Here is a 144,179-nt window from a genome sequence, read left to right as displayed (position 1 = left end):
TGTTTTGGTTTGGAAGATCTTTCTGTATTTTACTTTCTGATCATAATAAAGAGGATGTATATGCTCTTTTTAACTATGAAATAAATTCAAGTTAGCAATGGAGACTAGAAGTTCAGTACTCTTCTGTTGATAAACTGCTATTTACAGCCTTTATATCAACTTTTTTCTATTGCAGCCTAGGGTTTTATGAGCTGAGCTGTGCACATGATAACATCTCTAACATGGTTTATTTAAATCAAGCAAGCCACGATAAAAACAAACCCCAGTGCTGGATTAGTCAACTTGTTGTAATTGAACAGTACATCACTATTAAGGTTCATAATGGGGTTTGTGAACTCAGTAGCTTCTTGTATAAATGTGATTTTACAAGATTTATATGTCTTTAATGCCAACTGTTCAAGATTTGTAGGTGTTAAATTCAGATGCCAGGCTCAAATGTGTTCAGATGTTACAGTGTTGTTATTGGCTTTTCCCAAATGTTATCAAAATAAGTGAGCATAGTAATAAATACTTGTTTCATAATATGCAAATAGTTAAAAAGCAGAGATTTTCTTTTTACTTTACTGTTTTTCAAATAGTAGATGGATTAATAACTGTGATTATGAGTACAGAAACACAATAAGGTACAGTGATTCATGAAACAAAGTGGGAATAAACACTAATATTAATGTAGGGAAGAATATACTCTGTCACCTCATGTGAAATACTCTATTCATGCAGTAGTTAATTGCTGTACTAAATATGGTTCAGTATATTGCAGTATATTTGTCTGATTAATATGTATTTGTATCTTTGTCTGTTTATATATTGCAGTATATTTGTCTGATTAAATTAGCATGTAATAGTATCTGAGCAATTGAAGAATATGCATCCAAGGACCTGTTTCTGGTGAATGGAGTTAAAACCCTTTGTTCTGTTATGTACCTTGTGCCAAAACACTGAAGCACTCGGCGTAATGCGCATATGAGGCCTCTGAGCAGCTCTTGGTTAGGCTTTGGCTAAGGCGTGTACAGCACAGCTCAAAAAGAAGAATGCCACAGTGCAGGGGGGCCTTAGAGGAGCTTGAGGGTCCCTTTTGGGTGTTGTAATTTGTTCTTTGAATCCTAAAGTGGCTGATCTATGTTATTTTGATAAGATTACAGTAACTGAGATGTTTGCAACTTGCACAGGAGCATGACTCTACAGAGACATCAGGAAGTTGTGAGCACCGGACATTCTGTGGGAGACTGCCTTTTGGCATTCAAATAGCCAGCCTGCTGTGAAGTGATCAGCTCATGAATGGCTATACTGGATAGAGGACCAGGGTCATAACAGAGGTATGAAAAACTGATGTGTTCTCAGTTTAAAAAAAAAATGTAACTTCAAATGAAATGCACTGAATGAAACATTAATTAGAATATATCAATGGTGAACCATGCTGCTGCATGATGAAGATAAAATACGTGTAAGAAAGTACTAAGCCTGTACAGTGAGTGTTCTCCAAGCAAAATTTCCCCAAAGCAGACAAGTCAATCAGCTTTTATGTATGACTTGAATGCATTCTGATCAAGTCACAGAATAGTTTTCTTGGTCAGAAATAAGCTTCTACCTTGTGCTGAGGTTAAGAATTTAGAGCCTTCAGTCAGTGTTGGCTAGCTGAAACGAAACGGGAACTAGAGCCACTTGCTGTTATGGGTCATAGCCTTTCTGCTCCTTAATGCTATCAAAATGATGGCTTGAGGGTGTTTTCAGTTAATGAGGTAATTACACTGTCCTGGATTTGACCTTGGAGCTTTTTATTCATTAAGGAGAAATGAGAAGCTGAGATATGTCTTTGTTGCTGGGCGCATCTTGACAATTTTGAGTGTAAGAGCCAATCAAAGCAAAAAGATTATGGTGGTGAATTGGAGTCTATAAATTTGCATATTAATAGTGTTGCTGAGAAATGCACAGTGATCACACACATCTTTTAACTCTGGCTAATAATGGCTGTCAACTGCAATGCAGGAATCCACACGCTGTGTGTTCACTGAGAAGTACTGATAGAGTATACTGGCAAATAGCAAAACCAAATAGTGCAAAGAAAATACATGACTAAGAAAACTTCCTTACATACGTTAATTGTCATTTGCTGAATAGGTCCTTCTGTGTAATTAGAATCCTGCTCCCCTTTTAATCACAGCAACTTTAAATAAACAAATAAAAAAACACCTAACTTTGTTTATGAAATGAACATTTCTCAGTTTATTCTCTTTAAAAAAAAACAACAAAACACATGTTTTTAATACAAGGAGAAACTTCCTTTGCTGCTGTTAAATTAGGGATTTAAAAATATGATTAAAATACTATCCCAATAATGGATAAAAAGGAATTAAGGTTTTAATAATTCACTATAAAGGACATGGGTGCACAATTTCCTCTTAGATGGCATATGTACAAAGAGTTGCTGCTGTGGCTAGCAGGCAAATTGAGCTTCAGGAAAAGAAGAAGTAATCACACCCTTTTTTATTACTTCTAGTTGTGATGTGGCATGAAAGATTCTGATATAAACTTGGGTTCTGCAGAAATGGCAAAGAATAAGTGCTCTCTTTTGATCTAATGGGAACAGCAGATGGACCTCTGGAAAGCAGAAGGAAATCCTGCAATAGCTTTTTCACGCTGTGCATGTACCTGGTGCCACATTGGTTTCCATATGCTGTTGTTTGGCTGACATGTGCATTGTTTAAGACTGTGGACTTTCCTTGAATCTGTATTTTCTCCTCTCTTCTCCTCTTTCTTCTATCATGAAGGAGATACCATAACAGTCTGTCTCTTTACATGACAGCTCCAGCCTTTCATCTCATTTAACCAGTGCCAGTTAACTCTTAATTCGTTAGAAGGGAAAAACAGGCTAGAGATTTGAGAGATCAAAATTCATTCCTGTAACTTTATAACTTGGAACTTTTAAGTTGATTAAAAAAAAAAAAGGCAATTTTGCACACTCATCTTACAGGATGTACTCTTTTATTATACTGCAATATAAAAAAATAAATAGAATTTATTCTGCAAAGAAATATCGATATGTAAAGATGATAGTAACAGTAAACAGTCATCAGAAGATATAATTTGTTTTATAAATATGTTTTCTTTTTATGTAAGCATTCGAATCACCAAAATTGAGCTTCATTATAGAAATGTTTTGGTATAAAGCTTAAATTATAGAGAATTAGTTTTGTGTATTAATGCATGCAAGAATATGCATTTTTCACTCCTTGGAAAATACGTGCTTACCCTTGTAGGAAACACTTCCAAATGTTAAAAACAAACATTTCAAACGTGATTTGAGCTTTTGAATATTTTTACCCTTAAATCAAAATCTTACCATCTTCATACAGAAATGAAAACTTCAAGTATGGAAACTGCTCATCCTACTTGAAGTTCAGTGAACAAATTTTAAGAGTCAGGACATCATCAACTAACATTATTTTAATTTTTAAAAATGTAGTAAGAATCGACACACATTGCACAAGGAGATACAATTCAACACACAAGGAAATTAAATAGAACTGGTCTTGGGCAATAGAATTAGTTCTTACATTTAATAGAGTTTATAGGAAATAGAACAATTAAGTGTAGCAGAAAAGATGGGTTTTACCTAGCTCAGACTTTGCTTAGCACTTCAGAATCAACTCTCCTAGAAAATGATCACCTACACGTAAGTTATTTTGATAATGCTTTTATTAATGTCCTTGGTTCACAGCTGAGCGTATTTTAATCTGTTTTCGGATATATCTTCTAAATGATTCTACTGATCTTGGGCAAATACCTGAGAAGAAATGAACTTATATTAACAGTATTTCCTAGTGATGTGGTTGAGTACAGGAGTTCCAGTATGTTGTACAAAACAGTGAACAGCATAAAGAAAATTCAGTTCAAGATAGTTGTATGCTCTACTAGTCTAGTCTCTGCCTTTAGTGAAGATGCAGTTTAGTCATTCTTGTGGGATTTTAGTCATTCCTGATTCAGTTAAACCATTTTGACAGAAACATAATTAAGCTTCATTGAGTTAAGTACTGTTTTTCTAGCACTCTGAGAAAGCTATTTAATGCCATGATTATACTCAGCAATTTGGCAGCAAATAAATATGACAGATATATTAAAAAAAATAATAATTATATGTTCTTAAGACTCAGACAGAGATTTCAGCATGTTGTGACTTTTGATTTTGGTCATGTAAAGGTTGTTCCAAATGAGTGTATGAATTGAAATATAAAGCCAGGGAGATAAATTTCCTGCTCCTGTACTTTGACTGAAGTAGGTGTTTGGATTTGTGGTTGAAGAATTATTTTTTGTTGACATGTCTTGTAGTTTTTCCTTGGGTGTAATTGTTTTCTGAAATCTGTATAAAGTAGTCTTTGGGAGCAGTGAATGATAGTGTTTCCTGAGGAAAAGGGCTGTTTTCTAATTACCTGAAAATTTAAAAAGCTTTCCTTATCAGCCACTGTAGTAATAGAGAGATGGTGCAGACATTTACACAAAGATGTACCTCTATTGTCTAAAATGTTTAGGCTGCTGAAAATGACTACGTTTTCCTTGAGGTATAATCAGAACAATAAAATGAAATTAACAACATTTTCTAACATCTGTCTCTATCAAAAATGCAAAATCTGCCATGAGTAATAAATACACAAGGACCATGATACCTGCTATCCACAGAAGACAGAACAGTTCACTGGAGGTCATTTAGTGATATTACAATTAAGAAATTATTCAAATATATTGCAGCTGATGGAGTAAGACCAACATGACAGGGAATGCATCCTCCTGACACTCACCCCGAAACCTTGTAATGACCTCAGAGTTTGTATCAGTGAGCATTCTAGAAAAATGCCACAAGCCTGAAAAGTACTGTTATTTGTGTTCTCACATAAGAAAACATCAACTATGATAGGTTTGGTTTGCTAATGACATAGAATTTTCATTCTCATTTGCATCAGAGAAGTAGAGTTTGGATCCAAGAGGGGTTTTTTTTGGTTGTTTTTGGGGGGTTTGTTTTTGTTTTTTTTTTTTCCCCAGATCAATTTTAATCCAGATAGAAGGAAAATTCTTTGAGTTTAAGAATAATTTAAAGAACAGTGTGATAGGTGGAGATTTAATACTTGAAATATGTGTTATGATTTTCAGATCCTTAACTGCTCTAGAGGCTCGGGTCACACTGACAGTCAAAACCAGTTCTAGTTCTGGACATTTGTAATGATATTTCTCAGAAACCCAAACATTTAAGTATGTCCTTCTAATATTCGTATTGAGTATCTGTATTTGAAACTATAGTCACTGATAATGTGCAAGTAGGCCTCATAGCAAAATGAGATTTCTTGAATATTTTAACAATTTCAGTGGCATCACTTGGCCCATAGGATCAAATCTGTTAATATCAACTTCTCACTAAATCCTCAGTTCAAAAGATTCAGATTCTCAGATGCCAAATCTTGACTGCCTACTATTGTATGAAAATAGTGTCTAGATGTACTTTTAAAAGGCTTCTAATTATTATTAATAAAAAAACAGATCTTATTATTGTGAAAGAAATTACCCAAGAATCTGAAATGTAGAACATTTATTGAAATTGAAATTTAATTTTTTACTTTGTTCCTACGTCCTTCCTGTTGATCTGTACAGCATTTGGGGAACCATTTAGGCAGTTTTAAAATAGGACATTAATATATTCTTGTGGTTCAGAAATGAATTGAGAAAGGCTACTACTGTTGTCATCATTATAAATTACAACCTTTCTTTTAAGACAACACAAGTTTAAAAAGACGTATTGAAGAGGAAATATCTATTTCTGGTATTGACATTTATTTGCAAGGTGGCAGCTAGGAGACGGACATAGTGCATGTTTTTATTAACTATTCCATGAATGAAAAACATGCGTAGTGATACATGCTTTTTGAAGCATTAATTTTCCTATATTCTCTTTGGTGTTGGACAGGATTCCATGCTGCTGCTGAATGCAGATTTTCTTTTGTGGATTCTTTAGGCAAAGGATGAAAGAAGGGGGGGAAAAAGGAGGAAAACTAATGAGTAGAAAGGGAAGCACGTAAAGAAGACAGAACAGCATCAGCTTACTTACTTCTTAGCCAAGCCTATGGAAGTTGACCATGGGAGGTATTGTTGCAGTTCTCTAGTTTTGTTGGGATGTTGGCCAGGATTAGGCTATTAAAATATCCATGTCTTCTGCAACCTGGAAACCAAAGAAACATGGAAATAGTAGAAGAGCTGCAATATACTTGTTTCAGGTTTCAGTGTGTTCTTACTCATATCATGTCATGATTCTTTATTGAAATTCGTTTTTAAAGAGCAGAAATGGTATAAGGAGAATGTTATGTTCTCTCATTACCTTCTCCATCTAAGCCTAATTTTCAGCATTCTCATTTTAGTCCATCAGCTTCTAAAGCACCCATTGGCTAGTCTTAGGCAGGTACATTCAAGTTGCCTTTTTTTTTTTCATTTGGTTTAGTCTTTTAACTTTTGCTGACTTTAACATTAAATTTTATTTAACCAGAAAATTATTGCCTATGCCAATGTAGATAATAGGCTTGTATGCAAAGTGTTTACTGCCATTGTATTGGTAGCTGCTGAGAACATGACATTTATCTTATTTCTTCGGGCATTTCTGTCCTTTAACTTCTCAGTAGGGCAAATGTGCACTGTTCATTATGATAAAGAGGTATTATATTTTGGTATTCCTGACCATCTCTGCAATACAGTAAAATAAGAGCCAACAGACAATTGACAACATCTGTTAGCCTCTAATGATTGGCAACTTGACTTACAGTCTGTCATTCTATGATTCTGGAATGACACATTTTCATTTGCAGCGCACTCTTGCACTGAACTTCATACCCAAAGTCCCTGTTTCTATTGCGTGAATTTTTGATAAAGGGCATGTTTCAAAAGCAAACAAATTATGGACTTTTTTACATATCTATGATCCAGTCAGGCTTCTACATATATTTTGTAAAACTCATACATAAAGTGGGACTTCATATGTTTCTGTGCTTAGCAAGGGTTCTTTTTAAGTGAGAAGAGATTCACGTCTGGAAAAAAGACCTCTTATAAAGAACAGAAAATCAAAGTACACAGGTTTTAGAAGATTTTGTTGTGGTTTGGTTGTTTGCTTTTTTGTTGTTTTTTTTTTGGTTGGGTTTTTTGTGTTTTTGTATTTTTTTAATTTTTGGATTTTTTCTCTATATTCATTACATGTGTTTTTTGGGAGTTTAAGTACTTGCTACCAGCCGTTCTCCCTATGTTCTATGTGAGAGTCCATACCAAGCCAAGTATTTCTAATCTAAAAGTATGAAAATATTTTCATAGCTAATATGAAGAGGGAAAAGAGTGTGTCAGATTGATTTTCCACTTCCTTGTTTGTTTCAGGTTTTTAAATATATGCATTTTATCAGTCTTTACCAACAATTTCTACCAGCTAGGTACATGAAGTAAGCCTATCCGTTCCACTCATTTCTAAGTGGCAATAGTATCCCATTATGCTAGATCAATCATCTGTTGCGAAAAAAAGAAGGTAAATACTTCTGAAATAGTAATGGAATTGTTATTCATTTATCCCCACCAATATAAGACCTTATAAGCTACATTATGTGTCAGCTGTAGGTTTCTAAATAAATTATTTAGTGAAAAAGAACAGAGTAGAAACAATTGAAATTTTATTCATAGATATTCTGTACATTTTATAATCTGCTGCTGTGTTTCAGAAGAATTAACTTTTTAAATCCTTTTAAGTGCTGTTTTTTTTTTTACTGACTAAATTATAAAAATACATACCTGATCTATCAAAATGGTTCTTTTTATCCTGGATGCTATATTATTTCAAATATTCACCCTTTCATGAACATTGCAGAGAATGCAGTGCCAATAACTGCTGAACTATAAATTTAGCTAGGTGCTCTGTTTTTAAATAAAGCATCCAGTTTCTGTCATTGTGAAGGTATTGCTGAAAAAAAATCAGGTCAACTAAAAATAAATGTAGGCACACATTATTAGATAATTATATGGCAAAATTTGTTTCTCCCAATGAATAACTCCATGAGTGCCCCTAAATATTTTTGGAGGAAGACTCAAAATGTGGGTAGTTCATTTAAGATGCTGGAATAGAAAATGACCAGAGATACACTATTAAAATGATACTTTGCTTACAGAGGTTGAAATTAACCATCAACTTTCTCATGACCTAAGAGGTTGAAGCCACAACATTGCTTTTTGGGGTTTCTTTTAGAGAACAGTTAAATAAAAGGAGAGGATTCATAATGCATTTTCTGACTCAAAGATTTTTCAGTAAAATCGTAAAGAAACTGAACAGTCAGGCAGGAAAGGCACATATGCAGTGATATTAGACATAATTCCTAATGGCTTGTGGACTGAAATTATCTATAAACCCTTTATGCAAAACTCATACTTCTTACAGAATTTATGTTAAAAGTTGTTGATTTGGGGTTGGGGGCTTTTTCAGTTGGTGGATGAGAGACCACGTCAGATGTGAGGAGGAGATTTGCTAAAACAAGGGACAGAAAGGTGCTGTTACAGAATAACTAGTCTACAGAAGAGTGTCTGTGTCAGCAGTGGATTTAGGATTACAGTGATGAAAGTGAAAGATGTTTAGGAGTGGGCAGACAAGTGTAATCGGTGATGCTAAGGAAAAGAAGTAACTGGGAGAGCTGGTTTTAGTATACTTTATCAGTCTGAATCAGAATCAGAGTTCTCTGAAGAGCTCGTCCTGAAAAAGGAGAGAAACTGCAGTCATTGTTCTCACCTTATATTAAAGATAAGGCTGATAGACACAGACTTTCTGTGTGTTTGTATTAGCTCATTCGTCACTTAGAACAAAATCACATAAGTCAAGTATAGCAGGATTTTTTGCAATTATCTTGCTGCCTGTTAAGCTTGAGAATTGTTTTTCTCTTGGATACATAATGACTTTCCCAAGGGCTGAAGTACAAATCCAAATTGGATGCACTCTGTATACTCATCAAGAAATTTTGGCAAGAGGCCACCTGGGAGTTGTCCATAGTTACTGGAGTTTCTGCATTTCAGATTCCACATTAATGCTTTCTGCGTATAGCTCATCTTTGGAAGCCTGCACTGCATGAGAAAACACATAATTTTGTCAGAAATGCATTTTGCTTTCGTTCTCAAGGAACAATTTGCAGACTTCCGCTGTCCCTTGTGTGGCATCTCATAATACCGTGATGATTTTCTTTGAATGCTTTTCCTGGAAATGTAGTAAAAAAGTAGTCTAATTAGGAAAAAGTGTCAAGGAGAAAATACTGACGTGCTTAAAATCCTTGGGTTTATGTCTGATAATTTGATTATATTTTTAAATGAAATAATTTTAATTTCATAACTTGAGTACAATTCTATAACATAATGTAGTTGTAGAATGGTTTGCTATAAAGTATTCATATATTGTGACTATAGCCTTTAAGTATTTTTTTTCTTCTGGAGCTAATAATATAATGCTTCATTTTACACTGTGTTTAAGTAGAATCTGATATCTGACTGCTGTAGACCATAAAGAGATTTAACTTGCAATTCATTTATTTGTTTATTCTTTGGAATCTGCTATGAACCCACATATACGCCTATAAAATAAAAACAAACACAATGAGTACAAATTCAGAGGAGATGCTTTATATTGTTAATGGCTGTTGGTGTTTGTTGTAGACCAACTTCAAGAGAAATAATATAAAGAATATAAAGTCCATTATGAATTTAAATAAGCAAATGAATCAAAAGAGATAACCAGTTTACAGGGAATCATACTAGATGCTTCAGATTTTAAGTGGATAAACACTTTATTAAGAAATGGTAAAACAGACAAACAACAGGAATGTAACAAATCAAACAAGCTTAATTTTTGGTAGGCCAGATACACTGTACCTGAAACGTCTGAAGTGCTGCTTGTTATGAAATGGCTGTGTAACAGTAACAGTTAGTGTCCAAAGCAAACAAATGTGTTAAGCTCTGCTCTGCTAAGTAGCTCAGGAAAAGCATCATGCTGACAGAATCCTGCTGTGCTTCAAACAGTTTCAGATGAAGAACATATTTCACACCCAAGGAACCAGGCATCCTATAGGAAAATTGAGGTTAATCGATTAACTACCATTTTAGTCAATTAAAAGGTACTCTTTTAATCAATACAACAGCGCAGATGTTTCATTTCTACTACTACTAAAAGTACACTTGTTTTTTAAATACAGAATTTAAAGAGGTTTTATTGTTATATTGTAGTAATTACTGAACTGAAACATCCGATTATAGAAAAAAAGAAAACCCAACAATCAAACAGTAGTTTTATTTGTTGCTTTCTTTTGGTGTGGTTTGGTTTGGTTTTTCTTTCATTTTAACAGAACACCACACCTCTGAAGACAGGACTCCATGTGCATGTCCACCTGCATTAAGATGTTTTGTTTTGTTTTGTTAGTTATTTGCTGTATTTTTTTGCAGAATGAATGGTAAATGAAACCTTATTGCTCTGTGGTCAGCACTGCTACCAGAAGATATTTTCAGAGGAGGGACACCACACATTTGAAAGATTTGTTTCATTTAGATTCTTCCATAGGCCTGTGGTCTTTAAAACAAAAAATAAACTCACTGACGTATAATGTATTCTAGTGATGATGATTTAGCATATCTAATGTCAAAACTTCCACTGCTTTCAGAATGAGCAAGACTGCTATGGTGTAATTTGAAGCTATATTAAATTAATAAATATATTTCTTAATATTTAAGATATTATATATATATAATATATATATAAAGATATATATATATCCTTATATATAAGAAATCAAGAAAAAGAGGTAGGAGAAGAACCAGATATTACATCTCCACATCCACAGAATACTGTATTTATGTTTTTCTCCTTCAGGCACACAAAGATAAGATAAATGCACTTTTTCATCTGATGAATTAAATATATTGTGGTCATTCTGAACAACCTTTTTAAAATTATTTTTGCTTTTCATTAAAGGGTCTGCATGTGTTTCAGTCTGTTTTGCATTAGAGTTAAAATTGAAAAAATCCAACCCCATTACCTCTAATTCTTATTAAAAGACTTACTTCAATGTCTTGGACTCAATTATAATTTAAACCTTTCAAAAGGGCGTTTGGGTCTTTTCCAAGTATTTGCTTGTCTTCCCAAAATGCTTTTGATTATATGCACTGCAACTAGAGAAATTTCTGCTGACACTATCTAGGTCACAAAACTGTGAATTTTCTCAAAACATATTTCACTCTGTCTTATGTTTAACATGCTCCATATGTTGATGTTCTCAAATAGGGCTGATTGGGGAAAAAAAACACTTCCTTTTCTGGAAAAAAATATTTTTGGAGAAAAAGTAATACTTCTAATAATTCCTCCCCTTTGTCAAAACCAAAGAAGTTGAAGACTGATTTAGAATATGTAAAACCAAGGTTGGTTTGTTTGACTTGCAGATTAATTTTCTTCTTGAAGCTATTTGCTTTAAGTATTGACTGGGGCAAGGCACCTGATGTTGCAGATGATTTGGCAGCTGAGCCGGTGTAACAGTTCACTGCATGCGAAGAAGCATAAGCCCTGCTCTTACCATTTGTTAGTATCGGTGGTTGCCTGTCCCCTTTTTCCACCTTTCAGGTTTCTAGCTAGAAGCAAACTGCTTTTTATTTGTTTGCCTATCTGCTGATTTTGCAAAATAAACTGGCTTACTGAGAGGGTGGGTGAGTCTCAGGGGTAGCTGAAGGAAAACAGAAACATATGTGAGGTGAGTTAGATTTGTTAAGTTATTTTAGAGAGCCATGCTTGCCTGTGTATACTGGTGGTTAGTGTTTGGGGTTTTTCTCTAACATGTAAGAAAGGCACATTCAGATTCCATCTGTACCTGTTCAAGACCGAATACTTTGACCTGACTTACCCTGTATTGCAAGGCTGTTGGTTGCTTTAAGGTTAAGTCTGTTCTCTGTCTTGAATTGTTGTTTTGAAAGTACATAATAATATTTTCTCCCATGAGAATGCTTTCAGAAAAAAAATCTGGTACCTGTATTATCTTAGGGAAGTGGGACACAAGCCCAGTTGGAAAATTCTGTGTTGTTGGAAAGATGTGCTGTTGGTTAGATCGCCATTTAGGTTTTGGCCAATTTAGTATGGAAAAGGGAATAGCTACCAGCAAAGGTATTTTCCTAGCCTGTGCATGTTGCACACTTTATGTAACACATAAAGAGGGAAAAGGGGAAAATGTGGATGTATCTGCTCAAAATGTTATGCAATGTTTGAAGAACTAGCTCATGTCACAGTCTTTTTTACTTTGCATTTACAGGATTCACTATAAATACCACATGAAATGCAAGAAGCACTTCTGCATTTGGTGGCTTATCACTTGCCTTTTAGAAAATTCTAATTTATAAACCTGCACATTCCCTAATGAGTTGAATTACAAGTGGAAAGCTCTACTGATGGAACACTGTAAAACTTCCCTGTTCTTACAAAAGTCGCCAAAGCCATAATAAACACTGAAATTTTGCTTTTTAAAAATAACACTTGAGAAATATCACAAATTTTGTGTGAGTGTATATACACAATGCTATTATGTTCCTTTCTTTTTATTAAATATGTCTGTTGATTAAACTGTGGAATTTTACTTGAAAACTTTGCATCTCATATAACAACAGTCTCAGGTTATATCTCTCAGGTTGGGCTTGGGAAAGAAGAGGTTGGACAGCCATTTTATTTTTGATTGTCAAAAGTAATGTCATTAACATCGGGTAAATGTATATTGTCTTTGTGCTTTAGTAGCACCAGCTACTAAGAAGGACTAAAAAACGACTGCTACTGTGGAACCCAGGACAGTAATTATATTTGACAAACACAAAAAGTACAATTTCAGATCTCATACACATACAACCAACAGTACACATTTATCACACAGAACATTTAAAGTTTTGCTGTATTGGTAACAGAGATTTGTAATGCTTTTTATTCTTTACCTAAAAAAAGAAGTCTTGAAAGTTATAGTTGGTTTGGTTTTTATTGCAGTATGAAGTGAAGATCTTGTTTCCTCTGGAGACTATGAGCAGTTACATATCATTGCAAGAAGAAATTGTTTTCACAAACCAGTCTCTTAGCGATGATATATACCATTTTACCTAAATCCAGGAGTTGCTACTACTTCTTATATGGCAGCAACTAAGAATCTGCTGTCAGTACTTTATAACCACATTTGTGAATCAGTGGACCACAGCTGTAGTGTGCAATATCACTTTGCAGTGATTAACAGGTCTTACAGCAACTTTTTTCATTCCATCTTACAAAATCTGTGGGTTGCTGTAGAAATTATTGTATGTTGAGACAGTACATATATTTGTGCATTACAGAAAGTGTGAAGAATACCAGCTATTAGACATTTAGGTTAGTTCAGCATTCTGAAAATGAACCTCACTTCTTCATCAGCGTACCATGTCAAGGGATCCTATTACATTAAGTTTGATAAATAAACAGCATTACAGATTGCACTGGCTGTATAACAGGCCTGTTTGACAGTGAAAGATTTTAAAATGCCTGCTTCACACAGAAAAAAATGAATACAGGCCTATTTTATGTGCCAGATGACAAACGATAATGATTAATAGACCTATTTAAATGAATAATTGTCCTATGTACTATACCAGCTTATGTTGTACAATAGCTGTATATGCAGCAGCTGGCAAACTTCATCTACAGAGATGTAAAAGATGAGAATTGGTGAAGATAACAAATAACAGCTGAGCCAGGCCAATCTAAAAGTAAGCCTACACTGCATTTCCAATGACCTCAGTGGAATTCAGAGAAATTAATTGGCATCTCAAGGTTTCCTACACTCTCCCCCCAAATTTATTTCCAAGTGTTCAGTGAATCACTCTATTGTAGAATATCATGTATAAAGATCTAATTTAACCCCAGTGAAACAAAGGTATAGCCAGATTTTCTGTCTTCTGTCTGAGATCTTAAGCAACCTGATTCTATTTTTACTTAATAAAGAAGGAATGAATGTGGCTAGCATAGTTGTAACAGAATTGGAGTTTGTGATACACACTTCCATTTCTATTTTACTTTTCATTTTTCCAGCACTGTGGTAAGAATCACTCATTTATTGCATAGGTGCCTGGGGATGAAGGATCTAAAATTATATTGCTTTTTTATCTCTGCAATTGTAAGGTTAAAAATAATTTTGGAATGAAAGAGTTGTCATTGATGTTGATTTCCATTGTAGTAAGAACATTATATAAACACACTACAATAGTGGTTTCAGAATAATTAGTGAAAAAAAATAGTAATTTGGCCAAATTCTGCAACTCAACTCCTCAGAGAACAAGCACATTTCCATTATATTAATACTGTGCCAGCAAGAGTATTCTGTAACTTTTGTTTCCACAGTCACTGCAATTGTTTATAATGAACAGCAGCAGCTTAAGTAACAAGCTAAATTGTTGAATTGGCATTTCAAGCTCACTTTAAACTTAGCTCTGGTCTCTTGCTAGTTTGAATGTGCCAATATTTTTATAACAAAGTTGACATGACTTGGGCTTTTTCTGAAGGAAGATTTTTGATTGACGAGGCTGTAAAGAAGTACCCTTTCTACTCAGCTTTCACCTAGAGAATAATTAATAGTCAGTATAAACATTGCATTCTTCCTTTACTTGGGCTACAGTCAAAGCATCAAAATCCTGCCCTTTTTCACCTGACCCTTGTAGGTGGGACCCTTTTCAGTGAGCAGGTACCCCTCTGGCTTTATGTATCTCTTGTAGGAGATATAGCCATTGCATTGAGAAACAGCTGATTAATGAGTTTCTGCAAGTAGTTTGTTTCATGACTTCAGGATTTGTGACAGTGCCCTCTTGGGCTGTTTTCCTTGTTACTATTTAGAATCTAGAATGTATAATGGAGGTGTTGATCTTTTGCATGGTTCACTGTCTTACTGGGTTCTTCTCTGAAAAAGTTTTAAACAGATGAAAAAAAAATCTTTTGGCTCCTTGATAAATGTTAGTTTGCCTTTTAGCTTTTGTAACCTCTGACAGAGCTCAGACAAGCTCAGCGAACTGTGGTGCCTTGTTTCTATGAAACTGTCTCTTCATGACTTGGTGTTAGATATTCTTATGAAACGATGTCCATAACTGAGGCAGGTCATTATAACTGTTAACATATGTTCACCTTCTCCATTTGAAACTGTAGGTGAAGTTTAAAACTTTTGTGTGTGTGTGTGTATTTATACATATATATATATATGCGGGTTTTTAACACATCTTTTCCTTTTAAAATTACATTCTTTGGGGATAAGCTACTGAGGGTAACTTCTTGTTTGGAAGATTCATTTAGACTTGTTTCTTTCACTTGTTAATTTGCAAGCAGAGGTCTGGACTATCAAGTCTAACTTTATTGAATTGAATGTCAAACATAATTGTGTCTAAAGAGCTGAAGATATACAGGCTTTCTTAGCCTCCTTGCATTAACCCAAACTCAGATTGTTCAACTTCACTTTCACCCAACATGGGACCAATATGTCAAGAGAAGACTAATACCTTCTGAGGTATTTCTGTATCAGTACTGGGAGTTGTGGTGGGTCAGCATCATATACCAGCCAGCCAGCCACTCACCCACGCACCTCACCCACTGGGACTGGGGTAGAAAACAGTATGAGAAAGCTCATGGGTCAAGATTAAGACAGGGAGATTGCTCAACAGTTACTGTTGGTGGGCAAAACAGACTTTGCTTGAGGAACAAAAAAATAAAAATTTGTGATTTAAGTGATTTGTATAGTGAGAATGAAAAATACAAATACTAAAACGCCTTCCCTACCCACCCTTTGCTCTACCACCACCCTGAGATTAGAGTTTGTTTATTCACAAATAAGTCCCTTAAGCATATAAAACAGTTTATGTTTGTGAGTTTGGGTTGTTTTTTAGGTACAGTAATTTTTACCAAAGAGACTTCAATGGAATTTATTACCACATGAAACTTATCACATGAAACCTCACTAGACAGTTTCTAGCTCTCCCTTAATCACTGCAAAAGTGCTACTGTTTCACTTCTTATATTACATGCTAATGGATTGTTTTAATAATTAATTGCTTTGTATATTATTTGAGTTAGAGAGAATGATTTTGTAATCTTATGACACTTTCCTTGGAATCCATGCCAGTTAGTATTTTTACTGTTACAGAACAACAGAAGTGGGTAGTAGAATTGGAGTCTTTGAACTGTGTAAGAGGAACCAGTAAAATGTATATCTATTGTTCACTCACTAATGAAACCAATGTTTTCACAGGGCTTAATTTAAAATCCATTGAAATTGATGTGAAGAGTTCCAGGTTTAGGTTAAGGTCACAGTCATACAGTTATGATAAGCAACCCCCAAATAACTCTTTATTTTCATCTTGGCTTGACTTCTATAAAGTAAAACTATCATGAGTACATTTAGTATCTTTCTAAAAATACTTTTACATGCAGCTTCCTGAGAAGTGCTGTAAAATCTAATGCAAAGAGAAAAAGAATAACAGTAAATGGCTGGTGAGCCTGTGATGCCCTTTCAAAATACCTTTTCTATAATTCAAAAGCACCTTTTCATTATTTGAGGCCTTTTGGCAAGAACAAAGACAACTAGAGAATAATCTTCAGATAACATGTCCCTGAGGCAATACAGAGTGTGGTCTGCAGCAAGAAATGAATGAGCTTTCTTAAAACGTTTTGTTTCAGAAATGTACTTATAATTGTGTGGACCAGCACATGTAGTATACTGCAAACAGCACAAAGCTCACTCATTCATCTGGATGCTATTGCCCTTTCAGGTTTTCAGGGACTGATGAGAGTGGTATCATAGTCCATCCAAGTTTTATCTGTAGATTTGTGAATATGCTGAAAGCATAAGCATTTATTCAGAGACAAAGCTGAATGCCCTCTTTTTTCTTCTGTGCAGCCTAAGATTTTTATATTTTCTTGTCTAGTTTTGTGATTTTATTTTAGCATATGGTGGTGTAGCATAGGGAAGTCTGTGTGCACCTTCTCCATGCTCATGCTGGGTTTTCATCCACTCCCCCAAAAAAGCTTATTGTGGGTTTTCCCATTTCTGATTCAGTGAAAGGAAAATTGTGTGGAAAGCTATGTTGTGGGGTCATGAGAGGCAGAATACAAAGGATAGCCTAATGAAGATTCATATGAGAGTATATAGCTTGTGAAGGTTTCCCTCTCTCAGTGTTACTTGCTCCGTTTGCCTTACATCACACTGGGGAAAAAGAGTACTCTCACTTTATATTAGGTTGTGTTGTGCACTTAAGTAGAATGTGTGTTGTTTTAGCAGTCACATTGTAGCAAGCTAATAGCTTTTTTCAGCCTTGCAAAGGACATAGATTCCCCCCCCCCCCTTTAGTCTTGCCATTTCATTTAAAGTGCCATTCTCTTTTCTGGAGTATACCTAAAATGGCACTAGGGGTTTTTATATATATCTTTTCACAATGAAAATTTTGTTGAGTTTTAATGTTCTATGAAATTGAGTGTAAAATGCAACTTTTCTTAAATGCAGGTTCTCAGAACAATCAAGGTTCTGATGCGGAGAACTTTCTTGGTCAAATTACATCAGTAGTGGCATCTCTACATCCCTTGTCCTTCAGTTTATTTGCCTATTTACTCTAATTTGAATTTAGTTCATTATTCTAATCTGGTTTAAGAGAATTCATTTTTTTAAAAATCAGATATACCAGACATGAAATTCGACAGATGCAGACAAAAAAGATCTGTTACATAAGAGCATAACCTTATTCTTTATATCAGTTTTCAGAGTAAGAATTGCACTTAATACTAGCTGACAACCTGCTATGAGTTTCATGATCTCTCATGAACCTGTAGTAGCTATATATCATTTTTCTATGGACATGGACTTGATGGAAAAGTATCAATATCATTCATGTCTGGAGAGGGCAAAAGAGTCACTTGTCATACCATATAGTTTTCCTGTTATTTTGGTGATTATAGACACATAAAAGACAGATGAAGGGCCAATTGACTGGTTTTGAGGGTTTGGGGTTTTTTTTCCAAGGAATGAGGTACTAGTTGATGTGAGTCAGAGTACAAAAAAATACTGTTGTGCAAAAAAACAATAAAATAACATTTGATAGAATGTAAACAAAATACATGTATTCCTAGGTATCAGAATGCTAACAGTGTGAGGAAAACAGAAAAGGCCTTTGTTTTGTGACATCGTTTTCTTTTTATTAAACTGAAATGTGGATCTTTGTTGTTAGTGGGAAGAAAATGCAGGAGGGAGTTGGAGTTGGTAGTTCAGTCTGTAAATTGAAACTTTTCAAGGTTGTATCCAGGTTTTCAAATCAATGTTTATAACAGATACAGCACTCAGCCTAGCAAAAATCAATAACATTAATAGATCATGTTATTCAAAGTTATGTGAGTGCCAATTAAGTAAATAAATGAACACAATGAGATGTTGTCTGTGAGGGATCTGGAAAGGAAATGAAAATGACTGAGGTGAGAGAATGTAGGTTATAGGAAAAAAAGCAAGAATTCAGTCACAAAGACACTGATTAATAATCAAGGCACATTTGGGTAAAGAACATAGAAGACAGAACTACGAATCTGCATTGAAATCCAGACTGCTCTAAAAGGTGTCTTTAGAAGTTAATTTATGCAGCTGATTTATACTTGAGTTTTAAAATGATGAAACATATTAAAGATTATTTATAAAATGTGAAATAGATTGTCATTGTAGAAAATGTTAAGGAAAAAAGTACTAATTTAGGAGGAAGGACATTTCACTTGGGCAAAAATGCATACCATGGTAAAGCACAAGAAGTATGGTTTATAGTACGGTCCTGTGATATTTCTGAGGAAAGAGGAAAAGAAGGAATGCTTGAACCTTAAATACTTCTGCTTTTGCTGTCTGCTAGATTTCACTTTGGTATTGAAAGACAACATCTCTTTATGATGGCTGCTTGGCCAGAGATATGCTAGTTTCTGTATCATCTGAGCACTTGGCAGATGAAGAATGTCTGTGCCTGCCCCTCCTTGCCTATATTAGTATTACTCTTTGATTTTTTTTTCTGAGCATCATAACCTCTCAGTTTTTATGGTTCTACCTTCTGAATGCAATTGCACAGATTTGCAGTGTAAATTCAAGCCTGTGTGGCTGAGAACTTAATGTTTTCCTGATCATTTTGATTCAGTGGGCAGTCAGATTCACCAATCCAAGTAAATGTAATTCGGATCAGTTAAATTTTTATCTTTCTACGGAGAAGACTTTTACTCATCAGTTTTCAATGGCAACTAGTGGGTTAGAAGAGGTTATGTAAGAAAAGTTCAATGAAGTCTTACTACTTTAAACTGAAGAAGCCTTTCTTATGAGCTGGGACCAGAAAATTTACCATGCAAACACCTCTCTCCATTCACTGAGCAAAATCTTGTCATTCAAATGCAAAACATAAAGAAGAATCTGGAATTTTTCAGTACCTGAACATCTTAAGAAACAGTACTTGGGAAATGTTACTTTGAATCCCAGTAATTTGTTTTTCTCTCTATGGTCTTCTGCTACTTGTCAAGTGTACTATTTTCAATTTACCTCTGAACCTACTCACAGTGTCAAGTACAGTTTTTGTTATGTAAATATAGGTTATAAAAGAATACTTTGTTTTGGTACTGTAACATCAATCATATCTGTTTTTCTGCTGCAACTTTTATGAAGTTTATTCAATTGTTGTAAAAAGCCCACGGAAAATACTTGACTTTGGGACCATATCAAACAACCTATTGAAGTGTCACAGGTTTTGACCATGTAAAGATAAGCTATTATTGTAGAAAAAGTGTCTTTCATATCTTTATTTATGTCTATCTTATCTTCCTTTAACTACTGGGTCTCAGATTTCCTGGCAGAGTATCTGGCAGAATGATTTTCACTTCTCAGTGTAGATCTCAAGTAATGGAAAGTAGTATGTTCTTACGTTGTACAGGAAATCTGTCTTGCAGCAGGGCTGAAAAGACCCAGAAACTTGCATCTGAGTGATCCAAAAGTAGCATTGAAATGCTATTTTAGCTCTCCAGGAAGATGAAAGAGCTTTTTTACTTTCTTGCTACTATTATAATTTCAGAGTGACAAGTGATAAAAGCCACCTTGGACTGAGTGCCTCCCACAGTTCTTAACAGTATATCTGAACCATATTTCTTTATTGATAGGAGTACAGAAGTTGCTAATTCTAAAAACTGAATTTTGGAGGTGATAGTTGCATGTGCAGCTTGATGTGCACAAAGGATACAGCAATTAGCTGTGCAGACATTGCTAACATACATAGATCCCCTTATCCACAGCTGTTTGAATTCCAGTTTGTTCAAGCAACTGTCTGTTAAAAGTGTTTAGAAGGCAGGTAGTGTGGCAGAGGATGATAAAGAAGGAAGAAAATGAGCTAAAGCATGAGGGAGAATAAAAGACTTTTAAAAAACTCAGAGTATAGTGACACCAGCTGACTTTGAAATACATTTTGAAGAGGACAGTAGCACAGTGATATATGGAAAAAAGCCCAGACAAGTTATAAAAGTACAAATATACTTCTTCCTTGAAAGTATCTCAAATCCGTTCTTGCCCAATTTTAGAAGCTTAGCAGCCTTTTTGTTTTTCCTCTGAAGTACTGTATAGCATCTGTTATTGTTTGTCCTTCTATTTATAAGACATACTAATAAAGGAGAGCTTATAAATAATTTTATTCTTAAATAAGGACTTTAAAATAAAAGTGGAAATTGTGGCCTACATTCTGTGAAACAAAATGTATTCTCAGACAGCTGATAGGATAAACAAGCTATAACACTAAGTTTAGTGTTATTTTAAAGTGTGTATTTCAGGTTCCAGCACTGGCATTTAATAATGAATTTGAAATTTCTTTCTTTTGATATACATTGTGTTTCTAACATCACCATAAAATTTTTCTTTAGTTTGACTTCTTACATATGATCCACCACTTTAAGAGAAAATGTTGGGCTTATCAGTATTGAGAGGGTGTATAAGTGTGTGTGTGCGTATATATATGTAGATAGATATATATATAAATCTTATATTAGTTACCAGCTTATTTTTTCTGTCTTCAGAGCAGGCATAATGTGGATCTAAGCAAAACAAATGGATTTTTTAAAAAAGTTTACATTTATATTTTACTGTTTTTTCTTTAAAACCTGTGCTGTTTAATTGTTTTATAATCTCCTGCTCCTCAAGAGATACTTGTCCCAGTCTGCATATGAGAATAATGAATAACTCATAGATGTTCTGGGACAGGTCTGAGAGGTCTGGATATGGGACAGCAATAGTATCTGAAATACTGATACCCTTCGTACAGGCATTTGGGGCTCACTGTGGTGTCTCATATTGTGTACTAGATGCTTAGAGGATGCATGTGTGACTGTGAAGTTACAGAACAGCTGTCACTGGAAATGGGGGTTTCCTCTAATAGCAGGACACAAATTACAAAACTGCCTAGAGCAAGATGATTGACAGAAAGCAGAGGAATGTGTCTTAAACTTGTCTCACTCAAGTCTGCACATTGCAGAGCAACTCACTCTTCCTGAAAGGAAGATAGAATTTGTTGTGCAGGCAAAACTAGGACACATCTACTTTACATTCTAAAGCAGAATGATTTCCCCTTCTCCTAATTTCTTATTTCCATAGAAGAAAAATTCCAAGTTTCTATCAGCTTTGTTAGCTCTTTCTTTAATCTGCTTCACTCAGGGAGCAGCATATTTATCTAATTCAAGACTATATTAAAGTATACTGTTATGGGGGTGTTACTTTGCTTTCTTGTAATAGTTTTGTGGCTGCTTGGAAGCATCCCACTGCATGGGCTGTTAAATCTGTTTCACAAACACTGCATTAAATGATTTAAGGAGGGCAAAAGGAAAAAGGAAAATTGCACTGATACTTCTATTTCTTTGATGTATTATAGTTTCATACAGGAATAAGAATTTGAGCAGGAGTGTTATCTGTTGCCTGTAGGTTAGATTTAGCAATTCTGTAGCTATACTTTGATTAAAACTCAGTTAAATCTGGAATTTTGCTGAATAATTTGTTATAAAATTATAATAATCATATGACACCCCCGGTGAATATAACACAAGTTTATTTTCTAATGTCAGATATAATTACTCATCCAATTTCCATCCATCTCATTTATGCTCAAGAATGGAACCTCAATTATTTCTTTTTATAGAAGGTTTTAAATATGCTATTAAAGCATATTGCAACGGGAAACATTTACATTATTCACATAGAAATGGAATGACATGAGGTGAGGAGGGAAATGCTGACAAAAAGATTTTGAACTGCAGGTCAAATCAACAGCATATGATGTCTATATTTAACAGTACTTAGCATTGGGCAAATATTGGGTGGTTTAATAGTTAGGCTTATCTTGATGATCTCTGCTTTTAATGGGAAATTGGATAATTCCAGTGTTTGCAATACTAGCTCAGTAAACTTGTGAATGAAGTTCCTTTGATGGCAGTGGGAAGCTGACAAGCATTGTAGGGAAAATGGTGATACTCCCCTCCTGCCTCGTGACAATAAGGCTAGTTAGAAACCTCCTAGACAGCATTGCTGAAAGTTCTTGTAACATTTCCCATACAATCCCTATTGGACACGATTAGTGTTATAATTAACTTCCCTGAGACTGTGTATCAGTTTAGTTAAAAGGTGCATTGTATTTTGTCACTTCTTGTTACCAAAAGAAAGAATAGCTCTGAAGTTTAGTTACAGGTTCTAGGTGCCTTTTTTAGGTGCCTAACCACTATGTCATTGCTCAAAATTTCACAATTATTTGCAATACTAACAATGAAATGTGTTTCCCATTGAAGACAGACATAGAACTCCAATGGGTTCCAAATGATTTCACTAGATAACTAGGAATATTAGAAACTAAGTACAGTCAGTCTTTCCTGAGTAAATGCATATCCTATTATATTAGAAATGCTTCCAAAACAGATGCTTTTTGTAGAGTTCAGATAAAGATAGCAGTGCATTATTATCCATGCTTTGTGCCCAGAAACATGCTTGTGAGATTCACTTAGAGATAATGAAGACTTAGGAAAGGAAAGCAGAACTTCTGAGTACTTTGAGAGTTTTAGTTACCCTTTCTCAAACTGTTGCCATAACACACTAATAACTATTCCGTGATCTTACTAAATAATAATTAAAATTCCTAGCATCTGTCTAGGCTGATTAAGGTAATTATGATGCTTCCTAATATGGCAGCATCTTAAATTATCTTTGTTGCTTACTTCCAGCTCTGAGAACAAACCAGAAATCTTTGCATGACCCACTTCAAGAACTGTTGGAGCTGGATAAGTTTTTCCACGTGGGCAGATGCACACATCTTGTTTTCATAAAGTTACAAGCATGATTACTGATATTTAACAGAAGTTTCATTTCCTAACTCACAGAGGAAGAGCTGCACTTAAAACGTTCTACTGAAACACACAGATGTTTGCTGTATCTTGATCAATTTTGACGTATCTGAAACAATACATTAAGCCAGGCTGTGCTTAAGAGGGCTAGACCAGGGTGTGTTGTAGGCTCAGGTGAGGGTGCTCAGCTAATTAAGGCCCATCAGTGCCCTCTGACAGCCGTTCGGGCTCCTTCCAGGCAGTGTTGTGTTTTAAATACGTTATTGAATCCATGTGAGAGCAAGTTTAACATTTGCCCCATCCAGAATAACGGTGCATTCAGTGGGTGAGCCACAGCTGTGACCGGACCACCTTGGTGAACCCATGTTTTCAGAGCTGTGCAGCCAAGTACTGAGGAAGGTGTAAAGCTGCACACATGTGCCTGCCCTCTCACCTTGCTCACACTTCCTGCCGGCCACCCAGGGCAGGCACCTGTCCCTACTCAACCCTGCCCATCACAGACCCCTCAGCTGGTGGGCGGTGTGGTCAGGGGGAGCTGAGCCATGACTCACAGCTTCCCATGTGCTTGGGTCCGCTCACCATTCTGAGGAAGCTCGTGCCTGAGGTCTTGTGTGTCCCTTGTGAGTGGTTCCATACTGCTCTCTGGGCCCCTTTACCTACTGCCTCTGACAGGGTGTCCTGAGCATCACAGGCCTCGTGCAGTCCTCAGGGCTGTTGGTGTCCATTGATGATTGCTTACTCAACCTTGGATGCTGCAGCTCCCAGCTTGATGCCTCAGGCTGCCGTTCCTGAGGTAAGAGAGAAGGAAATTTCCATTGTATTTATGTGTTTATTGGGGCTTTATCAGTTTTGCAACTATAGGGTGTCTGAGGAACTTAAAACTTCCTCAGCACGTAGCTGAGTTGTTTCTTGTTCTCCTTGTTGCTGAGGAAGTTTAGTGTGGTACTGTAGAAGCATTAGTTTTTTTTCACCTACGAAACAGTTGTGAAAAGATATCCACATTTTGCACGTAATATCTCAAATACAGTGAGTTTGTCTTTGTCAAAATGGAGGCAAGTGGAAATCCAGGAGTCTCATGGAACCTCACATAGTGCCTCATGAGCATTTCCTTGGCGTGTGAGCCTTGGGGGTAGGAGCTGTGCCAGTAGGGGCAGAGGGTGGTGACAGGCCCCCACTGCAGTGGGCCCCCATGGGAGAGCAAGCGCAGTGCTGTGTGTTGCTGGCCACCTGTGCCCCTGAGAGGGTTGAGGGCCTCCCACCCCTGCCCCTCTGCCTCATGCTGCTCTGTGTCCCACCCTCCAGTTCCTGTGTGAATACTTTTGACATCTCTGGTGTTTTTTTGTTCGTGGGATGCTAATATCTAATCTCATTTGGGCGTTCTTCTCCAGAGTGTGCTGGCACATTATGCTGTGTCTCTGGTTCCAGTGACTAATTGCTATCCCTCTTGGAGCTTGTATGTTTTCATTCTTGGAAAAGCAAGCGTTGGTTTTTGTCAGTTTATTCTCACCTGACTTTGTGTTAGCTCCTTCAGACCTTCAGTTCCTTCCTAGCAAGGGAGGCACTGTATTTGTAGCTTTCTGTTCTGCAAATCAGAGTTTCTTACTAAGAAGTTAGTTGTAACTTTGTATCTTTTTGTCAGATTGTGACTCAGTTTTTAATTGCCTCTTTATCCCGTTAAGTTTGAGAATTGAATTTATGTTATTACTTCTTTTAAAAGACAAACTCATATAGCAGTGTATCATTGAAGCACATTTTGGCCCTCAGTGGCATGTGGAGGTGGTGCTTACAAGTCAGGACAATAAGGCTGGAATTTTCAGTAAGGATTGAAATGGTGAAGCCATTGATTCCTAGACTGCCTTTATTACTTTCAACTGGATGCTGTCTGAGCTGAGAGAAATAGTGAGGCTGTGTAAATCAATCATGTCAGTGGCAGATGTTTAAAGTAGCAATGCCTGTTTTTTCCGACCTGCAACTTTTAAAAATCAGGTATTAAATTTCTGTTGATGCAAACCATGTGTTTCTGTATACTCTTACTCTATGTTCTGTACCTTACTAACTTCCGAAACTTTAAACATGCCTTGAGTTTTCAGAAGACATGTATTTGCATGTATATGGAAAATGCTTTGAGGCAGATGAAATTCCAAAGCTCAGCTGAGACTTGGCTGGACTGCTACCAGACATTGAGCTACCAGAATCTGAGCTTCAACATTTTCTACTGTTAAGTGTTGTATTTTGTATATGAGTAGCCCTAACGTTTTTTCAAGTGGTCAGTTTTTTTCCTGTTGGGAATCCTCCATGCTCTCAAATGCACACAATATTAATATCTAAATATAGATATGTAAACATAGCTGTATTTCAAATATCACACAATGGAAAATGAATTTTCCAGTTTGTTTAAATGTTTCTTTTAATTGGGGGAACTCAAGACAATGAGAAAAAAGAATTTTTAAATGATTCATTAGTGTGTTTCTGGTCAAAAAGATTGTGATTTCTGCTTTCTGTTTTATAAGCATGATTATCTAAAAACAAGTCAATTGCAAAGGAATAATCAAAATGCTGTCAAGTGAATTTAACTCCTCTCTGTGAAGGTTCCACTTGCTCACTTGTTGCAAGAAAAGCAGAAAATGAGTGTCTGAAATGGTCTGGTCCTTTTTTTTTTTTTTTTTTTTTGTGTAGCAGCTTAAAATATTTAAAATTTTGCTAGCACACAGAAAATACATGTCTGTGTTGAAATTAAGGCTTATGGAACCTTGGTTATATGATAGCGAAATCTGTACATTATATCATTATATGATTCATTCTTACTTGAGAAATTAGTAAAGGCTTGTGTTAAATTACACAAGTTATTTTCTCAAACTAAAGCAATATTTTTACTACTTCTACCTGCTTTCTGTGAGCTTTTATCTTTCCAAAACTAATTATTTTTTTGCTAACCAATAACAAGCACAAATATGTACTGTATTTTTTCAATCTTGTTTCAGTCAGAAGCACAAGGCAGATGAGGAAACAAAACAACTTTCTATATATGTATCATTCACCTCATTTTTTTCTTTAAGCTTTATCTGTTCCCTGTTTTTTCCCCTGTCAAATTCTTGTTTGTACCTACTCCAGTGTGTTCCAGGGCAGTACAGTATTTACTCAGTAAAGAGCACAGATCAGTTTCTTAAAATTCAACACTTAAAGCAAATAACACTGTTAAAAACAAGAAGTCACAATTTTTGTTGGGTTTTTTTTTTGTGTTTCTTTTTGTTTTGTTTGTTTTTTCACTAAGAAGTGAAACCAATTTGAGACAAAGGTTATTCTGCTTTCCTGTCTGAGAGAAAATATGGGCTTTATTCTCACTTGCATTATTATTCATTTACTGCAGTCATTAATGTATGAAATGATACTAATGAAAATGTTACATTTATGCCTACCTGCAGTGTTACTCTAAATCAGAATCCAGCCTGATCAGTGGTTGTAAATTTTTATTTTTATTTTTTTTTTTACTTTTATTTTTCTGTTGTGCAGGTGAGAATTAGTGATTGACTTACAGTACTGTGTCTGCATTAGACTATTCATGGTCTGGACTGTTTGTGCTTACTGCAGAACAATTAATCACTGTAGTGTCAGGCTTGCATTGGCTCTGTTATATTTTATGTTACTTTCAGAGCAAAAATCATTGTTTATGTTCTGAAGACTTCAGGAAATTGAATGCCTGATTAATGCTACTACCATATATGATTTTCTTTTTATGGAAGATGAACACTATTGAGAAATTTAGTGTATTTCTCACTGTGGGTTGGTTTCTTGATCTTCAGGAGAGGTAAAAAAAATCCTAAATACATAGAATTTGTTTATAGTCAACTTGGCCAAGGTCTTAGTGTTGTGGAGTTCATACTGGCAGACTGAAACTGAGATGGCTTTGTTGCCTTCTTAAAAGCCTTATGTTTCCTAACCAACATTAATTCTTTTTCAAACAAACTTCCGAATGCAAACCCAGTCAAAATTTTCTGCTAATTTTATAGATGAACCTTTCCATGGTTAGCTTGTCAGTTGTGTTGCCAGCTAAGATGTCCATCAGTACAATTTGCAAGAACAGCTACTAGGAATTTGGTTGCATCTCTGCTAGAGTTTTACAGTAGCTTTTGGCTGTGGCATACTCTATTTGGCTAAGTGATTATGATAAGATTTTTTCGGTTAGTTACGCATACATTTGCATCCTAGAAACAGAACGTCCTAGAGTAAATCATCCATCGTGTATTATCACTGCTCAGCATGTAGATTAGGACACCTAACATTTCATTGGTAGAAAATTCATGAGGCCTGAACAAATTAAGGTGATTTTTAAAATCTTTCATCCCTTGAAGGCTCTTAGTATTTGCAGTCAGCAGCCACACCATACTTGTGACTCTGTTTAATTATGTGTAATTAATTAGGTCACAGCTCTGGATGTTAGAAATAATGTTCATAAAAGAAATCTAGTTAAGACATAAAGTGAGTTGCAGCATTTTTATTGTGTTTAATTTCTGGGTTTGGCAGGACTGGGATTACTTACTAGTTAAGAGTTGATGGATTTTTTCATTGATGTTGTGCTTAATTTAAAAAGATGACATATATTTGTATCAACTTCAATTTGCCAAAGCAAACATATGCATGCTCTAATTGAAAGCTAATGCACCTATAAAATAAAGCAATAATAACTTTATTTGCAGCTAAAAATATGTCCCTTTATTTATGGAAAAACTAACAGGCCAAGGACGTGCATAGTGAAGAATGTATGAAAACAACTCCTTGAAGCATAACAACCAACCAAACAGAAATAACCTTTCAAAAAAAAAGAAGCTAGAAGCACAGTTGTCTGGTGACTGTGGTTATAACGTCAATGGTATTTGTATATGAAAATTCCTGGTATTCATGCTTCACAATTTAAGCTTGAAAAATGCATATGAACTGGTTTTGAACATATACATACACAGCTGATAAGTTTAAATTGGTGTCCTTTCCAGATTCTGTTATCCATAAATAAGCAAGGAAATAAGCAAGTTGCACTATTTCCTATAAACACATTTCAAGCCTAATGTTGAGAAGTTACCTCAATATGGTCCATTGGTACAAATTAGGAAGTCAAAAGTATCTTTGTCAGCTAAGAAAGACAAACACTTTGGCAAAGTGGAGTTTGCTCTACTTGCTCATGGGGATTGGAACATTATGGCAAAGCACTTTTTAAAAACTTCCTGTTGTAACATTTAACATTATATGCTAACACTTGATGCTTTCATGTAAGGCTTTTCCTTTTTGTTAACAAGAATTGAGTCCATGAAGTTAATGCTATGCTTACTTGGGGGAAAAGAAAAAAAAAAAAACCAACAAACAAAACCTCTTTCTTATGTTAAAAGTTTTATTTACAGCCTGTAGTAAACAATGAGCTAAAGTTTAGCCTGAAAACTCATGTGCTGCCCATCAGAGTTTATCAGTTTAAGCTAATATCTGAACAGACCTAGTTAGCTGTTAGGTAGAATGGTTGTTAATCTTAGTTTATGTAAGAAAACAATAATTCTTATAGCAGAGCTGGAACGCACTGAAAAGGAAGTCAGTTTTTCCCTTATCAAGTTTTGTGGTTTTGCCTAAGAGAGTTATTGATGATTATTTCATAATCCAAGCTTCAAATCTTTCAAATGAGATTTTAAATTCTTCTTTTGATTGCCTTTTTCTCCCTATTCAAACATAATTTCAAAAGTATGTAATAATGCTAAAAACATCAGAGGTGCTTCACTTCTGTGCAACGAATATATGGTGTAGTTTTGGTGTTGAGAATTTGTGATCTTGAGCTGTGAAAAGTTGAGAAATAAAATGAAGAAACTTACCTACAAGCGTCCTTGAAACAGATTGTTAATACTTCTGCTATGAGAGGTCAACAACCATCTTTTTATGAGTTGTTTAATTTTTAAGAAGATGAGAAATTACTGTAGCCTACTGAAGTGCAGTGTAGTGTACTCACAGTTTAGATGACAAATTGCTGCTCTGAGTGGAGTAGGTTGCTACAGTCTTAAAATTGGAGTAGTGTATTCAAATGCAATACAGTGGACCAGGTTAGAGAGGGTTAAGTCATGTTGTTGAGATAAGAGTAATTACTAAGAGTGGGAAAAGAAACTTGAAAGGGTTTCTGGAATATATTTATCTACTGTTGCTAAGACTAGTGCCTAGGAATGGTGCAGGGACCCAGCTGTGTTAAATGCTGACTACAAAGATTAAATGTGTATTTAGCTATGGCTTACAGTTCAAAGTGAATAACTATATGTGATTACAGTTTTAGCTGGAATATTCAGGCCAGTGTCCTGAGATGTCAGCTGTTACTCAGTAATTTTTGCACATACACCACTTTTGTTTTTTTTTTACAATTGAGCATTTAAGAAAGAGACAAGTTTAAAACTTTTACTTCTTATGATGGGTGGTTGTTACAAAAACTGGCATAAACCTGTGATAGCTCCTCTCAAGCGTATGTTTGGGGAGGCAGACCTTGCTGTCTTATTTTTGTTGCAAGAGTCACTGAGATAGTCAGGCTCTGGGATGGGCTGTTTGGACAGCTGGTCCCTCTGTTTCATAACAGTCTCAAAACAGTGAACCAGATGGATTTAGTATCTGTAAAATAGACCTTTGGGAGTCTATTGCAATAAGAGTCTGTAGTGATACAGGCAAAGCCTTATGAGGAAAAATGCTCATCACTTACTCACTAAAAGGACCTGATGTGTAGTCGGGATCTTATTTTATTTAGTATGTCCAGAATTAGCAAGTTGCCGAATTTGATGGCTAGGAGTTGTAGCCAGAGCCTTAAGCCAAACAATTAAAAATAAGGGTTGTAATGCTATGAAATGAAGTTCTTTTGGGGTGTAATTTTGAATATATGTCCACATATGCCTTTTACATGTGTTTAGTGTTGAAATTAATGTTATTTTTGTATCTTGATGAAGACTGTTTTCTCTACCTAAGCTTGGACTCTTTGTGTATGCATGTTATCTGTTATATTCAATGTATTGTAAAATGAGTATGTAAGCGTATATTTGCATATATTTACACATTTTCTATTTACTTCACGTGCTAACAGTGAAGTTAAACTTTGTGTATATAAAAGACGGGCTTACTGAGGGCTCTTAAGTTGCTGCAATGTAAGGCATGTGTCACATAAAGCGTTATTTTATTGCATGTGGACATAGGAGCTCTGTTAAGAGATGGACTAGGAATTTGTACATTTTTTTTGAGATCCTGAAGTCTCATGTTTAATATGCACTGAACAAAACAAAGGGTTACTATGAATAAAAATGCATGAAATATAGATGCTTAAGAAACTGAACAGAACTTCAGTGAGACAGAAAGTGTAGCAGTATTTCTACCTAGTACTTCCTTAAAGAAAGGCATAGCTGTCTTAACTTTAGATACTCTACCACACCTCTACTTAAACCAAGTACCTTTTGTGGTTGTCCTCATCCAGCTTTCCAGCAGCTCCTTTGAGTGAAAATGCTGTAGTAATTTAAAAGATCACTTTTCTCTCTGTAAAGGAAAAAAAAAAAAATGTTTAAAAGAATCCTTGCATCAATCTATGCATTACTGTTTTCATCTTCCTATAATAGTATTCTCCTAAAGTTAAACATTAACACTTTAATACTATTTGGTTTACTGTGAATTGTTCCAAATATTTTGCAGCAGTGGGCTGGTGATTTTTTTTGCTGTTATATTTTTCTTGAAACAGTTGGGTAACAAATGAATGGAGCACAGAATAGTCTGTAGAAGCTCATCTGGGGAAGAGAAGCAGCATAGCTGTATTAGTAAGATTATGGCCCAGCCTAGTTAGTCCTTCCTGAGGGCTATTCTGGCTTTCTCAGGTAGTGCTATATGCTGCTGTGTACATGGCTGTATGTTGATAAAAGCTGTGTAGTGCTCAGCAGAGTCTTGGTGTGCTGCATTTGATACACTGCAGTTATTATTAGGTAGTTTTCTCCTACCTTTGGGTTTTCTGGATCATCTGTTGGAGGTTTACTTCTATTCAGTAGAAACCCTGAGTTCAGAGTCTGCTCTTGTGAGCAAATGAAATGTAGCATGTGTGATGACTTTGAATCAGGAGCAACAGTAAAGAGATGCTTCAAGATGGAAGTAATAAAACAGAGTAATTTAAACCAATCTAACTAGGCATGATTATTTTGACTCTTACTAATAGCTTTGTGATATTTGTAGAACATATAAATGGGGGAGTTATGTGAGATTGTACATTAAACTCTTGTTAACACAGGAGTAATCACATTGAAATTATATGTTGATGTCTCTCGCAGTTTGACTGTCTGGCAGTATGTTTGACAAGCAACATTATGTATTGTTCTGTAATTTCATGTGAAGCAGAACAGGTTATTTAAGATGTCTACACTCATATTATTGCTCTTCCAAGAGCATTATCCTATCTTCATTAGTGATATCAGTGGAAAACAACCTATCAGTGTGTTAACAGGTTATGAATACAGCTGTGTGTTCCAAAATATTGAAGTAAAGAAAATCAACGTTTTAAATGGCAAAACTGATTACTGGTCAAGAGCAAAGCAGAGAGGAAGAATAGCGAACTGTAGGCTTTTAGTCAAGAATATAGACGATGAAAATCAGAGAGGGTATTCAAATTGAAAATAGGTAGGTGTCCTAAACATGTGTGTTCGCATGTATAGTCAAAATATTGAAGATTTTAAACTTTATTCCTGATTTGGTTGTTGTAATTTTAAGTATTCACTAATGCCCTTGGAAGTTAGAATTTAGTCTTGCCCATTGCTGGAAGCAAGAGTCTTGTTTATAAGCTGATTAAAATATGTGGGGAAATTAATGTCGGGAAGGGAAACTTGCCTTTTGTACCTATTTGCCTCTAAAGCGTTACTGTGTTTCTCTTGGTGACTGGAGGCAACTTGTCACTAAATAAGGTCTCTTTATGTGTATGTGCTCTAATTTTGAATCTTGACAGTTAAATTTATAAGCAGTTTTGCCTTAATTACAGTATTTAGGAGGGCATGCATTGATGTGGTCTAGGTTACAGTACTGTCGTGCTGATGTGTAGATTTCAGAAAGATAATTGCAGGTGAGAAAAAAGATGTCATTGAAATGGGGCTAAAAGTATTGTAACTTGTAGCAGTATGACAGATTTTTAATAATTTCTTAGCATTTACTTTCTTCAAATGGTCAAGCAAATTAAAGCCTTGGTGAATACAGATTTAGTGTGTTATGCAGCTATAGATATAGACAAATATTGCTGAAATTAATGGCTTAACTTCAGATTTACACTGGTGTGAAATCTGAATGCAACTTAAGCTACATGTTAAATATTTTTATAACCAAAATGACAGTGTATATATATACATTACTTAACTAGTGTAACCACTGTTTTGGTAATTTAAAAGGATGCTTTAGTTCTTGATTGTTTAAAATAACAGAAGTAGGGCTCAAATTTATATATATTAAATATATGTATTAAAACATTCACGGGTTATTCCAGTAAATTATCTGCTTGTGATGTCCTTTGACCGTGTTTTTCAATAATCTGAGAACAGTTCTTCCTATTCTATTGATTTTTGTCCTTTGTTCCTTGGCTCATGCTCCTTGTATTTTGAGTGTGTTAGTTGTTTTGGGGGTTTTTGTGGGGATTTTCTTTTCTGTATGTGTTTTGGCTTTTTTGCTTTTGTTTTTCCTTGGTAGGAAAGGAAATTATCTTGAGAGTAATCTCCCAGGCGGCTGATAATTAGATGGCAGGATTCTGTAGAGAATGAGCTTGTGAGCTGATAATTTGTCCTGCAATAAACAGTCCTATCACTATGTCAATCATAAACATATACGTTACTGTAAGCGTCAGGATGCTGGTTCTTTGAATTGCATTCATTAGCAGTCTGGACAATGTTGGTCTGCTGATCTGGAAATTAGAGGCTTAAAGGAATTTTATTACTGTTCTAGATAACTGAGAAATTTTATTACTGGGGGAAAATAGAGTATACATTTCATGGCTCAGTGCTTGTAATGGTTGGAGATTTCAATCCCTCTTTGGGATAGAGGAAATAGAATTCAAGTATGAGATCCTAACTTATTTGAATCAGTAACTCCATTAAAGTTATATTTATTATATGTCTACTGACAGTGACCAAAGTGCCACTTAATAGAGCACTGATAGTGAAATAAATGAAATAAATAGAGCATGAATAGTGAAATCCATGTACATGTAGTGCTACTGAACAATTCCCTTGCTCACACTCCTTCCCACCCCCTCCCCCCCCATCTTTAAATTTTGGTTTGGGCTTTTGTTTTGTTTTGTTTTTGCAAATAATACTTGTGACAGATGAAGCTTAAAAGTAATAGTATTTATGTTAGCAGTTAAGGCATTACTGAGTTACTGATCTGTAGCTTTCAGAAAAAGAATAATCGAAGAATATAGACACTAAAGGCATTTTGCTAGTGCATGTTATGTAAAATCTCAACTATCTTACACTTGTGAAGGAAACTGCAACCATCAAAAAAGGTAGCTTTTTCAGGTTTTGGTATTGTACTCTGAGCAGTCTGGATCTTCTGTATAAGCATAAAAGAGTTATTAAAGATAACAGGAATTAACACCCTCCCACAGAGATCGCAGCAAAGAACCAATCACATTCATTTGCTAAGTCTATGAAATATTAGATGTTCATTAAAAAGCCACTGGGCAGCATAATTGTGTGGAAAGCAGACTTGACATTTCAGAATTGAAATGTTTCACACAGATCTGAGTTGGATCATTTGTAATATTAATGACATGGGCACATTTACAGGAAGATGCATTATATTCTTTGTGTATACTAGCAACTCCCTACAAATCCCTGTACTCTGCTGAAATTCTGAGTTTTGGAAACAACTGGTCTATTTGAAAGTGTTTGACACATTGAAATAATTTTTTAATAACAGGAAGAGCTTGAAACATGTAAATAAGAATGAGCCTTCACATTGCCACTATGTGAAACAAATTTTTCTATTTCTGGCATACTATATTTTTCCTGTTTCTTCCTAGCAGGGTCTCATTAAATCCATCCTTTCCTCCACTGTTTTGAGCAGTGTATCAAATCTGATCCTTGTCCCAGTGATGCCATTTAGAATTTTGCTATTGTCTTTAACAGGAACAAACCCTCTAGAAAAGGCATTACTGTAGAACTGTAGAAACAATAATGACAAAGTTAGAATTCACGTTTTTAGGTTATCATAAAAAAAATAATTCTTTCAGCATAAGTAAAAAAATAAATCAGTTGTAAACACACATGGGAGGATTTTTTTTTCGTTTTTTTTTTTTTTTTTAAATCTTGATTGATCTTGTGGAGAAGTTCCACAGAGCTAGAGAATGTACACAGACAGGATTTCAGCTGTGGTCATGTGGAAAAATTAATGTTTCAATGGAGAAACTGTTGGAGTTTTACTAAACAAGTAGATCTTATTTAAGCACGTCTGTAGAAGGAATGATGATGTTCTGCTTAGCATGTAGGAATGATTCAGTATCATTTGCCAAAATGTGACTTAAAGGATACAAAACACTTGACTGGGACTGTATGAGTTCTAGTAAGACCGAAAATAAGATTTGTGTCTCAAACGTCTTGACATTCAACAGGAACATGGCTGCTTTTTCATTTCTCTGGTGTGTCATTGTAGGATTTTATTTATAAGGAGCAATGTTAACTCTTCTGTTTAAAAGCTGTGGTCCAGAAACTCAGCAGACCCAGCCTGCAACCTTGTTTATATATAATCATCTTAAAATATGTATGTGTTATCAGCAGTATTGAATGGATTTATGCGGTTGCTTTATTTTTGCAGGACAGCATAGATGATGGGACTGTTAAATGTTTTTTCCATAAGCTCTGATTTAATAAGAAAGAGCAATGACATAAAAAATTAATAGAGTTGTCGCTTTAGTGGCAGAAATAAGAGTAGCCACAGTGTGGACAGGAACAGTGGATAAAGTGATGCAAGGAGCCTCAAACGCAGAACTTCATCCAAGTGGTGAACCACATGTCTGTCACAGAGATGCACTTAGACTTGTTCATTTGTTCAGGTAGAAGTAGGAGGCTGATCATTATTTGCAATTAGCAGGCTTTTAACATCTACAGGCTTGCAATCTGTGGTGCAAGTATAAATACATGAACATAAAAATTCAAACAGGACACAGATGGAAGGAAGCATCAGTTTTGTTTCAGCAATACTGGAAAATGTAAAGGAAATATAAATCAGTTTGGCTAGCTGAATGAAAAGGGGAACTTTGGGAAGAACTTAATTACCTCTGTTGCATTTGACAGCATTCTTGTAGACTGAGACCAAAACTGCTCTTAAAGGCACTATGAGATTAGAGTACAAATGGTCAGGAACCTATCTTTATAGAATCACAGAATCATAGAATAGTTAGGGTTGGAAAGAACCTTAAGATCATCTAGTTCCAAGCCCCCTGCCATGGGCAGGGACACCTCGCTCTAAACCATATCATCCAAGGCCTCGTCCAGCCTGGCCTTGAACACTGCCAGGATGGAACATTCACAACCTCCTTGGGCAACCTATTCCAGTGCCTCACCACCCTAACAGGAAAGAATTTCCTCCTTATATCTAATCTAAACTTCCCCTGTTTAAGTTTTAACTCATTAACTCTTATCTGTCACTACACTCCTTAATGAGGAGTCCCTCCCCAGCATCCCTTCAGATACTGGAAGGCTGCTATGAGGTCTCCACGCAGCCTTCTCTTCTCCAGGCTGAACAGCTCCAACTTTCTCAGCCTGTTTTCATATGGGAGGTGCTCCAGTGCCCTGATCATCCTTGTGGCCCTCCTCTGGACTTCTTCCAAGTCCTTTTTATGTTGAGGACACCAGAATTGTGCACAGTACTTCAAGAGAGGTCTCGTGAGAGCAGAATAAAGGGGCAGGATCACCTCCTTCGACCTGCTGGTCACACTCCTTTTGATGCAGCCCAGAATACAGTTGGCTTTCTGGGCTGCAAGCACACACTGAAGCCAGCTCATGTTCATTCTCATCGACCGGCATCCCCAAGTACTTCTCCACAGGGCTGCTCTGAATCTCTTCTCTGCCCAACCTGTAGCTGTGCCTGGGATTGCTCCGACCCAGGTACAGGACCTTGCACTTGTCATGGTTAAACTTCATGAGGTTGGCATCAGCTCACCTCACAAGCGTGTCAAGGGATTATCTTTTATCTATTTCCATTATGATTTTATGCAATTATATATTGCATCTATTTTATATACATTCTGTATTTTATGTTTGTTGTATATATTTTAAATTTATTCTTGTCTATTATTTTATACAATCTATTATCTTTATCAATTTACATTGATATAGCTGAGTCTGTCATCCCCATTGGAATCTTTTGATCAAATAATATTAAGTACCATGGTATCTGAAAAAACAGTCTCTTTGGAAAAGAATGCTTATTCTGAATAGTAACACAACGGAGATGATCTGGTTAGAAAACTTTTTATTTATTATTTATTTATTTTGTGGCTTAAGAGTTTGTATTAACAACATGTACTAAACAATTGGGTTCTTTTTATGTTACTTACAGGTAGTGTAATGGTGGATATTTAATCAGAAAAAAAGGCTGTATGTATCTTGAAAAGCATAAGACATTATATACTAGAAAGACTTTTTTTTATGGTGTTAAGTATTGCTCAAGGAAGTTTTGAGTGCTCCATCCCTGGCAGTGTTCAAAGCCAGGCTGGACAGAGCCTTGGGTGACATAGAATCATAGAATAGTTAGGGTTGGAAAGGACCTTAAGATCATCTAGTTCCAACCTCTGCCATGGGCAGGGACACCTCACACTAAACCATGCCAACCAAGGCTTCATCCAGCCTGGCCTTGAATGCTGGCAGGGATGGAGCATTCACAACTTCCCTGGGCAACCCATTCCAGTGCCTCACCACCTTAACAGGAAAGAATTTCCCCTGATCATTCTCGTGACCCTCCTCTGGACTTGTTCCAACAGTTCCATGTCCTTTTTATGTGGAGGACACCAGAACTGCGCACAATACTTCAAGAGAAGTCTCACAAGAGCAGAGTAGAGGAGCAGGGTCACCTCCTTCGACCTTCTGGTCACAATCCTTTTGACACGGTTTAGTGTGAGGTGTCCTGCCCATAGCAGTGGGGTTGGAACTAGATGATCATAAGGTCCATTCCAACCCTAACTATTCTATGATTTTAAGTGTAACAGCATCATAAATATGAGAATCAATGGCCAATCAGCTTATAAAGGGTACTCCTGTACTGGTGAATAGGTTTTATCTAATTAAGACTCTATTTGCAAGACAAGCTAGTATGACTGATTCATTTTGTTTAATTACCAAAGAAGAATATAAAAAATTGATTAATTCAAGACTGGTGTTTCAGTACCCCATTCAGAGCAGAGAAATGAAAACAGGGGGAGATGCTTTGCCCCTTTTTGTCCTTATTGGACTCAAGCAGCAGTTTTAAAGCCAACATAAGGAAAGAAATGTTAAGGCAATCCCTATTTTTAAGGGAAGCACCATTAGTCTTCAGAAAGAGCTGGAAAAAAATAGTTAATATTACTGTTAAGAGTTAATGAAACAGACTGTAATCTTTAAACATTTGACAGACAATTTTCATTATGCAGGAGGTCTGTTTGAAGGAGAGTGCCTTGAGTTTATCATGTACAAAGAGGTCCCACATTAAATTGGGTAATGTTAAGCTTGAGTGTTTGCCAGTTCAGAGATGATAATGGTAATGTATTTCAGGTCTGGTTTGGGGCTTTTTTTTGTTTTGTTTATTTTCTTTATAGAAAGAAAGCAAAACTCCATCAGAGATTTAACTTTGCATTTCCAGTGGGAATTCCTGCCATAAATGTTGAATGTAATTATTCAACCTGAAATTTTTGGTAAACAAAAGCTAAATCAAGAAATATGAACAAAGATACAATGTACATCTGTGTTGTCAGGAAAGATTCAAAACTAGTTGATAAGAGCACTTAATATCCAAAGCATTTTGAAGCCTAAACTTGCTGGAATGAAAGTGAAAACTCTCGTTGAATTTTATGGGTTTTGGATGAAGATCCAGCTCATCAGGACACTTGAAGCATGGGCTTAATTTTAAGCATATTGACCATTTCATTAATTTAATGGAATTGTTCATGATATTGAGTGCTTTCAGAGCTCTGTGAGCAGATGTGAAGTTGCTGCATGGGTAGATTTCTGTTCCAGATGACCAAGAATGTGGGCAAACCAGAAAAGGCAAGTAGAGAATCTGTTTCAAAAACTGTTTGGCATGCTGTTTCTCAAAGAGCTTGTCTACTGTTGTATTTTTCTGTAACAAAAGTGACTTCCAGTGGTATAATTACCTAAGTGAGGCTGCTCCCAAAATAAGATCCTGTGCTTTCATATGTTCTGTAGAGCAGTTATATATTCTCTGTGAGTAGCATTGTATTTTTATCCGAGATAGTTATATTGGTTCCACATAGTTGCAGGTTTTAGATTCACAATAAGGTGATAGTCTAGTCATACGGGACAGGAATTCATAGCTATTGCCTATGCATAATATATGCTCCATATGTTATAGAACAGCCCCTAACTGTATTATCAAAGGCTTCTTTTTTTCCCCAAGTTTGATAACCTTTATTCAGGTTATTGTTTTTCAGTATTCAATAGAGAAGTTAACTGTGTCGCTTTCATTACTTTGGTGTTTTCTTGTCATGACGTGTTAGTGTAATCTTTCCTCTGTTATTAGCAATGACGAAAGGAGACAGATGTACAAATATGACAACTAGATGTTTTAGATATTTCTGTGCTGACATTGACTTTAACATCAGCTATGAAGGCAGTCTGGATGACTATTGCATCCTAATACAGGTATGTTTGCATTCGTGCAGTGTGTGCAAGAGCAAAAAACATACACAGCAAAACTAATGGCCCTCTTTACTGTAATCCTTTGACCTAGCCATAATGGAAGATTTTATTAAGGAGGGCAGCTTGAATAAATTTTCAGAGAAGCAGCTAATTTCTAGAAATGTTACTGGTTCCTAAAATGAGTTCTATTTCTTGTCTATACATTGCATTTGTGTTCTTTGAGCTGTTAAACTATACTGTAACTTACTTGATCCTGTTCACTGACCTTATGGAGTGAAATATAGTACTCGTCCATTCTCTATTTTCAGAAAAAAAGATACTCAGTGTGAATGACTTTGAACTTGCACTGAACGAACAGTATTTAGTTACCTCTCTTTGGGAGTCAGGGATACAGAAATAGGCTGTATTTATGTTTCAGGTTTTGCTTTGCTCATTTCTGTAGGTTATGGTCAAAAAAGCAATAGCCCCAGCATGGAAAAGATGTTCTAGATCAAAAATTGGTCTGCTTATCCTTAGTATAGGCAGCACAGCATCCAATAACTTTCTGAATGTTATATAATAATTCTAAGACTATTGGAACAAAATATGCAGATGTCTGAAAGGTGCTCAAATTTGAGCAAAAAAATTAGATTCTTACATACAAAGTTCTTGGGTGTTTAGGAGAAATATATAGACCTTTAAAAAGGCTTGTTGTCCTGAATGAGGGGTTGGAATGTAAATCCTGGATTTACTTATTTGGTTAAAATAAAATGAACATGTGATGGTATCTGGCAAACACCATCTGACATATTCATGATGCTTGATTAGAGATTTTAAGGAGGTTTTGATCTAGCTATTCCAGTTACATTTTTTGAAATAACCCACTGCCATCTACTACAGAGACAAGAACAACTGTTGCAGAAAACAAGCTTGATTTAATGATGTTTAGGGAGCAACTAAAGCCTGACAATGTTCTTGCTGGCAATAGCCTCTAGCTTTGGAAAACTTCTTTTAGGAAAAAAAATAAAATATAAAATTCCTCTGTTGCTTTTGAGTTAGTTGGGGTAGAAACCATGCAAGTTATGATCACTTGGGGAAAGAGCAACTGTTATGGCCTGTGGTCAATAAACTCAAGATTTTCCAGGCTTCAGGAACTACCCATCTATATTTAAAAACCTAAACAACCCTCTTGTCAGACTCCTATATAACAAATTGCACAAAGAAACGTAGAAATTTGTTTTAATCTTTCTGTAATGTAGGTTTCTGTCAGCTAAATCTTACAGAAACTTTATGTGCCAAAACATCTGCATATGCTCATCTGTGTACGTTTAGAGTTTCTATGTAGTTGTTATGCTATGCAAATCCAAGAATTATTCAGCTGTATGTTCTTGAAAACCTGTGGTTTGCTTTTGTTAATCTGCTACCCATGTATTCCAAGGGTATAAAGCTCCTGTAACTTTGTTGTTAACTTGCTGTTTTCTTCAGCAGACTGATTTCTGGGTTGTTTTTTTTTTTTTTTTACTTTTTGTGTAAGTGGAATGCTGATACCTCTGCTGCCAGGCTGACTGGTATTGCTCTGTTACTTTCTGTCTCTGCCAATGTCTGCCTGCTGTCTCTTTGTAGTGTACCATGTCTGTTCAAATACATACACAAAAAAATAGACCAAATCATAAGTTTGGACTCATTAGCACTGAATCCCATAAAACTTCCTTCATCAATGCTGGATTAGATTTAATTTTTGTTAGTGTGTTGAAACAAATATTCTTCCATTTGTGAACACCCAATTAGCATGATCAGTGATGAGAACATTTGTTGAACTTATTACTTGACTAAATCGTTTTTTAGTTGTTTATTCAGTATGAAACTGGGAAGTAATACATAGTGCTTATGCATCAAAAAAGAATTAATGTACGTAGTGCTATAGGTAATAACTGTTGACAGCATACATACTCATGTACAAGATTGGTGCTGCTAAGGTAAACAGGATTATCATACCCTAAATTTAATTAACTGAGGGTAATTGAGGAGGCATATTCCACAACAATAAGAGTTCTGCTATATATCCCTCTAGTATTTAATCATTGTCATTGCCAGTGTGCTAAGTGGTGCTTTGTGTTTTTATACATGCACAGAGAATTTAATTTTTAGATCTAACACGAACTGTAGAAAATAGTGGAGCATCTGAGTAGAACTATGTAAATTTATACCAGTTTAGCTCTACGTAACAGAGGAATATTTTCATGAAAATACTAGCCTTTATAATTTTGGAGGAAAAACTTGAAAGACATTTTGAGGAAGGAAGTTCTCTAGCAAATGTTCACACACACTGTCCTGGGTTTAGCAGCAGCAGTCATTTTTTCCCTTTCTTGGTAGCTGGTGCAGTGCTGTGTTTTGACTTTCGGGCTGGGAACAAAGCTGATAAAAATGATGTTTTGGTTTGGCCAAGGACTTTGTGAGCCTCATGATCTGCCAGGGAGGAAGGAAGCTGGGAGGAAGAAGAGACAGGACACCTGACCCAAACTGACCAAAGAGGCATTCCATACCACAGCACCTCATGCCCTGGATGTAACTGGGGGGTGACCCGGAAGGGGCTAGAAGGGACTGCAGGGTTGGAGGAGGTATCGGTCGGTGCTTGGTCGGGCCAGGGGGGCGAGTTATCAGTCGCCTGGTGATGGGGTGTTGTATTCTCTTCCCTTGTTATTTATCATTACTATTATTGGTGGTAGCAGTAGTGATTTGTGTTATACCTTAGTTACTAAACTGTTCTTATCTCAACCCGTGGGAGTTGCATTCATTTTCGATTCTCCTCTCCGTCCCTCCGAGAATAGGGGAGGGCAAGGGGGGGGGAGTGGGTAACAAGCTGTCTGGCTGTGGGTTAAACCACGACAGTTCTTTTTGGCGCCCAACGTGGGGCACGAGGGGTTGAGATAACGACAGATCTGACGGTCACAATGCTGATTTATTGGCTCTCAGAGTTGTTCCTCTTGATCTCACAGCTTCAGAATGTTGTAGCCTACTTAGAGCCGGTATTTGCTGTGTTAGTGTTTATCAAGTGTGGGGCTTGGGCTACGGTTCCTGTCTCACTGTACTTTATGGCAATGATTTGTAATACGGGCGGGCTCCAGCAGCAGGGCGGGACGGACGTGGCCGTGGACTGGTCCCTGGCCGTCCGGCTGCTCCTCACCGTCCTGGCCCTCGCCCTCGCCTCCGTCTGCGTGAGGCTCTGGGAAGCCGAGGGGGAGCGGCCCTGGGAGCCGACGGCTGCTGAAGCGGCGCGGGAGAGCGGCCCCGGGCACCAAACGGCGGCGGGAGCGGGGCCGGAGGCTGCAAGGGTACGGCTGCCGGTGGAGGAGGTTGGGGCGGTCGAGGAGCGGGAGGAGGCGGCTGCCAAGCAGCGGGAGAAGGCGGCGGAGGAGCCGAGCCCCGCGGCCGAGCCCAGCCCCGCGACGGCCGAGAGCATTCCCCGGAAGCCGCCCGCCGAGCCCCAGGAGGACGCAGGAGACCCCGCAGCATTTCCCAGCAAGGCAGAGGAGGAAGAGCTGGACTCAGGAAAAGAGAAGCTGGTGGTGGGAGAGCCGGCAAGCACAGCAGCTACACCAGCCCCAGTGACAAGTACAGCAGCATTGCTTGAGAGTTCTGAAGGTTTTGAATGGCCTTTGGGTATCCTTGGGACCTGCCTGCTGATTGTGATGGGGATCAGCATGTTGGCACACACACAGAGTGTGTTTTACCCACCACCATTTTGTCTGATCTCAAAAGTTAAGCAGAGTCAGGTTTGGGTCTTGTCTGGGGTTAGACAACAATATGGGAGGACCAAGAGGTTTCCCCCAAGGCTGGACAGCCATGAGTGGCAGAGTGTGTGGGACAGTATGGGCAAGTATCTAGTCCACTGGGCCCCTCCAGTGCTTTGGAAGCATTGGAGATGGAAGGCAGCTGTATGGAGTCCCCAGCAACAAGCTGCAGAAACTGCTGAAGGGGACAGTGAATTATTTTGAGCCTGGTGGGCCCATGACCCTTAAGGCCATCAGAGCAGAGATGCAACACAGAGATGGACTCATGATCGAGGGGTGGACTTAGCAATGGACACTATTGCCCAGGTTATTCACAAGTGTGAACACTGCACACAGCCTCTCCTGCTCTGGAAGACTGTTACAAGAGATGGAGCCTGACATCATGGACCAGATGGACTCAGCAGCTTTATAGGGACTAGTCCATGCACTAAGATAGAAGTGCACTGAGATCAGAGTGATGGTATATTGAAAATGTAGGATCTGAGCATGACGTGAATGGTATGGAATAAGGGGTGGATAATGTCCTGGGTTTAGCAGTAGCAGTCATTTTTCTCTTTCTTGGTAGCTGGTGCAGTGCTGTGTTTTGACTTTCGGGCTGGGAACAAAGCTGATAAAAATGATGTTTTGGTTTGGCCAAGGACTTTGTGAGCCTCATGCTCTGCCAGGGAGGAGGGAAGCTGGGAGGAAGCAGAGACAGGACACCTGACCCAAACTGACCAAAGAGGTATTCCATACCACAGCACCTCATGCCCTGGATGTAACTGGGGGGTGACCTGGAAGGGGCTAGAAGGGACTGCAGGGTTGGAGGAGGTATCGGTCGGTGCTTGGTCGGGCTGGGGGGGGAGTTATCAGTCGCCTGGTGATGGGGTGTTGTATTCTCTTCCCTTGTTATTTCTTTTATCATTACTATTATTGGTGGTAGCAGTAGTGATTTGTGTTATACCTTAGTTACTAAACTGTTCTTATCTCAACCCGTGGGAGTTGCATTTCTTTCCGATTCTCCTCTCCGTCCCTCCAGGAGTAGGGGAGGGGAAGAAGGGGTGGGGGAGGGGGAGTGAGTGGACAAGCTGTCTGGCATTGGTTAAACCACGACACACACACAAAAAGTGTTATGACCTTTATATGACCTTTAGATAAAATCTATAAAGTGTTGACCTTTAGTTGCTAAGTGCTTGATAAATTGAAATTTGGCAGAGGGGAAGAGCACAAGAATTCAGCAAAAGGTGGTATGTCTTTAGTGCTCTTTGTGTCATGTAATAACAATTGACATAGTCTTCAGGCAACTAAAGCCAGAAAATGTTTCCTTGACATTCCAATAGGCCCTAACATAAGTAATAAAATAAACTTTGTGAGTATTTTCAGATGTATTCTGGCTGTTTAATTAAAAGGCTTCTGTGATCACCTCCATAAGGAAATTATTTGGAAAATTGTGGGTAAGTAGTAGGACTGCTAGTAGTTTTAGTCTGTCCCCTACAGTCCTGCATTTGTAACTTTATGTGTCTTTAATGATGAAATAAAAATATTTTCATTTACCCAAAAAGTTACTTGAACAGAACTACTTTTTCCATAAATTCTTCAGCTGATTTTTTTTTTAATTAAAAAGGTAGTTAAATACTTTCTTGTCCGGTCTTGCAACTGGAAAATTAATATTTAATTTAAAACTTCTTGATTCAACATTCAACAGAAACACTATTTATAAGAAATGTCAGATCTTTTTCATGGATTTACTTTTTATGTTTAAGGGCAGAGGTTATCATTAGATCATCTAGTTTGAGTAATACATTGCAAGAAAATGATCATCAAAGAAATGTGCTCTGGACTATGGCAAAAAGCAATAAATATTAGAAGTCAGGCAAACATGATTTGAGATTAGAAGCTGATTCTCCAGATGCTAGCAGATGGAATCTTCACTCTTTCCCTTTAGTCTTCCAGTTTATGTAATATAAACCACTGTTTCCATAACATGTTCATGTCTTAGACATATTGATACCTATTTCTGTGTTTAAGAAAGAGGAAAAAAACCTGAAATGAACCACAGAGGAGTTATAGTGTTTTTAATCTTTTACTTCTTTGTTTTGGGTTGAATGTACACTTGCAGTTAACGGAGAAAATGCTGGTGGCTTGACATCTTTTAGAGTTTCACAGTTTGTTTCCTAGCTGATTCTTGAGCTGCTCTAGTTGTATTCCTGCTGCTTTTCAGCAGTATATCCTTATTTTATGCTTTGTAGTGTGTATAGCAACACTGTCCAGCAACAGCTGCAGAAAAATAGGGATTACTGGTGGCACATAGATCGTGTTATAGTTTGATATTTTAATGTGAGTAATGCACTTATGTCAACCTAAATTGTCTTTGCACTACAAAATCTTCTTAAATTTAAAAAAAAGTTCTGGTTTTTGTTCGTTTGTTTTTAAATTAAAGGTTTTGAGCTTTTAATGCTGGGATTGGTTCTATAGCCAAGAGAGTCATTATTGTCTTACAGGAGGCTTACAAACTCTGGGAAATGCTGACTGTAAACTACAGAATCAGAACATTTATTCGTACACTTGTACTAATGCAGAGAGAAATCATTTTAAAATCTGTAAAGAAAACTGAGCCTTCTTAAATGTTGCTATTTATTTGTAGAGGCACGATAAGGATGGGGATTCTCTTTTATGTCAGATTTTTGTTTATGTAGATGTGAATGCTATAATCAATGCTTGAAGAAACAGCATTGATTACTTATTCCTCCTACTTACTGTTTTGCTTTCTCCTACTAGCTGAGATACATACCATTGCTTCTAGTCAGATGTGCACAGTTGCACTACAAGAAAAGCTCTGTGCAGCCATTAGTACGACTTTTTTAGTAGCAGCTTGTGTTTGCCTGAGGGTTCTATCATCACTCTACTTCGGTGAATTTCCTTGTGCCTCTATTCATTGTACCAGAACTAGATACAATTTCTGTGTCATGAAATAGCTGCTGTGGACTGCTATCAAGACGATATGACAACAGCTGTGAAAAAATAAAGTAAGAAAACATGAAGTTGGTTTTTAGCTTGGTTTTCAGATTATTACCACTCAGAAAAAGAGAGAGAAAACTCACTTCGCTTTACAAGTGTGGGAGCCAAGGTGAGATGTGAGCAAAGTTGGATCCTATTCTGTATAATAGCTTTTGGTACAGCTTTTGGGTTATCCTTTACTCTTCTCCATTCCATCTTTGATCTTCTGTTCTGTTTTTGGAGATGATTAATTATCCTCTTAGTCTCTGATGCTTCTGGGGAGATAAGCACAACTTTCCCCCCTTTTCCCTTACTGATGTGAACATTTCAGTCAGAAAATAAGGTAAATCTTATCTTTTCTGGTTTTATTGTTTTGTGTTTTCACATAGCACTTTTACTCCATTGGCACTGAACCAGTCATAGTCCTACAAAGTCCAAGTAACCTGCTTTGACTGTCCTACTCAGACTGCTCAGCGAGTCCCTACTGCTGCTCGTTTCTTTTATCTGCCTTCATGCATTGCATGAGGAGATGGTGGTTATTACTTTTCTTGTATACAACCAGAATTCAACCTAGCATAGCACTGATTTACTTTGGACTAAAACATCCTTTCACAGATCATAGTTTATGCAGTTCAGTTGCCATCAACCTTGTATGTGTTAAGTCACAGGTAGAATTAGGAACTTATTAAGAGCCCCTAGACTTTCTCAGAGTGATTCAATACTGTAGATTCATTATATGCTGTTCAACTCTCCACTTGTAAAACTGAAGAATTCTGCTTTTGAATAGTAACATCCTCTAGCTGACATTACTTTTATGCTTTATCAGGAATATGTTTTGATGTGGGGAAAAAATCATCAGCAGAAACTTATGTTTAAAAATGCAACTTGCTTTCTTGACTGTACTGGTATGTTCTTGTTTCATTCTGCAAACTATCGTGCCTTACTGCTACTGTGGAATAAGCATTTGTCTTTTGATCATGCTTTTTTTTCAATAGCCTGATCACTGATTATGAGAGAGAACTACCAAAACATCAGGGAAAGATCTGGATGCAACATTTTGATGTAACAAATTACTATTTAATTGCCACAGGTGAAATAAAAAGCCTTATTTGCCTGACTGCTTAATAGCTGGAAATTTATAGCCTTATGTCCTTCATCCTTACATTGCTCGTGCCTTTTATGTATGTAACTGGTTGCCATTTCCAGTCCTGGATCAGCCCAAAACCTTTGCTGTGGTACAGTAATTGCTGTCTAAATGTCTGTCCTCATTTATGAAGTAAAGTTTACAGTTGTCTGTTGGGTGAGGAAACAACTGATCATGTAACTGTTAAATTTTAGAGATGAATTTTAATCCTGGTAGGGAGCAGCCATTAACAGTAATTCTTTTAAGACTTATAAAGCCTTTAAACACTGATCATTAATTTCCTTTCATTGTATTCTAATTAAAGAAGAATTTACCATAAAGCCTTTTCATTCCTCCTTGAACAGTTCATTACTAGATAGTTAGCCCTGGCAACGGAAGCTAATATAGCAAGGATGCTGTTTTGTCACATAGAAGTTCTGGTTTACAGAGTTTCCATCTTCGCCTGTTCGTTTCTGCCTCTCTTGTACAGTGTGCTGTTTTACAGGTATACTAAAACAAGCATTTTTTGCAGAACTGGCAGGCACTGAATTAGGACATCTATGAGAGTGAAGAATAGTATCTTTATTTTAACCAGACCTCCTGTTTGATTAGAGTTGATAATGATTAATGCTAAAAAAGTCTGTTAGAGTTTGCATCCTGTTATCAAATAAAATAAAAACTATGTGCTTCAGGGTTCAAATTTAGATTGCTGCTAAGTGATTCTTATGTAGTTTTCTTTCATTCCAGGAACTTTAAGAAGATGCGTGTGTTTATTTTTAATATATCTGGAAAGCAATGTAGAGATAAAATCCTAAGTCCAGGGCTAGAAAACCTGAGCATTTCTTAGTCTTGGAACATAGAAAGTCAGTAACTCTTCTGATACAAGTTCATCACTGACATTGATACTGCTGACAACAGCTGACATTTGCTAGCTATATCAAAGCCATCTAGAGTACAATAGATCATAACATTGGTGGGGACTACCATAAAAATGCCAAACATAGTTTTAAATATTAATCACACTACTCATATATGGAAGTAGCTGATCTTGAAAAATACATTGTTCAGTTGAAAATTGATCAAGAAATTCTCATTCTGAAATTACAATAGCTTCAATAAAATGGAGTATTAATAGAAACCGTTTGTTGACAGTCATGGTGGTTTATCTTTTGGAGGAGATTTTTCCTTTTAACCCAATTCTTGGTGGTAGTCAATTGAGAATGTAATTGATACTATTGAGAATGTCATCTTAGTTTAAAAATTCTTGCAAAGTATTGGTGTCTTTTCTAGATTGAAGAAATGAAAAACTTTAAACTTAATCTTTGTGCAATTTCATTATTATACATATGTAGGATTTAAAATCACTGATTTTTTTCATTATTTTTTATTGTTTTTCGAGAAGTTTGAGTAAGATACCAAATGACTACTTTGAAGGGGTTCTAGTAATGTTACACTTGATGAGACAGAATGTTTTTCATGCTGATTTAATGCATGCAGGAAATGTCCATTCATTGATCTTTTTTAAATGCATGAAGGGGGAAGCTTTGTTTACTTTTGTGGCCTGCTGCTTGGCCCCTGTGCTGGGAAGAAGCAGTAAAGTGAAGCTCTAGACGCAGTTGCACAGTGCACATAGTTGCAGATTTCTTAACCTGCTGTCTTACATGTGCTGTGTTACCTTTAAAAGAAACTTAAATCAATCTCCTACAACCTGCTGGCTGAAATACTGGGACAGTGGTGGGCAGCTGAAGCGAGAGGAAGTGGTAATCGGAGCAATGATACAGAATATGTGGTATAATATTGCTATCAAAACTGATCAATAACTTAGTATTTTTGCAGCATACTTACCATAACCAAAAAGGTTTGATTTTTTTTCAGTTTGAGAGTAGCAGTGTAAATTCCCAGACCCGTTCTAATTTCCTATTGTCTTAAATAAATGTGTTTTAAATGTGGTTATTGCAAGGTGGGTGTAATTACTACTTATGTAATGTAGTCACTGAACAGTAAAGATGTTTATTAACTCACAGGGGCTATTAAACAAGTGGAACTGTTCTTGTAAAGCTAGCAATGGTGAAATGTTGCAGGGACTTCAGAGGAAGTTAAAATATATGTGTACTCGTGTTTCTAAAGGTTACAAATTGCTGCTATTTCACTGTGAAGGTCCATGTAGATACACAAAATAACATCAGAAATAATGGGAAAGATAATGATTTATTCTTATTTATGTGTTATATGTCTTGAAGGAAAGAAAGAAAATCTCAAAATAAAGGACTGGGGCTATCATTACAATTGCTAGCATTGTCTGATGATTCAGTGTTTCTATGTTCTTGCTGGCAAGCTAGGTGATATGTAGATTTCCTTGTTACCAGCTTCGTTATCTTTAATTGCACTTTTTGTTTGGTTGTGAAATTGTGTGAGAGATCCACCCAATTGCTAGTAAAGACAGTCAAACAGCTATTGCTGAAAAGAGCTAAAGGGAGTAAAATAATTCTCCCAGAAATTGCAGTTTCAATTCTTGTGCTGTGTGAGCACTGTTAAGTGAATTTTGTTCTCCCAGTCTTAGAGCAGAATTACATGTTCCAAAGACTATTGAGGAATAGAAGTGGGTGTTTTAATCTTTTCTGAAAAATGTATGTTTAAGGCACAACAGCTGGGTGACCTGAACTTGAAAGTGCAGTGATTCATAGCATGCTTTAGTTCTTGACTGGCTAACTGTATGCTTTCAGACCTCATCATTCCTTAAGGCTTTTATTTGTAAACAAAGAGATGCTAAGCCAGTGTGTTCTTAGGCATGTAGGGGAAGGTTCTGTGACCAGTTGTATGCCTGCTCTGTTTCATGTATAGCTAAGTAAGCGTTGCTCTTGTCTTTCCTGTTTGTAACTAAGGTATTCTATTACCTCCTGTTTGTAGCTAAGGTATTCTATTACCTGGAACTCTGAATGCTCTTTTCTTCGAAAATCAACCAAAATATGAGTAGATGATATAGATGATTCCTAATTCATATGTTGTTTGGTTTTGGTTGTGTTTTTTATTTTCTCCTCAAGATTGGTGTAACTCTGCAGGAAGTGAATTATTTACTTAGATACTGATATGTGATGATTTGTAACCATTGGAAATGGGGGAAGAAAAACTAAGGTCCAAAGATGTTTATAGTTACCTGAGATATTATTAAAATTGCAGACTGCGGGTGACTCCTTTCTTTGGGGTAAAACGTCAGTGGGGAGCATCATGGAAACAGTACAGAGGAATAAACAGATGAACTGCAGCAGAACGCTGAATTTCCGTAGATATGTATATTTTAAGTGTGTGCTAATTAAGTTCTTTGGTGAAGCCAAAAGGAGCCTAAGGTTTTAATCTGTTTTGGAAGAAACCAATACAATTGGAAGGGTATGAATTCTTTTGTTATGTGGTGGAAATAAACTGGCTTTTTAGGTGAATTACAACCTTAAATTCTGTTCTCAAAAGCAGTATAAGCAATTCTGGCAAAAGTTGGTGCTTCTAAAGTGCCTGCAACTTTGCTATTAAATGAGAAAATCAAATACATCAGACCTTGAAATCGTTGACTTTTTCCCACCTAAAACTTGAATCAATACAGTAGGAAATTACTTTTTCTTTTTTTTTTTACAGCAATTCATAATCACCTGTTGTCCATTTCCTGTTTTAAAATAGATTCCACAATTTACAGAAATATAAAAAGTAATTAAAAATAATTAAAAATAAAAAAATATACTTTAAAAATTGTGTGTTCTTTCGTTAGAACACATTTTTCCCTCCACATGAGGACCTTTGTTTCAAGTAGAATTTGTAGATTTCTGAATTTTCATGAAGGGCTATAATTGTTATGCTACTTTAGGGACGGGAATATTTGAATTGGTGATACAAAATGTCAGAAAATAAAAATCTTCAGTTGATTTGAACACTGAATTTGTTTCTGCTGACATTATCATCTACATGCGCGTTTTGTCAATGGCAGCATAAGAATTAGCCTAAATTACATTCTAAAGTACTTCAGGAAAGTGAAAAGGTGAGCTTATGCTTTCCCGTTCCAATAATGCCTCATTCTATGGAAAGAGGTGAGTCACACAGGTGTTCATTGCAAAACCATTTTTCTGTAGACGATTATGCACAGTGGTAAACATGAACAGGCACATACAGATGTAAAACCAAAAATTTTTCATGTTTGCAAGTAAAACAAGATGCTTAAAAGTCAGGATATATTTTCTGCTGTTCCACTAAAACATGGCTTAGTGTCAGTATGCTATATAATCATAAGGATTGTGGGTAGACAGGTTATAGAATAACTGCTCTTAAACTATTAAAATTAATGGTCTTCACCATTATTGTGACTCAGGATCAATTCTGGATAATATGGAAGCTGTTAAGGAAAATCATTACATGATTAATTTCTAAGAGGAGGAATGTTACTGAATGTCATCAAATGTCTTCTGTACATGAGTGTGCCCTCAGCAAGTTTGCTGATGACACCAAGCTCTGTGGTTCAGTTGATACACTGGAGGGAAAGAATGCCATCCAGAAGGACATCGACATCCTGCCCCTCTACTCTGCTCTCGTGACACCTCACCTGGAGTCCTGTGTGCAGTTCTGGTATCCTCAACATAAAAAGGACATGGAACTGTTGGAACAAGTCCAGAGGAGGGCCACAAGGATGATCAGGGGACTGGAGCACCTCCCATATGAAGATAGGCTGAGAAAGTTGGGGCTGTTCAGCCTGGAGAAGGCTGTGTGGAGACCTCATAGCAGTCTTCCAGTATCTGAAGGGGGCCTATAGGGATGCTGGGGAGGGACACTACATTAGGGACTGTAGTGACAGGACAAGGGGTAATGAGTTAAAACTTAAACAGGGGAAGTTTAGATCAGATATAAGGAAGAAATTCTTTCCTGTTAGGGTGGTGAGGCACTGGAATGGGTTGCCCGGGTCGGTTGTGAATGCTCCATCCCTGTTGGTGTTCAAGGCCAGGTTGGACGAAGCCTTGGGTGATATGGCTTAGAGCGAGGTGCCCCTGGCCATGGGAGAGGGGTTGGAACTAGATGATCTTAAGGTCCTTTCCAACCCTAACTATTCTATGAATTGTGTGAATTATCTATACTATATAATTTTGTCACCAAGCAATCCATCCGCATTTATGTCTCCAGTTTAGAGACAAGGATGTCGTGGGGGATAGTGTTGAATGCTTTGCACAAATCCAGGTAGGTGACTTCAACTGGTTTGCCCCTATCCGTCAGTTCTGTAGCCCCATCATAGAAGGCCACCAAATTGGTCAGACAGGATTTCCCCTTAGTGAAACCATGTTGGCTGTCACCAGCTACCTTCTGGTTTTTCATGTGGCTTAACATGCTTTCCTGGGGAATCTGCTCCAAGTTGGACCTACTCCTCCCTCTCTGCCTGACCTGCCTTCCTAAAGAGCCTCTAACTTTCCATTCCAACACTCCAGTCACAGGAGCCATCCCACCATGTTTCCAATATGCCAATAAAACTAAAAAAAAAAATCATAAATGTAAAACTACATAAACCTATACTAAAATCTTTGTAGAGGGTAACAGTGCTTGACTAATGATATTCTTGGGATGGAATTATAATGTCTTTACTCAATGGTAAAAATAACTTGGAAAATACTGTAGATTGTTCCCTGGGAATAGGAAATAATCATTTCATATGTAAGCATCTTGTAAGTTCCAATATGAGAAGTGAATAGAAAGGCTGCTATACTGGAAACTATGGCCTGTACAGAATCTTTTATCTCAGTTTAGTTTGTGGTAAAGTGAAACAATGATGAGTGACTTTCAATTCCCACACTTTCCTTTCCTGGCATTAACAAATTTTTGTTCAGTGCCAGACTTGCAAGTCAGACAGATTGTACTTTTCAAACTGAGAAGTCCCATTATGGGACTATTTGAAAACTATGCTGACAGCTGTAAATGTGTGTAGATCATTGTTTGCACATTTTCTTCATCTTTTCCTTTGTACTTTGACTCTTGTGATTAAGTCGTCTGAAGCAAGTTGGCGATAGTTTTCTTGCCACACCATGAATACACATACATATCTGTACTTATATTCATTATACACTTACGACATATTCTTGCACCAGCAAATATATTTTCTGTTAGAATAATTCATCTACAGTGAGTGAGGCTTCAACTTAAAAACTGTGTAGGACTATGATTATTGTGGAAGCCCATCACCTTAAAATAAAACTTTCACTACTTGAATACTAACTTACACTGAATACCTTTTAAATAACAGTATAAAAAAAAATTCTTCAGGTTAGGAGAAAAGAATCGGAAAGAAAGTTACATTGTAAATTAATCTTTCAACTTTACATGAAATGTTTTGAAAAGTCTGAAATAACATGTCAATTTATTGTATAAAGGGCTGTGCCATGTTTCCTTATAGAAACAGATTCCCATCCTATTTCTTGAGGCATATTATAAGTTCTTTATTTATCCAGCCACTAGTTAGTATCCCTATGGTGGTTTTTCCTGCCTCTTCATAGTATTCAAGATGCAAGATGTGACTCTTCGTTGTTCTCTTTTAGTTTGCTTGTGGGTACAGTATACAATGAAGGTCTAGGGGGAAAAAAAAAAAACAACAAAACCCTGTTTGTCATTAGCATTCATTGACTGAGTTTCTATGTTTCTTTTCTCTTTTGTAATAAAATCCTCAGAGCAGATGCAGTTTCTTTTTGAGGTGCTCTCACGCTTTGTGAGAATACTCATAAATAATTCTTAATTGGTGGAAGTATTAGTAGACCTTAGTGTTTCAATAGACTAGCCAGGAAAACTGAACACAGCAGAGATTAGGCTACAGTGTGATACCTGTTCTGTTTAATAGACTGTTTTTAAAAGAAAGGTAATAATGTTGGATATTAAGCATTTTGAAAATTTAGAAATGCCAACTGTGTAATTTAATGCAGTTTTAGATTAGCTCTTTAACAAGTTTAACTGTAGGTCTCTGGCAGTGTATGAAGCCGAACCTTGTGTAACTGTGTGTTTGTCTAATCAATTTAGACTCGGTGAATACATATGTTTATCGTGAGAGTTAATTCAGCCTTGTGTAAATTAGCGTTAGGATAATGGTCTGATTTCTTTTCTAATGAAGTCTAATTAAATATTAAACTCTTCAATGCCTAAATATTTTGGACTTCCATCAGAAGCAATGTTATCTTAGATGATTTCCCTTGCATAATGAGGAAGGTATGAAAGCGTATGGTATTACCACAGAAATTTTTTGATGGTTTAGGTGTTACTGGGAGGCCTGTAGGGTACAACTAATGATACCCATGGTTTTGCTTGTTCCAAAGCACACAAAACCCAGTTTGTTTTCTGTGTTAAAACAATTGCCTACTTTATTTTCTGGATAATTCCTTTGGAAGCTTCCACTGGGGAAATTTACACTACTCCCTACTTCCAAGTTTTCTGCTGCAATTAGTAAAGTCTGTCTATGTACCTAGCGAGGCTACAGTAGGTTTAGAGACTAGCACGTTGGTCAAAAGTCAAAATCAAGATGAAAAAAACCTTTTTTTTTTTTTTTTTTTTCAGTTTTGTGAAAGGAAAAATAGCATGGCAAAGCTTTCGTGTCATGCAGTTTCGTGTCATGCAGTTGGAAGTGTCATTAATTTAAAGTAGGCTTAGAAATTACTAAATAACTTTTTACCTTCTCTTAAAAAAAACAAAAGCTAAGTGAAGCATAAGTGAGTATGCATTTGGGGTTTTTTTTGTGGGTTTTTTTGCAGGTCTTTTGCTATGATTTGAAATACGTGACTTGATGGCTGTAGGAGACTAACTGCCAGGAGATCTGTTGGTGAGGAGATGAAACAGAACACAGTGCTTAAATGTGTTCAGAGAGGATTTTCATGCAAAGTAGAATGCAATTAGGCATAGGCTTTTGAAGATTTAATTATGACTGGCAAGAAGAAGAGTGTTATCAATGTCAAGGTTGAAGGAAGCCTAAGTGAGAGCAGTCAAAGAGTCTAAGTCATGATCACTGGGATAGGGAGGAAGAGTAGTAGCAAACTAAATCCAGCAGGCTTCAGTATGACATTGAATTGGTCAAATAAAATCTGAGAAGCTCCACAGAGGTGCGAAAGAAAACTGCAGTCCCTCCAATTAATTACATTAAAGGCACAAATGCATACCATCCCATTACAGAGGGAAAAGTAGAACTATGTTAAGTCACTTGATAAAGCTGAAAATTTATTTTGGGAAGCTGCATCATTTCCAAAACCTATCTGCAGCCAAAGGAAAGAGGGTGGTTTTGTTACTACAGTGAGTCCCTGTCCTTGAACTGCTTCTGGTGGTTTGGAGCAGATAGTGAGCAGAGTAGGGGCGCTACACTTGGTGAGAACTCTTGATTTTTTCTTTTTCTTTTTTTTTTTTTTTTGGTGGGTTTATACTTTTAGCAGCAGATAGCTGTTAAACTATTCAGACATTACATGGAATTTCATTGTGACGGGTATGTGGTTATCAAACATGGCATAGAATTTTTCAGGGAATGTGGACACAAGGTCCTCTTGTTAAAGATAGATAGAGAAGCCTAGCATCAATATGTGTGTGTGAGAGAAAAAACAACTAGATGAAATCAATATGATACAGAACTGTCAGAAAATGGTAAGAAGGTCTAGCATTTTCATAGAAATGACATGGAAATCCACTGGTGCCTCAGCACATGCTGTTCTTCATTTTCACTATGGTAAATGGCCCACTATTCTTCAGGTTTCAACAAGGATAAACTAGATTGCTGGGGGTTTTTTAAAAAGAAAAACAAACTATAAGATTTAAAAGTATGTTCTTTAGGGAAAATGTCCAGAGGATCAAATCCTCTATTGTTTTAAATACATTAAAGAAGCTTAAACAGTGTGAGTACATGAATGCAGATGTATTTATTTTAAATAAAGTGTGCAGTTACCATGGGATTGTCTCCAATTTAGTCCTTTTTCAATCAAAGCAAGCACAGCTGCATGTGTTTCAATTCTGATAGGAAATGTTGTGAATGGTCACAGAGGAAATGCAGAAAGTGAATTCCCATCCATCACTTTAACACACTCTGTTTTGGACTGAACTGTGATAAGGAATTCCAGTCACACTGCAGTTTCCAGCTTTCTGAAATACTCCTTTGTATTCTGTCTTTTAGGGGGATGATAGAGGGTGGGAGAAGCACAACATGAACATTTTTGGAAACTTGAATGAAATTGTTGTGAATCTGCCTCCGATTCAGCTCCTTGAACTGTATTTGATGTTTCATAAATGATAGGACAAGATTAGTTTAAAACATGGCTTTAAAAGTTTGTCCTTCTATTTGAATATTACTTTTTTCAGTTGTTGTTTGATTGGTGGAAACCTTTGCATTTTCAGTGACCATGTATCATTTTGCATTTAAAAGAGGTTTTCAGGCTACTCATCCTCTGTTATGCAAAAAGCTGCTTGCTGTTTACAGAAACTGTTAATAATAAGCCAAAAGCTTTGCTGTCCTTCTTTAACAGAGTATTTTATGTTGCATTCTGGAAGTTAAATTAGAGAACACCATCTCAAGTATCCCTGTATACTGTGAATATTTTTAGTGGTATTTTTTGTAAAAAGTAACTTGAGAATATAAGTGGATACTTCATTCACTTACTGAAGGAGTTGAATCTGTGCTTTGTAAATATCTGATAGTTATCCTGCTAGTATTCTGTATTAGAAAGTTAAACAAAGCTCACTCAACCTTTATTTTGTATTAGCAACACTTTATTTAAAAACTGTAATTCTTCATTTAAGACAAGGCTAGGATTAGCAATGTACTTTGCTCAAGGTTAATTACCTCATTGGAAAGACTTCTTCAGTAAGCAAGCTTCAGGCTATACATATCAGGTTGCAAAGTATCAAAAAATATGCCCAAGAAACACATATTCATCTTAAATAAAATTTCCTCATTGTTTGTGTTGCCTGTTTTCTTGTGGTAAATACAAATACATCATCTTTTCACTATTAAAGTGAACTTCGATTTAAAATATCCTTTAAGGATAGTCATGTTTCTGCAATCACTGTTTTGATTAATGTGAATATTTTTCCTTTTGGTTATAACATTTAGAATTTACTCAGGAATACTACTCGATTGCTCTTCAGTTCCGTTTCAGAAATGCATTTCGTATTAGTGAATTTCTATACTAACATGGTTTTCTTAACATCATGTGATACTGGGTATGTCTATTAAAGGATCTTTTGCCTATCATAATACCTGTAGGATGGAAAGGTACTGTTGGGAAAAATAGGCCACTAACTATAACGTATAGAAATAACATGTATTTCCCCAAATCCCAAATGTTATACCTTTCTCCAGAACACTGACAATTAGAAAGCGTTTTATTGGAAGTGTTTATTAAGCTCAATATTTTATTAATGTATTCTTCAAAATATTTATTAATATTCAAGAGAGTTTGGGTAATTCTTTATATGTAATTGTCCTGGGTTGAGCAGTGGCAGTCGTTTTTCTCTTTCTTGGTAGCTGGTGCAGTGCTGTGTTTTGACTTTCGGGCTGGGAACAGAGCTGATAAAAATGATGTTTTGGTTTGGCCAAGGACTTTGTGGGCCTCATGCTCTGCCAGGGAGGAGGGAAGCTGGGAGGAAGCAGAGACAGGACACCTGACCCAAACTGACCAAAGAGGTATTCCATACCACAGCATGTCAGGCCCAGGATTTAACTGGGGAGTGAGCCGGAAGGGCAGAGGGGACTACAGGGTTGGAGGAGGTATTGGTCGGTGCTTGATCGGGCTGGGGGAGCAAGTTATTGGTCACCTGGTGGTGGGGTGTTGTGTTCTTCCCTTGTTATTTCCTTTATCATTACTATTATTGGTGGTAGCAATAGTGATTTGTGTTATACCTTTGTTACTAAACTGTTCTTATCTCAACCTGTGGGAGTTGCATTCTTTCTGATTCTCCTCTCTGTCCCTCCAGGAGTAGGGGGAGGGCAAGAAAGGGGGGGAGTGAGTGAGTGAAAGCTGTCTAGTTGGGGTTAAACCACGACAGTAATTTTTGTGAATTTTGTAAATTTTTACAAATGAACTATTTAAGGTGGCTGATCCGTTCCACATGGAGATTGGATACACTCCAAGTGCAAGAGCTGGTTCAGTGTGCAAAAACTGTGGAAAACACAACTGAAATGCATCAAATCCTCGGAGCTAAGAGTTTTGGTGTGTGGTTGTTTTTTTTCTACAAGTACACTGAGCCACACTACTTGCTAAATAGATGCAAACTTTGCACACCAAGATTCATGTTAATGGGTATTTCAATGTATTTTTGAGTGATTTAAATTGCTGCACTTCTTGTTAGCCTATTCAAAATAACCCAGTGAGTATATGACCACATTGGGGCATGTTCAGCTCTGCTGTCTCTATTTCTGTCACAGCAGATAATATGAAGGAATGATCTTTTTTTATGTTCAGTTGAACTACCATAGGTGTAATTTGGTAGCTTGTAAGAACTTTGTGTTCCTTGTATAAGGTTTGTGCTTATGTGAGGTGATTCATTAAAAGACCAGACCTCTGGACTTTACTGATTTTGTTTGTTTGTTTTCACATATGAGTATTCTGGAACCAACTTTGCAAGGAGCAAGACTCTACCTCTGAAAGGCAGGTTCCCAAACCCTGAATTTATTCATGATAATTAATTTTTTTAGAAGAGGATACGATACTGAAGTTACTAAGTCAACTAGACTTAGGTGGCTTTTTGTGCATGATGACAGGAAGCAGTTGATTTTTTTGTTTTGTTGTTTTGGGGTTTTTTTCTGGTGTGGTTTGTTTTTTGGGGGGTTGTTTTTGGTGGTTTTCTTTTTCCTTCCCCTATTTTGGGCTTTGGATTTATATCCTTTGGTTAATATCTTACAACAGGCATTTAGGGTGATCTATGTTGAATGCAGCCTGAAGCCAAAGTATATTTTTAGATAATAGGTGTCTTGAGGCAAAGGCAATGTATGAACATCCTAGTGAAATAATATACGGCCTGTTTTCATTTTGAGATCTTTAGATTTTTTTGGGGGGAGGGTGTGGAACAGAATGGGACTTGGACTCTGCAGCATTCAGCATTTCTCTGTGTGTGTATGTATATTAATACATTTTACCTAAGTAAATATATATTAGTACATTTTACCTAAGCTCTAAGTGTTTTATTCCCTATGACTGAGCTTTGTTCTCTATGTATTGCCCCATGGCCCAAGATGTTGAGATGCAGTTAACCATTCTACAAGTACACATACTGCAAGTCCTTGAACAGAACACACTGCAAGAGGTGGGTTTAAATCATTTCCACACCTTCACTTTTGCTATTAATAAATAATTAGAAAATATACTCTATTCCCCTAGCTGCTCTAAAGCATCTGTCTTAGCATGGGAAGGCAGGTGATTTTGCAAAGTGCTTCCCTGGTATGTATGTACTATTCTTTGATGGTTATTTGGTTTCTTTAGCTTCTATAGCATTCCTCTTAGCTTCCAGCTAACTATACTAGAAGATACCTTTTAAGTTATCAAACAGGAAAATAGTGTGCTTAAAGTGCCTTCAGTGCTCCACCGAAGCATGCATACAATAGACATATATATGCAATCAAAGTGCCTTCAGTGCTCCACCGAAGCATGCATACAATAGATATATATATGCACATATATATATGATTTTTCTGGCCTTTGTTAGACTGCAAAATGTTCTAAATTAGTCTTAACCTTTCTCCCACATCAGTGATTATATTATTTTGTTAACTACGTGGAACATATAGGCACCAAGTCTTGTTGAGAATTATGTTCCTAAAGTTAATTTTTATAGAAGGGCCATATGGTATACATAATGCTATGATGTGCTCTTCAATTACCCATAAGTGAATAACAGTTTGAAATAAAGCAACCTTATATTCATCCTTAGCATTAAAAAAATCTGGATTTGTAAAGAAGTAAAAGGTGATATAAAAAAAAAATAATTGATTTTCTGCAAAATACAAACTTCCCTGAACAGTCACCATGCAATGACAGGGATGTACTTAGTGCATAATAAAGCTGGACTGGACATAAGCTACAGAAAAGAGATAAAAAACATACTTTAAACTTCCACTAAAACTGTCTGAATATGGGGTTAGTTGGAAATAAGTTATCAGGATTAACTGATAGAGGAGCTTGTCATTAGGAAAAAGGTGGAGCGTGAACTAATCTTTCTTGTTTGCTGCAACATTTGAGGTGCGTGGTATGTGTGACAAATTTAACTTAGTATTCCTAAGTTTTTTGTTGCTATCAGGTTTTCTTCTGCAATTAGGAGCTGAGAGGGAATTCTGCCTTTATAATAAGCTAGGGAGGCTGGAGATGTGGTGTCTGTTCACAACAACACAGCTCAGTGTGCACAGTCAATGGAAACTTGATTGACATCTCTTCACATGGTGTGTGTTATGCAAACAGAAATACGAAAAAAAGCCACCACAAACTTACAACTCTGGCTAGTCTCTCTTCAACCTTCTGATTTACTGTAATAGTAACTGATGACTATTGCCTGGATATTATTGCATACTGCTAGGAATTTCTCAGTTCAGTTCCTTCCCCTGAATTTTATTGTAATCTGTCTATCCTAATGTGATGTATTCCAGATAAACTGAGCAAAAAAAGTCATTCATTATTGCAAATAAGGAGGGAGTTAAAAGCCTCATCTGTCAAGTTACACAAAAATTGTCTTCATTCTGATCACTCACTTTTTGTGAAATGTGGACAATTGCAGAATACCTTTTAAAAAGAGCAGGGAGAAGTTTCACTGTTCTAATTACGGCTCTTTTGGAAACACTTAATAATTATCTTTCACAGGAGAGAAAAAAGCAGTGATCATTTCCATATTGTCACCGCTAACTTTGATTAGTCCTTCAGAAAAAAAATCAAGAAATGCTTCATACAATATTCATTATACTTCTAATTGGCAGAATTTAATAATTTAGAGCTATTTAATAGCTTTAATATTTTCTTTATTCAAGTATTATTAATATACTGTGTTGGGCTCAGAGAAGGTCCAGTACAGACATCTTTCCTTTACAGTTTAAGGGTTACAGTGGTCTCCTCTGACTGTACTTGCTTGCCATAAAAGAAGCATTCCAAGGAATCAGTTTCCCAAATTCAAGATTTAAAGTATTTAACCTAATACCAGATTAACCCATCTAATTGGGAATGCTCATCTGGGTAGGACTTAAGAACAATCCTTCACAATACTCCAATTGTCTGGAACTTAAGGGCAAATTTTGCTCTGCTTCTGCTGTAAGTGAGCGTATAAACCTAATTTAAACTTGCTCATTTTCTTTAAGTGTGAACAGAAGTATCTGGTGAAAAACCTCTCAGCAGAAAAGCTCAACACCTATTTGAAATTACTCTGTAACACATCCGTAGCAAACAGGACACAATGATCAGAACAGAAATTACTTTTTTTTTTTTTTTTTGCGAAGTTATAGCTCTAATTCAGTGAAGATTGCAAAAATAAGAAAACTGGGCAATTATAATGCCCTTTCAAGGAAGAACATATTGTCTGGGCTTCCAAAGTTGTTAGTTCTTGAGATAACTCTGTAATAACTATTTTTCTACATATATGTAGGTGTATAACTGCCCTTATAATGATATAAGTGAACTGTTATAGATGCAAGATTCCCAGATTCAGCGTAAAAGCATTCACAGAAAGAAGATCCTCGAGAAAAGAAGGCTCCTGGGATACCTTCTGTCAGCCTTCTCATACACAAAGGGGGCCCACAAGTCTGGATAAGGACTTTTTGGAAGGGTGATAGGATAAGGAGGAATGGCTTTAAACTGAAAGAGGGTAGATTTAGAGTAGATACTGAAAACAAAATTTTTCACTGTGAGTGTGGAACAGGTTACCCAGAGAAGTTTTGGATGCTTCATTCATGGAACTGTTTAAGGCCAGGCTGGATGAAGCTCTGAGCAACCTGGTGTAGTGGAAGGTGTCCTTGTCCATGGTAGGGGTGTAGAAACTAGGTGATCTTTAAGGTCTCTTCCAACCAAAACCATTCTATGATTCTGTGAAGAGAGAATGATGAATAGAGAGACTTTCATCGAATCATAGAATACTTAGGGTTGGAAAGGACCTTAAGTTCCTCAAGTTCCAACCCCCCTGCCATGGGCAGGAACACCTCACACTAAACCATGGCACCCAAGGCCTCGTCCAACCTGGCCTTGAACACCAACAGGGATGGAGCATTCACAGCTTCCCTGGGCAACCCATTCCAGTGCCTCACCACTCTAACAGGAAAGAATTTCCTGCTTACATCCAGTCTGAACTTCCACTGTTCAAGTTTTAACCTGTTAGCCCTTGTCCTGTCACTACAGTCCCTAATGAGTAGTCCCTCCCCAGCATCCTTACAGGCCCCCTTCAGATACTGGAAAGCTGCTATGAGGTCTCCATGCAGCCTTCTCTTCTCCAGGCTGAACAGCCCCAACTTCCTCAGCCTGTCTTCATATGGGAGGTGCTCCAGTCCCCTGATCATCCTTGTAGCCCTCCTCTGGACTTGTTCCAACAGTTCCATGTCCTTTTTATGTTGAGGACACCAGAACTGCACATAATACTCAAAGTGAGGTCTCATGAGAGCAGAATAAAGGGGCAGGATCACCTCCTTCAACCTGCTGGTCACGCTCCTTTTGATGCAGCCCAGGATACGATTGGCTTTCTGGGCTGTGAGTGCACACTGCAGCCGGCTCATGTTCATTTTCTCATTGACCAGCACTCCCAAGTCCTTCTCCGCAGGGCTGCTCTGAATCTCTTCTTTGTCCAACCTGTAGCTGTGTCTGGGATTGCTCTGACCCAGGTGTAGGACCTTGCACTTGTCATGGTTATACTTCATGAGGTTGGCATCAGCCCACCTCACAAGTGTGTCAAAGTCCCTCTGGATGGCATTCATTCCCTCCAGCGTATCATCTGAACCACACAGCTTGGTGTCATCGGCAAACTTGCTGAGGGTGCACTCAATCCCACTGTCCATGTCAGCAACCAAGATGTTAAACAAGACCAGTCCCAACACCGATCCCTGAGGGACACCACTCGTTAGTGGTCTCCAGCCGGACATGGAGCCACTGACCACAACTCTTTGTGTGGAGCCATCCAGCCAGTTCTTTATCCACTGAATGGTCCATCCATCAAATTGATGTCTCTCCAATTTAGAGACAAGGATGTCGTGTGGGACAATGTTGAACACTTAGCGCAGGTCCAGGGAGATGACATCAATTGCTCTACCCCTGTCCATCAGTTCCATAGCCCCATCATAGAAGGCCACCAAATTGGTCAGGCAGGATTTCCCCTTAGTGAAGCCATGCTGTCACCAAGCACCTCGTTGATTTTTATGTGCCTTAACATGCCTTCCAGAAGAATCTGCTCCAAGATTTTGCCAGGCACAGGGGTGAGACTGACTGCCTTTGCTTTATGCTCTTACTGCATGTAACAAAAGCTTGCTTAAGTAAAACCAGCTCAAATACTGATTAAGTGATTTAATTTGAGCAGCGTAACAATTATGTCAAGATTTCAGTCACTTCTAGCCTGGAATGTCAATCTTATATAATTAAATACAAAAGTAATTAAGCACACATTATGAACTTTAAATAAAGTATTGCTATTTTCATGTGATTTTGACTTGTTTCATGAGCTTCAGTTATCAAGTCAGTTTTGCACTGAATGTGTTTTCTGGTCTTATGCAAGGTACTGGTGGCTTTACATCCTCTTGTGTATAGCAAAAAGACTAATTTATAGTCTGTAAATGTAGTGTAAAATGCCTTATCCTTTTTTGCTAACTATTATTAGATCGTACTAGAGACAACAGAGGCTTTATAGTATTTCTGAAGCATTATTTTTGTTTAAATAAAATGAATTAAGAGTGAGACTTAAAATTGAGCAGAACCTGAATCCAGGGATTTAAATGCTTCAGGTGTTAAACTTTTGACTTTTTGGATGCCAGCAAAAATCTTGACCTTCAGTACTACGTTCAGACTGGCAGAATGTGGTCCCATCAGCATTTTGATGGCCTCACTTCTTGCAAATGATGGGGCTTGCCTTTGTTGGAAACATAAAAGTTTTAATTTAAGATTTTTCTAATATTTCCCACTGATGCATAAATGAAATATCAGTAAGTAATTACATAGAGTGGGAGATTATATTTCTTACTGTAGGAAATTAATGAAAAGTGAGCAATAAGTTAATGCCTGTATCAGTGTGTCTGAGGATGCTTTGATTTTAAGCTTAGCATCTTTATGACATGGAAATTTCTGAACATAACTTTTGCCTTCATTTCTGTTAGAAAAACAAACAAAAAAAAAAACCAAAACAAAACAAAGCCCTCACAAGCAAAGAAAAAACTTAACCAAAGAAAATTTTCCACCCCCGAAAACAAACAAAACAACCAAACAACCAAAAAAACCACAATCCCACTAAACAAAAAACAGACAGTAAAGCCAACAGCAATTTCAGAGAGGTTAATTTGATATTTGCTATTTGGAAACAGCATTACACAGAAATGTAATTAAAAATGGCCAAGTCGTGTATTTATATGTAGCATGGTGTACAGAACTTCTATTAGAAAAAGTAAAAATTCATATGGCCTCACTGAGCCTTGGATTTTGTTTCTTTACATTTTGGGGAATATTTGGGATAGATATGTTGGGGGGGGAGAGGTTCTGTTTGTGGTTTTTTTGGCTTGTTGAGGTTTTTTTCCTGTTGGTTTTTCCCTCTTCAGTACATAACTGTCATAACCTGCCGTTGTAATTTTTGGTGGTTTCTTTTGTTGGGGGTTGGTTTGGGGTTTTTTTCTTTATTTGGAAAATAATTTTGTATCCTCAATCCCACCAATTTTAATGAACACCAAATTAAATTTTAGGTTTGTTTTTTTTCAGGGAGAGAAGAAATAGCAGTTCAATAACCCTCTTGCCCTGTTGAGCTCACATGTTCACATAATACTTTTTTGAGAGATTACTGTGGTGTATTGTCAGTGTTTAAGTCTGCAGTTCTCTGAAAGTCATAATTTCACTAGTTCTCATTGCTGATTCATCTGAACTCTTGGAATTTACAGTTGAATCTAATTACATTTCAGAGTTCAAACCTGATAAATGAGGGGGTATGCGGGGAAGGAAAATGATGTCACCCACAGACTTGACCTATGTCAGAGATCCTGTCTAAGACTAATCAGCCTTGATTCACAAGGAGTATACTTCTCTGTTTTAAAGGTAGAGTAGCATGGGAAAACTTGAGGTTAAAATTAGAGTGTGGGAAGAATTGAAACATTGAAGGACTTGGCTTTTGAATAGGCTGAGGAAACAGAAAATTGTATGAGAATGGCGGATGAGGAGGATGAAAATACGCATTGGGATGTGTCAGGCTTGTATACAGGAAGATGTGATGGTCTCACAGGGCATGCCACCTCTGGATGCCTATAAGTTTAACAAGACTTCTTCCTTTTCACAAGACTGTTCAATGTGTCAACCCCAATCATAGGCATATGGAATTCCTCCTCTTAAAGGCAAATAGGATGTCACTTACCCAAGTGTCATGGTTTAACCCACAGCCAGACAGCTTGTTACCCACTCCCCCCCTTCTTGCCCTCCCCCTACTCCTGGGATTAAACCACGACACCAAGGAAGTTGTGAATGCTGCATCCCTGGTGGTGTTCAAGGCCAGGTTGGACAGAGCCTTGGGTGACATTGTTTAGTGTGAGGTGTCCCTGCCCAGGGCAGGGGGGTTGGAACTAGATGATCTTAAGGTCCTTTCCAACCCTAACTATTCTATGATTCTGTCAATTCAGAAATGAACAAAAAAGCATTATGGGCAACAAATTAATGTTGTGTGGTAAGGAACCAAGTCACTGAAGGTGAAATTTTTTTGACATAAATGTTAGGGTGGACGTGAAAGAGACCATGACTTTATTTCTTGCTACGTATCCTGTTAGCAGCAGGTTTTGACGTGACAAAATATTTCTCTAATATCGCTTCATTATTGATGACAGAAATTACAAACTGCCGTTCAGACACATTTTCATAAGATATGGAAACTGTTTGACTTTAAACCTCCACAAAGCTGTTCTATCAGGTTTCTATCACTTCTGTCAGTTTTTTAACATACTGCCTATAGGGTGAAAGGAGAAATCACATTAGGAACACGGGTTTTATAGTCAGTGAAACATAAATTAATGCTAGAGCTGTAGCAAAACTTTTACTAGTTACAGGCTGGTTTGAAGAGGAATAAAGCCTATAGAAAATAGAAACAGAAAAGTTTTCTGGGATTTGATGGACTATGAACATACAGTGAAGAGGACAGGGCTCTCATTTGAGTCTTGAAATCATTAGTAATGGATCAAGTGCCACCAGTGCGATTTTTCTCAGTAGTGAGTTTTCGTTGCCAACTCTGTGGCCCACAGTTTCTTTTATTTCCCATTTCATCAGCACTAGTGCAGTTGAAAAATCGGACAAAAATTGCAGAGGAGAAAAGAGACTGTGCCTGTGTTAGTCTTGATAAACTCAATTAGTAGAAAAAAGTGTTTCTGGCTTTCTGTGTATGTTTTTCAGTGATTTAAGATGACACATAGTCATTTCAACAGACTACTGTTGCTTAAAAGTGAAAACAAAAGGTACAAAAATCTGTGAACATGAAATAGAAAATCAGTCTGTGATTAGAGCCTTATGCATTCCTTTTGGGTGAAAAAGACAAAATGGTTGGAAGAACAAATTATTTGTGTAGTTCTTTATTTTTGTTCTATAGCCATGGCTAATGTAGTCAGTTAAGAAAAGAAGTGGTGTTTTGGTTTCTTTTTTAATAAAAAGTGTTCTTGTATACAGGGAGGGGAAAAAAATCCTTACTTATTTCCTAATTGTAAAACAGGTTTATTTTCATACCTGGCTGCTACTTAAGAATCTGCCTCAAAACGTGTAATATGCTAGCCAGAATAAGCAGTCTGTGAAATCATAAGCTGCTAAGCAGTTTCACTGTGGATCAGTGTTTAGATGATAAGTTGACTGAAAATGCTGTTGGATTATGCTTCCGAATTTTTAGCATTTTTTTGAAACGTGGACTTATTTTTGAAGTACTTTTTCAGGACAGTTGGATTGAAAGAAGGAAACCTGTCATTTAATCAATAGTTTATATTTCATAGATAAAAATTCCATTGACGTTATTCTTGAGTAATCAGAAGTATTCTTTGCAACCAGGAACAGTTGTTTTTTGTAGAGTAAATTCAATAATAATGTTTTACAAGGCTTCTAGAATAACATGTTAAGAAGATTCATAGTGATTCTGTGAATGTGTATTTTTAAGAAATATCTTCACTCTTCATCTTCAGTGACCCAGGGTAAGGCCTGGACTTTTATTGAATATACTGATATGAAGGCAATCTTTGGCCTGATTTCCAAGATGAAGAGCAGTAGGGTTTCTTTGGGTGTTAACTCTAGTACACTACTCACAAGATTAAATCAGAAAACATTGAGTATTGCATTATAGTTGTGTTGCAAGCACAATTACAGATACTTTAATTGGTTATTGGAAGAATAGTAAAAACATAACTAGAAAGTAATTACTTTTAACTGACAGAGTTAATCCCACAGTTATGTCTATTCTCAATATAAAATCTGCAGGTCTGGGCATGCAGTTTCACATGTCAAGGGAGTTGTTACTTGGAATTATGTGCAAGTCATTTATTTGCCAAAGATATGAACCCTGACTAACATATTCAGTACTGACCGCATTCCCTGCTGTTTACTTGTTAGACTCACATCTGGCTCACTTTGTACTTTTGTGTTGAGTTTCTGTGATTGCTTCACTTGGGTATGAAAACAGGACACAGCTGCTGAGCTCTCTGGTCTTGCTAGCAGTTAAAATCACTAGGAGTTTGGTCTACAAAGATAAGAAATAAAGAACAATGTTTGTGTGTGTGTGTTTGTGGGTCTTACCTCTTGTTTTACCTTGAGGAAAGTCATACTTTCATATAAGGCTCAGTCATAGTATTTGAACATAAATTTGTGCAACTTCTATTAAGAAAATCCTTATTTCTAGGAAATTGCTTGCATGAGATTGAATGAGCCATGAACAAAAGCCAGGGATGACTTTTGAATTTAAATTAAAGGAAGCTGCTGTTATTTTTATTTTTTAAATGAAACTTAGCCTTACACAAAGGAAAGATGTACCCTGGAGGATACCATGACTACGTATTAGAATGGTTTCCTTGCAGCAGCTGAACTGAGTGTTCCTTGTATGGCAAGTCAAGAAGCAATGGTGCTCTAAGACAGAACTGTAGATGTTCAAGATTTTGAAGTTTGATTTATTACAGATAAACCTGAAGTCAGACTCCTTAAAAACCACAGATTCTCTGTTAGTATTTTGTTAATTTACATTTTGCTGATGGGAAGTGTTTAACATATGCTGCAATTTTTCATTAGGGGACCATAGAGGTGACTTATTATGGAGGGTGGGTATTTACTTGGATTTTGATTTCTGAAGGAAAAGCAGGTTCGCTTGCGTGTTTTTATTTTGGGTTTAGTGGTGGTTGTTTTGGGAGGGTTTTCCTTATGGAGTTCACTGTTGCTATTAGTGGTAGACTTAAAATTTAAATGTTGATTCCTGTTTTACAGTATCTTTTTCTGAACTCTTGTTAGGGGTTTGGACTTCTCAGTTAATTCCTATTTGTGGTAGAAAAATGAAAGGCATAACGCAGTTTTCTGGTTTGTTTTAAATACTGTTCTGTGAGCAGCTGAGACTTTCAACAATGTATTAACGATATAGAAGGGAATAGGACATTTCGAAAACCTGAAGATGTTGGGTTGTATGGATAAATTTAAAGTTATTGGTATTTCTTGGACATTGGAACACAAAACTCGGGTAAAATGTCCTCAATTGCAGAATATTGCATCTGTGCTTTTGATGTTCCATTCCCTGTGTAAGTAAGTACAAAATTCCTCTGGTGCATAGGCATATAGAGCAGAAATAAGATGATTAAAAAGATCTGTAGCTTTCATATGGCTAATTCTTTTCCTCTTCATGAAAGTCTGCAAGAACTTCACATTTATGTGGAAAGTACTTTTGAGTACACTCGTAATCTCCATAAGCTATGAATGTACCTGTACGTTATGTGTTTATTCCATGCCTTGATACTCAGTTTGCTTTTCTGAAAAATAAACTGGATGACAAGTTAATCAAATTAATCAGAAGTTCTCCTTTAAGGTACTGTTGGCAAATAAAGACTTCAGACATGGTGCTCAGGTGCCTACTTGCATAGTTTTGAAGATGAGAAAAATGAAAAGATACTTGTACCTTTGCACTATTTAGTTGTCGCATGGAAATAGAAACAGTAACATTAGCTTAGCAGTATGTTTTGAACTTTATAGTACTATAAAAGTTAGTTTGAAAACATGAATTTGGGGCATGATGTATTTCTAGAAAAAGTGAGCCTAGAATAATACATGAACTGCTTAAACTGTTCTTTTGCCCACTACTGAAGATAGGCTACTAGACTCGAATGGCTATTTGGTTTAACTCAGATTTGTTTTGTGATGTCATAAGAATCTAAAAGGAAACTTTCTGGTTTTTTAACCTAGGCTTTTTTTGTTTGTTTGGGGTTTCTTGGCAGGGGGTGGGGGGTTGGGGGGTAGGGGTGGGTGGGTTTGTGGGGGGAGTGTGTTTTTTTGTTTGTTTGTTTTGGTGGCATAAACCTCCTCAGAGGCATTGAGAGCACTTCCAGGTATATTTCTATAGTTTTCATATCAGACTTTCTTACAAAATAGAATGAGGTTTAATTATGTTGTTAAATTATGGAACTAAGAAAGTTGACTAAACCAAAGATTCTCCTGTAAAACCTTAAAAGACTATATTTATTATGTTCTTATTAAAAAGTTAATTGCTGGAAATGCTTGTCTCTAATTGTGACCTTAATTCATGGCTTTCTACCATCCCCAATGTCTGCCTTTTAGATTATATGACTAAGATTATATGAACCCATGACTAGAAAGTAGGAAGGACTTGTAATCCAACTTCTATGTAGTTTTTTGGTATTTGTAAGAAAACTAATCTCATCTAAACCTCTCTAGAATATCTGAAAAATTCTACAGATCTTGAAATTAAACTGCTGTGACTTCCTGTATGGTGTAACGTGACTACAAAGAAACATCCTCCCAGCCACAGACTTATTTTGGACAAATAGGTCTCCCATCATCTGAAATAGCCAGTGCAGTGAAACTATTTGTATTGGCACATAAAAGGAAGCACAGTTTTGCTGTTTCAGAAATGGGTACATTGTCAGTGCCCACTGCTGCTATTTGGCACCAAAGAGGTATGCCACATGGAGATCTGCTTACTCTACTTACGCATTTTGATTTGAAAGCAGTGATGGCAATGAACAACTTAACTGCTTTTTAAGATTAATAATAAATATATATATGTCCAATATAAAATACATAAATTATAAATGTATATCTGCTAACAATAATATTTAATACATAGAGTATGGCATTTCTGCTTTCAGTACCTCTTTTTTTCCTTACGTTGTCTATTTCAGTATTGATATTTTTTCTTATTTATTTATTTCAGTCTTTGCATCCTAGAACTGACTTCAGTAATTCTGTTCAGGTGATATACTTCTGGTGGAATTCTTGGTATCAAACTTACCAAATTGCATTTTTAATGACAGTTTTCCTCTGGCGTGTTAGCTGGTGAGTTTGTGCAATATGTGTTAGAAACTACATTGCTTTCTCCGGGAAATGGTTTATTCATATAGCAATAACCCAAACACATTTTATTGTCAGAGACTGCATAAATTCAGTTGTGGTGCCTCTGCAAATTTTTTTCTGTACAGTGAATCAAAATGTGTCTTGCTGAAAGATCATGACTAATTGGCATTGGTTGTTACATAGATTTTGTAAGTTTAAGCATTAAAAATGTGCTCTGCTATCTAAAAATCACAGTAGCTTTTCATTTTCTCTCATTGTTACAAAAAGCATTTCAATAGATTAGGAAGATGATAAAGAACTCTGGGGGATTTGTGGATGTTGAGAAAATTCATGTTTGTTGTATTGTTATTTACCAGTGTGTGTTTATATCAGCTAACAGCTGTTGCATTGAGTATATGAACAAGATCTAAAAACTTATTTCAGTTATTATTAATGCATACCAGCTTATGGTACTGCCATATATCATATTTTAAGATGATGTGATGTACTATACCAATTTTTATGCCTCAGAATATTTACAGATCCATTTGGAAAGGTCATTGGAAAAATCTGATTGGCTTGATTCATTGCTATTTCACTAAGTACAGAGTTCATGTTATTGCACTATGTATTATTTAGTTTTTTTTTCTTCCACTCTCTCTTTAGATTCACAAAACCTAACATAGCCTGATGCCTTACAACAAGCTCTTCTATTTTCAGATAAAGGGATTTCAATCTGAAAATTCCACTGGTGAATGAATTATCGTTTTATTATAGTATTCAAATGTCTTATAGTTGTAATGATGTTCCAGTAACAATAATAATCTTGGACTACTCCATATGACTTTCTCACCTTGACATATTCAGTGGAATGCAAAATCAGTGGGTAATTGCTTCCCTTGATGTCTGTGTGAAGACTTGCTAAGAGATCTGTACTGATTGTTTCTTAATCTGCCCTTTTTTGGCTTTCTCGCCAGCATGAGGGGAATAGCAGGTTCCAAGGAGCAGCAGGGCTACACACAAAGCTTCAGCAGTCACAGCTCAGATGGGAGATGTATGTGAATGGGGGAACCTACACCTCTAAGAGGTGGAGGGAGTACCAACAACTGCAGGTAACATGAGGGGTTTGGTGTTACAGCTTTTGGGGATTAGTTATTGAAGGGTGCTTGAGAAATTAGTAGCCCTATGTTAATATTTTGTAATTATCTATTATTGTGGTTCATGTGTTGCATTGCTGATATGGGTCCTGAATATATAGTTGATGCACTACTGATTAAGTGTTGCTAATAAATCAAACTGCTTTGATAGTGGATTGATTTCTAGGTTTTGAATTGAGTAGTTTTTCGTTGAGATGAGGTACTTAATATAGATTAGCACACTCAAAAAAAAAAATTAGGAGCAATGGCTGAATGCCTGCCCTACTTCTGTGTCGTTAAACTGACTTGTTGACATTTCCCTAGCATCTTTCCTTGTGACTACTCTTATTTTTCTTTTCTTAAAAAAATCCTAACCCTTATTTCATTAGTGACCCCCACAGAATGCAAAGTAAATTCCAGATCTTCATCATAAGCTTTCAGTTAAGCAGTCTTTGTCTAGAAATCAGTTAAAAGTTACTGTATTTTATTTCCACTTTTGTTAGGATGAATTTTGTTTAAGAAAAAAACAAAACAAATTACAACCAGTCAACAAAGAAGCCAAACCCAAACCCCAACACACACACCCCACCTCCCAGTTACAATATTTTCTAGGCAGTAAACTTTGGAGAAAAACAAAAAACAGAAAACACCCCAGTCCCACCTGTTATTTTCCAAATGAAGTCGCCTGCCTTAGGCAGCTGCTTCTCATTCTCCCAATAATTGCTTGGCATTCTAGGTATTTCTCTCAGGACTTAGTAAAACTGCATGCAGGAAGCCTGACTAAATGGTCACAAGGGTCTATTCTGGCTCTAAAAGTCCAAGAAATTACTGATTCTTGAAGGTTGCTAAGCCCATTCAGTTTCTACTGAATCAACTGGAATTGAATATACTAAGACCTTTGCAAGGAAGTACTTTATATAAAGAAGCCTTCAAAGATTTAATGTGCTTTAAGAGGTGAGGATGAATCTTCTCTGATTAACACCAGTAAATGAAGTTGAACTGACTACAGTAATCAGATGCTGACAGCATCCACATGAAAGTAAAGATAACCTTCTGGATAAAAGTAAAGCTATTTATCCAGGAAGTTATTTCCTTGATGGGTTTAGGCTTTCAGAGATTGTCCTTTCTGTATGTGTCACTGGGTTGAGTCGAAGTTCCTGTCATGCTGAGATTCCAGAAATCAGCATGGGCATTGTTTGTTAATCTTGCACCTTCAGAAGACATCCGGAAATATTCTAGTTGACTTCAGTGAGTTTTGAGTTGTGATCTAAATCTGGTTGAATAGTCTGTGATACCTTTTTAACATTAATGGCAAGAAGAGTACGTTTGGTTTTTGTGCCTCTGTGAAGGGTGAGGTATGGGGAGGAGAGAGAGCAGACGGTTTTAGTTATTCACTCTGCTTAGAAAGATTCAGATTCAGGGTTCCAAGCCCTGGTGATGTTTTTAGTTTGTGAACTGATTTATAATTATTTTTATATGTGTTGCTCAGCCATACTGTAACACCTAGTGTTTATTTTCCAGTAGATTCAGCTGGTGCTGGAATCTGAATTCTGTATTTCTGAGTCTCTAACTTAACACAAAGGTATTTAAAAAGAATGAGGGGAAAAAAAAAAGAAGCTTTATAACAGCTCTTTCCATTATAAAAATTATATATGTTATTATGTATTATATATCTATCACATATATATAGCAATAATGTCATATGGTATGGAATATCCTTCTGGTGACTTTGTGTCAGCTGTCCTGGCTGTGTCTGCTCTCAAATTCTTGTGCAACCACAGATTACTTGATGATGAGGTGGTGTGAGAAGCAGAAGAGGCCTTGAATCTGTAAGCACTGCTCAGCAATAAGGAAAATGCCTCTATATTCAGTACAAATCCAAAACATAGCCCCTATATTAGCTGCTATGAAGAAATTCAACTCTATCCTACCTAAACCCAACACGATTATACATACACCTATGTATGCAGAACAGATATATATCCAGAAAAATCTTGCATGAATATTATGTTTTTAAATAAATCTAAGAGATGAATGGATGCTTTGGTTACTGAAGATCCACCAGGTGAAAGTCCTAGTTCTGGGTAACTGCTGTCTGAGTGGGACAATTGGACAAGAATTCACTGTCTGTTGGACACATACATTAAGAATACTTTGATTCATAACTTTGTTCTTGTAATGATTTACAAGCAATTAAGTAAACTTCAGAATTTTCCATTGATGTGTGGTGGTCTTTTGGGGATTGAGAAATGTGAACTGTTTCTGGCATATCTTCATATATCAAAAACCTGTGGCTGCTAATAATTTATAATGCTTCTGTACAAATCAGTGAGAAACACTTGGCCTCTGCTTGCTTATTTTAAATTAGGTTTAGTCTTGATTTGAGGTGGATATAAGCAGTTGGGATCTGGGCTATTTGCAAAACATGTCTCTAATCACTAATAAGCATTACTGTTAGAAATGTTTTGGATCAGAAAAGCTTTAGAACTGGTAAAATAATGCATCTGATGACAGTTGACCTTTCTGCACTTGTACGTTTTTTTCTGAATATATATTCTTTAAAACTTAAAAGAACTGAATTATTATTTATTCCTCCTCCGCCTCCCCCCAAAATGTGTCCCACTAGGGTTTTTTTTCTGTTTGACAGCAGTTATTCTAACTACATAATATTGGAATTTGAAATTATTTGGTTGTATACATTGACAGAATTTGAAAATTGTTTCCTCATTATATGGAGAAAACGTTAATAAGCAAGCTTGATCTGATATTTGCCCTAATAATTGCATAAAGTTGTTGCTTCTTATTGAGCAAGCTCTGTTTCTGGAAGAGCTTTCAAAAGTGTACCAGAAAAAGAACTGCAAACTTGTCAAAGTACATTCTATCTAGAATTGAAATGAATCCAAATTTGTGAGTCATCTATTCTTAATTGTCTTTCACTGTGGCAGAACAAACAATTGAGTTTTGAATGTGACACAGCTGCAGAAACTCTCAAACCACAAAAAGCCCCTGACAAAAAGTCCTGTAATGATAAATTGGTCACTCTAGATGGTTATCTAAGCCACCTTCAAAGCGAAGGGAAAGAAGGCTTTATTTACATTAAAAACTAGACAATTAACAAAATTAACAGAAAATCTAGCAGCCAAAACATGCTGTTAAATGGTAGGTGCCTTCCCAAGGGGTAAGGCATGAGTGGACATCATCCTTTTTTAGAAACCTATGTCAAGTTAAAGTCAAGAAGCCTGTGAAGTTAAATTTGACTTTATTTTGAAATAAATGAGTGGCATTTTCACTCATGGAAATATTGGAAAGTATGTTTCATTGGAGATGAATTAGTTCGACAGAAGTAATATACTGAAGGATATGCTGCTTTGCTGATTTTACCTCCATAAATTATAATGTTGACTCTAGCAGCTGCTTGCAGATCTTTTTGTTAGTACTGCACATCAGCTAAAATTTCTGTGGGAATGGAGGAAAAGATTATTATTACTATTTTGTGCTGCCACAGGTACATGCAGGTATACTGAACTGCCGTGCTCAGATAAAAGAGAGACAAAGTATACTTAGTCATGTAAGAGCAAGATGATTCTTCCAAGTAATACTTCATAGCTTTTTTCACCCCTCTTGAAAGCAAGGTTTTGCAACTGCTTAGTTGTTTACTTTTCATATTGGATAGTGTTGCAGGCTTAAGTAAAAGTTCCAGGCAGTGCAGTGATGGTTGTATGTGCTTCAAGTAGGTGATTTTTGCTTTAATATTAGAAAGAGATTTATCCAGGAATACTCCATAATAAAGAGAACATGTGTATGTTGGTGTTTTTCTTTGTTTCCTCATTCATACTAAATTCTTTCTGTTTTATTCTCAGTTCTTCTTTTTCTTTTTTTTTTATGTGATCTCTTCAGGAATATTCCCCCCCCCCCCCCCATACTTTACCTTCTTTATTCAAGTCCATTTATTCTTTTCTGCTTATTCTTCCATGTCATGCATGTTTTGTATGCTTTCTGTGTCTCCTGTTCTTTGGCTATATAGCTGCCAAATAATCCATGGTTTCTCATCATCTATTGGTAGGTGCTTTGATGGTCTAGTTTTCAAAGATGAAACCTCTTGCTTGATCCTGTGCCCTTCAGAAAGTACTAATCTAGGAATAGAGAAATGTGCCTTTTTTTTTTTCCTTTCACATTGATAAATAGTAGTTCAAATACAGTAATGTGCCAATAGAGGAAAAAATGGTATGAAGGACTGACTCTGCTTTCACTCTATTATCACTTGGATTTTCCCAGAAAATTGGGTAAGAAGCCTAAAACTGTGTAATGAGAAAACGTGCTTTGGTCTTCCTCCCTGCAACTCCCTGCCAGGTGAAATGAATTTACAGAAATTGCACTTGGAATTTTACCTTAAGTGGAATATGTGAATCATAACTTCTATATATGTATATACAAAGTATCTAAACCTAATGAGAAACTAGTAACTGACTTCTTTAGAGGCTTGTTTTACTGTTTCCAACTTTGACATATGTACAGGGTGATGTCGTCCTAAATTCTAAGTTAAATTAATTAAATTACTGATGGTAACACAATATGAATTTTTAAGGAAATATTTTGTATACAAGAATAACATGCAAAATAGAGTTTGTGATGAGTTGACTGGTATTAGGAACTAACAGACTTCATTAAAAAGAATAATTAGTGGTCTCTAGGAGACCTAGTCTTCATCATATTTTGAATGACTGAATTACAGGTTCAGGGAGGTATTTGATGAATTTATCCTTCTTGTTAGGGTAGATTTTACTATGAGAAACATAAAGTGAAACTGAAGACTTATAAAAAGTTTTAGGCTTGTACTGCATTTTCAAAAATATCTTCTTACAATGCCGGGAGGCCATAATCCTACAACAGAACAGTGAAGGCTGCCCTCAGGAGGGTGCTAATGAAGCTAAGTACCAGCACCTCCCTACCTGACCGGGCCTGTTAATGCAGAGACCAAAGGAAAAATCACTCACTGACCTGTTTTGACCCATTGTAAGGAACAAGTGAAGCTGTTTTAAATAGCTCCTTTCCATACACTAACTTGCTGAGAAAGATGAGAAAACAAAGGGGTTTAAGGCAGTGATCTCAGACCTTCAAAGCATGCCCCAACAGAGATGGATATTGCAGCCAAAAGATCAATTTAAGGCAACTGCAAAGTTTTAATTTTTCATAGAATCATAGAATACTCGGGGTTGGAAAGGACCTTAAGATCATGTAGCTCCAATCCCCCTGCCATGGGCAGGGACACCTCACGCTAAACCGTTAGCCAAGGCTCTATCCAGTCTGGCCTTGAACACCAATCTTGCATTACAATCGATCTTATGTTTTTAAGGGGAGAAATTAGTTTAGCAGTAGATTCTTGAAGATGAAATACAAGATAAGACCTTCTGCAGTTGATCTCTGTTGCAATTATTTTCAGCAGTATACAGTTTTACTAGGATCTAACAACTAGCAATATTTGTACAAACACCTGCATACATGTGGAGTTTTAGAGGAAATGTATCTTTGAACCAGACTATTATCCCTCTAAATGCCTGGGAAAGAGAAATGGGTTTGAAATAAGAATAAGCAAGGGGTCTGTGTATACTGTGTCTTGTGATTGTCATCCAGGGTACTGTACAGCTTGTGTATTTGAATGCGAAGCTAAGCATTCGTTTAATTGTATTGGAATTTTGAACTATGATAGTCTTCAATATTAGACTAGCGGAGCAGATGCTGGAGAGAGGTGTTGAAAAGAAAAAGAGGTAAAAGTAGGGCACAAGCAACAGATTAGGGTCAGAGGAGATGCTGGTTTCCCAACTAGATGCTGGTTTTCCCGAGTAGAAGGAAGTGCAGCAGGAAGGCCAGGAGACCTGCTTGGATGGATAAGGAGCTGCTGAGGAAAATTCAAATGAAAAAAGAGGCTTATAAAAAGTGGAAGCAAGGACAGGTGGCTTGGGAAGAGCACAGGGATGTTGTCCAGGAAGCTAGGGACCAGGTTAGGAAAGCTAAGGCCCAGTTAGAATTAAACTTGGCTAGCGATGTTAAGGATAACAGGAAGGGATTCTGCAGGTACATAGCAAATGAAAAACAGACTAGGGACAACGTAGGCCCCCTCAGGAAGCTCTCGGGAGAACTAGCTACACAGGATTTGGAGAAGGCTGAGGTTCTGAATGACTTCTTTGCCTCGGTCTTCACTGGCAAAGGCTCTGACTGCACCACCCAAGTCTTGGAAGGCAGACACGGGGACTGTGAGAATGAAGACCTTGGGCCCACTGTAGGAGAGGATCTGGTTTGAGACCATCTTAAAAACCTGAATGTGCACAAGTCCTTGGGTCCTGAAGGAGCTGGAGAATGAAGTTCCTATGCCGCTTGCCATAATATTTAAAAAATCATGGCAGTCAGGTGAAGTTCCCAATGACTGGAAAAAGGGAAATATAACCCCCATTTTCAAGAAGGGGAAAATGGATGACCCAGTGAATTACAGACCAGTCAGTCTCACCTCTGTGCCTGGCAAAATCTTGGAGCAGATTCTTCTGGAAGGCATGCTAAGGCACATGAAAAACAAGGTGCTTGGTGACAGCCAGCATGGCTTCACTAAGGGTAAATCCTGCCTGACCAATTTGGTGGCCTTCTATGATGGGGCTACAGAACTGATGGACAGGGGTAAAACAGTTGATGTCATCTACCTGGACTTGTGTAAAGCATTCGACACTGTCCCACACGACATCCTTGTCTCTAAATTGGAGAGACATCAATTTGATGGATGGACCACTCGGTGGATAAAGAACTGGCTGGATGGCTGCACACAAAGAGTTGTGGTCAATGGCTCAATGTCCGGCTGGAGACCAGTAACGAGTGCTGTCCCTCAGGGATCGGTGTTGGGACCGGTCTTGTTCAACATCTTGGTCTCTGACATGGACAGTGGGATTGAGTGCGCCCTCAGCAAGTTTGCCGATGACACCAGGCTGTGTGGTTCGGTTGATACGCTGGAGGGAAGGAATGCCATCCAGAGGGACCTTGACTTGCTTATGAGGTGGGCTGATGCCAACCTCATGAAGTTTAAAAGTGCAGGGTCCTACACCTGGGTCGGAGCAATCCCAGACACAGCTACAGGCTGGGCAGAGAAGAGATTCAGAGCAGCCCTGCAGAGAGGACATGGGGGTGTTGGTAGATGAGAAAATGAACATGAGCCGGCTGCAGTGTGCACTCGCAGCCCAGAAAGCCAACCATATCCTGGGCTGCATCAAAAGGAACGTGACCAGCAGGTCGAAGGAGGCTATCCTGCCCCTCTGCTCTGCTCTTGTGAGACCTCACTTTGAGTATTGTGTGCAGTTCTGGTGTCCTCTATATAAAAAGGACATGGAAGTGCTGGAACAAGTCCAGAGGAGGGCCATGAGGATGATCAGGAGACTGGAGCACCTCCCATATGAAGATAGGCTGAGGAAGTTGGGGCTGTTCAGCCTGGAGAAGGCTGCGTGGAGACCTCATAGCAGCCTTCCAGTATTTGAAGGGGGCCTATAGGGATGCTGGGGAGGGACTCTTCATTAGGGACTGTAGAGATAGGACAAGGGGTAACAGGTTAAAACTTGAACAGTGGAAGTTCAGACTGGATATAAGGAGGAAATTCTTTCCTGTTCGAGTGGTGAGGCACTGGAATGGGTTGCCCAGGGAAGCTGTGAATGCTCCATCCCTGTTGGTGTTCAAGGCCAGGTTGGACAGAGGCTTGGGTGATATGGTTTAGAGTGAGGTGTCCCTGCCCATGGCAGGGGGGTTGGAACTAGATGATCTTAAGGTCGTTTCCAACCCTAACTATTCTATGATTCTATGCACATCTTTGGTGGTTAGTTACCATTACACATATTTTCTCAGAGGATGTTAGTGTGGAAGCTGAGGAAACGTGTGACTGGCTGTACTTTTTGCTGTTGTGTCACAAGGATAGTTCCCTTGTACTTTCCCCATTTCCTTTATATTGTGTGCCATTTATAGGCCATAAATGTGCCTCATTATTCTTTTCATCTTCCTCTTGGGAGTATTTGAAAGGGCACAGCTTTTAGACATTTCATTCATCTTAAGTCATAATTATGTGAAGTGAAATCGGAGGTTTTTACTAGAACAGACTTTGGACATCATAATTAATGCAAAGAATTCTACCATGTATGGATAGTATTTGTACTTTGAATACAAATATACAAATCATAGCTATAATTATACCATTACTTTGGCAGAACCTTGGTTTATCCATTTGTGTTGAATGGTTTTGTCTCATTCAAAACCCTAGTGCTTACATTAAGTATGATAACTTTTCCTTGATTTGTAGGGAGACATTGATATTTACTAAATGTGGATATGAGTCAAAATCCTGTATCCAAATCTCAGATTTTGGAAACTTTAGATTTTTTTTGCATGCTGAGCTATTTTAATATTAAATGGTAGTAAATTAAATAGATTAAACAAGCTGCATGTGAACTCTAGGCTCCATGACAACAAGGCATGTCACAAAAAAATAATGATAACCAGCTACAGCATTAAAAAAACACTCTAGACAAAATAGTCCAGCTGGTTTTTAACATAACACTAGAAATTCTGAAAGATATCAGTCATCCAAGCAGTATATCAGTACGAAATGCATTTCGTCCTGTACCAGAAAAGGCACTGCAGTATGGACCTGGATCAGGAGCTGACTTTACATAATTCTGGCAAAAGCATGGACTGTAGATTTCTGTTTACCAGTATAATTTTTGTAAATAACTATGTTCAGAAAGGGATCATATGTTTCAAATATTTAAACATGACATACAAACTTTAAAAGATGTTTGATTAGGAATATTCTGTTAATAGTCCATTGGCCAAAAGGCACAGTTAAACTGAACACTTTAGAGCTTAAAACAGTCTTGCAGTCTAAGATATAAGTTATTTCACCAAAAAATTATGTTATGCTATTCTCTGAAGAGTACTCCAAATTATGCATAGTGGAGGTGGTTGTGCTTTCTCCAGCTCATGACATACTGAGAACTGTCATTATCTTAGTGAATCACCCCTGTGTAGGATGCTGTCTGCTCCCACAACATGTGACTGGAAGACCTTGACCTGACTTGCAGTATAATTTCAGGCCCCTTTACATTTTTAGTGTCCTCTGAAGTTATCAAAGTCAGCCCCCAAATCTTTATAGCTTGATATTTGCAAATTTTCTGTGACGTACTAAGCCAAAAGTAGCTGAGAAAATTGTCAATGCTCAGTGCTTTAAGATAAATAATGGTTTGTTCTCTATCTTACTGAAGATCATAGCTATTTATAGAACTTCCAGTTTCCCAGAAAATTAGGCTGCAAAGAACTGAATCTTCTAAGCAATTAGGGAGACTTTTGCAAGAGACTGGACTTGCTAATGCTGATGAAAGAATGAAGCAAGATAAATATTATTTTCTTAGGGTTTCTCCGAAATGCCAATCTGATGAATAATACTAATCTAATACTAATCTTTCTGAAATACTAATCTGACAATCCTCCAGCAGTTTCTTTCTGCTCCCTATAGTGTATGTGCTCTTAGGCAGAAATTTATATGGCTGAAGGAATTATGAGAATGAAGCTGGGGAAGGTGGAAAGGAATACAGACTGAATTATATTGCATACTGAAAGGCTGCTTGGTGGTGGCTTGTGCTAGTTCTGGAGCAGAAATTTGAGTCCTGATTTTTGTCTGCCAAGTTCCAGTTCTCTCTGTTGACTGAGCTGTACCTCATTGCTTCACTGATGAAGAATCTTCACATTAGATACATAAGGCAAATGTGAACTCCCATGTATTGTCTTGATACTAAAAAGCACTGGATTGAGATAAGCATGCCAGTCAGAGTTAAGGTAGGATTATAATTTATTTTAAATGATTCCATGAACCTTTTGCTCATCTGCACACATAATTGAAACTCAGTCCTCTTTGTAAATGACATTTTAAAAAGTCTGACATTTAGTCAAGGTGACCATCAGCTGATAACTTCTGAGAAATCAATAATGCAAACAGTGGTCTGTTAGGACAAATACCACTCTGAGGTTATCTTTAAAATAAAACTAATTTTACTTGTACCATTGCTCCCTCCTCCCTCTTTTTAGCCCAAAGGAGAAATTGTCACTGGTTTAATACGTAAGCTCCGTGACACTGATGTGTCTGCTTATATAGACAACCTACCAGTAAAAGCTATTATTTTGCTTTAGTAGTATAGGGGACCAAATATTCTAATAATTTTAATTCTAAGCTCGCATATTTATCTTTTGTTAGTAGTCAAACTGTCAGTCTAATAAACAAAAACAAGGGCAGATGACTTTGAATTTAATGGTCTGAATCCTCTATCAGCATGCATACTGTTAATATGGGTATGCTATTTAACAAGATAGTCTCCAGACCAAGAAGGATATGTTGCTTTCATATCCAGAAGTTAAAGCCCACATAGGTCAATAGTCTGTCAAAGAAAAAGACGTAATAAGGACTATACAGTCTAACAATAATTCTGGGTTTTCTGCTGAAAAAATAGTTGATCTTCAAATAGAAGTCATATTTGAATTCCAGTTTGTACTATTTCTTTTTTCATAATTTGTAGATTAATGCTACTGCAATGTTACACAGAAGTTTGTTCTATACCACTCTTTATGCATCTATAGGATGCCCCTTCCCGCAAGGGAGGAAGCTTTTACTGGAGTCATATGAGAGAATGTACATGTGTTAAATTCTTTAGCAGCATCTGAGTCTATTAGTTATGGTGAAGAAATATGGAGCTGAGAATTGCAGAATACACTGAGGATAAGTATAAGCCAAAAAGTATGTGAAATGTTGTCTATTGTCTCACTAAGGCTGCGGTAAGAGGAGTACTGTAAAAAATGAAACATCACATTTAATATACATGCAGCTACAGTGTAAGCAGCAAATAAGTATAGATTTTATGCAGGAAGATGCCCCATAGTATTCCCCACCTTTTCTGAGAGGTTAATAAAATGGAACTTTAGGAAAACCAGGACACATCTCTCAGGGCTTTCAGCAGGTTTTGGAAGCTGTGGAAGTTTTTATAGAGTTTTGATGGACTTTCATCAGAGTATGGTGTAGTCATGTCTGCCAAGAGTGAAAATATCGTTCATAATGAATCTGTTTCAACAGTTGGTTATATTGGCTTTCAAAGGTCTTTAGAAGATCCAAAACTGATGACTGATAAGTGTGCAACTAAATCCTTTTGTTATAGTGTCTACAGGTTAAAAAGTTAGAAAGAAGGGATTACATATCTGATCCATAGTTTGTGGGGAAAGACAGAAGGCAGTTGACAAAGCATAAGCATAGCCCTTGCCTGCTCACTGTGTCTTCTTACAATTAACTTCCAGAACTAAATGTCTAGAGGTTTGTTGTTGCCACCCTCTGCCCCAGGATTTCTGGAAGACTGTAGATGCTTGTGGCAGTGTTCAGCTGCTTTGTTAGAAAGGCTTATTCACTTATTTAGTGGAGATCTTAAACATCACATTTTTAAGTACTTGAATACCTTAGGCATGTACTGAAGTAGCCTACTCAGCTGTCTCTGTAGGATGTGGGGAAAATGTATGTCATAGGTACATTATATTAGAAGAATCAGTCTGTACTCTCATCGCTATATAAAATACTGGGTATCTCTATATTAACATACTATTTTGAGTCAGGAACGTACTTTCTGAAGGAAATCCCCTCCTTACAGGCTGTGCATTGAGTGCCATCATTGAGGCATGAGTCAGAGCTGGGCAGATGTCATCAAGGTCTCACGTGTTGCTTCTGATTGGTACCACTCCACAACAACATAAAATACTGAAATAGCTGAAACAATGCATATTTCAGAAGTGCTCTATAGACAAGACTTATTTTTTGTGTTAGTATGTTTATCCAAAGGAATAGTCAAAAGAATTGTACAAATAGTTGTGACGATCACTCAGTAGAAATTCAGTAATTATCGTAACCCATCTAGCAGCAGTAGTTTCCTACGAAACTGGCAAGTTGGCTCTGTTTAATTTTATTTTCATTTCTTAAGTTACCTGGATGAATGGGTGAGGCAAAGCCACAGATCTGTCAAGCTATGGACTTGGCAGTGTATGAAGCTTGTTGTTCATGGTTTCCCACTACTGTTCCCAGCATTTCTAAAGCTGGTGAAATGGTAGTGCAGCCTTTCCCAGCAACCCAGGTGAGCACTTGGAGTCACTTTGTGCTGGATGCTAATACTCTTTTATGAATGTGTTTTCTTCTATATGGATTCATTAAGATGCATATAAAGGTACTAAAGGTTATGTAATCTGTTACCATAGCAGGCAGACTGTCCCTGTGAAAGTGGTGTTTCAGGACCTGTTCATAGTCTTGGCTCATGACTGCCAGGAGAGAGAGTCAGTTGACCAGATTTTGCAATGGCAAGATTGAGCAGTCTGCTCAAGTGCACTGATATCTTCTGGGTAGTGTTGTCACTTCTCATAATTGCATTTGGTAAAATAGAATATGACTTCCTCAGTGAATGGACACCCTGGAGGTGGTTCAGCCTGTCATGCTAGATAAGAAATGTCCTTTCCCTCTGTATTAAAGTTCATCTATGTGTTCAACTCAGTTAAAATTAGACAAGGAAAGTTTAAAAACCAAACCAAAGTCTAACAACTCTGCCTACATGAAAAGCTATGTTATGTGCCAAAATGGATAATACTTGAGAACCATGACAAAATGCTTGTTTTGAAATTTAGTATATAAATGCAGTAATTAAAAAATTGAAGTATTTTGGATATAATGCTTTGAAAAGTGCCTTTGGCTGAATGTGCCAATGTAAAATTGATTACAATGTGTTCAGGAGAAAAAGTTCAGTGATCAATGTTCCTTCCAGTACCTCTCAGCTCTTAACTGTGTTAAAGAAGGATACTGAAGATCACATACCCAATTGCACTTAATAATGATTGATCTTTAAGGATCAAGCTTCTTCTGAGGCTTACTGTAAAGGTACAGTAGTTGTAACACTCCTCTGGTTCTGTGATAGGCTCTAAATAATTGATGCAGATGTTTATTGAAAAGCAAAAGTGAGCTTTAAACATCACTACTTTTCACTTCTCATTTTAAATTGGTGTCTTGGTTTAAACCCAGCCAGACAGCTTGTGCACTCACTCCCAGTGAGTGGTGCTGGGCTGGAAGCAGTTGAGGCCCACATCCCCGCCCAGGGGCTCCCCCCCTTCCCTGCTCCCGGGGGCATGGGGAGGAGAATTGAAAAAATGCAACTCCCACGGGTTGAGATAAGAACAGTCCAGCAACCAATGTACAACACAAATCACCACCGCTGCCACCAAGGACAACAATGATAAGAGATAATAACAAGGGAAAAGAGTACAATGCCACCTGCTGAACAACCAGTTCAACCCAGCAGACCCCATGTCCTTCTGGGCAAGTCCCAGTTACCTCCTGGACATGACGTGCTGTGGTATGGAATACCTCTTTGGTCAGTTTGGGTCAGGTGTCCTCTCTCTGCTTCCTCCCGGCTTCCCCTCCTCCCTGGCAGAGCATGAGGCTCACAAAGCCCTTGGCCAAACCAAAACATCATTATTATCAGCTCTGTTCCCAGCCCGAAAGTCTAAATACAGCACTGCACCAACTACCAAGAAAGAGAAAAAATGACTGTTACTGATAAACCCAGGACAATTGGCATGAACAGCACTTAGGAGTTGGGAAGTCTAGTAAGTATTCTGAGTAATACAGAGGGGGTTTGGGTTTTGGTTTGGTGTCTGGTGTGTTTTTGAGGTTTTTTTGGTTTTTGTTCCTCCCCCCCCCCTTTTCCCCTGCCATAAAGCATGTTATGGATTTGCTGATCTTAACATATGTGACTTACCTTAAATCAATGTATGTTGATTTCTGCATTCCTTTAGGAAACCTTTTTCTTCCCAATGTTTTCTTTCACTGTGAATTTTCATTCAGCATGCTTTTATTAGCGGCTTACATAGCAGTGATCTATTTCACTAGTTTGCTGTTTCTCCAATTTCTCCAATAAAAGTGGTATTTACTGGTTTCGGAGTATTATTTTGGTCTCTTGTTTCCATGTGTGGCTTTCCTCACATTTATTTGTGCATGTGTGTTTCATTGTGAACAGTTAATACATAAGCATAAGTACTGAAACTTGAAAGTGCTCATGGTAGGTTTTATACCACCTGTCTAGTTGCATGCAGTGGGAATTTTTAACAATTTAGAGCAATAAGCCTAAATCAATAATGTAATTCTGATACTTAGCACTAGGTGATTTTTCTAAAGGAATAGAAAGTTTCTCCCTGATTAGATTATTGTATATTATTCTTTGTAGGGTGCTCTTAATTGAAGTTTTAAAAGAAAAATGTCCAGTATATATGATAATTAATGATATCCATTCATATATATATATATATGTAAAACATTGGGCTTATACTCTTTGATGTGTAATTGAATGGGACTAATGCCTTTGTGGCTTTTTAGGTGAACAGAAGCATTTCTGTAAATAACAAGTTACTTGTGTGTGAAATTTAGTGCCACCCCTTTTGATAGCTGATTTTGTAGGTTACTATAAATAAAAATGTCTAGACTGTGCCTATCAAGTGCAATTTGGTATGTAATGTTCAGTGTCCTTTCTTAACATAGTTAGAGATGAGAGGTATTGGGAGGGACATTGTTTACTGAACTTTTTCTCTTCAACACATTGTAACCATTTTTACATTGGCACTTTCCATCACAACCAGCTGTGTTTTGTGGTGCTGTGTCATTAAAAGAATCAGCCTTTCTTCAGAAAGCCTGATGTGAATGAAAGTGATTACTATTTCCTACAACACATTGCAGCTAAAAGAAGATGTAATTGCTTCAGACTGGAAAGTAAACCATAACAAATGTTGTCATCTTTTATCAATGTTAACAACAGGTGAAATAAAGAAGAGTAACAAGCATTTTCTTGAGATTATGCAGTGTGTGTTATAATTGTCTGTGACAGGATAAACCTGAGGCTGGTCCTGACCCTTTTTAAATCTATTTATTTGTAGGAAACAAGAAAATAAAAGCCATGACTTTCCCATATTGGTACCACATGCTTTGGGACAGTCTGGTGTTGATTTGCTTGTGTCATGAATAAATTTTCCTCTTGAAATAGCTCTATCAGGTTCAGACACAAACATTTATTTCATAATGATCTAGTGTACTACTATATCAAAATCAACTCATATTAGTCTGCAGATGAAATATATTTGTATGGTAAAGTAATTGTGGTTACAGAGAGATACTGTATAAACCCCCCTATTTTGTATGCTTTTCTAAGGGTAGTTGACTGATGTGGAAGATATGATTTATGAGCTTCCTGCAATAAGCAGTGGCTTGAAGGCTGGAGATACTAAATAATGCATACAAGATGAAAAATATTTCTTTGGGGAGGGGGGAGTAGAAGAAATTTCTCTGAATTTTTGTATGACTTAACACGCTGATCTTGCATCATAAATTACTTTCATTTACTCCGGTTGTGTAATCTCAGGCAGACTGGCTTTTCAAATGTATAAATTAAAGAAAAAGCTTGAGAAATTCCATAAAACTACTGGCTTACATTCTTCCTTGCTACAAAGTTTCTGTGTAAGGCTGCATTGACTTGTTAGGGGGATTGCTGAAGTTTCATGGAGTTGTCTTGTGTAGCCTCGATTTGTATTAGACAAATACTACAGGTCCTAGATACCAACCCCCTCTTATGTAGTAAATCCAAGTGTTGTCTTTTAATTTCTGAAATCAGTTCCTGTATTCTTAATATTTCATTTCATAGATGAACTTCTGGCTCTTCAGCAACTTCCTGAAATGGGAAATATGTAAGATATGATTTCACTTACCTCATCTTTCACCATTAATGTTACTTTTAGAGATCACAGAGACCGTGTTTGTCATCAGTTATGGTGTATTTTAGAAGGATTTTTGCAGATATTTCAAAATTTTATATGATTACTGCAAGCAAAGCCCGTATGATTTGGTGCTCTTCATTTTCCAATCATTTTCTCAGTATTTCTTCTAAGGAAAACAATGCTTATGTAAGCTGCCTGATTTTGAGGCCTGGATTAATAGCCTTATACAAGAATTAGGCAAATCTCTTGATATGGTGTGCTCATTTCAGATACCTGCGCATTTAGCCCAAAATCTCTTGTGGTCCAGTCAGTTCATGTCAAGTCAGCAGAAGGATTTTGCTTGATCTTAATACAAAAAATACAATGGTGTATTATCTAGCTACAAAAATGACTTGTTCATTTTCACTCTGGTAATTATTAGTTTTTCTGTATCTGTTGATTTGTAAAAAGTTCTAAAGCAGCCAATTTGAGAGTGTGTTTGTGTAATTTAAAGTGAACCTTTCAAGTGAATCCAAAATCTCTGGGTAGGTGAACTTCAGAAGTGAACTCTATTCTTTAAAATAAATTCTGCGTAATTTCTGTGGGTGTTTTGGTGAGGTTTATTTTTTTTTTTTAGGACGTGTTAAACCTTTCATTATCACCCTAATCCTAATGTTATTTAAGGATATAATTTATTGAACTCATTAACTAAAATATGGTAATCTTCGTATCGGGCAGTATTTCATAGGGGGATATAGATTTAAGGAAATTTAATGTTGCTCTATACTCTTTTTTTAAATATAGTTTTTACATTGGTTTGAGTTTTCTTTTGAAAATGAATGAGAACTGGTATTTATAAGACTACTAGTATGAATAACAAATATATTAATTTGTAAATATATAAAATAGAAATTTATGTTTTTTCCACATCTTTTAAAAACTCATGGCATCTTATCAGTCGCTATACTATGCACAAGATTGTAAATAGTTCTTTTGTGTAAAATGAGATAATCCACAAGGAGAGTAGCTGCGAAGGACGCAGCATTTTAGGCAACCTACTCAGGAATTTCAAAAATAATTGTGAGAATGTTAGCTAAGCAGCAGTAAAACAGATAGATGTAATATTGAGAAATACTGAGGAAACACTTAGCTTGAAATAATACTAGATGTTACACAATGAAATCTGCACAGCCAATTTAAGAAAGTTTGTCCAAGTATTACAAGACTGCCTTTTTCAGGTCCGTTATTCTTGATAAACTGGAAAAAGGAAAGACCACATACCCACAGTACTATAATCACTGTTTTGCTACTGATACAAATACAGGAAGTATTTCTACTGATCTGTCAGCTAAGCTCACATTCTCCACTCTGAACTATGAAAATATCAGAGGAAGGATTACTCAAAATAAATAAGCATCAGAATCTAAAGCTGGGTAACCATTTTTTCTGTTAGAGTAACATCTAAAATGAAAAAATGAAGTGAAATGTCTGTAGTCAGCACATAAAAGATACTAATGTAACTGGATTGCTACTGCAAGAAAAGAGGAAAGGTGATTTGGGTTTGCAGTCAGTGAGATATTTTCTTCTAAAATGGAAAAGAATATATCATTTTAAGATTCTAGGAGACATTTCTGTCTTTCACACAATATCCAGCAATGCTCCTTTATCCCTCAGTGAATGTTACTGCTTACTTGGTAGTGAAGTGGTTTCTAACTTCACTTCCTTTGCTATTACGATGTTTGTGGGTTGGTTTTTTTTGTTTGTTTGGTATTTTGTTTGTTTGGGGAGGGGGTTGGTGGTTTTTTGGTTTGGTTTGGTTTTCTGGGGGTTTTTGTTTGGGTTTTGTTTGGTTTTTTTTTCTGTTTCATACTTTTAAAGGCAAATAAGAAAGTAAATAATAAACTGTAAAATGTGTAACTCAAGAAGTTCAGACTTAGCACATTGAGCAGTCAAGGGTGTTTCATGTATGGCAAACTGTCTGAAGTTTTGGGTACTTTGCCTGCCCTTTTCCTTCCTGTCAAGGATGATACACAATATTTTGGGGGTTTTAGCTGTTTTTCAAGCCAGGGTTTATGAAATGGCTATTATAAACATTTATTTGTAAATTAATTTATATAATGAAAAATAAAACAGTTCAAAAGTGGAAAAGGAAGTAATACAGAAATAACTGCTAAAAAACAATTTTTTTTCTGAAAAACAATCTCTGCTGTTGAACTGCTCTAATGCCTTTGAATATAGCAGGGAAGTGAGTAGTGAATTAATATTTCCTATATTTATAAATCATTTGCAGTAAGCTCACACTAGTGCTTCAAGATTCTCCAGAAAAGCTCCATACTAATGATAGTATGTTAATTCTTGTCTCAGAAATTATCTAGCTTGGATAGACTACTAAAATGAGGTGTAGATTGCAGATGAGGCAGAGAATGTTGCCTCATTTTTCCTTGTCTGTCATAAATAAACAATTCACCGTCAGGAATCAGCTATTTCTGCCATTCCTGATAATGGGCCGCTTTCTCCTGTCAAAATGAAAGAGTTGCCCATGATGATGTTGGATAATACTTAGAGACAGACCAGTATCACTATACATTGCAATAGGATCAGAGTTACTGGTAATTCAATTCGTATATTTTAAAAGTCGATGCAGTAATAACACTGTTTTTAGTGCTAGGGTTGTGATCTCACAGTTCATGTTATAACTTCACTGCAAGGCACTTCAGTAATATGCTTGCATCTAGTGTGGAAATAGCCTTCCTCGTGCATCTCCTCTGACCCCTATTCTAAGATACAGGCCACTTCATGACAACACATACACTGTTGCACAGACCAGAGAGTACGTAATGTACATAGAGTCTTGATGCACATGGTAATACTGCTGCCATACAGCAAGTGAACAGTTGATTTCTTTCAGCTTATTAGTGAAGAAATCCTATGCATCAATGACTGGTTAAAAAAAGCATAAAGAAGGAATAATTACACAGAAAAAAAAAGTGTTCAGAATAACAGTTACTTTGCAAAAGTATGATAATGCATAAACCTGTGGTAAATGAGTTAGGTGGAAAAAGAACCTGTAGAGAACTTGCCTTACATATTCATGACTTCAGAAAACACTAACTCCAGACACTAACTCCAGAGCAGTGACTATGAGTGAGATCCTTAGAAGAATATAAATGTTTGGAAGTTTGGCAAAGATTTAATTATGCTTAAACCTATTTCTCTTCAAGGCAGGGTCCTTTCTAGATGTTTGGCAATAATATATTATTCTTTCTATAAATTCTTGCACGTGTAAAAAACATCCAGAAAACACTGAAAACCTTTAAACTGGTAGATGTCCAGTTCTACGTAAACGTACAGGGGAGTGTTTTAGACTAAAAAAGTAAAAAAATGATCACCCTTATTTTTTCCAAACTTGCTCTCAGCCCTAGTCTAAAATGTTCAGATGAGCACTGTGAGCCAAGTTGCCAGGTGGCATTGTGGTACAGTTGATCGTAATTTAAAAATGAAATGTAGAAGTCTTAGAAAAGTTTTCTGTTACTTGTGATATCGTTCTCATTCAGATAGAGCCAGGTTCCTCAAACTCTGTTATCTGTACTTCCTCTCACAAAATATCCTCTCTTCCCTCAGGAAAGAGAGGTATGGGTATTATTACGGTCTTCTATCAGCGTTTTTAGTTAAACTTAGTCTTTCATGTTTATGAAGTCTTATATCCTACCCTCCTCTATGTGTACTGTCTATTCATGAAAGCAATGCTCTAATATATATTCCTAGTGACTCTATACCCTGGACTTTCTAACTTTTTCTAATTCTTGTATTTAACTTGTGTGTTTTGATTCTCCTTCTGGAACCAATGATAGAAGTAAAATACTCACTGTCTCCAGGATTCAGTAATATAATACTTGTGACCTTATTCATGGGTATACCCATTCATGTATTTCTTTTTAGATTCCTGCGGTGGCCTTACTGCCACCAATTATCCTGAACAACAGTAAGCTTTAGGATGAGATTTTCCAAGTTAGATGTATAAGAAGCATAGTAGAAACAAGGCAGATATTTAAAAAAGAAAAAAGAAGTATCTTGGTATTTGCTCTTTTAATTAGGATTTAAATCTATTTTAAACATTTGAATGCTTTAATTTCCTTAATTCTACAGAAAGTTTGGCCTTGTAACTCTCTCTTTTGGGGTCATTTTGTGCACAGCTGAACACATCTGAATAAGAAAAAGAATCTGTTAGCAGGGGACACACAACTTTAGGGGTATAATACATTTATTTATTGGCTAACATATTCAAAAGATATCTAGGACTTAAATGATTTACTAAGCTGAGCATTAGTATGTTTACTGCCTGGAATAAGGTACGCAAAAAGCCTTTGCTGGTAGCCATCAGTCAGGAGGAAAAGAGCTGGCCCCTGCGGCTTTCCAGAATAGATTTGTGATGTTACTGACTTGCTATCTTCTACCCACTGCCTGTTAATTTGTTAGGGTTTTATACTTCACCATGTTAGTGTGGTTTTTTTTTTTACTGTTGTAAACTAAGACAGTTGACAATCCCCATTTCAACAATTCTACCTGTGAAGCTGGTTTTACTTTTGTTTTGTGTGGCTCTTTTCCACAGACTCCCTCACAGCTTTCCTACAGCACAGTCATTTCTGTAGATGTCTCAGACAAGATACCTGACTGAGGCCATGGATCCTTGGAAGATGGACAGTTCTGGGGGATGTGGGGTTTCCTGATATATGACTTTTCCCTACTAGTTCTAACTACTAACTAATAATTAGAACTATTATATGAAGCACAGTAAGTTAATATTTTTAAATTTCTCACACAGATTAATTAGAGATTAGCATTTGCTCTTGCCTTTTCTGCCTTTTAATAGTAAAGTTCTTTGAAGGCCAGTCAGAGTATGAAGTGCAACGATACTGTCTACTTCAGATTATAATTCATCAGTTTTTCCTTTATATCAGAGTATAATAAATCTTTTGCCAAAAACTTTTTGTAATATTAATGTGTAACAAGTTTAGTGTAGGGAAGGGGTATATGGGCAGGACAGAATATTTTTTGATGCATTTGAAAGCTTGCAGAAAATGCCCCAAACCATTTTCTTTTATCTTAAACTCAGATACTGATCAGGCTGTTGGACTGAAAGGTAGTCAGGCATTGGAACAAGTTTCCCAGGGAAGCAGTGGAATCAGCATCCCTGGAAGTGTACATGAGGCCCCCAGTGGCATGGTTTAGTGTTGGATTTTGCAGCCCTGGGGGAACGGTTGGACTTCATATTAAAGGTCTTTTCAATCATAGCTGATTATTTGATTCTGTTATTCTATGTCGAAGTCAGTAGCCCCCATAATGTAGACTTTGCAAAGACTCTGGTGTCTGCCAACTTCTGTTTTGGGATAATTAATAGACTAAGCTATAGAGAACATAAATTGCTAATGGAAAGTATAAGGGGACCAATGTTTCCTCAGATAAATAAGGGAGGTCATAGCCCTGGAGAATGCTCCATGTGAGAATAAACGTTTCTAAATGAGCCTGAAATTTTGAGGTGTCATTATGGAGACTGAAGAAGCAACAGTATGGCAGCAGCTTTTCTCTGTGTTGGTAATCGATCATGCTGCAGGCATTCTGTACCAACCAGAGTTTTCCCTGCATGGTGTGAAGGAAATGGAAGTCTACACTGTAGTTCAAGTGACTGTCAGTCCCTAAAATATCAGGCATGGATGTGTAGAATGGTCTTTATTGTGTAAGATTTAGTTTTATTTTTTCCCCAAAGCTTTGAGAAACAAGATTTTGAATCTTGTTGCTGTGGTCAGTGATAAGGTGGTTTTCACTTTGGGTCTGGAGAGTGATATATAGGGTATCTGAAAAGCATTCTAATGTTACATGATTAATAATGGTGAGTAAAGTTAATGAGTAGCATCTGGTCTTCTAGATTAAGAACTTAATAGAGCTGCCCACTCTTGAAGATGAAAGATGTTTGTGTATTAATGGCAGTTGCAGTTGTAGTGGGCTAAACCAGCTATTCGTTTCTTAAAATAAGGATTCTGCTTCAGTGAAACTAGCAAGGTTCTCTGATTAAGAGTTGATTCTGTCATTCCCCTTTCCTAATTTTATCAACACATTAGTCTGATGTTTTGAGGTCCATCTAGATGCATAAAAATGATGGAGTGGAAGTTGCTGTAAGTGGGTCAGCTTGGGTATTTAGCAAGTATTATCACTTCAAATTTTACCGGTGGTTACCCTAACAGTTAATTGAGTGAAATTGTTGTCAGTCCTTTTATAGCAACATCATCAATAGTTTTTATTTAAAAGCTTCTTGAGTTACTAGTTCAGGTTGCACTTTGCTTTACACTAGTTCAGGCAGTCTGCTGACTTGGAATCACGGTGATATTGATTACAGCACTGAGCACTCTGCATGAGGGAAACGAGGGCGAGGAAAGCAGACACATCCTGCCACAGAGTGGTGATGGAGATGTGCTGCAGCTATTGCTGCAGCTTCATTACTATAATTAGTGTCTATGCTGAAAGGTAGGTGAAGGTTATTCCAGGTAGATGAGATAGTTATGGTCGTTCTTGTCTACCACTTTTCCCTTTGCAGTAGCTTCTTTTGGCAGACAGTGCCTAACTATTCTGGTTTCTTCTGTCTTGTGTTTCTTGTTCTCTTCTACCTGTATCCAGATGCACCAATTTGATTCTCTTCACATCCCTTTAAACCTGCAGAAGCAGCAGCAGCCTTGGCTCACAGTATTTTCCTTTCACATGACACTGTAGGCATGCTCTTATTTCTAGGAGGTGTTAGCGCTCACCCTGCTTGGAAGCCAGTTGCTTCTCTTTATTCTTTTCTTGTCTCTTTCAAAAGAAAAATTGTGTAGCTTTTCACAAAATACTTGGAAGTAGCAAATGAGTAACATCTTCTGAGGCTATGAAGATATGAACTGAATGTATTTGCAGTGTGGCTGTTGCAGACAAAGCACCTAATTAGAGAAGTAGGCCATTTCTGTGAAGTACTGTGCTGATAGGAAAGTCTTTTTTTTTTTTTTTTTTCTTTTCCCTATTTCTGAAATAGACCTGGCTTTGGAGCTGTGTCCTTGTCATTCTAATCTCAGTTATTGCCAGTATTTAGTGTAATGGTTATTTTCTGTTCTACTGATATAAAATTAAGTTTTGGAATGAGTGTGACAGTAGTGCTCTCTTCTTTATATGCTGTTCCTACAGCAACAGTACAAGTTTACATTCTGTGTTTTGTTAGAGGGACATAGAAGAATAAAAATACCTGGCTGGAAATACACTTGTGGTACCATCTACTTAATTTCATCATAGAACAATAACCAATACTAACCCACCTGTTTTTGAAAACTGTGACAAAAGGCTGTACGTAGCCCACATGAATATCCAGAGCCCACCTAAAATTATAATAGAAAAGATTTCTCTTATAGCAGATGTCTACGTATTTTATAGAATCACAGAATAGTTTGGGTTGGAAAGGACCTTAAGATCATCAAGTTCCAACCCCCCTGCCATGGGCAGGGACACCTCGCTCTAAACCATATCACCCAAGGCTTTGTCCAACCTGGCCTTGAGCAACAACAGGGATGGAGCATTCACAACCGACCTGGGCAACCCATTCCAGTGCCTCGCCACCCTAACAGGAAAGAATTTCCTCCTTATATCCCGTCTGAATTTCCACTGTTCAAGTTTTGACCTGTTACCCCTTGTCCTATCACTACAGTCCCTAATGAGTAGTCCCTCCTCAGCATCCCCTATAGGCCCCCTTCAGATACTGGAAGGCTGCTATGAAGTCTCCACGCAGCCTTCTCTTTTCTCCAGGCTGAACAGCCCCAACTTTCTCAGCCTATCTTCATATGGGAGGTGCTTCGGTCCCCTGGTCATCCTCATGGCTCTCCTCTGGACTTGTTTCAACAGTTCCATGTCCTTTTTATATTGAGGACACCAGAAATGCACACAATACTCCAAGTGAGGCCTCACGAGAGCAGAGTAAAGGGGCAGGATCACCTCCTTTGACCTGCTGGTCACGCTTCTTTTGATGCAGCTTAGGATATGGTTGACTTTCTGGGCTGCGAGCACATACTGAACCTGGCTCATATTCATTTTCTCATCGACCAGCACCCCCATGTCCTTCTCTGCAGGGCTGCTCTGAATCTCTTCTCTGCCCAACCTGTAGCTGTGTCTGGGATTGCTCTGACCCAGGTGTAGGACCCTGTACTTGGCATGGTTAAACTTCATGAGGTTGGCATCAGCCCACCTCACAAGCGTGTCAAGGTCCCTCTGGATGGCATTCCTTCCCTCCAGTGTATCAACCGAACCACACAGCTTGGTGTCATCAGCAAACTTGCTGAGGGCGCACTCAATCCCACTGTCCATGTCAGAGACCAAGATGTTGAACAAGCCTGGTCCCAACACTGATCCCTGAGGGACACCACTCGTTAGTGGTCTCCAGCCGGACATTGAGCCATTGACCACAACTCTTTGTGTGCAGCCATCCAGCCAGTTCTTTATCCACCGAGTGGTCCATTCATCAAATTGATGTCTCTCCAATTTGGAGACAAGGATGTCGTGTGGGATAGTGTTGAAAGCTTTGCGCAAGTCCAGGTAGATGACATCAACTGCTCTACCACTGTCCATCAGTTTCATAGACCCATCATAGAAGGCCACCAAATTGGTCAGGCAGGATTTAACCTTAGTGAAGCCATGCTGGCTGTCACCAAGCACCTTGTTGTTTTTCATGTGCCTTAGCATGCCTTCCAGAAGTATCTGCTCCAAGATTTTGCCAGGCACAGAGGTGAGACTGACTGGTCTGTAATTCCCCTGGTCATCCATTTCCCCTTCTTGAAAATGGGGGTTATATTTCCCTTTTCCCAGTCATCAGGAGCTTCACCTGACTGGCACGATTTTGTTGTAAATGAAGTTATTTAATTTTCGTTTTACATCCAGTGTACATAGACTAAGTGAATAATTGATAAATTCTTTATGCATCAGACTCATGTTATCACTTAGCCTTTTAAAGAGGTTTCTAATCTATCTGTTCTGGTCCTTTATTAGAAAACATAATATTAAATTTCTTTAGCATCTTTCTTTAAGGTATAATGTCCAGTATTCCAGAGGAAATTGCCCCAGGGATGAGTCTCTGGACTTACTGCCTTACTGTTACCAAACCTGTTTATTCATGAGACTTCCACATGTTTCTCTTGGTCACATTACTTCTTATTGCTGCTCATGCTATTTCTTTAATTTACCATGAATATCCTCTCCCAGGTATGATAATTCTATCACATCTGGTTTTGCAAGCTACAATTTGTTTGTAGCTTTGATCTATTACATAGGTAATTTTTATAAACACTGAATTGCACCAGACTGAAAATGAGAAAAGCCTTAGAACCTCCTCTTGATGAGTTTTCATGGCTCAGGAGTAAAAATTGAGTAATGCAAAGGTATCCCTTGTGCTCTGAAAACTGTTAGGTGCTAGTGTAACCATGGGAGCTTTATGTTAATCATAGATTACTTTTTACTATGTATGAGCTCATTCTGTCAAAATCTCCCACATTTCATGCAATGTGTTTAAATCCTGCATTTTAGTTTAATGATTGATTTTAATTTCTACTTTAATTTTATAGCTTCCTTCTGAAATAACTGTATTCACAAATATGGCAAAATATTCACATTCGTCTGAATCATCTCTCTTAATGAGTTACAAAAATTATATCATGGCTAGGTACACCTCCCAGTGGAGCTCTGTTTGTTTGGTGGTGGTTTATAGAGCTAGTCAGAGCTTTTAATAGAGTATGCTCACTTAACTTCATTACTAATACAAACGCAGTGCTTATTTTACAGAAAATCTAAATTAATGGTTCAGTTCAAGCTGAAATTAAGAAGAAAAAGAGGGGAGGGAAGGGTACAAGAAATAATAGTGATGAAACAAAGCATGTAACAAACAGCTGATTAAAGGAGGATTTATTTTCCATTATCAGCAGTGAAGACAAAAGAGCTAGGAAGCAAGCTTGAATAGCTCTCTCTTCTTGATGGTAAGATGCTGCGAGTTGAGGGAATACTGTGAGTTGAGGGAATGCTGTTTGCCATAGGGAAACAAAAAGAAATTTACTAAAATTCAGTTCAATTTAGTAGAAGTTGTTGGCAATAAAACATTGTCATTTTCAATATTAATTTGCAAGAGCTAGAGTAATATCCTGAAAAGCTGAGCCAAGTGATTTAAGCGAATAGGAAAACTACAGGGGTTTTAAAAAATAATGCTTATCATTTAGCTGCGGTAGGTCACAGAAATCTAATAAAACTTTGCATATACATTATATACATGAAAATGGGTATCTTCAGAGTGGACTTCAAATTAAGCATGTGAACAGAAAAATATACAGGATTTTATTGTGCGTTTCCTGGAAGGGTGCTAATGCAATCCAGGAATTGAACAGACTTGTGAAATAAACTTTTTTAGATTCTGTTTTTCACCTAGGATACAAAAGCATGGTGGGACTTCTGTATTTTGTCATACTTATTCAGAGATGCTTTGGACGAGAACTCCGTGACTGTTTTCATTTGAATTACATGGAAGGTAGTTTTCTGCAAAACTTTTGCTTGAATAACTCAAAGGTATTATATCATGCATCTGAATATAATTGGAATTTTTAGACCAGACAAAAAAGCAAATAATACAGGAATACTTATGCTAATCAGTAAAATGCTTTTATCTTAAATTCTATACTTCATGCATGATTCAGTCTATCATATCTTCTGTTTAAATATTTATCTGTTTATTTATGTCTGTTTATAAAGTATTTTCAGTGAGCACAACGGATACTACTTATTAAAAGCTTATATGTAAGAAAGAAAAATAAGTTGATAACATAGAATCATAGAATAGTTAGGGTTGGAAAGGACCTTAAGATCGTCAGGTTCCAACCCCCCTGCCATGGGCAGGGACACCTTGCTCTAAACCATATTACCCAAGGCCTTGTCCAACCTGGCCTTGAACACTGCCAGGGATGGAGCATTCACAACCTCCCTGGGCAACCTATTCCAGTGCCTCACCACCCTAACAGGAAAGAATTTCCTCCTTATATCCAATCTAAACTTCCCCTGTTTAAGTTTTAAGCCATTACCCCTTGTCCTATCACTACAGTCCCTAATGAAGAGTCCATCCCCAGCATCCCTATATGCTCCCTTCAGATACTGGAAGGCTGTCATGAGGTCTCCACGCAGCCTTCTCTTCTCCAGGCTCAGCCGATCTTCATATGGGAGGTGCTCCAGTCCCCTGATCATCCTCATGGCCACTTAAGATACAGTTGGTGGAGCAAATAGGGAAGATTTTCTCAAAGCTTAAATTAAAACCTCTCAGGAACACAGGGAAAATATTCCTATCCTCCACACTCTGATGTACAGCCTCACTTGAATGCAGGGTTTCAGTCCTCAGTTGAAGTCTAAGGTGGATAATGGTTCCTGGTGTTCTGGAGTTTATTTGACACAGGTTTCCCTTTTGCTTTAAATAAATTTATCGTGTAGGAAAAGTTTGTGGTTGCAGTTTCTCACTGTCGTCAAGACATTTGTTTATTGAAGGTACGTGAAATACTGCTGCTTACCAGTGTTTTTTTACTTTAACAATTAAATACCAGTTTTGTTAGGATTCATCTACAAAGCAGGCGGTTGGCAAGTAACAAGTTAGTATCTTTCTTGAAATTACTGAGGAAGCCTTGGTACTAAAATGCTGCCATAATCATAGTCTATGACTCCTAAGTTGGTAAGAAGTTTCTTTGAGAAGATTATTTAAAGAGAATATTATTTAGAAAAAAATATTTCAGGTGATTCTGTCAGAAAACCATTAAACCTGTGGAAGCAGAGAGCATATCCACAACAGCTGTTCTCAGGAAGCCTTTTGTGTTAGGAACAATTATTGGAAATTAAAGGTCAAGTAAAACAACTGTTCACTTGATATCGTGTGTGTCCTCCTCCCAGTATGCCTATAAGTCAGTGAACTTGTCAAGCCTATTGCACTGCAGAAAAGCAAATAAGGTTGCAATAATATTACACCTAATAACATGATTTGCAGTTAGAATTTAGGAGTTTGTCATGGTAACTGTAATGAATCTATTAAAAAGTGTGATACTAAGTGTATTATGGTTAACTCAAAAGGTATAGTAAATTTATTTTTAACTTTATGGCTTGAGCATTGCAGGAGAGAGAATAGAGGGTTGCAGATACCATTCTGGAGGAAACAATGAGGCATGGTTGGCCTGGCAGGCAGCAACCATAGCACAGCAGCAACCTCAGCCAGAGAGCTGGAGGTAGAACAGGAGGTTGAAGAAGAAAATGTTTCACCAGGAACAGCTTGAAAAGAAGTTTCATTGAGAACAGTGGAATCCCCCTAACATGAAGGACAGTGGAATCCCCCTAACATAAAGGATAGATGGGAGATGGCCTGTAAGGGTTTGATTGACAGTAAATGTAGCACCTCTAGTTGCTGTGGTTTTAGTTGCTAGCTGGGGTTAAACTGTGACAGTTAAGGAAAAAGGAGGGGGAAGTCTTCAGATAAACTTCCAGCCTGTTAAAGAACAGTGTTGTTTGTGTCAAAGACCTGAAGCATGGCAAGTCTTTGGGCAGGTATCAAGAAGCAAGGAGCTTGTTTGTGGAAACAAAACTCTGACAACAGCTCCTTGTAACATCAGAAGTTAATTGCATTAACTGTTAACTTCACTATCAGTACAGAATAGTGTCCCTTCATGTAGAACTGAAACTGAAATCCTTGTAAGGGGGGTTTGACTTGGCCTCTATGTGCTTGCTCTGGTTTATTCCCAAATTCAGAGCTTATTGATTTACAGAGAAAGTTGTCAGTAAAGGGCAGAAGGGTTTAGGTCTTTGTTTTTGTCTTGAAATATAATGAAATAAATAAATCTTGGTATTTTTTTCCTAACTATGAAAAACCTTGTGATTTATTTGACAATATAAGGAGAATCTTTTACACTAAATTTGGGGAAGCTATGTTTTCAGTTTGAGATGCATGAATATGTTTCCACTGCAAACATGACCAGGGACTTTGGCTTCTGCTGCAATATGTAATTTATAATTTTGCCAATGACAGCTTCCTATGATTTTACAAAAATGAACACAACTTTTACCTGTTAAGAATTCTTCCCATTTATGTGGTTAAAACTAAAGCATTCTTATAGCTAATTTATTTTTTGTCATGTGTTCTTGAGTACATATTTATTGTAGGTTCTAAATAAGAATATCTTGGTTTGATTCTCACTCAGCTAAATTTAGTACTCAGATTTAGCTGCCATGGTTTTCCTTGGTCTGTCCTTCATTTTTTAATTTTCTGTTTCTGCCTCTTAAAAGGTGTTTTAAATTGAGAACTGGTAGTCTAAAACTTAGCTTCATTTAGTGCTTGTGCATTAATAGTTGAAAAAAAGTCATCATTTGGTATTGTGAAAGAGGAAGATACAGATCACTGAATATTACAGTAGAATGTTGTAAGTGAGCAGTTTCTGTATAGCATACATCCTTTGTGGATCTGTGTGCTGCCAATAATTTCTACCATTTCTGTGGTAAGTTTTTATATGTAAATCAACAGATTAAAAAAGAAAAGGCAACCTGGATAGCTAATATTACAGCAGACTTAACCTGAAAAAATAAGCACATTAATTATAGGATTCAGAGCTGGATCTCTTTTAAAGATATAATGGATTGTGTACAGGAAGGTAGGGCTTTCTTCCTTGGGGCTTTGGATAGTGTTGCTTGCTTCACTTGTGTCCTTTGCCTCGTTGATACCCTGATGTATCTGCCTGTGTATTTCTTTGTAGCACAATATAGCATTTACTTCATGTACCACTGCTTTGAATTTTGCCTTTTCTGGTAAATAAACAGGACAACTTTACCTACTTTGGGACTCTCCACCCTTGAACGGAATGCAAATCTTCCTTGGAGAAAAGACTATTGAGTGATACAGAGGAAATTATGCAGAGGAGGTTGCAGTACTGGTGCCTTTTGTTCTGTGTCTGAGTAACTCATGCAGCAAAACTCTAAGGCATATGTTGAATGAATGTGCAGTAAAGAGAGTTTAAAGTAGTGAAGCATAAATGCTCAGTTGTTTTTGCCATGCAAAAGCATTGTTTCTCTTGGTGTTAATATATTCAGGTTGTTAATAGGTGTAGCTAAGCCTTGTTTGCAAATTTATTCTGATCGGCATTAGATGAAGCGTTGCTCCAGTCTTTAATGTCTTAGGAATCAGAATACCTTTTTATGGACTGAAATCAATTCCATGTAGTAATCCTGGTTTTAAACCTTCGTGACTTTTCTTTGTGGCGATGTTTGAGTACAGGTTCCAGTGATCCATTTTGTAGCAATGGAACTAACAGTACAAAAGGAAGGTAAGCAAGCTAAATAAACTAAATACTGAACTGTATGGATGAACATCGCTTAGTTTGTAGTTTCTCCTTGTAAAATGACAAGGAGATAAATTCTGGCTTTCAGGCAATATTTTTAGAGATCTCTAAACAGGGCAAAGAGAGCATTCTTTCCACAAAACCTGGCAGGAACTCCAATGGCTTGCAGTGAATAAATTAGCACCTGTGCCTCTTCAGAATTTGTTTCTAGTACTGGGGATCTGAACATAGCAAAACTACAGAAGGTGTTTGTTATTTTATCTTTCATGTGAGAACTTGAATAATAAGAGCTGTCCAGAGAATAAAGCAATATTTTAGTTCACATGTAGTGCTGGGCTCATATAGTCATGTAGGTCTTGGTTAAGTTGGAGTATACACATACATGCATATACCCTGTTTGGTTTGCAGCCTTTACTCAAGGCCTTACTGGTGTTATTCAAAGCCTGATTTCTAAGAAGCTTTAGAAATATGTCTGATCACAAATTTGAGATGGGTGACTCTCTAAGACTACCCACACTGTTAACAAGACTACTTGCATACTTAAGATTTGCCTCAAATCTTGACATTTAACTTAAGTACAGGGATTAGAATAAAAAGAATGATGCGTATGATGGACAGGTGCCTAATGATACCAAAAAGAGTCATCAAATGGTTTGAGTAAACAATACAAAATCTTAAAATACTTCAAAGCATTACTTGCAGAAAGAAATTTCCTTGACTTTTAGGAACCCACTTGACTTTAATAGTGGAAGTAAAAATTATTAAAAAAAATCTTATCACTAAAATACTGAACACCTGTTTGGTTTTTTTTCTTGTGCTCTGTTTTCAATTTACATCACTAAATTCTCACTTCAAAATAATTCATTCGAAATTACTAGTACTACTTTAATATTATGGATATTCACTTGATCTGTGCTTTAGCTTCTTTCTCATTGTGAGTTTAATAGGCAATAAAAAGGTCTTTGGTTAATATTTTCTTGAATTTCTATACGTTCTTGTGATTTAAGCCCAGCCAGTAACTCAGAACCAGGAAGCTGCTTGCTCCTTCCCCCTGTTCTTCCTCCCCTGTTCCTGGGGAGGGACGGAGAGGAAAATCAAAAGAATGTAACTCCCACAGGTTGAGATAAGAGCAGTCCAGTAATGAAGGTATAACACAAATCACTACTGCTACCACCAATAATGATGATGATGGCTTGACTTTGCGAACGAAGATTTTGGAAGGGCTTTACCCACACTTACTACAAGTGCGCTGATGACTAAAAAGGCCAATGTGGAGCACGCCAGTCTGGTTGCAAAAAGCACAGCGAACATTCAGGATGTTGCCAAAACAAGACTCTCATCTCCTGGGTCAGCCTTGAGCGACCAATGTCCTGAACTGCCTGCATGCAGGGTTGGGTCTGCGACTTCCAGCGTACCTTATCACCTGCCATTTTCTCCCTCACCTGTCGCTACAGGGTTTTGCAACAGTGACTAAACCCTCCAGGCCTGCGCAGTGGATTTTTTAGGTGAGGCACAGTGTGCGTGGAACTGGCCCCACCCTTTACACCTGATGTTTATCTGCCAGGGCCTAGTGAGCTTGGACAGTAGCAGCAAAGTCCTCAGGTCATAGGTTTGGTTAGAGTATCCTTCTCTTGGATGGATGGCCTTACAAGACTAAATGAGCTCCATCTGCCCAGGTTTGAAGTTAGAGTTGTCCCTCTCCTAGGATGGTTGCCTGAATGCTAGTGAGCCCATCCTGCCCATGGACACACTTTGTCTGACCCTTCAGCTGAGACCTGTCTGGCATGGGAAACCCCACCAGAGGCATATGCCACAACCTCACAAGGGCACACAAGCTCCTTCCCCATGACAAGGGGGTGTCTGTGAAAGAGGCCAATAATAATAATGATAAGGGAAATAACAAAGGGAAAGAATACAACGGCTCACCTCCCACAGACCGATACCCAGCCCTACCCAAGCACTGATCTAGCCCTTCCAGGTAACTCCTCCCAGTTTATATACTGGGTGTGACGTGCTGTGGTATGGAATACCCCTTTTGGATAGTTTGGGGAATACCCCTTTTGGGCTAGTAGCTGTCCTGTCGTTGCTTCCTCCCAGCTTCCCCTCCTCTCTGGCAGACCACAAGACTCAGAAAGTCCTTGGTCAGAGTAATCATTACTTAGAGACAACTAAAACCATCAGTGTATTATCAGTATTGTTCCCAGGCTGAAAGTCAAAAACACAGCACTGCACCAGTGACTAAGAAGGAGAAAAATGACTGATACTGCTGAACCTAGGACAGTTCTATATGAATGTAAACTTCTGCATATAAAAATGCAATGACAAACTTGAATATGTATGTTTTAGTAGTTCTGTAATGTGCAGAGAAACCTCAGCTTCCCTGCAACCAGCCTTGCAACCTTTGGAATTGGGCCGATTTAAACACAGGGAGTGACCTGGAGCCTTTTAACAGCAAAGTGAATGTTCCAGAGGGTTGTTTGGTGTATATATAGTGATTAGGTCAAATTAATGATGGGAATAATTTCTTTTGATGCAGTTTAGCTCCTTGATTTTACTTAACTTTTAGGAAGCTGGTCACAACTCAAATATACCGTTAGTGCAAGATTGGCATGAAGTAAGAAACCAAAATCCTGCAGCATTTGTCATGAAGGTTATGCTATATTGCATTGCTGGGTTAGATTTTTACTAAACTTGACTAATCAGCAGAAAATATACATAATGTGTGTATTTATAGACATACATATGTACATGTATAACATTTATAAACACACAGAACAGGGTCAAAGGCTTGGATTCCTCCTTTTTTTTCTAATCTATTTACTCACTGTCTCTTGTTTCATGAAAAAATGTGATCAGATTTGTTGAAAAACAATCATCAGCAGAGGATGAGAATTAATTCTGATATCAGCTGTGGTTGTGATAGAATTTAGTACTAAAGTGTATCAAATTTTGCCAAAATGAGACAATATCTTCTATAGATGTGCTTACAGGCATGTGTCTGTTTAATGTTGAATAGACATTGACTGTTAGAAAGTTTAAAGACTTTCATATCTTAGCAATAGTCGCATAATTGCCATTTTGTAACCAGCAGTGGAAGCTGTGATGGCCTCTTGAGTTCATACTCTGCTAGTTATTTGCACTAATACAATTTTCTAACACATAAAATGGAGTAACATATTTTTCCGATTGTAGATACCTAACAGAAAACAAAAGCAAAAATGGTTTTTTGACTATTAGATAGCTGGAGGATTCATGAACTAAACACAACAACAACAAAGGCTTTCTTTGTGTCCTCTCAGCTGTGGCATTTGCAGTTAATTACTACCACTTTCCCCTGGGGTGCACTGGCAAAACACTCATTATGATGGTGCATCAACATTGGAGTGTACTAAAGTCAGTATATTGTCTTATATGCTAGCAGGAAAAAAACATGGGGGAAAACAGGAAATCAGTGGTAATCAAATGTGCCAAATACAGAAACATAGATATTTGAAAGCTGAATATTACATTTCTGATCAGGTTTCTAAGGTGATATCATTATAGAAAAGGTTAAAAATTAATTTCAAAATTGATTATCATTTTAGTGGGGAGTATGAAAACTCATTCAAGAGCAGTGCTTGACATTGAGGGTGCAGAAATAACAGGCTTGCAGTAAGTGGGAAATACTGTCTTGGAGTTGTTTTGTTTCTCATCTACGTACTCCATGAACGAATAAATCTCTTGGCCTTCTTTCTGGGAATGAAACCTACTTCTTAAGCTTTTGGAGGCTCTTGTGATTAAAAACAAAAAAAAATCTTTTGTAATAAAGGATGTTCCAACCATTTGCTAGTTCTTTTTCTGAACTCTCTAAATTCCTTCCTGAACTGGGGACAAAAAAAAAATAGATGATCAAATTCTAGCAGTGGTCAGTCTAGTACTGAACATTAAGGTGATACTTATATTTTCATTGATATTGTCAATGCCTCTGTTGGCAAATCGAAAAATTTCATTAGCATTTCTGGCCATTTTTTGCACATTATAAATGATTAAACACTACAACCTAGAAAATGTTGCATATTATCTTATAGCCTGTCTTGTATGCATATGTAGTATGTTTCCAACTGTAAACAAAAGGTGTCTTGACCTTCTCTCTGTGGGTATTTAGAAGAGTAAGACGCCTAAATATTTGTGAATAATGAGAAGTGGACATTATGACTTCCGTGTGGGATTCACACCTGCAGTTGTATTGATATTAGATTTTATAGATAAGAAAAAAAAAAGAATATTGTAATTTTAAAGGATCTTGCAGGGAGGTATACCTACTACTCATTTTATATTGTGGAGGTGTTTCTCGTTTCAATGTCTGAAGGGAATTTCAGAATGCATTGATTATTCTCATGCTGTGATTTGATGTTTCTTTTGTTTCCTATTTCTTGTATGTGGACTCTGAGAATACTGGCAGTGGCTCTAAAATGATTATAGAAAAGCACTGAATAAAAGAGAGCAAATTCCTACAAGCACCATGTTAGAGACCAAATTCAGATACATGTTTTTGTGTTGTATTTTGTTTTGTGTGTCCCTTAGGGTCTTAACCTGATAAGGCTTCTCTAACAAAAACAGTTTGAATAACTTTGCTCTTTATTTGGAAACTGGTGCAGGAAAAAAAGTAAAAATATATATACCAGGGGGTTTACAGTTTAGCTTGTAGGTTGAAGTGTGTGTGTGTGTGTGTGTGTGCAGTAAAGCCTTGGTTTAGGAACAGATATTTTAAGCATGTGAATTTTTCAAGAAGGAGGCAGAATATTTTTCATCTTCACCCAAAGTTGTCTATGCAGTGACATTATTTTCTATTATTTTCACTAGTGAAAATCACACACATTTCAGGGATTTTTTTGAGGGATGGTTTATTTTTCATGAAAAGTAGGTACTGTTTCTAGAGACATCTTTTTACGGCAGAGGTATGAAATTTTTAAGGGAAAATGAAAATACAAAGTATGTTGGGAAAATTCAGTGCGTAGAAATTATACCTAGTAAATAGTTTTGGAAAAAAGTTGACTCAAAGTAATCCCCTTAATTCATTAACTGATTATGAATAGGCTGCTAGAATTAAGAAATAGATGTGTTCTAATACTATAGAGTAATTGAAGATTCCAGTGCCTAGGACCTAGACAGACTGAATTTGACAGCAGGAAAATGATTAGTACATTGGTATGTCTGTGTACTAGCACTGTGTGTGCTGTCCAAGCCTTCACTCTGTTCTTTATCACCACCAAATCTAGAGCTATCTGATGAAAGTGGTAAGGAGGATAAATTTACAGACAAATCAAAACAAAAGCACACGTACACAAAAAAAAAGCAAAATGGCTGGCAACTTATTTGGACCAGCTGATTTTTACGCTATCAAAAATATCCACAATTTTGAATTAAGCAAAAAAATGCTGATCTTTCAATTCCAATCTGTATGTTCTGAATTCGATATTTGGCAACTGAACCAAAATCCTGATTTTTCTGTTGAAAGCTGAAAATCAAATAACAGGAGACTTGATTTTAGCTACCACAATATTTCCCAATACTTCCCGTATGTGAAATCACCTTTTGCTTACTCAAATCACTTCTTTTCTTTTTCTTTTTTTTTCTTTTTTTTTTTTTTTTTTCACTGCTGTTTAGTGTTCAGAGTGGTGTTCATATTATGCCTCTTTTGTTCCAGGTTTTCTGAAAGGTGGTTCAGGATTTCTGAAAAATCTTTATCCTAAGTTTTTTACTCTTAAATATGTGATGTTTAATAGTAGATTACAGTTGTGCCTGAATAATTTTTTAATGAAAATCAGACTAAGAAAACATTTTAGGAACCCTGCATGCAGATACTGGGGAAAGAGAAGGGATATTATCTGAACCAACTTTTGCTCAGTACTGTTCTGTTTGGGTCCTACTGAGTATGAGGGTTGTCATTTACTTCTTTCAGTGCTGGAGCCTCCTGTCACAGATATATCGGTCCATGATGCATCTAGCAGTTCTAGAGGAGCAATACTGCAGTAATGGCTGTACAATAGTTTTAGGAAACTGCTGTGAAACCTTATGACTGTATGCGAAATTTGGGTTGCTAGTGATTTTATTTAAAAGCAACTATTTTTTGAAGTCATACTGGTTTTTTTGTACTTTGTATTGGTACTGGGTAACATGACATGACACTTCTGTGTTGTAAGCAGGCTTCAGTTCTTCCTTTTGCTTTGTTTCTTTCTTCCACATTGCGTAGTTAAACTTGCACAATAAGAAAACAGTCTGAAGCCTTGGGTTCTTAGTGCCTTTTCTGAATAGCTGTCTTGATTAATGTGAATTGAATGGTGTCCTCAAAAAGGAGGAGGCTCAGTGTTGTTTTTCTCTTTAAACTGGATGTCCTTGTGATGTATTATTGTAAAAATACTGCTATGTTTCATCCCCAAATAAAAGTTTGTGCTTTTTAAACTAATAACAAGGTTCCTATGCATGGATCTTTTTTGTAGGAAATGAGAGAGGAACAAGAAAGTGTATTAGAAGATCATAGTTTGATTGAGACAAATTTATTATCTATTCAACAGGGTATTTCACAAAGAAAGAAGTACAATTGTGCGAAGAATTGGTGAGAATTTGTCTGGGGATACTGTGCCTGTCTCTGGTTGCTTAAGATCAAGTGATATGAATTCAAAGAAGATTGAGTGTAAAATGTTATGCCTTTGAGGTTAAGAGGGAATATACAGCAGGGAGGACAGGGGAATGAGAAATGTCAAAAGCAGGGAGGCTTAGGGTGTTGATACTTCACCAAAGTGTGAATTGTGTTGTGCCTCTTAATGAAAATTAAAAGTAGGAACTTCCTGTAAAATACTGCATGAGATCCACACAGTGTGCATGTGATTTGAATTTTATAACTATGGAAATGGATTTCCTAGATGTAGAAAATTGAGCACAAATTCCTTATTATTCACATGAAATTTTCTGCTCATGAACCTCCAAAGTGACTTCAGCTTTTGCAGACGTTTTTATACTGTGATATATTTGCATAATAGTTTGAATAAGTAGCCTTTAACCTATTCATTTGATCATGAGCTGTTGGATTTGCTCACTTGTTATTAATTATTTTATAATATGTCATTGGTTACTTAGGTAATATGCTATGGCTATTTAAATGAATGAAAACTTACAGATAGTGGTTTGAATAGCATTGAACATAGTCAATAATGAAAATTAATATATTCACTGCATATTTGACTATTGTCAATAACCAGTTTTTATATATTTGTAGCTATGTGGTATGGATAATATTAATGTGTTTTACAAAAGGAGTAATTTTTTCTCATTGTTAATACAAGTAGAATATTGATTTGAGCTTTTTTGCTTTTTTTATTACATAGATTTTGTCCGTTTGGGTTAAGCAAAACAAATTTGAGTCTTGAACAATTTCAAAGAGACCAGGATCTCAGACTTAGGTTTCTGTAAATTCTGTGAAAATGAGTGGCCTGCAGGTGAAATGATGCCATAACTGAATACCTTTTGAATAGCTCTAAAGGAGCTACAGCTGCAATTGAGACCCTCAGCTGTTCTGAGAAACAGCAATTAGCTCTCCTAAAGGTTGCTGTCAAAACGTGCAGCTCTGAACAGACCTTGATCCGTGAAGCTGGTTTAGCCTTTCAAATGCTTAGGAGATTTTGAGGAAACAAGAGAAGAGTTATTATGAGCAGAGGCAGTATGGCTGCAAGGGGTCATATATAAATAGCAATGAAAAGTTAGGGCATGCATTTGGGTAAGGAGGATTTCAGATCAGTTGTTCTGCTAAGGTATGATTTTGGGACTCCTATGTGCCAGATGGCATCAAAAACATGTACTGAGGATTTTATCCCTGCCTGAAGGGGTTTCTATTTTTAATGTGAAAACAGAAACATAATATATAGATAAGTTCAGTATGTGAGAGAAGTAATGAGAAAGTTACAATTAATGCAGTAAGAGATTGAAATGCAAAGCATAAATGGATGTGAACAGAAAATAATTTTAAACAAGGCCACAGTACAAAACAATGCAAATTTATTAATTCTCGGAGGAAACGCAGAAAACTGAATACTGTCCCATATCTATTATTTCAAGGAAATTATTTCTGTCTAGAATTGAATCAGATTAATAGAGCTGTGTTTCTTAACATGTTGTTATGAATTAGAGTACAGAAAGTGTTCCTGTAGAGAAAAATTATGCTGGTTGACAAGAAGCTCAAACTAAGCCATCAGTGTGTGCTTGGAGCCCAGAAAGCTGGTTATGCCCTGGGCTGCACCAAAAGGAGTGTGGTGACAGGTTGAGAAGGGTGATTCTCCCCCTCTACTCTGCTCTCATGAGACCCCACTTGCAGTATTTCAGTCAGCTCTGGGGTCCTCAACATAAGAAGGTTGTGGAACTGTTTGAGTGAGTCCAGAGGAGGCCACAAAGATGCTCTGAGGGTTAGAACAACTCTATGAAGAGTCTAAGGTGCAGAGACGGGGCTTCTTCAGCCTGGAGAAGAGAAGGCTATGGGGGCACCTTAGAGAAGCCTTCCAATATCTAAAGGGGGCCCACAAGAAAACTGGAAGGGGACTTTTTACAAGAGCATGTGGTGACAGGACCATAGGAATGACTTCAAGCTAGAAGAGGGTAGATTGAGAGCAGGTATTGAGAAGAAGTTCTTCACTGTGAGTGTGGAACAGGTTGCCCAGAGAAGTTGCGAATTTTCAGTCCCTGGAATTGTTCAAGACCAGGTTGGATGAGGATAGTGTAAGGTGTCCTGGCCCATGGCAGGGGGGGTTAGAACTAGATGATCTTAAGGTCCTTTCCAACCTAAATCATTCTATGATTATATTAAAAGCAACATCATTTAGATATCTGTGTAAATATGTAAAGATACCAGCCTTCATTGTTACCATCCGATTTTAGGATACTCATAATGTTAGAACATACTCGTAGTTTCATTGTACTTATTTTGAATTGTTTTATTGAGTTTTTATACACTCTCTTCCATTCTCAGTTACTTTTTTCTTAGCATTTCCAAAAAACAATGACATTTGCCCAAGAGATAATATGTATAATATGTAGAACATATCATATATGTTTTAGTTTTTGGGCTGCCTGGGCATTACTTTAAGTCTGTAGGGGGCATTATGTAAAGGTATATACAGACAAGAAGGAGTCGAAACAGATAAGAATACATACCACAGAATCACACACTGAGACAAGAACAGAATAGAATTCAGAAATCCCTATCTGCTGCACAGAACTGTGTTAAAGGTATCTCAATGTTAAGTCCTCTGAAGGGTAATGACTGTTCAAAAATATCTATATTTTTTAATCAATTTTATGGGTTTTTTTGTCCGTATACGTGCATTTAAATTTCTTTTACTCTATCCATAGTCTTTTTATGGGCTTGCTAGTAAATAGTTCCAAAGAAGATTTTCTTGTTTTTTAAATTAATACAGAAGAGAATATACATTTTCTAAATTCTGTTTTTTACCTGTAATTATACCTACAGTTTTTTCCCCTGGTTGACAGAGGAATGAACTGAAACTGTTGTGGTGCTGTGACTCTTTAAATGCAGTCCAGATCAGTTTTATAAAGAGCATTTTGCCAAGCTTATTTCTTTCTACCTCTTTGCTGTTTTCTGACTATGAAATATGGCAGTGTTTGTTTTTCCCAGAGTACTCCAGACTGATCTAACATGCTGAGGCCTGTGCTGCACTAGCTATTATTCTGTATAAAACCATCATGGTTCAAGATCTACCTGTCAAAAGATACTGTAAAAGAGTATATAAATTACTGTCTATATACATAAAAAAAAAAAAAGAGGGAGTGGGATGGGAGGCTTCTCCTTACATTGATGGAGTTGAAATCAGTGGTGAATGGCTCTCATCAGAAGCCAGAATTATTATCAGACTGTATGAAGCATCCCATCTTTGGAGTAAATCTCCAGCTGCATTTAAACAGAGGTGAATTACATTGTATGCATTATCTGTGAAAATAGTGCTGAATGCACAATAAGAATAATGTAAGTACGTTTCCCCTTTTGGAGGAGGGTTGGAGGAAGCCAAGATTTCTTAGCAAGTTTAAGAGATGGTAGAATCTTAGTACACTTGGTTACTCGGGCATATATACTGTATCAGTGAAGGTATCTCATGACAGTATTGACCACGGCTGCTCATCTTGACTCAGGCTGATTTACATGCTTTGCATTTAGAGTGATCTGACAAACTGACATCAGCTGAAACTTAAATGGAGGACTTTGTGTGTATATGAGAAGTTGATTTGTATCAAAGATATTGATCTAAGCTGTTTCAATCAGGGAATTGTTTAGTGGTATCTTCTTGACCCATCTACTGAAGTTAATAGATTCAGAAACTTCAGTGCCGTAGCAACAATCAGAAGACACTCTTAAGTTCTCAACTGCAGGCTGTATCAGGTAAATTGCCTAGGTGCATTCTTTCAAATTAACCGAATAACAGCAGACTTGACATGTGTATTCCCTTCTGTTCAAAAGGAAAAGTATAACGTAAGGTACTACTCGCTCTGTGTAAAAGTAGTAATGGGAAATTGATGCTAGTGCTTACTGTGATAATTGCAACTTCTCTGCTCCCATGGTGTTAAAATTGAGTTGTAAGCAAAGTAGAATGTGGAGATTGAGAAAAGCCAGAACTGAACAAAACTATTCCCTATTTTAAAGGAATAGGGCCTCTTCTTGTTTGGGTGTTGCTGGATTACTAGCCAAAAACTCAGCTTGGTTGCAGACTGGTCCTGTGGTTCCATGTGCTCTTGTGGTCAGTACTGTCAGCTCAGTCTCCTCAGAGTTGTTTCACAGGGGAAACAAAATATTGTAGCAGGTCCTGTTGAAAACAAGCAGATGCACAGTGCTCTGAATCAGTTTTGTTATCAGATCCCTTTTTCAATGCAATTTGTCATCAGCTAATGCTGTGGGGTTTGGAATATTCTGAGGGAACTAAGCAAAAGAACAAGCTTTCTGTGTGAGACAGGGTCAATGTGTTTAAATTCATATGCTCTAAGCAATAATGATCATTTTTTAAAAGATTGCTATGGAAAGAATGCTCTGACTGAAGTTACAGTTCAAGAACTTTGTTACTGATGCCAACATGCATAAATGTGTCAGCTGGGAAAACACACATTGGAAGCAAGCTGCTTAGCAGAAGGCTACGATTCCCTGCATTTAAGCTATTAATCAGTTAGTTTTCTGCTGATTGTTAGATTTTTAAAAATATTTTGTTGGACTTTATAACTGTGTTAAACATACACAAAAATGCTTCAGATTCAATGCAAGAAGTGTTCTGAATTAAACTTGATGCCTGAGCTTTTGTCATTCATCCTTTCTTATTGGACTTTATAATAAAGCTGAAAGTGCTGAAGCTTTTCCTACAGTGTAGCTAACACAGAAAACTTCACAAACTCTGAAGCCATCAGGAAAGTAACTGCAAGTCAGCAGTGATACACCTGAGTGTCATATCTCTGGTTTATGAATCTTTCAATCTCCTTTTTCCTCTAATTTCTTTTTTCCACTGGCTGAGGAAATAGCTCAGAAACATAAATGCGTTCTCAGGCTAAGCAGATTTGTTTGTCACTCACACAGTGCGTAACTGCTGGAGTTTGATCTGTTTTCTGCACTATAAAACAGTAAATCTTTTTACTACAGTATTGTAGAGATCCAGAGAGAAACTTCCAGTAAGAAAATGAAAAGGGAATAGGCATAGGTTTCCTACATTCAGAAGTGCTAGCTTTTTAAGAAGGTCTGAGGCTTGGTAACTAAAAAAGAAATAAATTGAATTAATCCATAAATGTTAGGTGGGTTTTACAGAAAATATGCTAAATGAGAGTTCAAGTCCACTAGTTGCAGAATAAAATACCTAATGGGGAGATATGGATATATCTGACTTGAAAATCACTGTAACCTTGCATTTTTCAGCACTTGAGAGAAAATAATGTCATTTCCTTACAGTAATGACATGGAACTTTGTAATTAGCCGATGCTTTAGTGCCGTGAAAATAAATATTCATATGTATCTCCTGTTTAAAAGAAAATAATTTCATTGCTTTAATTCAAGTATTGGTGGTTTTGTCCATGAAATAGGAGGCTCTGCTCATACTCCTATTTTTTTCCATTTATTAGTTGGCATTCACATAAAAGCTTAGTCATTGCAGTCTTCTGTTGTGTGTATGATTTCTGGTAGATAAGACCTTGAGTAAAGTATGTTTTGTGGTTTGAGTGCAGTGCAATTTCCTTGTGTGTGTCTGTAAATGCCCCTTCAACATTTTAAGTAGACAGCATTTTCAAAGGGGGAATTAAGGCTTTTAGGAAAGTTTAAAATCAGAGATACAGATCCATATTTTAGTAGATTTCTAATACAATATATTTTGGAACTATTGTTTGTTATTGTGTTGTGGTGTTCATGAAGTATTGTGAATTCTAACATGGTGTTTTTAATGTGAATGCAGTGGGTTTTGCAAGGATTTTTTTTTAACCAAGGAGGAGTCGAACAGTTGGATTACTCTGAGGGCTTTTTCCATTTTTCATTTAAAGTGCTGTGCTTATGGTCTTGTATACTTTTGTATAGTTAATAATATGAATGATGTGAAAGTAGCTTTTAATTCTCTTCTGTGTTCCACATATGTTCCCTAGTGTGAAGTGCTGAAAGAGAAGATAAGGGCATGTGGTAAAAAGCCCCAGATTACAGTGGGCTGGCTCAGATGTCGAATGGCGTTTTCTGGAGTATAAAATAGATAAACAAAAAGGATAATCTTAGCAGTCACTGGGAAGGGAGGAGCTTTTCACATGCGTATTAAATGGCTAGGGAGTAAATAAATTCATTTGAGGTGGTACCACTCTCACCCAAAACAAATACCTCTGTCCTCCGAAACAATAGTATTTGATGTTCAATGTTTTGCCTTTCTATAAGAATGCAAATTTAAAAATGCCTTTAAGAATTAAAATCCATTAATTAACAAGTAAGAGAAGCAAATTCAAGTATCGACATTGAGAATCCTTGTTTCTGTGATGTTTTTGTCTGTTCTCAGTATTTTTAAAAACATCCAATTCAAGATATTTAGATAATAAAATTTGCCTATATTTTGCAATCCTACCCCCTTTTCCTCTCTTTTTTTTCTTTCTTCTAATTTCTTCAGCTTCATTTTAAATGCCATTAGTGTCCAGTGACACAGTTCTCTTAGAGGTATAATGTGAAACCTGTATTCTGCACTGATGTGAATAAATTGCAATGGGATTATTCAAATGTATAAAAGTTAAAGTCACCACTTCCTAATCCTGAATCAAGATCAAGCATTGCATTTCTTATTTTTGCTTAAATTTAATTACATACCAATAAGACTTAGACTAGCAAATACCCAAACAGAGAAAAGAGTTAAACTAGACCTGCTGGAGCTGCATATTGATTATAGCATGTTTCAACCATTTACTGTTTCATCAACTTTGATATACTCAAGTTTGGATTTGAATATTTACTATAGGGGAGGAGAACAAGAGGGACCCACACATGTTCATATGCGTACCTTACCATGGACACACAACGGCAAACACAGCATTATTCAGTCATTTCTCATGCCCTTGATAAGCTGATGCTCTTCCAGGCTCCAGAAAGCTATACTTATGGCTGTATGTCCTAGAAACTTAAAAAAGATGTTAGTGTATGAACTGACATAAGGACATTTTTGTTAACAGGCAGTAGGTTCAGAGAAACTAACATGCTTTTAGGCATGATTCAGATTTCTTTTTGCTGCCAACTTTGCGCTTAAGTGTTGTAACTTAATACATGAAATAATTTGTGACAGGCACTCTGCAAGTCTCTTTATTCACATTTTTCTGTTTGACTGCTTAAGTGATAATTTCTTGAGGCTAAAACATAGAATGGGTATACACTTTTGCATTTTTGTTATTATAAAAAAAGACATCAGAAATAAATTTATTTACAGTACACACAAGACAGAATTCTAGTTTAAATATACCGGGAATATTTTTGATGCTTTTAATGTGCCAAATGTTACAAGATCTTTCTGAAAGATCTAATTGCTAATCTGTATGCAGACTATAGAAATGTGTAGCCTAGTTGTTAAAAATCTGCTGATTTATTATTTAATACTGATCTTACTATTTGCAATGAGAAAGTGAACTGTAAGAAGGAGATTGAGAACACTGAAGGGCAAAATATTTTGAGAACTATGGGGAGTAAAATGTAGTGCTCTTTTCTTGTCTTTTGGTACACTGCATATATGTTTTAACAACAACCTGGAAAGAACTATAATGTGCATCAGTTAAAGATCAGGTTTAATCTGATCAAGCTCTCCTTTTAGGCAGTATCCATTTACCTTCACTTAAGGAATATAGACTGTATATGAAAATTTCTCCTTGATTAGCAAAAAAACCCCCCAAATCACACACACAAAAAAACAACAACCAAAACCAAAGAAAAAAAAAAAAACACAACAGTTTGGTTCTTTTGTTGGGTTTTTTTTTTTTTTTAATTGGTTTGTTGTTTTGTTGGTTTTTTTTTAATTGGTTTGTTGGTTTGGTTTGGTTTGGTTTGGTTGTGGGTTTGGGGGTTTTTTTTCTGGGGGTGTGGGTGGTTTGTTTTGGTTTTTGGAGGCATGGTTTTGTTTGCTTGGTTTTACTCTCCTTTCATAACAGCATTTATTTTTGTAGGCATGGAGAAATACAATTCTGGTAGATGCCCTCTACAGAAAACTGCTCTTCACTCAAAGCATGCACTTGGCACAGAATTAAGCAACAAGGACTCTATGAAGAAGCTAGGCACAAACAAAATGGGATCCTTCCAGGATGCTCCAAGCCTGAAGACTACATGTGAGTCATATTGAATATTTTCAAAACCTCAAATGCCTTACTTACAGTTTACCTGATAAGTAATGGTGAGGAGAAAAGAGAGATGTGTCTATAAGGTCACAATTTTTTTTGCAAAACCTTAACAGTTATGGGCTGTGGGTGGAAATGGCAAAAATCAGGCAGGTTTCCTGGAAGTCCTTTTGTTAGGAAGTCCATGATCTACAGCATCAGCGTGACTGTTTTCCATGCTGTCTTTGAGGTTTCAGCTGTGAAGTTAATGGAATGGATTGTGGGAAAGCTTGTACAGATAAGCTCAAGGCAGGAGCTTTGAGTCTTCTGGTAGTTACAACTCTACTGAGGAGGAGTGGATTTCAAAGTCGTATTTAGGCTGAGTTCTGCTTCTCATTGTTTATAATGTACTTCTTGCTCCAGGTAGGATGTTATTAAAAAATTAAGAAAAAAAAAAAAAAGAATTAAAAACCTCTGCTCTAAACACTCATTTAAATACTGCTGCAAAATGAGGACAGCACAGTTTCAGCAATGATGACTGTAACAGTGTAATAAGGAGAAACAAATAGGTGAAACTGCAAAGTGTTAAAGGAAGTGAAGAAAAATAGCTCTCGTGGGGAGCAATTTTTGGAAAAGAACATTCTTTCCAAAAGAATTATCTCTGGTTCATTGCAGATAACCTTTTGTTTGACAATCTGGAAAGGAACTTAATGCCCCACAGGAAGCACTGCATTTTGAGAGCTTTTCTGTGCTCAGAGGATTCTGAGATGCTGTCAATACACAAGTAACTATATTGTGTTTATTCATATTGAAATATGGGGAAGGCAGAAATCCTTAGGGGCTTTGAAAAGAAGCATGCAGGGCCAAGGAAACTCATTCTCAGTGATGTGATTGTGTGCTCCTTAGTGTCATCACCTAAAGATCAGTGATGCCTTGGATTTAATTTTCTAGCATTCATACGGAAAAAGCTCATTAAAAATGCCAATGCTACAGACAAGGTAAAAAGCTGGAAATCTAACCACCTGACAACTAATTTATCTGCTAATGATTTATATGCATGGCACATTTAAGCTACAGACTTCAGTTATATGTGCTGTCACCATGCAGTTTATGGTAGAAAAATGAACACCGATACAAAGTCTTTCAAGTTTATAGGTCCTAGCAATAAATAATTTCGTTGGACTGATAATAAACCATTGTGATTAGCATAGGTTGGCTTACCGGCTCTTATCCCTTGGCAGAGGCTCTGATTGTATAATTCTTTCTGTCCATTACTGGAATATTGAACTACAAGCACTTGTGTTCAAAAGCCATCTCATTCAGGACCTTCTCTGGGACTGTATTTTCTGCTTAGACCTCTTCTCTGTCAAGCTGAAGTGTCATACCTTTTTGATGCTAACTGAGGTAAATTATCATTCAGGAAGTTGAAAGCTGGACAGCTTTCCAGGCTGTAAAATGCTTGGTTTCACTCAGCTGCTTTAGGAATTGTCTGTCTTAAGTATTTTGTGGAGATCTGTATCTGTCTTGTTGAAACTTGAGAAGAAATAGTTGCTGAAGGTGGTTAAGGAATCAGGTGGCTGTGACAAATCTGAGGAACAGGTCAAAACTGGTGTATATTGATCATATACTGAATTCTTGTTTAAGTCAGAGAATTTTTCTCCATAAGTCTTAAGATATACCACCATGAGTTCTGTATAACAAATGCAGATGTTCTAAGTCAAAAAAACTAATTATGTTTTTCTTGAGGAAGACTAAGTTTAAGGAGTTTCAGAGTTTAGAGCTTTTACATTAACTACTTGCATTAACCATTGAAACTACACATTCTGAACTCTACAATGGTTTCATTTTGGAAGTGCCATGACACAGTGTGGATAACTTAGGGAAAAAAACAACAAACAACCAAACAAAAAACTAGAGTGATTATTTTTGTTTGGAAAAAAGGTAAAGCTGTTCTTTGACAATCTGGCAGTATGGATGATCTGAATGTTGCACTTGGCTTTCCGCATGATAATGTACCTCATAATAATGTAATCTGTGCTAAGCAGGTTAAGAAAGCAGACAATCACTGCTATCTGCAGCTGTGATCTGAAATAATAAATTTGTTGCCTGGACATCACTTAAAATAGTTTCCTTACTCCGAAGGTTTGGCTCACAATTCAGCGGTTCTACTTGAGAAATAATACTCATAACCAGGGTGGAGACTTGAACTCTCCAGTTCACTTATTAATAAAATTTGAAGATTGGGTTGAGTTCTGGGCTAGATAATAACCAAACCTAGTTTAGTCCTTGAGCAGTAAGATGAAAGCTGACTGCTGTTTAAAACAATTTGCTTGCTCTGCTTAGGCATAACCTGGTAGCAGTCCTTTCACCTGCATCTCTATTCCTTTCTGAAATGTGATTACTAGATTATCTTCTATGATGTAGTGATATCTTTGAGACACTACAGTTGTAAATATTGAACTTTTTTGAATTTTTCATGGAGCCAGCCTCTGTTTCACTGTATTGATTTCATAACCAAGTTATGAAGTGTTTGGTTTTGGAGATTACTTGGATAGAAAAATAAGAAGTTAATTTGATGTATACAGATGAACAAAGAAGTACAAAGTCATTTTATTGTTTAAAAATTAAAAGCTGGATTTCAGTAAACACCATTTGCTTTCATAGATATTTAATTAGTTTAGAAAAACTAGTAAATTGGAAACAAACTTTCTCCTTTCCTTGTAGCACTTGTGAATATTTCACAAGCATAAATACTAACAGAGTGTTGATATCAGTGCCAAATACATTTGTCTGAGCCAAGCATAGCTCAAATTCATAATGAGAGTTTTCCAAGCTGCTCAACATGCTCCTTTTCACATTCATTTGACGTTTTTCTGGCTTGACTTTGTTCTTGTGTGCAAGTATTCTGTGCAGTCTTTAAAATCAGTAGTCTTGCAATGTTGGCAAAGTAAATCTCATGCTTGCAAAGTTAGAAATAAAGAAAGTTCATCTGTCTTTTTCTACAATAGAAACACACATTTATAAGACCATACAGTTGAAACATGCAAGTGGTGCTGAAGGAATAGCCTTATGTATTTTTCCCCTCTTATCTTTATACCAAAAAATACATTTGCACATCTGCTCACATTCTAGTTAAATATCTTCTGGTTCTCATTAACTCCACTCTCTCCACCCTCTTCTTTTAAGGTAACAACTTAATAAGTTGTTGTGTAAGTTCTTTTCTGAGAAAACTAATTTATTCTTTCAGTGTTAGATTCTCCTGTTCATACAGGATCTGTACAAGGCATAGGCACAATCTCAGCCTTAAAGTCTTGGCCTCTCTGAAGCTGGTGGGAACTTTGCCAGTGAGCAATGGGATCAGGTTTTCAACCAAAGCGTTTGGACAAATTTAAATCATGCCTAGACACTGTGCAGCTTCTCTGCACAAGGCTAAATTCGTCCCAGAGGGCAGAATAGTAAACTAATATGAATCTTGACATGTAGTGGTTACCAGCAGATGAGACTGGAATCCACCAGAACCGATTTGATTTGAATTAATTTCTTGAATTGTTTTATGTGTGGAAATGCCATAGGGGGGGAAGAGTAGGAATTAAAAATGTATGTACATGTAAATTGGGAGAAGTGTTTCCTATATTTTAATAAGAATTCATTTTTAATCTTTTACCAATATTTCCACCTTGCCATAGTTATCATGCTTGTTACTGCACGAGAACTAATGTACAATACATGTATGTAATAACCACTGTTCTTAAGTGATTTAACATGAATGCGCAAGTTTTTTTTCATGGTATTGCTATGGATGGTATATTTCCTGGAATACAAACTTGGGCTTGAGCAACTAACTAGGAAGCTGAAGATAAAAGGTGTTTTATATATGTAACAACTTGTATATTCAAGAATAACTTAGTATGACCTGATAGTATTTTCCTTGTACCTGTTGTTAACTCCAAATAGCAGTAATGGTTCTTTAGTACTGGAGTTGAACCACCACTTTAGCCTTCCTGACAGTCATAATTCTCTAAAAATATAAAGACCTGTTCTAGATCATTGTTTTTAAACTGAGATTAGATGTTCACTATAGGACATTATTTGAAGGAGAAACTTCTTTATTATTGAGGATGCTGGTATGAATCCTGGACTTCGCAAAACATGCTTCTCTAGGCAAATAAAGTCACGTCATTTCAGTCTTGCTAACCTAAGTAAGCTCTGGCTCAATAACACATTGTATCATTTAACAAGCTTTGTAAATTTTTCTTGTTTTGGGTTTTGTTCACCAGATAAATGAACTAGAGATCACTGAATTGCTTTTTTACTCCAAAGTTTATGGTGGAAGCTTGCTGTTTTCTGACTTTTTTTCTGCTTAGACTATGAATGTACTTAATTTGATTTACTGCTTGGATTTAAATGGGGATTCTTGCTCTAAACCATCTGTCTAGACTGAATACCTCTGAACTTTTCCTCCACTAAACTGAATCTCCCAGGATTCATGTGTTTCCATAACTCTTTTGTTCTGATGCAGTTTGCAATACTGGTCACTAAGGCTGGAAGTACCACTTTTACTCATGTAAAAAGTGCTATGTTCCATATTAGAGAGAGCCCTAAATAAATCTATAGCATCATTCTAACAAAATATGTGAGGGGGTGTTAGAAAAAGTGAAATTTTTAAGATAAAATAATCATATAAAATGGTAGAAATGATTATGTTTGAGAAATTTATAAATCAATAGTGCGGTTTTGTATATGAGGAAATGTTGAAACTTTGCAGTTCTGTTTGCACCTTTGTACCATGGTTACTCTATAACAAATGTTAGAATGGTAGTCTTGGTAGCAAGAGCTAACACATCCATATATGGTGAAGGGTATATTGATAAATTAGAAAAGTATATTTTAAAACTCTATCCAAGTAGAACCTAGGCATACCAGAGGCAGTCAAGGAGAGATAGGAGAATGCTGGTGTCCACATAATGGTTGGGACATGTCCAAAGAACAGAAAGGTGAAAAGGACAAGCTGAGGAAGACTTCTTACTTCATCCAAGGAAGACTCCTTACTTCATCATGACGACCACCAGAGGGGGCTGCGCAAGCGCAGAAGAGGCTGATGTAATAGACTGATGTGGTAACCCTTGATGCATATGTATTAATCAGTGATGTAATCTGTATTGAATATATAATTGATTATGTAACTTTAAGGTATAAATTGGGAATGCGACGTGATGAGACCGGAGCCAGATTTGGGAGCGTGCCCCTGGTTCCTGGTGCCTCAATAAAGCACCTCATATAACCATCCCGGTGGTTATGTGTCAGTTCTTACGCTAACAGGGGGATACTTTAATAATATGGTTGGGTTCAGTGCCACCAATTAGGATGCTTCTCTAGCTGAACATACTTGATCTGTAAATGTCGACTAAAACCAGCTTTCATAAAAGTCTTAAAAGGGCGTTTCAGTAACTCCTCAAAGACTGCAATTCATGCTGGAAGAAGCAGTCAAATGCAAATTTCTTAGGACCTGCTTTTTAAAAGCAGTGCTGTGTCACCTGCTTTCTGTGCACAGATTTATTATTGAAGCTTACTTTAAAGTACCTGTAAATTCCAGTGAACCTTAACCTGTCTGAATAAATGAGTAAATAAATGTAAGACCTTTTGGTCTGTATCCCCCATACCTGCAGCAGTCTCCTGGTTGTAACATTTCACCATGCCATGCTTCATTTTTTCTGTTGCCTGTTAATAATTTTGATCAGTGTTTGATTTCTTGTTTCCGTTCTGGTGTAACAGCACTACCAGGCTGTTGATCTGGAATATACAGTCTTAGTAGACACTTGGCTAGTTTCCTTCTCACTGCTGTGAACTTCCTCCCACTTGAAGTCCCATTCAGTCAGCTACCTCCCCCACAACTTCTTGACAGTAGAATCTTGTTAAAGGGGGTTCTGTTCGCCTTTTTAGAGCCGTACCCTTATCTTTTAAGGATCCCTCTATTAGAAGCTTTTTTGATCAATACGGAAAATTCATAACTGTATGCTCCTAAAACTATAGGGTTCTAGCAGTTCTTTATAGCACATCAGATATAAGAACAGATAAAAACAGTAAGAAACAAAACTAACAGCTTATATATTGCACTTTAATGTTTAAAAAAAAAAAAAAACACCTACTGAATAGTTTAAATTTAGATACCAGATTAGACTTCAGAAATGAATAGGAACGTTTTCTGTATTAAAGATCAGTGTTTTTCTCTTGCATTTTTGAAGATGAAAAGACTTAGTAAAAATATTAAGTGACAAGAATCAGAAGTAATGCCAATCTGAACTTAATACTGCAGTTCAAAGCTATATACTCTTTCATGTGCTGTTGGAATAGTTTTTAATTTCTGATGAATTCATGGAGTTTCTATGTTCCATTTAATCAAACTGAGCACAACTGAATAATGGATAAAGAATGCAAGGAAAAAAATTAAGAGGGTTTTGTATGTAGCACTGTGTAAAAACCTTTCTGTATTTAATAAAGCTCTATGACACCTGCTCTATGACACCTATTAGCTTAAAATTTGGATGATTTTTTTAGAAAAACTTTTGTTGAATATTTAGGGGGGGAAAAATCAGTTGTCTGATAATAAGCTTCACAATATAGAGATTTAATCTGGCAAACTCTGCTTTTGATTGTTTAATTTCTGAAGATGTCAGAACTTTTTTGTAATTATCTTGATTTCTAAAGTAGTTTAAGTATTTCCTGTTATTCATTTCTATTTTTGATTTGAAGGATGAGTAAAAATAATTTAGAAGAGCTTTTTATTAATATCTGTCTAGTTGTGTTACGCACTTTGTATGAACAGACTGCCTTTCTCCTCAATCTATAGATCTGAAAAATGTCAGTAAAATAGTATTGAATATAATCTGTTAAATAATGTAACATAGTCACCAAACATCTGTATAGAATAGTTATCTGTAGTAGTTGATTTGTTTGCTTGTAACTCATATTTCCTTTAACTGTTTTAAAACGGTCTGTAATAAGGATTCAGGAATCAGTAATGCCAATAAATTATTTTGACATGGTTGATTTTGAATCTTAGGATTTTCAGGTGTAGTAATTTTCAGTTCCTTCTGAAGATTTAAGCCGTATGCTTGAGACTGTATCTCTTGGATGCAAGCTTGCTTTTCCTACTGTAATAAATATATTGCAGCACACTAAAAAGCAGAACTAATCATCAAAATATTCAGTTTAGGTCTAGAGTTTTTGGTGTTATTTAATCTGCTCTAACACAGATGAAAAAGTATCCTACACCTTGCACAGTGTGGGGTAGGCTGGTAGGTTCTGCTGCAACGAGTGTGTCATGGAGGCAGCAGACTCAAGGGTTCTTCTAAACTAATCCCAGAGTAGTTGCTGTGACACATGCAGTTCTGTGAATGTTGTCATGTTGTGTCAGAATGAGCACTGCATGAATTACAGAGGTTTATTTGTTTGCTTTTTCCCTTGCCTTTGCAAACAGAATGGCGCAGGTGAGTTACGCAGGCTACTCATTTTTCATTGTAAGAGCTGAGGCTGTGCTGGCTGCACTTGAAGACAAGTTATAAAACTTAGTGGTCTAATAAGGAGATAAGTGTGATTATAAATGGTCTTTTATTTTCTTAATCTGTTATCCTTATTTAGCCTATTTAATTAGGCCTCTGTATGGAATGTGGTGGTTGAAGTACATTTTGGGGATCATGTATATCATGTTTTGGTAGATTGCTAGTAAGTAAATATTATTAAGGGCGCTTAATGTATGGATTTCTTTTTTAAGTCTTCCACAGCTAAAGCTGTGGCAGATTCAATTTATCTTCTTTCTACTGTGTGGGGATAAAAAGTATGAGAAACCTTATGTGTTACCAAAACTACTTGGACAGTTGTTTTGTTTTTCTTTCAGTAACATAACTTCTGACAGCAACTTCTGTGTGTGACTGAATTTTTTTTATTTTTTTGTTTTTGAGGGCTGAATCTAATAATAGTAAATTAACAAATGCATTCACAAAGTAAGCAGCTGAATCGCGATACAGAAGCTCAAGTTCTTTTTCCCCAACATGTTTATTGAAAGTAGCAATGCACTTAGGTTGTTATCCACTGGCTACTGTTTGGAGTATAACAACTTGTTGATTCTTAGGAATTACTGATTCTTTAACCAAAGTAGAAAAAGTATAAAATCTGAGAGGGATGAGGTTCAGAGATTAGTACTTTATATGTATATTGTATTAATATGATATTGTAAGCCCAGTGGTGTACTCTTTCTGTATAATACACTGTAAAACTACAGAAAGCTTGCAGGATAGAATCCAGCATGGAATTCAGCACAGCACAATTAAATCAGCATGGATTTCAGCATAAGTTATGTCAGTGTTCCAAACACATGAAATCTTTGCAGCATCTCGGGGTTAGGATACAAACTGTAATGAGATCCACTTGAGTGGAACTGCTAGGATGAAAACCAAAGCCTGTGAGATTGTAATTATGGAAACTGGCAAACTGTGAGATCAGAAATAAGCAACTGTGACTTTCCAGTATGCATGGGATGGTTTAGAAAAACATACTCTGAAAATACTTCAATATTCTGTTTTGTTTAAAAACAGCTGCTTTGAGTCTGAAGAATTTATTTTACTTCTAAACACTGGACTAAAGCACATGGGGACACTGCACCTGACATCTTTGTTCTGTTACTTCACATGAAGTTAGAATGTTCTCCCGGGCTTCTGAGTGGTACATAGAAATATGGCACCATGAGTCTGATGCTGTAGGATGAGACTGATGGCACCAGTCTCTGAATATGAATAATCTCTGAGGCAGAGTCCAGATTAAAGATCTACTTGATAAAGGAAGGGAAGCCAGAATTAAATCTCATCTCCATTAGGTATTACCGGAGTTCATATGTGCTTTTTTTTGTGGACTAAAACCAGTTTGGTCCACAGCACCAGAACCAATTCTTCTGGCTTTTCCAACTGAGTGTTATATGGTGGCTTCCAGTCTATTCCAGCTTGTTCAGATGACTGTTAACTGTTTACGTGCTACCTGTGAGTCATCATATTCTTCTAAATAGCTGTAGACTGGCTGCTCTTATCTTCATTGGGTAAACAATTATATACAACTATGGCAGGCAGGCAGCCACCACAAAATACTTTTCTGGTCTCCTGAATCAAGCCATCTGTAGGTATGTTTGGGTATATGGCAAATAACAAAATCACAGGTTTCACCCTTCATTTTACGAACTGTATTTCCAAAATGCAAGACGGGATAAAATCTTTCTGAATGCTGTCACAAGGTGATGCCTACCTGCAAGCACTGCACAGACTTTGTCTGCCTCTGTCCATCTCTTAACTGAGCAGGGAAAACAAGCAAAGCACAGGTAATTGTTACAGTGGAGGCTTACCTGAAAACTCTGGCCTAAGTCTAGGCTGCTGTAATGTTTTAAGTGTGGCAAAACAAAGCAGCATGGATGAACTTGCAACAACTTTTCATTCTTTTTAACACATTTGGGGCAGGAATTCAAAATGCTGGGCTGCTGACTGGATGTAGATAGGCAGAAAACTGGAGACTGGTCTGCAGCTGATGTGCCTGACAAAGCCATGGGCATGTGCCTGCCACATCAGCTGAAATATCCAAACTTGGGTGCCTGGCAGGGCAGACAGCCAGTGATGGAAATGCCATGTGCAGGTCTGGTCCACCAGCCAGCACCCAGCCAATTCAGGGTGGGTCAGGAGTGTCCAGTTCGCATTACTGTGGGTAAATTGTGTGTGGGTTTAAACTGGGCTGGGGGGGCAGGACCCCTCATGGGTAAGACTAATGCTTGTGTGTTGTAGAATAGAAAGACTAGAAATCACTGTCTACTTCCATACCTGTCTTGAATGATAATGATTATACAGTAATAGCAACAGTGCAGTACTAATTGTTATGCTAATACTCATGATACGGCTCTGTGGAGTTGCTTGCTGTGTACATTTCTTATCACTTTCAAAATCTTTCATCAGGAATTAGTCTGCAATATTTTTTTTGGTACAATTTTTCTTTGAATATATGTTTATTCAAACTTTACTAGTAATTGTATGTGTGTATCATTTTGAAAACAAACATTATGGAAAGGGTTTGCTTTATGAAGACCTTTGAGATAAAAGGACATTAGCTGAAATGACCATGAAATGGATTTAGAAGTGGATCAAATTTTGCAATGTTTTTTTGACATGCATTTTAGTGCAGCTAGCATGAGAACTATGGCAGTTTCTAGTTACTTTCAAGGGCCTAGGCTGAGCTTTGTGAGAGTCACTTTGAGAGACTCCCTTTGACCTCAAAGACTGAAACTCATGACAAAGAAAAAAATGTAACTTGGTCTTCAGATTTATACTCATTAGCCGAGAGTGAATCCTCCCAAAGCAATTTATGAAAGATAATGAAACAACTTAATTGCCATTAAGATGCTTCAATCTACATTCTTCTCAGTTGGCATTCAGTCTCAATAAAATTTAATCATTATTTATCTCTAATTTTAATTCTTAAGCTAAATTGTTTACCAGAAGGAATTTTTACTGTCTCTCTCTCCAACAACAATCTATTAAGCACAGCATAAACACCAAAAATAAATTAAAAGCAAATTGAGGCATTTTCTGACTTATTGAACTTGTATTTTTTTCATATAGCTATTCTTATGCAAGGCAAAGATACTCAATTATTTGCAGTTAATTGTATGCCACTGAAAGAATTTAACCTTCTATAAACCCCAAGTGGGAGGACACTGTACATGGAAACTCTTACCTGGTGAAACTCTGAGGCTTGACTTTTACGTAGGTTGTACATAATAATCTAAAATAGGCTTAAGAAGTAAGGAGAGCAGATTAGTTACCTGGACTGAGAGGGCAAAAATGATGGCACAGTGGGTTCTGACCGCACCAGCCAAGTCTTGGAAGGCAGACGCAGGGACTGTGAGAATGGAGACCTTGGGCCCACTGTAGGAGAGGAATTGGTTCGAGACAATCTTAAAAATCTGAACGTGCACAAATCCATGGGTCCTGATGAAATCCATCCGTGGGTCCTGAAGGAGCTGGCAAAAGAAGTTGCTAAGCTGATGGCCATCATATTTGAAAAATCATGGCAGTCAAGTGAAGTTCCTGAAGACTGGAAAAAGGGAAATATAACCCCCATTTTCAAGAAGGGGAAAGTGGATGACCCAGGCAATTACAAACCAGTCAGTCTCACCTCTGTGCCTGGCAAAATCTTCGAGCAGATTCTCCTGGAAGTCATGCTAAGGCACATGAAAAACAACATGGGGCTTGGTGACAGCCAGCATGGCTTCACTAAGGGTAAATCCTGCCTGACCAATTTGGTGGCCTTCTATAATAAGGCTACAGAACTGATGGACAGTGGTAAAGCAGTTGATGTCATCTACCTGGACTTGTGTAAAGCGTTCAACACTGTCCCACACGACATCCTTGTCTCTAAATTGGAGAGACATCAATCTGATGGATGGACCACTCAGTGGATAAAGAACTGGCTGGATGGCTGTACACAAAGAGTTGTGGTCAATTGCTCAATATCCGGCTGGAGACCAGTTATGAGTGGAGTCCCTCAGGGATCAGTGTTAGGACCGGTCCTGTTTAACACCTTCATTGCTGACATGGACAGTGGAACTGAGTGCGCCCTCAGCAAGTTTGCCAATGACACCAAGCTGTGTGGTTCGGTTGATACGCTGGAGGGAAGGAATGCCATCCAGAGGGACCTTGACACGCTTGTGAGGTGGGCTGATGCCAACCTCATGAAGTTTAACCATGACAAGTGCAAGGTCCTACACCTGGGTCAGAGCAATCCCAGGCACAGCTACAGGCTGGGCAGAGAAGAGATTCAGAGCAGCCTTGCGGAGAAGGACTTGGGGGTGCTGGTCAATGAGAAAATGAACATGAGCCAGGCTCAGTGTGCACTTGCAGCCCAGAAAGCCAACCGTATCCTGGGCTGCATCAAAAGGAGCGTGACCAGCAGGTCGAAGGAGGTGATCCCGCCCCTTTATTCTGCTCTTGTGATACCTCACTTGGAGTATTGTGTGCAGTTCTGGTGTCTTCAACATAAAAAGGAAAATGGATCTGTTGGAACAAGTCCAGAGGAGGGCCACGAGGATGATCAGGGGACTGGAGCACCTCCCATATGAAGACAGGCTGAGGAAGTTGGGGCTGTTCAGCCTGGAGAAGAGAAGGCTGCGTGGAGACCTCATAGCAGCCTTCCAGTATCTGAAGGGGGCCTATAGGGATGCTGGGGAGGGACTCTTCATTAGGGACTGTAGTGATAGGATAAGGGGTAATGGGTTAAAACTTAAACAGGGTTTAAGTTTAGATTGGATATAAGGAGGAAATTCTTTCCTGTTAGGGTGGTGAGGCACTGGAATAGGTTGCCCAGGTCGGTTGTGAATGCTCCATCCCTGTTGGTGTTCAAGGCTAGGTTGGACGAGGCGTTGGGTGATATGGTTTAGAGCGAGGTGTCCCTGCCCATGGCAGGGGGGTTGGAACTTGATGATCTTAAGGTCCTTTCCAACCCTAACTATTCTATGATTCTATGGAAGGTGGTAGGGGTGGGTCGTCTTCTGCTTCTGTGCTCTTCCTCTCTCCTAGGCAACCACGTGCTTTGTTCACTTCTAAGTCCAGCCATATCTGTGCTTGAATCTTGGTGCTACTCTGTCTTTACTATCTTATTGCAGTTTTTTTTCCTGCTAAATTATTTTCATTGTGTATTTGACTAGGTAGGACTGTAGCTGGCAAGGAATAAGTAGGCTGCTTTCTTGGTCTGTTGCTACTGTGTGATTAGTACGAGGTACTAAACTTATGCTAAAATGCAGGGAACTGACCTGCTGAAAATTTTTTTTAGGTATGCAACAGCAGCTAGACGGCTTTTATCCACTGGTAGTGGTATGATACAGGGGAAAAAGGGTTTGTGGTACCTGATTCCAGCATGTAAATACTGGTTTAATGTAAATCAGTGATGTAGGTTTACCAGGCATAATACAGATGCGTTTATAGAGCAATGTATCTAATAACATGATCACATAATTAAAGTAATTTAGCATATTAAAATTGTAGGCATTACAAAGTGCAAAAAGTAGAATTCTTGCTTTCTTATATATATTAAAAAAAAAAAGCAAACCCAGAAACCCAAACCAACACAAAACCCTTTTGTAGTTCAGTTAAATAAAAGGAATAAATGGGTTAAATTCTGAAAACTCTGAATGTGAGAGTCAGGGCAGAGTGTTTTACATATCTGTGGTAGATTTACTATTCACAAAGACAGGATTCATGGAGTACTGCACTAGAGAAATCACTGCATTAGGATTATACATATTAAATACCATCTCAAGGTAAAATGCAAGGTGATGAAATGCTAAAGACTGCAGAGCTAGTATTAACTGTTTTATGTTTCTGTATTTGGCTGCCCAAGACAATTTTGTTGCTCCAAAATAAAATGTGTTTAGGAAAAAGAGGTAAAGTTTGGAGCTTGCTGGGGTTGGAAAACTGTTCTCTGAAGGCTTGTATTGTTTTTTATATGATTGACAGGTTTGACTGTGGGAGGCATAATGTGCTATGATATTGCTATTTCAGTTAGAATGAGTTATGCTTTTAGAAAGATGGTTGCAGTGAATAAATGTAGGTAAATAGCAAGTGATGCTTTAGGATAGTAAACTTTATACACTCTGCATAACTACCTTATTTTCATTAGTCAGGTAATATTCTGTATTTTATTATCCCCAAGGAAAAATGAACAGATTTATTAATTGAAAATTAGTGCTTAGACATAATGGTGATCCATGTGCATACAAACCTGTATTGATGAAAAAAAAACCCAAACTACTCTACTGTTAATATGTTAAATGCTAATAAAAATAGATGGTAGGTTGAGTATTAGGAAGAAAACAGAGATAAGAAAGATTATATCCAAGTTTCATAATAAAACCTAATTGTACAGTATTTTAAAACCACCTCTTCTGTACACTCACTGTCTTCCTCATCTCTTTCAATATTCATCCTCCTCTAGACACAAAGTATTTGAAGACAAAAGCAAACTGCTAGAAACTGAAACTGTTTCAAGTCTGGAGAAAATGGAGGAAATAGGGAAAAACCATAACTCCATTCCATATACACCATTTTATATTTGAGAAGATAGACCAAGAGACAGACAAGAATTTTAGAAGGCTTTTAAGCAGCCTGAGACATACTGTGATTTAGAGCACAAACTCAGCATGAGCCCATGATTCTTGCTCTGGATAGGCAAATCAAGTAAAGTTTTTGAGTTGCAGATATTTTCCTTTGGAATCTTCCTTCTGTAAAGTAAAAAAATTGGATATACTCAATAAAAGATGGCGAGGAGTTATCCTAACAGAAGTTAAATTTGAAGCAGAACTTGAGTAAGGTGAAAGAAACAGGTTCTTATGTTCACTATTACAATTTTATTGCTTCAGTTCAAGTGTTAAGTACAGCATTTATGATAAATGTTTAGTCATAAGTTCCTTTTTCTAATCCCCACTTAAAAATTGAGCAGAATTTGGGTTCAGTTTTGTAAGTAGCGATTCTAAGAGAGGTCATTAACCAGAAAATCAGAGGTTCATTTATATTAACTTCTAGTCTCTTTTCCATTTTTTTTTAATAAAATAAATAAATAAAAAGAAATCTTAATTTTCTGATGTATTTCAGAAGAACTAAGACTGAGAATTACTTAATTGAATCCTACAGGGCAAGTTATCTCAGTAGACAGATAGGAGGACAAATTATTTAATCCCAGTAGCAGGTAAACCAGAATGTAGTCTAAGAAGTTATTTTTGATCAAACCATTGTTCTACAAAAAAAAATACAGTCAGCCATTTCCTCTATTTCAAAATAGAAAACTGAGCTACTAGGACAGTGAAATTTAGCTTATGAGTGAAACTTAGAAAGGTGAATTCTCCCCAGGCAATAGAAAGGCATTAACTGGGAGAGGTGTCCCATACTCTTTGCAGAGACTTTTGTACTGAGTCTTAAACCCATTCTAGGTTGAATTTTCCACCAAATTTGTGATAAAAATCTTGCAACAGACTATTAGGGAGACTCTGGGAAGTACTCTGAACAAAGACTGAATAAATGAGTATTTTAATGTATTTTTAAACCCTGTGGTTACTATGGTCTCTCTGTAATCAAAGCATTAAAAATGTGAGAACTTCCTCACTTATTTTCAGGCACACTTTTTCCACTTTGTGTTTAGATATTTATAACAGAAGTCAGCAGGTCACACATGTTCTGCAGATGTGTATATCAGTAGTCCAGCTTTTGAGCTTTTAAAATGAATTTGGAAATGAGGAAAAAATGAAAATTACTTTTCAAGCAATTTTTGAGATATTAATTTTTCAGATATTCACCTTAATATTTAGTCTTTAATTTCTGTACTTTATAAAAAAAAACACATTTATTTAATGTTCAATATTCAGAACACTTGTACAGATTAGTGTAATGTAAGTGAAAGTGCATAGACAGTGAAAAAGCTTGTAGTTGTAAACACATACAGAGACTGTGCATATGTACACCTCGGCAGATAGTATACATATCAGTAGATCTTCATGCAACACAGGCTTTGTTAAAAGAATGTCAAATTCCACAGAGAATAGTTACTGTTAAGTAATTATATCCATTAGCGTGAAGGACATTTGGCTTTATCTTACCCATTTTCTTGGAGAGGCAAAATTATTATCTCTTAACTACCTGACTTGCACTGTCATATCTTATTACTTGACCAATTTAACAACAAGCAGGGCAAATATACTACAAAGCCGAAGCTCTCAGTGATAATTAGTCAAAAACAGATAAGGAAGAGAACATTTTAAGGCTGAAAGAAATTATGTCTCGGAAGGGAAGCACCGTTCAGTAATGGGATATTTCTTATTTAGGAAACATTTGTAAAATCTTTGTATTACAGAACTACTGAGTTTTCACTAACTTGTGCAGGCATTTATATTTCCTCCGGCTCCTTAAAATCTCTAACAATCATTTCTACAGCAAGATACATTTTTATACTTCACTGCAACTGCTTCTGGGTAATGATTAGATACTTTCATGGTAGTGATATGCACAGCAGAAGATACTGCTGTGTGACTAGTCCAGTCACAGAGAAAATGGGTGTATGTGAATAAGGTAACATGCATTTTTTACCTAGGATCATCATCTATCTTAAGATAACAGAAAAAAAACCCCACCCAGATTTACTGTATAGTGCCTACAGAATTTCTGTTCTTCAAAAGAAGAAGTTAATTTAGTTAGCGATCCAGGATACCTAACATTCACCTTTGTTTTAAGGGTTGTATCATAGTATTTCATAAATCTTTTATTGTTAAGCATTTTTTTTCAGGACTTGATTTTAACTTGAAATATCTATGAGTAATCTGGTCAAAATAATCAGATTTGAAATGGAGAAATCATTGATTTTTTTTTTTTTTAAAGATGGTAGCTAAATGTAACTGTTTTCTAAGGTTCTAAAACAAGATGGTGTACCTTTTTGCATGGAGTTTGAATAAGATTGGTATTCATGTCATATGTCTTATATGGGTATTGTGCGTCCCAATTCCATATATTTATATATTGTCTGTTGCCAAGAACAGACCTCGACCTTGGCATCTGCAAGACAGACATTCCTGTATTTCCCAAGTTCCTAGCCACAGATTTATATTGAAAAGCATGACAGTTAATGTGACAGTTCAGGCTTCAAGTGGTTATGAAACTTCAGCAAGTGGTTAACAAGAATCAGATGTTTGAGTCACTTGTTGAATAGAGAAGGTCACTTAGCAGTAGGTGACATTGTTCATTTTATAGAGTCCAGAATAGTTTCATAAAGCTTCAACTATGTAATTTTTAATTTTTTTATTTTTCAATCCTAAAATTCTTTTTTGGCTCTGGAATTGTCAGTGTGATTGTGTATCTATTGACAGGAGACTACAGAGTTGTGTTCTACATTTTATCCTCACTCAGTAGAGTCAGCAATAACTTTAAGAGCAAAGTGAAGAACTGAAGTTCACAATGACTTAAGTTCCCTGTCTGCTCAGCTGCAGTGATAGTCTGTCCCCATTCACTTTTCATTACTTCACTGTAGGACTTTCACATAAGAACTCTTGGACAGTCTCAGAACAGTTTATTAGGGAAGGAGAACACTGGACTTAAAATTTCTGAATGGTTCAGTTTCCTGGATGACTGCTGAAACAACTGGTCTTTTGTATAAAAGATGCACCTTTCCTAGATCACTAGAAGCAAGATACACATTTCCTGAATGTTAAGAAACCCCTGGTAAGTCTCTCTTGCTGTTCACTTGTGACTATAACTTTTGCTTGCAGCATACCAGCATGAGTAATTTTTAATATCAAGACTTCAAAATAAAGGAGAGAATGCATAATTGTACACAGCCTTGGATGAACTGTCACGGGTCCTGCTGAAACACTCAGGAATGCTCCTACTGAGTATTGTTTGTAGTTTAATATAGCAAAATATGTTGGAAACTGTAATAGAGGAACCATATATCTCAACAGTTAAATCAGCAGATACAGACTTTGATATGAGTCTTTCTTCTGTGTGGCAATGAAGCTGTCAGCTAACATAAAGATAAATAACTGTCCCAATTTACAAAGTAAACTAATATTGTTAAATTGTTGTAAAAGTGAATTAAAAAGAAAATCTCTTGTAGAAAGTTTTGGTGACTGCAAACCTGCAAAGATATTTGTGAAAGAAAAGTGATAAAATAATTTTTATATCCTACCAAGAAATCTGTCAATGGAAATTTCCTATAGGAATTACCATGATGAATTGAAAAGTCAGAATCTATGTCTGTTGGTTTCAGTATGACCTGGTCAGCAAAAATGTTATTCTTCTAACATGAAAAATATTGTCACATGAACATGTAAATTTGCATCATTAAACCAACATAAGCATAGGCATCTATAAACATTTAACAATCAGGTTTAAGATTTCTGAGATCAAGGAATTTACAGTGAACATTATTTTTAAGAATCTATGTCTTACTCTTTAAGTTATGCCATGAGAAGATGGTAATTAAGCCAGAATGTGTGCCATGGCAGGCATGCTACCAGATGTCCAAAGATCATGTGAAGGGGACCAACACCAACCAAATGTCTTTTATACATTTCTGAAAGGGAAAGTTCAGGAAATGTAATCTATCACTGGATTTAGGGATTTAGTGTCAGAGAATTATATGACTGTATATGTTCTGTTCCACAGAACAGGAAAAATTTAGACCTAAGCTTAGAGATCAGTCAATTATTTCTTCAAGGCACTAAAAAAGTATAACTGCCTTTCAAGTAAGATTCTGTGCTTATGTTTTACTTCTTTGATCTTCATAAATTTCATAAAATGCCCTAGGTCATAATCTCAGTCCAAGTCTATTAATTTGGATTAAATAATTAGTTATGCATGCTATTACAAAATGGCAGGTACATTTTAATGCAACCTATGAATGTTTTATTTTCATTTTTCATGTAAATGGAAGACACTTTTTCAGTCATCCTGAACACCAGCATCCAATATGTTAGTATATATTTAATAACTTCATAAGCATTTTAATCTTGTGCTGCTCTTTTTTTACTGATTACTGGTGTGGAGCCATGTAAGTAAACACACCTATAAAAATGTGTAACATTTTCTACCAAAGGTATTTTAAAAATAATTTTACAAGTCTGCATGTATGCTAGATAATAGAATGATTATATGGTATCAGAGGGAGGGTTGTTTCTCTATTGCATTTAAGTGTAATACCAGTAATCATACTGTATCTGGCTATATTCTGACTTCTAGTACTGGACTATATTTATGAAGTTTGCTAAATGACTGTGACACTGTTGGGGTACTGACTTGAGTTGCAGAATTGAAGGACAAGTCAGGTTTTTTCCAAAGTCTTCAGTAACACCAGTTCTTAGATTGACTTGGAAGTTCTTGTACTTGCTGAGATATTCCCATAGGATGACTTGTCAGTGTAGATAAAGGCTTTCAATCTTCAGTTTCTAGAAAGGTGGGTTATTGAACCCAACTCTAAATAATTGAAGTGATCGGTCTGAGGAAAAAAAATCCAATTGATCTAGACTTCTATTTTACTTAATCAAAACAGGTTTTTTATCAACATCTATTTCACATGAAATTCAGTATTTTAAAATTCATATGGAATCAACTGACTTCAGTATGAATATTAAGATTAGTAATCCTTATTTCTAGAAGGTAGGTTGTAGTTTTAGATTCTTGAACAGTACAATTCCTGTAGCTTTAGGGTTTATCAAGAAAGTGAAAGTATTGGTAGGGCTGTGGATATTAATGAAATCCTGAAATCCTACACTGGTAAATTAATTTAAGAATTACTAGTGATTGTTGCAGGTGCCAGGAATTCATTATATATAACCAAACACTGATTAAAAGGGTAAAAAAAGTGGTTTCTTGTGGCTTTAGATTTTTGCTGCTAATTTGTATTGCAGGCTTTCTTCAATTAGAAATAAATCCGAAATATACAGTGTTGATAGTGTCACCACTAACACTGCTGTACCATTTAAATAGCTATGCCAAAGTTATAGGAGTGACATTCTTTCAAAGTTGATCACAATGTTTTTGTAATTGTTGCATGTCTTTATATTGGGGGCTGTAAATATTGTGGTGCTAAGTAAAAACTTAATTTCTATTACTAAATCATGCACTGTCCTGTGTGTGTACATATGTATTTAATGTGTTTACATGTTTTTCATATATTTTGGATTTTTCCCCACAGCTTACGGAATGTATTTTTCCCTTATCCTTTACTTGGGGAAGTGAATAAATGGGTGACCAGCATATATTTATAGATACAGCATGTATGTGCTGTGTACAGAGACCTAGCTAAGACCTCTTAGGTCAAGTGTCCAGCTGTGCAAAAATGTTAGTGAAATGACAATATAACTGTAGAAAGGTACTGTACTTTGTTCTATCTTATTCTCAAGGCATAGATCAATAGCGAATTTGTCTTCTATTAGCTGGATTCTTTGTTAATACTGTGATTCAGTATACTTCTCCCTTAGTGTAATGGGGTTTCAGTGTCATGCAAAACCCAGGCTTGATCTAACATAATGAGAGATGGTATAAAAACACACAGTTGATTCCGTGGATATGTTTTACCTTGAAAATATATTTAAGTCTTTTGATTTGGCAGTACCTGACTGTGTTGCATATTTTTTGTGAATTATTTAATAGATTTAATTTCTAGAATCATGGAATAGTTAGGGCTGGAAAGGACCTTAAGGTCATCAAGTTCCAACCCCCCTGCCATGAGCAGGGACACCTCACACTAAACCATATCACCCAAGGCCTCGTCCACCTGGTCTTGAACACTGCCAGGGATGGAACATTCACAACCTCCCTGGGTAACCTATTCCAGTGCCTCACCACCCTAACAGGAAAGAAATCAGATTATTGAACAAATACCTTTATGTACATAAACGGACACTGTCCTGGGTTTAGCAGCAGCAGTCATTTTTTCTCCTTCTTGGTAGCTGGTGCAGTGCTGTGTTTTGACTTTCGGACTCGGAACAAAGGTGATAAAAATGATGTTTTGGTTTGGCCAAGGACTTTGTGAGTCTCATGCTCTGCCAGGGAGGAGGGGAGGCCGGGAGGAAGCAGAGACAGGACACCTGACCCAAACTGACCAAAGAGGTATTCCATACCACAGCACGTCATGCCCAGGGGGGAACTGGGAGGGACCCGGAAGGAGAGGGGTTCAGCCGGGTCGGACTGGTGGTTCGGCGCGTGGTATTGTACTCCTTTCCTTTGCTATTTTCTCTTATCATTGTTGTCGTTGGTGGTAGCGGTGGTGATTCGTATTGTACATTAGTTGCTAGACTGTTCTTACCTCAGCCCGTGGGAGTTGCATTCCTTCGATTCTCCTCCCCACCCCTCTGGAAGCGGGGAAAAGGGGCGGCAACCCCTGGGGAAGGGGGGGGGGGCGGACTAATGTGGGCCTCGATTGCTTCCAGCCTGGCACCACTCACTGGGAGTAAGTGAACAAGCTGTTTGGTTGGGTTAAACCACGACAGTTCTTTTTGGTGCCCAACGTGGGGCACGAAGGGGTTGAGATAACAACAGATCTGACCGGATTAATAGTCACTCATCACAATGCTGATTTATTGGTTCTCAAAGTTGTTCCTCTTGATCTCACAGCTTCAGAATGTTGTAACTTACTTAGATCTGGTATTTGCTGTATTAGTGTTTTTCAAGTGTGGGGCTTGGGCTAAAGTTCTTGTCTCAGTGTACTTTATGATAATGACTTGTAACACAATAGAATTATTGATCATGAAACTTATCTGGCTTATGTTCCCAGTATGGTCACCACCTTTATACTTTGGGAGGTATATAATAGAAGTGCTTAGCAATTACACATATTCTTTCTCCTTCTCGGGTGGTCAACCTGTGAAGGAGGCATTCTTTTACCCTCCCAGTCCTTCCCCAAGAGCATTTACAGCATCATTTGAGAGTTTTGAATGGCCTCTTAATGCTATTGAGACTTGTTTGCTGATTGTGATGGGGATCACCATGTTGGCATGTATACAGAGTGTATTTTGCCCACAACTATTTCATCTGTTTTCAAAAGTTAAGCAGAGTCAGGTTTGGGTCTTGTCTGGGGTTAAACAACGAAGTAGGAGGACCAAGAGATTTTCTCTGAGGCTGGACAGCCATGAGTGGCAGGGTGTGTGGGACAGTATGGGCAAGTATCTAGGTCAGTGGGCCCCTCCAGTACTTTGGAATTTCACCACCGAACAACTGCAAAATCCAGAAGAATTAGTAAAACACTTAAATGAGGTGTGTGGTCAGTCTGGCCATACCAGAGATGGACAAATCATGGCAACGCGCTGGGGATTGGCCTATGCTTACAGGGCCTTGTTCAGTGCTTTCCAGCACCTTCAAAAGGAAAAAAATGTCGCTGGATCTGAGGGCAAAGCAACAGTCAGTACAGTTACTCCAGCTCCAAGCACAGCAGCTACACCACCCCCAGCAACAAGTACAGTCGCTACTCAAACTTTGGCTGCAGCAGATAGCACAGCTACCCCAGCGGCAAGTACAGTAGCTACTCAAACTTCGACTGCAACAGACAGCGCAGCTATCGCAGCTCCAAGTACAGCAGCCACATCACCCCCAGCAACAAGTACAGTCGCTAAACCAGGGGACCAATTCGTACCAATATCGGTTGCCCCTGTACGCAAGAGAAAAAGCAAAAAGGAGGCAGGAAGGTTAAAGCAAGATGAAGAAACAATGTGTTCACTACTCGCTCCAGAACCTGATCAGGAGTCATCATCACATGATGATGAAGAAGAAGAAGGAGAGGTGACTTCTCAAGTTCGGACCTCAACCGAGCTACGGAATATGCGAAAAGATTTTACCCGTCAACCAGGGGAGCACATCATCACGTGGTTGCTCCGATGATAGGACAATGGGGCCAATGGTCACGAACTAGAAGGTACAGAAGCCAGCAGCTGGGATCACTTGCTAGAGAAGGGGGAATTGACAAAGCAACTGCAAGAGAGAAAAAGTCCCTCAGTCTTTGGAGGTGGCTCTTGGCAGCTGTCAAAGAAAGGTTTCCATACAAGGACGATGTTATGAGTCGTTCGGCCAAGTGGACTACTATAGACAAAGGTATCCAGTCTCTGAGAGAATCAGCCATCGTAGAGATGATCTATCACATCAAGCCGAATAACGGGGATATACCCATAGATCCAGATGAAGTCGAATGTACACGACCCATGTGGCGAAAACTTACACGGAATGCACCATCATCATATGCCCATTCATTGGCAACAGTAACCTGGAATGACATAGTACCACTAACAGTGGATGAAATGGTTCATAAACTCCGCGAGTTCGAAGACAATCTCACCCCTTCCATCATCTCAGCTGTGGAAAAACTGTCCCAGGATCTCAAACAATTGAGGGACGATATATCTGACTTATCCAACTCCTCGCGTATACCAACACACGTTTCAGCTATTAACAAAAGGCGTCCCACTGTTCGAGAGAGGAGATACAAGAGGTATACGCCACAGTCTACCTTATGGTTTTACCTGCAGGATCACGGAGAAGACATGACAAAGTGGGATGGAAAACCTACTTCAGTTTTGGAGGAACGGGTGAGTGAATTGAAAAGAGGAGCAAAAGCCAGGACTGATCATCCCATGAGAGCTATGGCTTCAGTCTCTGGTGAGCAGTTTCCCAGGTGGAGTGGAAGAGCTGATTTTACTCCAGCTCCTGTGATAACTAAAAATAATCCCTTTCAACATGATTTAAGTGTCCAATCCTGTGATGACTATTAGAGAGACCCTGCCTCCAGCCAGGTGGAGGTAGGGGACAATCGGATTTACTGGACTGTGTGGATCAGATGGCCTGGCACATCAGTCCCGCAGAAGTATAAGGCTCTAGTAGATACTGGTGCACAGTGTACCCTGATGCCATCGAGCTGTCAAGGGGTGGAACCCATCTATATTTCTGGAGTGACAGGAGGATCCCAAGAGTTGACTGTACTGGAGGCTGAAATCAGCCTGACTGGGAGAGAATGGCAAAAGCACCCTATTGTGACTGGTCCAGAGGCTCCATGCATCCTTGGCATAACTACCTCAGGAGAGGGTACCTCAAAGACCCAAAAGGGTACCGATGGGCTTTTGGTATTGCTGCTTTGGAGACTGAGGAAATTGAGCAGCTGTCCACCTTGCCTGGTCTCTCAGAGGATCCTTCTGTTGTGGGGCTGCTGAAAGTCGAAGAACAACAAGTGCCAATTGCGACCACAACAGTGCACCGGCGGCAATATCGCACCAACCGAGACTCCCTGATTCCTATCCATCAGCTGATCCGTAGACTGGAGAGTCAGGGAGTGATCAGCAGGACCCGCTCGCCCTTTAATAGCCCCATATGGCCAGTGCGAAAGTCTAACAGAGAGTGGAGACTAACAATAGACTATCGTGGCCTGAATGAAGTCACACCACCCTTGAGTGCTGCCATACCAGACATGCTAGAACTTCAGTATGAACTGGAGTCAAAGGCAGCCAAGTGGTATGCCACGACTGATATTGCCAATGCGTTTTTCTCAATTCCTTTGGCAACAGAGTGCAGGCCACAGTTTGCTTTTACTTGGAGGGGTGTCCAGTTCACTTGGAACCGACTGCCCCAGGGCTGGAAACATAGCCCTACCATTTGCCATGGACTGATTCAGACTGCACTGGAACAGGGGCAAGCGCCAGAACACCTGCAATACATTGATGACATTATAGTGTGGGGTGATACAGCAGAAGAAGTCTTCGAGAAAGGGAGGAAAATAATCCAAATCCTGCTGAAAGCCGGTTTTGCCATAAAACGAAGTAAGGTCAAGGGACCTGCACAGGAGATTCAATTTCTGGGAATAAAATGGCAAGATGGACGTAGACAGATCCCCACAGATGTAATCAACAAGATAACAGCAATGTCTCCACCAACTAATAAGAAAGAAACACAAGCTTTCTTGGGTGCAGTGGGGTTCTGGAGACTGCACATCCCAAATTACAGTTTGATTGTAAGCCCTCTCTATTATGTGACCCGTAAGAAGAATGATTTTAAATGGGGACCTGAGCAACAGCAAGCCTTTGAGCAAATTAAACGCGAGATAGTTCATGCAGTGGCCCTTGGACCAGTTCGGACTGGGCCAGATGTAAAAAATGCATTGTACACCGCAGCTGGGGAGAATGGCCCTAGCTGGAGACTCTGGCAGAAAGCTCCAGGAGAGACTCGAGGTCGACCCCTTGGTTTTTGGAGTTGGGGATACAAAGGATCCGAGGCAAGCTATACCCCAACTGAGAAAGAGATACTGGCAGCCTATGAAGGGGTTCGAGCTGCTTCGGAAGTGATTGGCACCGAAGCACAGCTCCTCCTGGCACCCCGGTTGCCCATGCTAGGCTGGATGTTCAAAGGCAGGGTCTCCTCTACGCATCATGCAACTGATGCTGCATGGAGTAAATGGGCTGCACTAATTACACAACGAGCTCAAATAGGAAATCCCAGTCGTCCAGGCATTCTAGAATTCATCATGGACTGGCCAGAGGGCAAAGATTTCAGAATGTCACCAGAGGAGAAAGTGATGCGTGCTGAAGAGGCCCCACCGTATAATCAGCTGTCAGAAAGTGAAAAGCAGTATGTCTTGTTTACTGATGGGTCCTGCCGTATTGTGGGAAAACATCGGAGATGGAAGGCAGCTGTATGGAATCCTCGATGACAAGTTGCAGAAACTGCTGAAGGAGAGGGTGAATCGAGTCAGTTTGCTGAGATGAAAGCCATCCACCTGGCCCTGGACATTGCTGAACGAGAAAAGTGGCCAGTACTTTATCTCTATACTGACTCATGGATGGTGGCAAATGCCCTGTGGGGGTGGTTGCAGCAATGGAAGCGGAGCAACTGGCAACGTAGAGGTAAACCTATCTGGGCTGCTGCACTGTGGAAAGGTATTGCTGCCCGGGTACAAAACCTGGTGGTGAAGGTACGTCATGTAGATGCCCATGTATCCAAGAGTCGGGCCACTGAGGAACACCAGAACAACCAACAAGTGGATAAAGCTGCTAAGATTGAAGTGGCTCAGATGGACTTAGATTGGCAACATAAAAGTGAATTATTTTTGGCCCGGTGGGCCCATGACACTTCAGGCCATCAGGGCAGAGATGCAACATATAGATGGGCCCATGATCGAGGGGTGGACTTAACAATGGACACTATTGCCCAGGTTATTCATGAGTGTGAAACATGTGCTGCCATTAAACAAGCCAAACGGTTAAAACCTCTTTGGTATGGAGGACGATGGTTGAAGTATAAATATGGGGAGGCCTGGCAGATTGATTATATCACACTGCCACCAACCCCCCAAGGTAAGCGCCATGTGCTTAACATGGTGGAAGCAACCACCGGATGGCTGGAAACGTACGCTGTGCCCCACGCCACTGCCCGGAACACTATCCTGGGCCTTGAGAAACACATTTTGTGGCGACACGGCACCCCAGAGAGAATTGAGTCAGACAATGGGACTCATTTCCGGAATAACCTTATAGACACTTGGGCCAAAGAGCATGGCATTGAGTGGGTATATCACATCCCCTACCATGCACCAGCCTCTGGGAAAATCGAAAGGTACAATGGGCTGTTAAAAACTACACTGAGAGCACTGGGTGGGGGAACTTTCAAGCATTGGGATACGCACTTACCAAAGGCCACCTGGTTGGTCAACACCAGAGGATCTGCCAACAGGGCTGGCCCAGCCCAATCGGAACTTTTACATATTGTAGAGGGGGACAAAGTTCCTGTGGTGCATATGAAGAATTTGCTGGGGAAGACAGTCTGGGTTATTCCGGCTTCAAGTAAAGGCAAACCCACTTGTGGGATTGCTTTTGCTCAGGGACCTGGATACACTTGGTGGGTAATGCGGGATGATGGGGAAGTCCGATGTGTACCTCAAGGGGATTTAATTTTAGGGGAAAACAGCCAATGAACTTAATTGTATGTTGTTGCCTGCTGTGTAATACTTTAATAGCCCATCAACCAGATGTCTTCAGGCCACCAGCGACTAGCCCTGACTTCCCTTCAACCATCATCCCAACATAGAGCGAACTTTGACAGAACCAGACAAGTTCTACAGTAAGGGAATGATCAGCATCAGCAGGCAACGACCCAATACTGCACGCGGCCTCTCCTGTTCTGAAAGACTGTTACAAGAGATGGAGCCTGACATCATGGACCAGATGGACTCAGCAGCTTTATAGGGACTAGTCTATGCACTAAGATAGAAGTGCACTGAGATCAGAGTGATGGTATATTGAAAATGTAGGATCTGAGCATGACGTGAATGGTATGGAATAAGGGGTGGATAATGTCCTGGGTTTAGCAGCAGCAGTCATTTTTTCTCCTTCTTGGTAGCTGGTGCAGTGCTGTGTTTTGACTTTCGGGCTGGGAACAAAGCTGATAAAAATGATGTTTTGGTTTGGCCAAGGACTTTGTGAGCCTCATGCTCTGCCAGGGAGGAGGGGAAGCCGGGAGGGAGCAGAGACAGGACACCTGACCCAAACTGACCAAAGAGGTATTCCATACCACAGCACGTCATGCCCAAGGGGGAACTGGGAGTTTCCGGGAAGGACAGGGGGTCGGCCGGGGTCGGACTCGTTGTT

The sequence above is a fragment of the Neopsephotus bourkii genome, unplaced genomic scaffold, assembly GCF_033783945.1.
Source record: "Neopsephotus bourkii isolate Nb327-2 ecotype Australia unplaced genomic scaffold, CSIRO-AGI_Nbou_v1 NB_1279, whole genome shotgun sequence".
Classification (NCBI taxonomy): Eukaryota; Metazoa; Chordata; class Aves; order Psittaciformes; family Psittacidae; genus Neopsephotus; species Neopsephotus bourkii.
Note: the sequence above shows the minus strand (reverse complement) of the source record.